Source organism: Trichosurus vulpecula, chromosome 8, assembly GCF_011100635.1.
Source record: "Trichosurus vulpecula isolate mTriVul1 chromosome 8, mTriVul1.pri, whole genome shotgun sequence".
Classification (NCBI taxonomy): Eukaryota; Metazoa; Chordata; class Mammalia; order Diprotodontia; family Phalangeridae; genus Trichosurus; species Trichosurus vulpecula.
The window spans coordinates 254,247,321-254,391,499 of record NC_050580.1 but is presented as its reverse complement, the minus strand read 5'-3'; the positions used below and the strand labels follow the sequence as shown (position 1 = coordinate 254,391,499).

Below are 144,179 nucleotides of genomic sequence, written 5' to 3'. Positions count from 1 at the left end.
CCCTCTCCATTGACTTGACATGTAATCTCTTCTCTGCTCCTTTAGTTGGTTTATGTCTAAATCCCGTATCATTTTGGAGCTTGTCTTGGTATACACTTTGAGATGTTGTTCTACACCTATTTTCTTCCAGTTTTCTGAATAATTTTTGTCAAATAGTAAATTTTTACTTCAGTAACTGGGATCTTTGGGTTTATAAAACACTGGACTACTGTGCTTGCTTGCTTTTGTATATTAAGTACTGAATGTTTTACCAAATTGTTTTGATGAATATGGTTTTTTAATATAGTTTGAGATGTGCTACTGCTAGGCCTTCTTTCCTACTTTTTCCTCTTTGACATTTTTCACTTTTTGTTCCTCCAGATGAATTTTGTCATTTTTTACTAGCTCTAAGTAATCCTCTGGTAGTTTGTTATGGCACTGAACAGGTAAATTAACTTAAGGAGTATTATAATTTTTTATCATACTGGCTCAGCCTACTCATGAAATATTAATATTTCACCAATTACATATACCTGTTTTTATTTGTGTAAAGAGGTTTATGTACTTGTATTTATATAGTTCCTGTGTGTGTCTTGGCAGGTAGATTACCAAGTATTTTATACTGTCTGTGGTTATTTGAGGTGAAATTTATCCTCCTCTCTTCCTGCTGGATCTCGTTAGTAACATGTAGAAACCAGGATGATTTGTGTGCGTTTAGTTTATATCCTAAAACTTTGCTGGAGTTGTTAATTGTTTCAATTAGTTTTTTAGTTGACTCTCTAGGATTCTCTAATTAAACCATCGTATCATCTGCAAAAAGTGATCATTTTGTTTCCTCTTCGTCTCTGCTCGTTCCTTCAGTTTCTCGTTTTATTCTGGTAGCTAGCGGTTGTAGTACTATCTCGAAGAGTGATGGTGATAATGGCCATCCTTGATATACCCCTGATTTTGTTGGAAATATCTCTAGTTGATCCCCAGTATAGATAATGCTGGCTTTTTATTTTAGATAGATAAATGCAGAAAAATAGATACACATAGGTGCAGAAGATGTTTTTCACAAGATAATACTAATTCCTGTTAAAAAACACTAGAAAGCATAGGAATAACCAAAGCTTTCCTCAAAATGATATGTAGTTAAGATGCCATATGATTTTTGTCATTTTTGTTATTAATATGGCCAATTGTGTTTATACTTTGCTTAATATTGAACCAGCCTTATAATTCCTGGTGTAAGTCTAGGTTATGTATAGTGTACAATTTTTGTGATATGTCACTCTACATGCTAATATTTTATTTATAATTTTTGCATTAATATTCATTAGGGATATTGGTCTAGTTTTCTTTCTCTGTTTCGATTATTTCTGGCTTAAATGTCAGGACCATATTTGTGCCATAGAAGTAATTTGGCTGGACCCTTTCTTTTTAATGGGTAAGTTCATTCCATTCATATTTACAGGTATGGTTGTTAATTGTGTATTTTCCTCCATCCTATTCTCTTTTATTTTCTCTCTTTTTTCTCTGAGCCTCTTTAAGAGTTTGTTTTGCTTCTAACTAATCTCTCCTTTAATCTCCCTTCCCTTTAAATCCTCCCACCCCCATTCCTCTTCACTCCTTCTCCTCCTGTTTCCATGATGGGTAAAATATATTTCTATACCCAACTGTGTGTGTATGTATGTATATGAATCATTTCCTCCTTTGACCAGTTCCAATGAGAATGAAGTTCAAGTGTCAAATGTATGTATGTATTCCCTAGTATCTAGCACAGGGCTTTGAACATACTAAGTAAATGTTTACTGAATAAAACAACAAATGGATGGATTCTCTCTAGCTGATAATAGTTAAATTTATTCATTGATGTAAATTTAGATTTGGCCCCAAGGGTGGACCCTTGGTTGAAGGTCTGCTCCTTTTCTTGGATGAAATGGCTTAAAATGTACCTAAAATTAAGTGTTAAATAGCCAGATACCTTTGTCTATATCCCAGAACCACGAAGTTTTTCAAAGGAGAAAGAGCCCAGAAACTTCATAATATACATACAAAATCTGAATGAGCCAGTGATAGATGTAATGTGACTGTCAGATCTCATGGATGAAGGCTTGTTATTTCTTAAGGGTTGAAAAACTGGTGTCCTAGAACCCGTCTGGGAGAAATACTACATTTATTTAAATACCAGGATAAGATCATCAGCTCCAGAGAATGGTGGTGAAGATTGTCAAGCCCAGAGGTCCTAAATTTTGGCTTCTATCAGAGCAAAGTCAAGACTGGAATGAATAATAGAAGTGTCTCTACTTACCCCTCATGGGTAGATATAGGACCAGTGAATGGAAGTTCTGGGGAGGCAGACTTGGGCTCAATATAAGGAAGAAATTCCTGACAATTGGCACCATCCCTCGAATAAATGGATTTCCTTGAAAGGTGATAAGCTCTCTCACACTGAAAGTTTTCAAGTGATGAATGTTTGACCACCTTTGTGGTGATGCAGTGGTGGGGGGATTCATCCTTTAGGTGGGGGTTAACTAGGAGACCTCTGATATCTAACTGTGAGATTCTATGATTCATACAGACAAGTAGAGCAGGCACCTGTTTGTACAGAGTTCGTAGACAGGCATTTATTAAGCACTTACTAAATGCCAGACACTATGCTAAGTGCTAGAGATACCAAGAAAGGCAAAAGATAGTCCTTGCCATGGAGGAGTTCCTCATCTGCTCACAAACTTTAGCACCATCAGAAAGGCTTCTTTTTGCCACAGGTTGGCTTATACTCCAAATTCTAATATTGGAAAGTCATTTCTTTAGCTTGAGCCTTTTTCCTCTATTAAAATGTAAGCATCCCTGGGATAGTTCACACATTTAATCTTTAGTCATTTAAATTTGAAGATATATCTGAGTCTTTTCCTAAAGGAGTTTTTGATTGATCTATTAGAGAGAACAGAATAGTTGCGTTCCTCATGCCCCAGGATTAGAATATCACTGGTAGAAAGATATGTGCAAAAAGGTGAGTGGGGGTGGGTACCAAAGTTAAGTTTTGCTTACTTCATGGTGTCACCAAGGAGAGGGAGAAATTCCAAATGTTGGAAGGAGTTTCTTTCTAATTACCTAAATCTTACCGGTCCCTGAAGGCTCCATGGGGATTCTTATTCTTCCAGCCTATTCATTTTACTGTAGCTTCAGTTTTATTTTTTTATTTTTTGGAGGTGAGAAGGCAGGGCAATTGGAGTTAAGTGACTTGCGCCCAAGGTCACACAGCTAGTATGTGTGTCAAGTGTCTGAGGCCAGATTTGAACTTGGATCCTCCTGACTCCAGGGCCAGTGCTCTACTCACCGCTCCACCTAGCTGCGCCTCCAGCTTCAGCTTTAATACCAGTAAAATGATGGTGTTGGACTAGATGACCTCAGAGGTCTTCTAGTTCCAAATTAATGATTCAGGACAGGAGTGGGGAACCTGCAGCCTCAAGGCCACATGTGGCCCTCTAGGTCCTCAAGTACGGCCCTTTGACTGAATCCAAACTTCACAGAACAAATCCCCTTAAGGGGGCTGCACTGGAGGACCCAGAGGGCCACATGTGGCCTTCGTTCTGTGAAGTTTAGATTCAGTCAAAGGGTCACACTTGAGGATCTAGAGGGCCACATGTGGCCCTATTAAGGGGATTTGTTCTGTGAAGTTTAGATTCAGTCAACAGGCCATGCTTGAGAGGGCCACATAAAGCTGCAGGTTCCCTAGCCCTGATCTAGGACCAAACACGGTTTGACTAAATGATCTGTAAAGTCTTGTTTAGTTCTAAGATTCTATGCTCTTAAATTCTGTCTAAAGGCTGCTATCAATTCTAAATTCCCTCCAGCTTTAAAATTATGCATTCAATGTTCTAATGTTCTTAGTTCTGACGTCTCTTCCTTTCAATAACAAACATGCATTAAGCACCTACTGCATGCAAGACTCTGTACTAGATACTGGCTACGCAAAGGCAAAAATTAAGTAGTCTCTTCATTTAAGGGGTTTCTAGTGTAGTGGGTTCGAGGGTACACAGGGAGCAGGATATTAAAATGAATACAGGTAAGTAAATATGATGGAATTTGCCAAAGGGGAGAACATTAATAATGGATGGGCATCAGGAAAGGCTTCACGTAAGCAGTGGGACCTGAACTCAGACTTGAGGGAAGCAGAGGATGAGGAGAGAATGAATTCTAGCCATAGGAGACAGTCTATGCAAGGGAGAGAGATGGAAGGTGGAATGTTGAGTTTAGGGATCCTCTGATAGGACAGGCCATCTTAACTAGAGTATAGAGACTGCCAAGAGAATAATATGTGTAGAAATGTCAATGGGGCCAAGCTGTGAATATGAAGTACATTAAATGCTAAGATAAAGACATTATTTTGTTCTAAAGGCAATAGGGAGCCACTGAAGCTTTGGGAGTGGGTGAATAACATAATCAGTCTTGTGCCTTTATATGTTCTTTAACCTAAATTTTTATGTTCCAAGAACTCTTGGAGCTTGAACATTCAATTGGTGCATGGTTTTACTACAATGCATAGTAATCTCTCAATATGAATGCCAGTGTGACCTTGGGCAAATCATTTTTGTTTCTATGGGCCTCAGTTTCCTTATCTGTAAATTGAGAGGATGGGCCAGACTAAGTGATCTCTAAAGTCCCTTCCAGCCCTAAATCTAGAATGCTATGAATGACATTTGATCACATACATCCCTACGTCATAACTTAACTTCTACATGTATTTGTCTTATTTTTTCACCAAACCATAGCCTTCTAGAGGACAAAGATTCCTTCCTATACAGCTTTTTTGGCTTCCTTAGCACTTAACATAATTCTGGGTGCCTAGTAACCACTTGATAAATACTTCTTGAATGAAGGAATGAATCTACAAAACCCCAAATCCAGAACAGGTTGCTATGATATAACTTATTTGGTTGAGAAGAGGTCAAGTTGGGGAATGAAATATGGTGGCAGTGTGTCTGTAACACAGGCTGGAATGAAGAAGGATGACAGACTTCTTCCTTCATGTTCTCGTTCATTTCCTTCTCAAGCACGTCACTAGTCTGGGTGTTCAGAATGGATATAAGAGGGTAAAACATGACTACTGCCCTCTACAAACTTCAGTTTTAGTTAAACAGAAAAGACAGATCCTCAAAAAATTAAATAATAATAGGCAGTGTCTGTTAAATGACAAAGAAAAGGTCTAAGAGTTCTGAGCAAGGAAACCCTCTAGGCTAGGGTTGTTGCTCAGTTGTATCAGTTGTGTCTGATTCTTCATGACCTATTTGGGGTTTTCTTGGCAAAGATACTGGAGTGGTTTGCCATTTTCTTCTCCAGCTCATTTTACAATTGAGGAAACTGAGGCAAGCAGGGTGATGTGACTTGCCCAGGGTAACACAGCCAGTAAATGTCTGAAGCCAGATTTACAGCCAGGTCTTCCTGACTCCAGGCCTTGCACACTGTAGGGTAAGGTAGTCAGGCAACAGAGGATTTAGAGCTGGAGTTTTCTGGGTGTTATTTGGATAGACACATGACTCAGCAAACTACCGTCTTAGTTGGAAGAACATCATGGGCCTTGGCTTGGAGGATGGAATGAGTGGGAGACAATGAAAAGACTAATTTGGCAGAGGTTTGGATAGAGAGGTAGCAGGGGATGATAATCAATCAGATTGTGAAGGAGTCTGAAAATCCGGGCAGAAGTAGTTGGGCTTTATCCTTTAGGCCACGGAGAGCTACTGGAGGGCTTTGAACTGTGGAATGATGTGATTAGAGAGATACATTAAGGAGATTAATCTGGCAGGATGGGAAGGATGAATTGGAGGGGGAAGAGAGTGAAGTATCCAGAGGAGGACAAACAGTTGGTGAACAGCCTTGAGTTTATGCTTTGTGAGGATTGATCGAAGGAGCTGGGGATGTTCCATTTCAATGACAGAATGAATAGGAATCATTGATTTATTACTGGAAGGGAACTTAAAGGTCATGTAGTGTAACCTCCTATTTTAGAGATCAGTAACAGAAACCCAAATTGGTGAAATGGCTTGCCCAAGTGTTTGTTCAGCCCACTATTCTTTATACATGAGACCAAGACTTCTTAAACTTTTTCCACTTACAGCCCCTTTTTGTGTTCTGGCAGCCTTCATTGGTGTTGCATAGCCTGAAGACATGCGCAGTACAAAGTGCACAAGCTTTGCGTTCAGAACGAAAGTTGCAGTGGAGTTGTCTGATCCAACACAGGCAAGTACCGCCAGAAATACCTCAAATTCATTACGCATTGGGTTTTTAATTAATTTTTGGTCATTCCGCATTCAGAATCCTTTACTCATGCCAAGTTTTCACAACCCCATACGGAGTCTTGATGCACAACTTAAGAAGCGCTGCTCTAGACTATGACACCATATCAATGGGTTGATCCCAGTCTCCCTGAACCAAGCAAGTAACCAGTTTCATGGCCTCTTAGAGAAAAAAAAAAAAACTAACACAGTATACATACAGAGTAGGGACCTTACTAAATGTTGCTCCTGCTACACCAGAATCCCACAGGTAGTATATATGCAAGCCTTTGTCCTCTGTCTCCAAATTCAGCACTTCCTCTTTTATACCTCATGACCCCATGGTAGCTATTAGAGAGTACCTTCTCTATGTCTCTTGGACTCCCTAGTTCCGTTTGAAACAGTACAAATGTTACCTCCCACATGAGAGACCTTCTTTATTCACATCCCTCCCACCAGAGTTGTTAACGCTTTCTCTTTTCAAAAATCACTTTGTATTTAATTTGCATGTATTTTCCTTTTACTTCTCCTTGTACATGTTATTTTCTTCTGGTAAAATGTAAATGCCTTGGAGGCAGGGACCGCATTGCTTTTTGACTCAGAATCCATAATAGGTGTAGTTCAGCACCTGGTATATAGCAGATCCTTAATAAATGCTTGTTGAATTGACTTGCAATAAAGTATTTGAAGAGCTAGCACATGGAAAGGGGATTCAGAGGTTCTGCTTGGCTCCAGAAGTTGAGTAATGGGCAGAAATTCCAAAGAGGCAAGTTTAAACTAAAAAATGAAAAGCTTTGTGACAGAGCTTTCCTGAAGTGGAATGGAGACGACGCGTTTGCACTCTTCAGAGGTCTTCAGGCAAAGACCAGATGACCATTCCCTCTTTCCACATCAACTGAGATGGTAGAAAAGGCGACAAAATTCATATTTCTCTATATAAACAAATATAACACAACAGCCCAGGGTTCGGTAAATCCAAGAACCTAAACTGCTGAGGGAAGGACTATTTGACAAGAGTTGCTGGGAAAATTGGAAAGTAGTTAGGTAGAAAATAGCTTTAGACTCTCATCCTAAAACATGTACAATAAGCTCTGAATGGAAAAATGAATTAAATTTGCAGAGATACATGATAATAAAAGTAGGTGAAACAGGCGGCACCTTTCAGTACTCTGGCTGGAAGGAGAAATTAGCCACTCTCAAATGATGGACACATTTTATTTCCAGTTCTCTGCTGCCACAAAAAGTGTTGCTACAAATATGCAACATCCCAAAAGTCTTAGTGCAGTTTTATTGGATGGGTTTTAGGCTTTTAGTAACTTAAAACTACTAAGACTTTTGGGATATCCTATATTTTGGTTCAGTGTTGTATCTTTCTTTTTTTGTCTTCAAACCATCAAATTGGCAAAAGTGATTTAAAATGGAAACAATAAATATTAAAGGGGCTATGAAAAGACAGCAGCACTAATATATTGTTGGTGAAGCCATGAATTAATGTAACTTTTGGTAAACAATTTGGAATTGTGTAAGAAAAATCACTAACTTTCTCATGCCATCTGCCCCAGCAATTCCACTAATGGCTATATATGTTAAAGAGGTTGAGGGCAAAAAGAAAGATAGAATATTTACCAGTATGTTTCTTTTTGTGGTAGTGAAGAACTGGAAACAGTGAACATCCATCAATTGGGAATAGCTGAACAAATGGTGTGTGAGGCTCTGTGATATAGTGAAGAGAGACCAAGGGTCTTGGAATCAAGACAACCATGATTCTTAATCTCAACTCACACACTAGCTAGCTGTGTGATCCTGGGCAAATCACATAACTTCTCTATCTCTCAGCTTCCCCATCTATAAAATGAAGGGACTGAACTCCTTGGCTTCTAACATGCCTCCCAGCTCTAAATCTATTATTTGTGATCCCATAAGTCTATAAAATAATATGATTGAGTGGTGAGAAAAAACAAATATGAAGAATTCAGAGAAATAAGACTCAGATGAAATGATGCAGAGTGGGGAAAAACATATACAATGGTACAATAAATAAAACCAAAACCAACACAAAAAGGCAGTTGATCTCAGATTAAATGCTATGGACCTGAGAATATATTATGAAACATCTTTCCCTCCTCCAAGTTAAGAAGTGGTGAAGGTGCTCTGTTGGTGGAGTTGTGAACTGATTCGACCATTCTACTGGAACTATGCATACCCTTTGACCTAGCAATACCACTACTATGTCTGTATCCCAAAAGAGATTAAAAACAAAAAGGAAAAGGACTTATATGCACAAAAATATTTATAGCAGCTCTTTTCTGGGGGCAAAGAATTAGAAATTGAGGGGTTACCCATCAATTGGGGAATGACTGAACAAGTTGTGGTGTATGATTATGATGGAATACTATTGTACTATAAGAAATGATGAGCAAAAAAACCTAGAAAGACTTTCATGGGCTGATGGAAAGTGAAATGTACTGCGTACCAAGTAACAGCAATATTGTCAGATGATCAGCCGTGAATGACTTGGCTATTCTCAGCAATACAACAATCCAAGACAACTCTGGAGGACTTAGGATGAAAAATGCTACCTATCCCCAGAGAAAGAACCGGTGGTATCTGAATACAAATTGTAGCATACCTTTTTTTAAACTTTCTTTATTTTTCTTGACTTTTTTGTCCATGTTTTTTTTTCATAACACGACTATTATGGATATGTTTTGCATGACAACACATGTATAACTTATATCAAAGTGTTTGCCTTCTCAATGGGGGGTGAGTGGGGAGGGAGGAAGGGAGAGATTTGGAATTCAAAGTTTTTAAAAATGAATGTTAAAATTGTTTTTGTAAGTAACTGGGGAAAAGAAAATACTAAATAAAAGGGGAAAAAAGAAGTGGAGAAGGACAGGTGTGGTTGTTACCATATGCTGTCAATTACTATATTGATCAGTTTTGCCTTTCTATTTTTCTTGACTACAAGAGAGGATTAAATGGGAGAAGGGCATTTCATGAAATAATTGAAGTCTAAACAATAAGCAGATACCCATTAAACTTTAAAAAATAAACTAAAACAATTCTTCTTCGTCCTAAGATCCCTCTGGCTCTAACATAATATGTTCAAAATTGTTTATTCCCAGTTCCTTTCCAATTTGATTTCATAATCCCAGGAGTGTATCACGTGAGATTTGCTCAGCCCCCACCTGCAAAGGCAGATTCCTAGACAAAGCAAATAATAGGAGAGACAGAAACAATAAGAATATTTCCCACAGGTTCACAGCCTGTATTCCCTTAAGCTAGTCCTCATTTTATAGATAACATGTATTCCCAGCTGCACAAAATGCTATTAAACTTTCCTGAAGCCTGTCAAATGTCAAGCTATTTCCTTACTGGCTCCTTTTCCCAAGACAGAGGGCACTGTCCTCTAGCTCCTGTTGGATTTCTACATCAGTGACAAGAGGCTGTCACCCAAAGAGTGGAGTTAGCTTTCCCAGGGGCTCAGGTCAATCTTCTCCACAGGATGCGGCCAATCGACTTAAACAGATGGTACAAGTGTGTCCCTCCAGAAGCAGCTAGAGGTCAAAGGGCATCTTGTCTTCAGAAGAATACTGCTTGACTTGACAAATAGCTCAGAAACAAAATGACATAGGGCAAGACACCAAAACAGCCAGATAAGAATAAGAATCCACAACCATAAGAAACATTCTGATTAGAATCAAATTCTGAAAATTAGAGATGAAAGAGCCCTTAAAATCATGGCTGCAGAGAAACTCCTTGCTAGAAAGGGCCTTAGGATATAGGCTGTTAGGAAATAGAATGTTATAACTGGAAAGGACGTTCTGCTCTCATCCCTTATTTTGTACCTGAGGAAACAGTGGTCCAGGGACTTGTCCAAGGGCATAGAGCAACTTCAAGTTTATAGCTGAGTCACAACCAGAACCCAAGGCTCCCGGGTCCTAATGGAGTGTTCATAGGATCATAGATAGAGAAATGGAAGGGTTCTCAGAGATCACCTAGTTCAATCTACTATTTTTAGCAATGAAGAAACACATGCCCAGAGAAGTTGTTAGTTGTCCAAAGTTACCCAGTCAGCAGGTAGCAGTGCCCGGATTAGAACCCAGGTCACAAACTCCAAATCCAGGGTTCTTTCAACTGTAACATGTTGCTTTTTAGGTACTGTTTTATATCTAGTTTTGTTACGTCTCTGTGTAGATCACTCACTATATACCTATCCATCTCTAGTCTTTCTCTTGAGCTCTGGTCCTTTGCCACCTTCACCAAGGCACCTGTTGGATATTTCCAGTGGGATATGCTATAGGCATCATATATTTGGATATATGCACAATAGACAATACATACACAGTATGTAATATATATATATAATATACACACAACATATAATATATATACAATACATTATATATATAATTCTATATGTATCACTTATAGTCCACATATAATTAATACACACACATATATAGAGAGAGTGAATGAACGACATGTGAAATGATGAAAGTGAAAGTTGCAGGAATATTATATATAAGTCCATAAAACATCTATGTATAGCTTATCTTATCTATCTGACTTTCTGAGACTTTTATGTATTGTCTCCCTTGATTAAACTCTTTGAGGGCAGAGGCTGCCCAGCTTTTTCAGTTCGTATCCCTGGGGCTCAGTACAGTGCCCAGGATGTAGTAAGTGCCTAATAAATCCTTTTTATATTCATTGATCTTGAACTCAGCATTTTCAAGATGGAATTTATTTTCTGCCATCAACCCATTTCTCTTCCAAACCTCTCTTTTTCTTTTTGAGGATGCCCAAAGCCTTCCAGCCCTAGTCATCTTTGATTTTTCTCCCTCTCATACCGAAATCTAACTGGTTGCCAAGTCTTATCAAGTTAGTAACAGCAAAATATCTTGGCTCTGTCCCTTTATTTGCCTGAACTCAGTATGTTACTGTCTACATCCATATCTTCGCAAAAGCTATCCCCCCCTTCTTGGAATGCACTTACTTCTTCCTTATCTTTGTCTCTTAGAATTCCTATGTGCCTTCATATTTAACTCATATGCCGCTCTATAGGAAGTCTTTCCTGAACTCACTATGGGGTCTATGTACCCTTTCTTCCCCCCTGAGACAGCTAGGTGGCAAAGTAGATAGGACATAGGACCTGGAGTCAGGAAGACCCAAGTTTAAGTGTGGCCTCTGACATTTACCAATTGTGTAATTCCACTGTCTGCCTCACTTGGCTCATTTGCAAAATAGGGAATATAATAGCCTCTAATTCCCAGGATTGTTGTGAGAGTAAAACCAAGATAATATTTATAAAGTAGTTTGCAAACCTTAACACACTATCTAAATATTAGCTATTATTACATTATAGCTATATTATTATAGAAATTACCTCATATTTCGATAACCGCATTTGAGTATAATTGGCTTTCTTTGTAATCCCGTGTATTTTACTTTGTGCATTTAAAAACATGATTCTAAGAAGGGGCCCGTAAATTTCACCAGACTAGCAAAAGGGCCCATGAAGCAAAGAGAGGTAACTCCTTCTCTAGTTGTTGGTGCTTCCCCCCTTCTCAAATTATCATAAAGGCACTTATCTGTTTGCACATTTTTAAAATCTATCTTTCCAATAAAATGATTCTCCTTGAAGGCAGGGACTGGTTTTTCTTCTGGTTTTGTTTCCCCAACACGCAGAGCGCTGCTTTGCACCAATACATGTCTAATAAATGCTTTTTGGATTCCATTAGACTGAGCTGGATTGGATCGATTATAGATTTGTCAGACCTTTGACCTTTGTTTCTTGACTATCATTACGTATGAAGCTTAGCTTTACACATTGCCTCTCCCATGTTTTTATTATCAGCCCTGAGTCTGATGTTTCCTCCCAGGCACCAGGGAGAGGTTTAGACAGTGAGCAAAACTGAGCGATTTTCATGGCTTGGTTGGAAGATTCTAACGGCACGAGAGGTTGAGGAGGTCACATGTGGAGGCAGGGGGAGCCTCACACTGTATCACGGTGATGCTTTCCATATGATCATCCACATTTCTCTAGATCTTGAAGGTTCATAAAGGGCTACTCTTGCCCTGAACCTGAAAAGCATGTACTTCAAGTAATCTTCACTCCCATTTCACAGAAGAAGAAAATGAAGTTTGAAGAGTTTAAGTGACATGTCCAGGGTCACCCAGCTAGGAAGTGATAGAACCATAACACAATCCCAGGTCTCCAAGCCAACAAATGTTTCTTCAGCCACTCCACTATGGTGTGAATTATGCTTCAGGCAAACGCCTAAGCCATCACACTGAAGATTCCCAGACAAGGCCTCTGGGTCTGGGTCCTTGTGCCTGCTTCTGCTTCTCTTCTCATTGCAGAGGCTCCCATCCAAGAAAAGACTTTGTGGGAGGGGTGATGCCCTGGGTTTTTCCCTGGGTCAGCTAAGGTTGTCAGATCGGGTTTGCTGCTGAATGGGCCCAGCACTGGCTGCCACACAATGCCCAAATGTTTAAATGGCTTCAAATGTCTAATCGAATTATCCTCAAACTGCCCACCAGGAAAGAAAGGCGTGTGCTGATGTAATGGGGCGTTCACTGAGGCTGGGTCAGTGGTCTAGATGCCCTCTTTTCTTTGATGCACCTCTGACACTGCCGTTGCCCAGGTGACATGCAATCTTCTTCCATGAAAGTATTTCAGGCTGGGGCCCAGGTGACATGGAGACTTTCAACCAGGAGACTTTCAGAGAGCTTCCTCCATTTCTGCAATGAAAACCTTAGGTTGGCATAAAGGTGATGACAAGAGCCTAAGTGGGTCAGCAGGGTCTTTTACCTTCCCATCTTTCCAGGGAAGCTCCTCTAAGGTTTACTCAGGGAGAGAAAACAGCCTCTGGAAATGAACAGATGGCTCTCCCAGCAGTCTCAGAGAACAAGAGCCAAGGCAGGTCAACCCGGGTGAATGACCTCCAAGGGCATCTAGTCCTTATTTGCCCAGCAATCTTCAAAGCAGCATCTGTGACAAGTGATAAGCCAGCTGCCAAAGAAGGTCATTCAGGCATCGGGGTCCTACTGACTCCTGATCCCTACCTGCTTTTTGGATGGCCGATGGTTAGGAAAATTTCCTCCAATTTGAGCCAAAATATGCCTCTCTACAACTTCCACTCAGTGTCCCCAGCTGTTCTCTCTTATACCAAGCAGGATAAATCTAATCCCTCTTCTAGAAGCCTGTTCTTCAGCTCTTTGAGGATAGCAGTCTTCTATCCCTAAATCTCCTATTCTCTAGATTAACGTAGCCACTTCTTTCTTTAAAAAAAGATAAATTTAATGACCATAAACCAAAATCATCAGATAAATATACAAAATGAAGGGTAACATTCTAGCCAGACTTCTACCTCTTTATAAGGTAGATGACTGGTTTTATTTTCCCTCATTTCTTTCTTTTTTATTAATTTAAAAACCCGTCCTTTTTAGAGCCAGCATTTCATCCCTATGGATACACTATTACCTTGCCAGCCTGTTCCTACAGGCTCTACCCACTTTGCTTGGGCCCTTTCTCTGGTTTGCCTGCCCTAGCCCAAATCCTTTGACTTCACTTAAATTGTGAATTTCTCTGTCTCTTCCCCTTCCTTTTGACCTTTCCTTTCCCTATCCAAATAAGCATGTGGTTCAAAATCATCTCTGTAGCCAGAAGCCTCAGTCTCTTGGCTTCAGTGATATTCTCTTGTGGCATCCTTTAAAAAACAAATAAAATCTTTCCCTTTACTTTTTCTTTCTTCCTGGAAAGAATTCCCTTTCTGGTCTACACTGAATTCTGTTCTTGCATTTGTTAGCTGTACCCTACTTTATTCTCTCTATATTCCATTATTGGGCAGCAGATAGAGTGCCAGGCCTGGCATCAGGAAGATGAGTCTTCTTGTCTTCAAATTTGGCCTCAGACACTTCCTAACTGTGTGACTCTGGGCAAGTCACTTCACCCTGTTTGCCTCAGTTTCCTCATCTGTAAAATGAGCTGGAGAGGGAAATGGCAACCCATTCCAGTGTCTTTGCCAAGAAAACCCCAAATGGGGTCACTTACCAGGTTGTGTGACCCTGGGCAAGTCTCTTTTTGCCTCAGTTTCTTCATCTGTAAAATGAGCCAGAGAAGGAAATGGCAAACTATTCCAGCATCTTTGCCAAAAAAAACCCACATGAAGAGTTGTACATGACTGGAAAATGACTGAACAATAAATTCCATTAATTCTCTAAATTCCATTATGAATGTAAATCTTCTAGGACACAAGATCTGAGCTCCTTAAGCTCCCTCACAAATGTGTTACTACATTTGTAGATCTTACCCCATCTTTCTTACCCTTGTATATTTGTTTCATCTTACTTTTTGGTGGGGCTCTTTTCTGATATGTCCCACCCTTAGAAATAGGAGTAAAGGAAAGAAGGCTTTCATGAAGAAATCCATGTTGCATGGTGGGAGTGAGTATCCTTAACTGTGAGACCCAGTTCTTTTTTTCTTAAATAGTATTTTTTCTAACTACAAGTGAAGACAAATTTTAAAATTCACGAAAAATTTTTAAGTTCCAAATTTTCTCTCTCCCTTACCTCCCCTCTCCTTAACTTATACACGTGCAATCATGTAAAACATATTTCCATATGAAAGAAACAGACCAAAAAAAACCAACACCAAAAATAATTAAAGTGAAGATAGTTTGCTTCCACCTGCATTCAGACTCCATCAGTTTTTTACCCCTGGACGCAAATAGCAATTTTTTTGTGAGTCCTGTGGAATTAGCTGGGATCATCATTTGGCTGGGAATAGTCAAGTCGTTCATAGTACAATGTTGCTTTTACTGTATACAATGTTCTCCTGGTTCTGCTCACGTCACTTTGCGTCAGTTCATGTAACAGACCCAGTGCTATCCACTTCCCTTACCGTGATCTCTCACTACTCCTAAGGCCAGAGTATGTAATCTTTAATTCCATATCCTCTTCCAAGCCTCCCTCTTTCCCTCTCCCCATGAGTCTGCTCTTATGGAATGGAATGCAATCTTTACAAGCACAACTCTCATGTAGAGAATGTGGTCCCCTGTTATATGATATCCCCATTTCTCTTATCACCTCTTCATGGGAACAAATGGAACCCCTTCATTTCTGCTTCTAAGGTGAGACTCACTGCTCAGTCTGCCCATCCCAATATGGTTCATGGTTTTTGATTTATCATATTCTTCTGGGAGACACATGATCCTTATATTACTCTGAATGTCCTATCTTCGAAGTAAGTATTCTATTCAAATTACACTTTCTTGCCAACATTTCTATAATTTTGAATTCTAAATCTGTTATTTTCATTCTTCACTTCCAAGGCCACCACCATAGTTCAGACTCATCAGCTCTTGCCTGTACTATGAAGGTATGCAAATCAATAAAAAAATGTATTAAGTGCTTACCATGTGCATAACCCTGTGCTAAGTGCTAAGGAAATAAATAGAAAGATAATCCCAGCGGAGGCAGTGGCCAAGTAGCGTCTCCATAAGGGTTACTTCCCTGGATGATGGCTGTCAGGGCCAGACCAGAAGCAGGACCACTGGTTGGGTGGGGAAGTGCTATTCCCAAGGCACTTAGGCTCAGGGTCCTGGACTGTTTTCACCTCTATCTAAGGAGGAATAGTGATCAAGATTGTGCTGGTGGTTTTGATGAGGGCACAGTCTCTGGGAACCCCTTGAACCCTTGAACTCTCCTTGAATCTTCCCACTTGACCTGGCCTTGGCCTGAGACTATAACCATTAAGCCCAAGTGCCTACCTTGCCCAGTCCTCTATTGTCAGCTGTTTCCCACCCTTAATCCTGTTTCCCATCCTTAATCCTGATCAAAATATCTATACCCTAGCTCTGTTACCCTAGCCCTTTATGGTCTGTCATTTCCATATAGCCTTCAGCTATTTCCCCCACCCTGGAGTCTGACCTCATCCTTAAGTCCCTCCCTAGACCCCTCTTCTGGTCACCCCAGACCACCCCTCAATCCCTCCCACAACCTTTGTGTATATAATCTCCATCTTGCCTCCATGAAGGTGGTCAGAACCAATCTAGCTCAGATGGGTCTGGCCCTTTTTCCTTACAGGCGTCGCAAGGGGTGGGATCTCTCGGGGAAGGCTTATTTGGCTAACTCTTAATAAACTTTATGTTTCCCTTGGCTGAGAAAACTTGAGTCGAATTCTTTCGGCAGGACCCGGTGTGTTGGTACTATGGGGTGTCGAGCACCTCTCACCCCAAACCCTCATCATTTATGGTTCCCTGAACCGGGAAGCACTGCTAATCTCAAGTTCTTCTCCAGCCAAGACTGAAGGTATGTGAGCCTCCCCCTCTCCCAATCCCCCTCCTGGCTCTCCAAACATTTTGGATGTGCTTCTCGGGCCTGACCTCAGCAGGTCCCAGTGGGTCGGACAGCTTGGTCCAGTGGTCTTGGTGGGTCGGACAGCTTGGTCCAGTGGTCTCAGTGGGTCGGACAGCTTGGTCCAGTGGTCTCAGTGGGTTGGACAGCCAGACTGTCCTGGTCAACCTGACGCTATCAGGTGGTTCTCGGTCCAGTGGTCATGTCGAAGGCCATGAACCTAAGTGGCTTCTGAGGCATGAAGGACATGGACGGATGCCCCATCCGGAAGCATGTGCCAGATCCTTTCAATTGTTTCGGCGCTGGGAATTTGGGAAAGTTTCAGGTACCCTCTGTATATTTTGTTTTCTTGTTTTATTTTGTTTGTCTCCCGACAATTACTCCTAACTTCTCCTTTACTAAGGAGGAAGGAATTTCCAGCCGAAGGGACCCCTACTCAGATTTTGGCCTCATGGCCTGCCTCTATTGCAGGCCCTGCAACATCTATCACCATGGGCCCTACCCCCAAGGCAATCCCTACTCAGGTTCCAGCCTCTGGCCCTGCCCCCACAGCAATATCTCCTCCCCTAGCCCCTCTCTCTGAGGTAGCACCCACTTGGGTCTCTGGGGTATCTTCCCCTCTGACCTCTACCCCTCCTCAGGTACTAGCTGATCTCCCTTGCCAGCCAGATGCCCTGGCCTTGCAGTCTAATCTACCTCAGCCCCAAGCTCCAGGTCCCACAGCACCTTCAAGGCTTTTTCCCCTGAGGGAAATGCCTGCCTCCCCTGCTGGAACAAGGAGATTGCATATTCCATTCTCCATTTCAGATCTCCTTCAAGATAAAGAAAAACTGGGGAGATACTCAGAAGATCCCACTAAGTTTACTGAGGGTTTTAGGGATCTGTCCCTACAATTTGAACTTTCTTGGTGTGATTTGCATATCCCTTTCTCTACCTGTTGTACCACTGAGGAGAAGAGGAGAATATGGGAACACGCTCAAAAATTTGGGGACAGTTTGGCTAGCAATAACCCCATAAAATACCCCCCCCAGGAACAGCTGCTGTTCCAACTAGTGACCCAGGATAGAATTATCAAAGGAGTGAGGATAGAGAAAAGAGAGACCATATGGTAATTTGCCTGTTAGAAGGCCTAAGAACTGCATTTCAAAAGCAAATAAATTTTCAAAAAATTAGGGAGATTACTCAGGGAGAAAAAGAAAACCTTGCCCTTTTCCAAGCCCGGCTAGTAGAAGCTATTAAGAAGTATACAAATTTGGATCCTGGTTCAATTGAAGGGGTGGCAATACTTAACATGTATTTCATTAATCAGTCTGCCCCAGATATTAGGAGGAAACTGCAGAAATTGGCCATGGGACCCCAAACACCTCAGGTCCAATTGCCGGAGATGGCCTTTGGAGTCTTCAACAACAGAGACCTGGTTGCAGCAGAGGAAAGGAAACGCAGGCAAAGAGCTAGAGACAGAGAACACACTCAATTCTTAGCTGGTGCCATGGCCAGGAAAAAGACCCAAGGAGCCCCCCTCCAGGGAGCCCCCTTGGAAGCCCATTGGCTTGGGCAGTGGGGAAACCTGCTTTCGATGCCACAAGGAGGGTCACTGGTCTAAGGAGTGCCCCTCTAGGGTGCCCCCCTGGAAGAAGCCTCCAGGATCCAGGCCCCCAGGACCGTGCCCAGAATGTAACCAGGAGGGACATTGGAGGTGTCCCCGAGGCTGGAAAAAGTGGTAGAGCCTCCTCCCAGTACCCTGTTCTCCAGTCTTCTTAAGACTCGGAAGGAGGCGAAAGCCTGGGGCTTGGCTGTGCTCCCACTTTCTCCACCTCTCTCGAGGAGCCCTGGGCAAAATCGAGGCAGAAGGTAAGGTTACCCACTTTATCACGGCTATGTTCTCTTGTTTTAACTAATTGCTCTGGCCCCACATGCCCCTCGACCCATCAGGTCGTGGGCATCAAGGATCTGTTGTCTGAACACTCCTTCTCTGGCCCTGCCCCCTTTTGGGGAAGGGACCTGATGGTGAAATTGGGAAGCCAATTTTCTATAGTTAAACCTCATAACTCCCTTTTCCCTCTGTTTCCCAGACCTCCCCATGTTCCCCCAGAGGCGTGGGAGAGGGTTGAGCCAATTGTTTGGGATCAGAGAATTCCTGGGCAAGCTACTTCTGCCACCCCAGCCATAGTTCCCCTCCATTGCCTTCAATATCCAATTAAGCCCAAGGCTTGGGAGGGACTGCAACCATTAATTGGCACTCAAGGCCCTGACTCACTCCCTCCAGAGTGGGGCCCCTACCCACCACAAGCTTTTGGGACTTTGAAAACTAAACTGACCACCACTCCAGCATTAGCTTTACCTAATCTAGAAAAACCTTTCACTCACTCTGCTGAAGGAAGGAGAGGACAAGCTTTGGGAATCCTAATTCAGTCCTTAGGATCTGACCCCTGTTTTCCAAAACAATTAGATTCTCTGGCTGCTACAGCCATTCCAATTGAGGAAGCTTCTAAGCCTCTAGCAGACCAGTCCCTAGAAGCTCTGCCTTGCCAGAGCACCCTGGAAGCAGAGGGCCACCAGTGCCTGGCTAACTACAGGCTCACCAAACATCAAACCTTGCTCTTAGATATCCCCGACCTAATTTGGATGTGCTACACACTTGTGAACCCCGAAGCAGTGTGGTACACAGAGCCGGTGGTTGGGGGAGCTGGGTATGAAATAGTCATCTTTAATTCCCACCAGGGATATTGTCCTTTCTCTGTACTCCTGTACTGTCTGTTTTGTTGTTTGCTTAACCTCCTTGCCAGGTTTGTCTCCTCCAGTCTCCAAGCCATCAACTTCCAGATGACTGTGCACCCCTTGAACTGGACTCATCAAGCCAGCTCTACACCCCTTGCCAGCAGGAAGCAGTTTCACAAGCTGAGACCTTTGTCCCTGACCCCAAAAGAATTTGGGTCCCATTTGTTTGAGGGGGGAATGATGAGGGCACAGTCTCTGGGAACCCCTTGAACCCTTGAACTCTCCTTGAATCTTCCCACTCGACCTGGCCTTGGCCTGAGGCTATAACCATTAAGCCCAAATGCCTACCTTGCCCAGTCCTCTATTGTCAGCTGTTTCCCACCCTTAATCCTGTTTCCCATCCTTAATCCTGATCAAAATATCTATACCCTAGCTCTGTTACCCTAGCCCTTTATGGTCTGTCATTTCCATATAGCCTTCAGCTATTTCCCCCACCCTGGAGTCTGACCTCATCCTTAAGTCCCTCTCTAGACCCCTCTTCTGGTCACCCCAGACCACCCCTCAATCCCTCCCACAACCTTTGTGTATATAATCTCCATCTTGCCTCCATGAAGGCGGTCAGAACCAATCTAGCTCAGATGGGTCTGGCCCTTTTTCCTTACAAGCGTCGCAAGGGGTGGGATCTCTAGGGGCAGGCTTATTTGGCTAACTCTTAATAAACTTTATGTTTCCCTTGGCTGAGAAAGCTTGAGTCGAATTCTTTCGGCAGGACCCGGTGTGTCGGTACTTTGGGGTGTCGAGTACCTCTCACCCCAAACCCTCATCAGTTTGACTCACCTGGCACATACCACCTCTCAAAGGGCACCTTGCTTCTTCAGCTAGGTCTGCTTGTTTGTCCCATTTGTTGTGACATTCGGTAAGCAGATGTTACTAGTGAGGATGGTTCATCCCTTGGATGATGCTACTGGGGCCAGACTAGAAGCAGAGTTGTTGGTCTGGGCTTACCTGTCTCAGAATGTCAGTTGATTGGCAATTGGTATTGGTGGTAGAGGATGGTGGGCCCCTCCACAAAAGTTGCTCCCCTCAATGAGGGCTGGAGGGGAGGGGTTGGAAGCAGAGTGATTTGAGGGGTGCTGCTACTCCCAAGGCTCTTAGGCTCAGGTCCTGGGCTATTTTTATCAGGTCCTGAGAAGAGGGGATGAGTGAGGGTTGTGGAGGTGGTTTGAATTGCCTGATATGTACAACTTACTGTCCTTCCCTCAGGGTGACTGACTAGGCTAGCTTGTAATAGCTGCCAAAATGGTTTTCCCACCTTATTTATTCCCTCTCCTACACTCTTCTCCTGAAGGGATCTTCTTAAGATATGGTCTAAGTTATGATCTAATCATCTTATTCTGTATTCAAAAAGCTCCAGTCACTCCCTGTTCCCTCTAAGATAAGCCTGACCTTGAAACACAAGCCAATTAGATTGGTCATGCTGCTTGCACTCAGCCTATAGCTAGAGTAGATATGCTGATTGAAAGATTTAATTTCTTTGATGTTATTTTCAAGAAGCTTTTACCTTGTTTAGTATCTCTGTCTTCTTATCTTATAGATTCAGCTTGAATTATTTTAGATTTAGTACATTTTTTGGAGGTTTTTAGGCTGGAAAGGTCACTCCATCATCTTACCAATCACATCGGCTCTCTGACAACCCTTGGATATATTTGAATCTAGTCAGGGAGCTATGTTGGATGTGGATAAACAGAGAGAGGGGACGGACTGTATTCTTAGTCCCCCATATATATCCTGCAATTTTCCATGTCAATGCCCTTGCTCACAAATACATTGCATTATTCCTAGTGTCCTCCTGCAACTCCCAATCTTCATCTGTTGAAGCCTAAGCTATTCTTTAAACCCCAACTTATCTACCGCCTCTTCTAGGAATCTTGTCATACTCCCCTAGTCACTAATGACCTTCAGCTCTCACTCAAGTTTGTACTTCTCTGATCATTTATCATTATAGTATTGGCTATCATTATTATATTTATTGATAGACTATGGGGCAACTAGGTGGTGGTGGATAGAGTGCCAGGCCTGGAGTCAGGAAGACATCTTCCCGAGTTCAAATCTGGTTTCAGCCACTTACTAGCTGTGTGACCCTGGGCAAGTCACTTAACCCCATTTGCACATACAAATTACTAATTAAATGTATTCATTCATATACTCACTTAATCATTGCTCATTGATTATTTAACTAGAGGTCAGAACTAGCAATCACCTGGATCAATCACTCCCTGTTCTTTCAGGCATAAGGACAATAAAGTCCAGAAAAACAAAAAAATGCAGCGATTTGTTTGCCCAAGGTCTTGCAGCTATTGTGGGCAGATTTAGAGCTTGAACTCAGTACTTCCCCCTCCCAGCCTGTAAGGGTAATGTAAATGGAAAGATCTTTCCCATCCATTAATAGACCTATGTGACCTGCTTAAGTCACAGGGAAGCCTAAGTTACAGGAGTTGAATTCACATGAAGCCTGTAGTGGGAGGAGCTTGCTGAACAGGTGGAGCACAACTGAGAAGAAGTGAGACAGAGCAGTCAGAGCTGGGAGAGAGAGGAGGCAGTCAGAGAGAGACCAGCAGTTAATGTGAATGAGAGCCAGGGGGGACTTTGCTTGAGGGTGTGCGTCTGTGGAGAGGCCCTAACAGAGGGAAGGCTCGGGGAGGTCGGCGCCCCCTACATTGATAATGTGTATAATTTCTTTGTTGCTATGATGGATCTGGCTTTCTGGTGTTTAATAAATGTTTTGGTTCTGCCTTCAACGAAGAGAGTCTGTTATATTTTGTGATTCAAAACTGTGCCAGCATATTCATAGCCACTGTAGGTGCTGTGAATATCATGTTGGTGCTACACCGCCACGACCCCAGCCCAGGGCTCATTGCGATGTACTGTGAATTGCCTCTCTTTCAAGGCTGCCTTTGATAATTTTTTTTAACCTGACTTCTTGAAAAAGACTCAACATGGAATACTGTGAAGTGGTGAATCTCTTTTTACAGGATAATTACAAGCACTTGCATCAGGTGAAGGGTTGAGATTAAGACCCCCTGATGCCCCTTCATCTCTGAAGTTCTATGATTTGGACCGTATCTCCATAAGGGTGTTGTGGAAAGGCCCATTATCTCTCTTCTGATCTCATAGCATTTAATTTTCTTCTGCACTGATGACAGCGTAGTTTCTTTTAATCTGTGTTTATTTTTTCTCTCTCCTTTCAGACCGTGCGCTCCCTGAAGGCAAGAACGGTGTCTTACATATCTGTGATTTTCCCTAGATGGGCTTGAAGAGAATTTTAGGGGGTGTATTTTTGCTTCCTTCTGGGGACACTAATTTCCATGTCACATTGAGGCCGGTTCATCTACATTAAAATAAATTAAAAACAATATATACATACACACACATACATATATTTTACTTTCTTTAAAATCTGTTCTTTACCCATGGAACTCTTACTTTCGTTCCCTTTACTGATGACCATGATAAACAGCTACCAAATCCATGTGACCCGGCATGTTTGAGGATGTGAATCCGCCATGTTATATGGTGCCCTACTTCCCATAGGTCTCAAATCACTTTCCCGTCCATGTTAGCTTTTGTCCATACAATTTCCCAGCAAAGAGTGCCAATTCTCAGTAAGCTCGTCCAAGTTCATTACCTCCTGCATGCCTTTTATGAATTTCCTATCTTCTATTTGGTAAGTTCCTTAAGAGCAGGTAAAGTGCCTTGTTTGTATTTCGTCTTGTACCTAGTGGGAGCTTAGTAACTATTGAATGAATGACTGAATTAATGAAAGAGCCAACTAGATTATCAACTTACGAGGGATGGACTCTTTCCTTATCTAAGCTTTATTTCAGGCTACTAGACAACTCTTCATACAGCAGATCCTTACCAAGTATTTGATACGGGAATTTGTGAACTAGACTCTAAGCTTCATAAAGACCTGACCTTGTCTTATTTAAGCTTCCTAATAACCCCAAGTCACACTACAGTCCTCTTCATATAGTAAGAATATAATGAGGTTGAGTTGAATGAATCTGTGTAAAATTATCATGGAATAATTCTTTTAATTACCTTTAGTGACAACACCCCAGTAGTCCTCTATCCTATCAATTTCATGTTTTGTTTCCATCTCTCTACCAGTTAATTTCACAAATGACAATACAACTTGTTCTTATAAGTACATTTTTATTGAAAATAAAAAAGTTAGTGATTCCCCCCTCCCCCCAAAGTGGTATATCGCACAATTTCCAAATGCTACAAGGCATATTTATTGTGCAATAACCTTAGAGACTAAATATACATTAATGGCTTATTGGAGGACATGACAACATTGATTTTTATGTTTCTCCATAGGTTACCATTGATACAGATTCTCTATAAAGAGTAGTCATTTTCCTCTGTACATGTGGCACACAGTTAAGAAGGCAGATTTCAGGATATTTACATTCATGCATTAAATCTAACACGCTACCTTTGCAATTGAAATAATATACCTTGTATATATGCAGGGAATATTGTAATTATATATAATGTTTATCTCTCTTTAAATATATAACTATGTATATAATATATATTTCTATGCTTTTAAACTTGTTTGAGGTCTTCCCTTCAAAGCTTGCTTCTGCAGCTCCTAAGAAAGGGCTGGAAAACTCTGACAATTCTGTTTGTCTATTAAATTCTAAATTAAGTCTCAGCTATGATACCTTTGGAAAATACCTATTTAATAAAATGTAAAAAAGAAAAGTCATATTTCATTCTGGACCTCAGAGCTCATAAAATATTCTGAGAATCTGTCTCTATTTCTGATTTGGGACTGCAGATACATTCTAAAAAAAATAAATTCTTAGCTAGAAAAGATCAAAGTCAGGTTGGATTTTATGTATGCTTAAAAAGTGATATGATGTCATTTAATCAGGTAAAAAGCAATATAAGTCCCTACCCCTCCTTCATCAGACCACAAGAAATCTCTTTCAGAATGACCAGTTCCTGCTTCAAAGGTCTTGTCTGAAGTGACTTAAAAAAACCAAACAGCTGAGATGTTTTCTTTGCATTTTATTAAATGTACCAAAGAATATCAGAGATGGAAGGGGATTTCAAGGGCATCTAGTCTCAATATATTCTTTATTTTGAAGATGAGGAAACAGTTTCTAGAGAAGTCCCATGGCTTAGTTATAAAAGCAATCTGTATAGTCTGTATCAATTCCTCTAACACTGTTTCCCAGATTCTAGTGTGGGGGGTGGGGGAATCCTGGCCTGGTTGATCCTGTGTGCTGGCTCAGTCTTTGATTTGACATGTAACCTTGGGCCCTCTTATTTCCTTCTCTGGACATTCATTTCCACATATATAAAACACAAGTAAACGACCTCTATTGTTCCTTTCAGATCTAATGTTCTATGTCCTAATGGTCTCCAGCCTTTCCTTGATACCTTGCTCTCAAAACGATCTTCACCACAGAGACCATTGGGTAGAGAAGTTGGACTAACAACCCACTCTTGAGATTAAACACTTTACCTTCTGCTTATAAAGAACTGCATTTGGGGAGAAGCATACTTTTAACAAGGCTTTGGTTAAAGACTATCTTGCTCAGATCACATGATCTACATTTAGGATTCAGAAAATAGAGTTACCAGATCTACCACAGTCTCAGACTTGGGAGCATCTTCAGGGGTCATCGAGTAAACCCACATTGGCAGAAGAACCCCCTCTAAAACGTACAGCCCCTCCCACTTAGAAGATTTCCAGGGATGAGAAATCCATCACTTTCTAAGGCAATCTAAGATGTTGACCAGGATCTTTGGACAGTTCTAATTTTTAAAGTGTATTGGGAAGGCAACTTCCTTAAATGGTATGAAAGCTCAGAAATCATCAATTTACTGAATGTTGGAATGGAAGGAAGAGATGATCCCATTGGCCTAAAGTCACATAGCTAGCAGAACCAGGCCTGGACCCCTGGGTCTCTTGAGTCTGGGGGTGATGCTTTTTTCATTTAGTCAAAGTACTAAGTACTAACTATATTCAGAGTGGAGCCACTGTGGGTTTACTGCAGAAACCCTCAATCTCTGATGAACTGCCACTATTCTGTATATTCTGCTGCATGGTAGAGTAGAAAGACCACTGGATCCAGAGTCAGAGGGCCTGGCTTTGAATCCCAGCTCTGCTACTTGCTGTGTTGTTGTTGTTCCTTCCTTTTTTAGTCATGTCCAGCTCTTTGTGATTCATTGGAAGTGGTTTGCCATTTCCTTCTCCAGCTTATTTTACAGATAAGGAAACAGAGGCAAACAGGGTTGAGTGACTCGCCCAGTATCACACATCTAGTAAGTGGCTGAGGTCAGATTTGAACTCAGGAAGAGGAGTCTTCCTGACTCCAGGGCTGACACTCTATCCACTATGCCATCCAATTGTACCACCTATGTAACTGGACAAATCACCTTTCCCATTTTTAACTGATAAAGAAGTTTCCTCCTTTGTGTAATGAGGAGGTGCTGGAATTTGATCTCTAATAGTCCTTTTCTATTTGAAAATTCGATTTGTGAGATTATGGCTCTAAAGATGGCATCCAATTGAACACTTCCATTTTACAAATGAGGAAAATGAAGTCCAGAGATGTTAAATGCCTTGCCCAAGATCACACAGGTAGTGAAGAGCAGAGCCTGGAGGCTTCCTGACCCCAAATTCAGGGTCCTCTCTTCTATAATCCCTTGCCTCTTCTTCTATCCTGACATTCCAGAAGCTAGATGGGCAGATGTGAGTAGAGAGTATCTCACTTCCAGACTGTTAATTTATTATTTGATCTTCAAAACAACAGATATATTTGGCGAACTAGAGGAGATTGTTGCATGTCTGTGCTCTTAGCCTATATCGTATTGGGGGGGGCAAGTTTCTAAAACACCATAACTGAATGGGGTAGAAGGTAATTCAAAGTTTAGATTCTGCTCAATGACACTTTCCTTATACCTGAAAGCATCTACTCATTTACGAGACTGCTAATACACGCTTCAGATTAGAGGCCACCATGCCCCCCTTTTTCTTAAAGGAAATCTTCAGAAGAAATAGAATTGTTTCATTCAGAGGAGCACACTACATTTTGGAAAGGCCAACACAAACTGCGACCATCCTACTTAGATTTGCAAATATCATCTTTTTCCACAAGCATGTGTCAGATCATATTAAATATGGGGTGTTGAAGAGTGAAAGATTATTCATAGAGATGGGTGCCCCTAAGTCACAAATAGTTGGAGTTACTTTTAACTTGGATGGACATGACTACATTCCAACCCTGTGACGATTACCTCGAATACACATCAAGGTGGTTGGTTCTGTATTAGTAGATACCTACTGTATGAAGGGTGTTGGGATGTGTGTTGAAGGAAATTCAAAGCTGAAAAAAAACCACAGGACTGGTGAATAAATGTTCAGTGGATGAATGATTATTTTGGACAATCAGCTCCATGTGGAAGTCTCTTGCTCTCAAGAACTTACAATCTGATGGACAGTAAATTTAAATAGCTACATTATATAATGCAAAATAGAGTGTATATGCCTTGGTTTACTGACACGTCAATTCCATTGGCGATTACTTTCAGTAATGGGGTTGCTATGGTTGGCTTGAGACACAGATACTGAATATTTCTGAAGCTGCATAGTGGCACTGGACATAGGCATTCGGGATCACTCCTTCTACCTCCCTCCATTGTAATTCAACTCTCAGAACTTTCTATTTGGAGCAAGGTGATAGAAAGAGAATTATCTAGTTGACAAAGAGACACGAATTGGCCTTCTGGAGGAGGAAGACATAACAAGGCTGTCTCACAATCAAAGATTCCCAGAGTTAGGACTTACAGGGGTCACCTACTTCAGCCCATAGCTAAATCATAAATTTCCCCTACCGCAGCCTCAAGTGGTCAGCCGGTTTCCATATGAAGACCTCTGGTACTGGGGAACAGATCTAGCTGTTTGTTTTATAGAGAGGGGATGACTCCATGCCTTAGTACCTTGGTACTTGAGGTACTAAGTGAAATAGGTTTGGTGGCAGCTTGGCTTTAGGGAAAGCATGATCTCTGCCACCCACAAGTATGACAGAAAGTTCCCATGCAGAATTTGGCACAATAGGCAGCCTCCATCACAGCCAGTCAGAGAACTGAGCTCACAATCATTTGCCTGTTCTTTCCACAAATGCCACTAACTACAGGCTAGGTCTATTAAGCTCTTGGTGAGTTGAGAAAATACACAAAGAAATTAAAAAAAAAAACAACTAGGTGGGGAAGGGGACCTTCCCCTACTCAACAGCTCATCCAAAGGATGGAAAGAGAACTTTGGTTTCTGGTCTGGCTCATCCTTTCCACATCTGAGACCATGAACACAACTGTTTATCCACACCAATGTAAACAAGTTTCTTGTTCTTTTTTTCTCCTTCATCAGGCATTTTCACAAAGAACTAGCTGTGCAATGGGTCCTTAGAGTATGAACTTAGAGAGCTGTGGAGGAACAAGAAACTCAGGTATCTGCTGGGGTGAAGAAGAAAGAAGGTAAGACAGAAACCCAAAGCAAAGGATGGAGGCTCTTGAGGAGGAATGTATTGAAAGCACCTTTTTAAAAAATGAAAATTCTCACAGTCATACCAACACTTGAAGGAGCCCTGTCCTGATTGGAGGAGCCTTGGGTCACTGGAAATTGCATAGTCACCAGACTGCTGATTGGTTTCCCGGCCTTGCTTGTGAGGGCATGCAGGTTGGGGGCAGGTAGTATACACTCATGGATGCCTTCCCTCTAAAGGGTTAAGAAGAAGTGGAGGGTGCTACTGCCTTGCCAGAGGGATGTAACCAGCAAGGCTATGTAGGATAGCTAGAATGCCCATTCGAAATCCCCAATCCCAGCAAGTCCTCTTCTGTCCGCAGCTCTTATGAACTGTGGATCAAACAAAGATGAGGACAGCAATCATGACAAGAAAGAAGCTCAAGGCATGCTGACATTTGTCCCCTTGACAGATGTTGCATGTGGTCATCATGCCTCATTCTGGGCATAGGAGGAAGAGCACTGTATCTGGAGTAAGAGAATCTGGGTTCAAATTTCAACACTGCGGCTCCTTCTTAGACGTGTGATCTTGGGTGAGTCACTTAACTCCCCTGCCTTCAATTTCCTCCTCAGTAAAATGAGGGGGTTGAACTAGAGGATCTCTAGGGTTCTTTCTAACTCTATATTCTCCTCTCTGAGCTGCCTCTGGCTGGCAGGCAAAATCCTTTTCATCAGATGCTCGGCAAAGTCTTGAAAAGCAGTCGGGTTTCTCTCTTTGAATGCTTGAGGTGTGCAAGAATAGGGAAATTAAGTCCTGGGCCCACCAAGCTGTCACCTGCTGTGTCTTTGCTCCCTCCCTTCTTCCTGTACCCCTGTGTGCTTCGATGAGACCTCACTCCAGCCAGGCTGTCTGGGAGTCAGCAGGGATTACACAACCGCATTATTTACATCCACTGTTTTGTTGTTCTGAGAGGAGGTCATTGCATATTCAGTTCCACTGGTTCCATTCTCTTCTTTTCTTAGTGGTTTCCTGGGAAGTGGGAGGTGGGAGAAGAGGGGAGAAAAAGAGGGACAGAGAAAAACACGGAAATTAGTTATCAGAGCAGACTTAGAACTCGGATACTGTGAGGGCACTCCTGGTTTTTTAACCCAACATTACATAATTTGCTGCCGTGAATTTCATAGTATCTATGTTCTCTCCTATGCTATTTATGAAGAGATATTACAAACCATTCAATATAACCCTTCTCACTTTAGAGAGAACAACACTGGCCCAGGGAAGTGGGAAGGCTTAAATCCTGTCCCTTTCTAGAACACTGCATGAATATACTTTGGATGGGAGGGAGTGTGCTTCCTGTTTCAGGGACTTAATTTAAGCATCGCTAGATTTCTCAATGCTATAGTGACCCTGCGCTACCAAACAGGCATACAGATTGGTCCCTTTGAATGGGAGACCGATTAGATAATAACAAACATAATAGATGGCACTCTATCACTTGCAAAGGGCTTTCTTTACATGCTTGATCTCATCCGACCCTCCCAAAACCCCTTGGAGGTAGGTCATGAAAGGATTATTAATATTCCCATTTTATACATGGGGAAACTGTGGCATAGTTACATGACCCGATGTACTCTTGGGCACACAGATGGTGAGGGCCAGAACCAGGGCTGGCTCCCAAATTCTCTACCTCTTAATCCCAAACTCCTTCCACAATGCCAGCTGCCTCTTATAACACTAAGGTACTGAGGAGCTGTGTAAGTCATTCTTACCTTGATTTGGTTAGAGAGACACAGAGGAAAAATGATAGTAGTACCAATGAAAATAGAATTAGTATGTACCAGCGGTTTTCAAGCACGTTCTTGTGGGATGTTCCCTAAGGGTTTACATTGGATTCTCACAGTTCTACTCTTTAGCATCAGAGTGAACTTTAAAGGCTGGGAAGGAGGAATGCAAAAGAACCGTAGCAGGAGTAATCCTCAGCCCCTTACTTCTCCAAATTCTACCCATGCTTTGAGACCTAGCTCCATCCTTGAAGAAGTTTTCCCAGACTTTTCTGACTGCACTGGGGGATCCCATTCCAAACTCTAATGGTTGTTTAGTCATTTCAGTCGTGTCTGACTCTTCGCAACTCTCTTTGGGGTTTTCTTGGCAACGATACTGGAGTGGTTAGCTATTTCTGTCTCCAGTTTATTTTACAGATGAGGAAACTGAGGCAAACAGGGTTGAGTGACTTGCCCAGAGTCGCACAGCTAGTAAGTGTCTGTGGCCCGATTTGAACTCAGGAAGATAAGTCTTCCTGAATCCAGGCCCGGCACTCTGTAAACTGCCCCCAAACTCTTAATGCCTCTTGCTATCTTGTACCATGCATTGTGGCACTTAAACCATATCCTCTACTTAGTGAGTTCTCTAAAATATAAATATTATATATACACATGTATGTACACATATACATATATATACACATACATATGTATATATACACACACACATATATATATATATATATATATATATATATATATATATATATGTGCATCTATATACGTGTGTGTGCACGCCTGTGCATGTTTTGCCTCTCCCATGAGATTGAAGGCAAAGACCACATCTGATAGAGTGATTAAAAAAGCCTGAGAGATTTGGTCCAACCCCCTCCCTTATGTTTTACAGATGAGAAAATAAGATCTAAAGAGGTTAGATGATTTGTTCAGGGTCACACAAATGGTATGAGAAGAAGAAGATGTGACTCAGGTTACAGGACCATAGAGCTTGATGGAGTCTCAGAGGATATCTAGTCCAACCTCCTCATTTTATTGAGGGATATGGATTATGGACTTGCCATACGGGTAGTGTAAATCATCAGGGATGGATCTGAACTCAGGTTCTCTGAGTCCACATATGGCAGTCTTGCCACACACCACACTTAGCCTTAGAGCGTCAGAGCAAGAAAGGCCTCTAGAGAGCATCTCACTTAACGCTTTCCTTTCCCTCCAATGGAGGCTGTGGTTATTTCTTCCACCGATGGAGATCCCAACTGATTTGTCCCTGACCATCCTGTGTGACTCTCAGCCATACTGTCCCATATATTTACTGTAGGGGGTCCACTCAATGTCGTAGGGCCCTCCCTCATTTTCACTTTGCATTGAGTGGCCCCTGATGGAGCATATGCATATATGGCCTTTATACTGGTTGGTCATTGCTCGCTACATGTTCAGTCCATCTCTCTTTCTCACTCATGCACTGGACATTCCCTTCCTTTTATAGATGAAGAAAATGAGGTTCTTAGCTTTGTCATTTATATTTATTGAATAGCAAGTCTGCATTTCAAACCCAAGCCTCCCAGCTATAAGTTCAGTATTCTTTCCAGTACCCATGATGCCTTTTATTAATGATATTTGTATCGACTACTTTCTCAACTACATTGACTACAGCCTAAAATTAGCCATTCTCAGTAAAACCCAGTTGCTCAGGAACCTGTGGCACCTGTCTTGACCTCCTTAAAGCTTCCCAAGGTCCATCTTTGGCATCCCCATTCCCATTTGAGAGACACTGGTTTGGGCCAATGGTTTAGCACTTAGACGGATGAAAGTACAGTAAGAAGAGTTATCGTTAAGTTGGGGATGTTGAATGATCAGCATAAAAGGTCCAGCAACATATTTGCCCACACGGAGAGAAGAGGAAAATGTGTTTTTTTCCTCTTCATTTTCAGTTGGAAATGACCAAGAAACTGAAGCCCATTCAAGGTTTCTTGGTAGCAGTTCTGGGTCACTAATCCTTCCTTTAATGCATGTCAGTTGGCTCATGCTCATCAAAGTAGCTTCTATAGTGCTTAGGACTTTGTTCAAATTACTTTTATGCCTATTATCTCCTTGGAGCTTCTCAGTAACTCTGTGAGGTCAGAAAAGACTATCGATCACAATATAGAAAACTGGGGCAGCTATTACTCTCCGTAGGTGATTGATACAGAAATTGAAGTCCAGACAATGTCTGAGCCAAGCTGAAGCCCTTGGTGACCGAACTGGGACAAAAATCCAAGCTCTTCTGTTCCTAGTCTATGCTCTATGGTGCCATATTGTCACTGGGATACATGGAAAAAGACTGATTAAAAAACAAACCAGGACTCCCACTCATTCTGTTGCGACTAAGTTGCCTAATTTGTAGGATGTGCTAAAAAGAACCCTGTCCTGCGGTCAGAGATTTTTATTTGTTTCACTTCTGTCTCCTACCATGATCTGGGTAGAGAATCTTACTTCTCTTGCCGATAACTTTTTCACCTGTAAAATGGAGGCGATGGTAGAATCACAGAGCAAAAGTGGTGGTGGGGGGAATTTAAGTCAAAGATTGCTAGAATATACGCTCCTTCAGGGAAGGGGCTATATCATTTCATGGCTTTGGAACCCTAAGCTATCATTTTTTCGATCGTTTTTCAGTCGTGTATGGCTCTGTGATCCCATTTGGGATTTTCTTGGCAAAGATACTGGAATGGTTTGACTTTTCCTCCTCTAGTTCATTTTACAGATGAGGAAACTGAGGCAAACAGGGTTAAGTAACTTGCCCAGTGTCACACAAGTCTGAGGTCTTCCTGACTCCAGGCCTGGCACTTTATGCACTGAGCCATCTAGCTGTCTAGCACAGTAAGTACCTAATACACAATTATCAGAATTAGAAGGAACCTTAGAACATAGAATGTATAATTTTAGTGCTGAATGGGACCTTAGAATATATAATACTAGTGTCAGAAGGGATTTTAGATCCCACAACAGAAGTGGAAGAGAGATCTAATTGGAGTACAAAATATTAGAATATAGGGTGTTAAGAGTTTGAAGGAACCCTAGCATTCATCTAGTCCAACCCACTTAACCAGTGAGGAAATCAAGGCCCACAAAGGATAAATGACTTGACTTGAGGAGGGTCACATAGTTAGTAAGTAGTAGGAGTGAGATTAAATACTTGAACTCCTAATGCTCTTTCTACTACATAATCTAATGTATTCTAAGTTATTCTTTTATACTATGATCAGTAAGTAGTCTCTTATGCCCTCATAGCAGTAGAAAGGACGGAAAAAAAACTGTGGAGAAGTTGTCTAGAGAGCTCCGTGGCTTCCTTGGAGACAAGATGCTTCAAAGTGAAGTATTCTGAAATGTTACTGATCTTAGTTTTCATGTAAGCAGGAAGCCTCAATTCAAATTCTTTGAAAACTTGATTTGGCCTTCTGAAGCCCCACTATTACCAGGGCTGGATGCTGGCTGTTTTCTGCTGTGGTGCCACTTGTCAGATGAGGAGCATAAATTTGAGAAGGTAATTGTGAATGGTGGAAAATTCCCTTCTGCCTCTAGAACGGGCAGTCTGGTCTGGCTCCTCAGCTTTGTGCAGCCGAAGGCAGACTGAGGAAATTGCCAAAAGGCCAGGGTTAGATTTACAACTAACTCACGAGTGCCTGAGCTTTCTGTCTCACTTGTTTTCACCTAATTCAAATCTGAAGTCATGTTTGACCATGAAACTAGAAGGGAGGGAATGAAGGACCATTCCTGTACCTCCTTTTAACAGAAAAGTTAGATAATATGCTAATGTGGAAAATAACACATTTTCCACATTAGTATGTTATATGATTCTAGAGGCAGAGGGAAGCCTTAGAAATCTTACAGTCCAACTCCCTTAATTTTGTAGAGGACATAACTAAGGCCTGGACAGGGGAAGAGATTTGACTTACCCGTGAATATGTACCGTAAGTTTGTAGCAGAGCCAAGAACAAAACCTAATCTTTTGGCAATGAATTTCCATTATGACATCTTTTCCTAGTATTCTTCCTCTACATGATATCATGTCCTTTTTAATTTTTTCTTTGTTTTCTTCAAAGTCACTCATTTGGCTCATTCCCATCCCCCACCCCACAGGATACCATGCTGCTTTTATACCATTGGCTCCTCTGTAATCTCAATACGAAGCTAAGAGGCATTTTAAAATGACTGAATAAATGTGATGGGCCACAGTTCAAATATTCCTTCTGTGGCTCATCTCTTAGGGGAGGTGAGATGGATAGTATGGGTTAGTAAAGGAGTAAGTGGAAATAAACTTCATGTCATACTCACTCAGAGGCTCAGGAAAACAACTCCTGATTCTCTAAACCAGGCTTGTGCCTGCTCTCTGCCTAATATCCCATTCAGGAGACGGATGTATACTTTATACAGGGATGCCTGTGTGAACAGCATGCTTTCAAACCTGGGGAGCACCTTGGTTATTTCAGCACATACATGAAGAGGCATTTCCACCTGGGAGGTGAGAGAAAGAATGCTCCACCAACTGCTCCCTAAATCACATGGTTCCTAAAACCAAGAGAAAGTAATATGAGCTTTGCAACTGCTACAATTGGAACGTTTCAGCTTTTTTGCAGACTTGCTCAGTATTTTTGGAGTAATTCAGTTCTGTTAAAGTCAATTCAAGTTCGTATTTGTCAAATGCTTATTAAGTGCAAGGCACTGTCCGTGGTTCTAAGCATATACTTATAGATATGACCCAAGTCTCTCTATCAAGGAGCCTATATATCTAAGGTGAGGATGGACAACTTTATAGTAATAACAACAAACAATTATACAAAACTATATAATAATAAAGATAACATACATCTTTATAACACTTTGAAGTTTGCAAAATATTTTACATAAATTATCTCACTGGGGTTTCACAACAATGCTGTGAGGGAGGTACTGTCATTATCTTTTAATCTTTACTTATAGCTTTTATTTTTACATCCCCTTCATGTCCAAATATATGCCTTTCTCCTCATGACACCCCCCCTCCCCCCGAGGTCAAGGAACAAAAAAGAAGAAAAAAATCCAGCAAAGTGAACCAATATGATGACTGAGCCTGATAGTATATATAATGTTCTGTACCCATAATCATCCACCTCTTCAAAGAGGGAGGAAGAGATGTATCTTCTTTCTTCTTTTTGGATAAGCTTGAGGATTATAATTCTACAGCATCTGGTTTCATTTTGTTCTTTCCGTTTACATCATCGTAGTCACCATGTACATAGCTGATCTTGTTCTGCTTATTTCATTTTGAATCAGTTCCTTTATCTTCTGGTGCTTCTATGTATTCTTGCTATTCATCATTTTTATGGCAGTAGTAATATTTCATTGCAGTAATGGAACCACAATTTATTTAGCCACTCCCCAAGCAATGAACCTACCTGTGGTTTCCAGATCTTTGTGGCTACGAAAAGTAGTTTTAGAAATATTTGAGTACGACAGGTATTGATATCATTATCATTTTACAGGTGAGGAAAGTGAGGCTTACAGAGGCTAAATGGTTTGCCCATGACTACAAACTCAGTAAATATCAGGGCAGGATTTGAACTATCCATCTATCTATGACAACTATAATGTAGTAAAGAGTAACATTAATGCAAAGGAGAGAACCTTGAAAAGTTCTCTGAGACATTTAAAGATGAAGTGTAAGAATTCCAGTATATTTAGTGGGATGTGGAGGTGAGAGTGAAGGCTGAAGTATGCCACGAAGGCATCATGCTCTGAGAGATTGTGTACTGCTTCTATGGTCTGGTGCCCTCCCACAGTGATACCAAATTGAGATTCTATATATCAGATGGCACTTTCTGAAACCCCTGTAATCTTTAAATGGGAAAAGGTAGCACACATAGAGGGCACATCCAGAGCAAGAGAACTCTTGTGAAGAGGGTGAGTGCGGCATGAGTAAATCTGTGATGGAGTAAGTTATAGAGCCAGGATTAGAACCTGGGCTTCCTAATAATATATAGACCTAAAGAAATTTCCATTAAACCAATGGTTCCTCATCTTGTGGGCTGAAGATTCCTGGGGGATCACAGAATTATTGTGAGGGGTACATATGCACAAGATGCCCTATCAGGTTGATTTTTAATTAGTGCCAACCAAATATACAGAATGACTCCATACAACAGGCAAATCTAGCTTCTGTAGCCTGAGTAATGTTGTGTGCAGTTGTGTATTACTCTTTTTCAAATGTAGTGATAAATAAAATGCATGTCAAGATAAATCAAATGTAAATTAATCTAAGGGCATTGCAGAACTTTTTACAGCTTTTTCTTAGCCTGTATTTCTCATTCAGTGAATAACAACAGTATAATTATTATCATGTGAGGATCTGTAAACTTTTTAATTGTAACAAATCGAGTCCTCATAATACTCCAAAATGTTGGAAACCATTGCCCTAAATCATTTTGCTTTGCATCATCAGCATGCATTCCATACTCAGTAATTGTCTATAGGTTTTTTCCAGGTTTCTGTGTTGGCTTACTCTGTATATAGCTTAGCAAGCACCCCTCACCAAATGGCTTCTTAACAAGTACTTTAGCAGATGTGTCATGGCAGAGGGGAAAGAGGGCTGGCTTCAAACTCAGAAGATCTGGATATAAGTCCTGTTTCTGAGTCATACTGGCTGCCATCATGGACAAGTCATTTCATGTTTCAGTGTCCCAAGCAACTTTCTAAGACTAAGAATAGAACATTTGCAGATGAGAATTTCCTTTCCCGATGAAATCACAGGTCTTTTTTTTAAGTACTTTTGGATGCTGACAATAAAACTAACACACACATTTAGACTCGCTCCCTTTGATTCATCATATACTCTGCTCCCAGATTTGTTTTATTGATGCATGACCCTTATTCTACTACTCTTGTTCAAGGTCTTCAAGGATTCCTCACTTCTTATTGAATAAGATTTAAATTATATCATGCAGTTAATACAACAGCACAACCTATAAAATAGTCATTAAAATCAGATGAAACTAGGACTTCTCAGTTTTGATCTCTGTTAATTATGGTTTTAAAAAATGTTGGCAAGGTTCTTGAAAGAATTTGCTAAAGGTAAGTTTGAGGATTATTCATACCACCCCTCTTTCCTTTACTTTGGATAATCAGGGGTTGGGTATGTCTATATTAAAGTTAATGACTTTTTTCTCTTGTTCTCAACTGGTTCCAAGTTACTCATCCCTACTACTGACTTGATAGGCTAGAAAGACTTACTCTAAGGCAGGGGTGAGGAACCTGGGGCCTCAAGGCCACATGTGGCCCTCTAGGTCCTCAAGTGCAGCCCTCTGACTGAATCCAAACTTCACAGAACAAATCCCCTTAATAAAAGGATTTGGTCTGTAAAACTTGGACTCAGTCAAAAGGCTGCACCTGAGGACCTAGCAGGCCCTCATGATATGTAGCCTCAAGGCCGCAGGTTCCTCACCCCTGCTCTAAGGCTTTTAAATGTACCCACTAAATACATTTTGTTCATTCATCAGTCTTCTATTATTCATGCATTCATTCTCGATTGATTCATTGTTTATTCATTCATTGATTGTTTAACACATGTTTTGTACAAGCTTGTATTGTTTTCTAGTCTCAGGAATGGGGAGCACTAGGATGGTAGATTGGTAAAATGATGAGGGGGGGTTGTGTGGTGTCAAATTACCACTGCCCCAAATTTGAAAATGCCATAAGACCAAAGAAAGATGAAACTTGGGTAAACTGTCAACAGATACAGAATTCAAAATCTCATGAATTTATTAAATCTATTGTTTAGGAAGGTTTGTAAATCCTAACATGCATATTCACCCACAGATACAAGCCTGCCATTCATTTGTTCATGCATTTATTAATTTTGATTCACATAGTTAATGGTTACTAGTGGTGAACTCACATGGAGATCAGGGGATAAGGATGGGAGTAGAGGTAGGTCCTAGGGAAATCAGAGAGAACTGAAAGATTTCCAGGGTGCTTAGCAGCTTCTGCTGGGTGTGGATTATGATTCACAAATAGATATTTAGTTAGAAGCTGAAAAAACTACTGAAGGAGGTGACTTATTCTGGGTGGTTCCGGGAAACAGAAGTCAGCTCCATGGTTCAAAGTTATGTAAGGCAGATTTCAACTTATCTACCACCACATTCTCCACTGAGTACAGCATCATGTTTTGTTCATTAATAGGTCATGTGACCTACTTATGTCAGAGGAAGCCTAAGTTACATGTAGTAGTAGGAGCTTCCTGACAGGAAAAAGAAGGTATGTGTCATAGGAAATGGAGAGGGAGAAAGATGTTATGGCTGCTAATGGCCACCCTCATGATTGTTAGAACTGAACAGGCTGACTTAGCTGTACTGTGAATTTGTTTTGGGGAAGACCCGAGCAGGGGGTCGGGGAGGTTTTGGGGATGGTGAGGCTCCATGTTGTGATATTCTGTATGGAATGTTTTGGGTTCCTTGCTGTTATGATGAAGTGGACTGACTGGCTGTGGGGGCTGAGCATTTGGTTATGGGATATGGTTCTCTGGTGTCTGAATAAATGGTTTACTTCTTCTAGCTTCTATGTGGAGATTCTCGTATACTTCATGATACAGAACTACATAGACATTTTGACAATCATCATCTACACTGTTATTATTGCCTTCCTGATACAGATGCTAAAAAAATATCAACTGAATTGAGTTGAATATAGTCCAGCCTCTTTTTTAAGATGAGACAACTCAGGTCCAAAGAGGTTGTTTCAATCGAATTTTATGAGGACTTACTATGTACCACGGTGCTCCGTGCACAGTATATAAAGTATATAAAGACAGAATCAAAAAAATTACCTGCTCTCGAGGTACATCCATTCTACTGAGTCGAGGAGTGGCGATGAAGAGAATGATGACAAAGTGCATGTCTGTGCGCATGTGCAATTCCCTCATTCACTACTTGTGTTCCATTTTGTATTACAATTAGCCATGTACATATCTTAATGGTTTAACTATGAATATATCCTAGTGCACTGTAACATCCTTGGAGAGGAGAGTCCCCATCTTGGCATCTATCCAAGCATATGACCCATACATAGCGGGTACTTAGCAAGCTTCTGTTGAACTGAAATAAACAATTATAACTCCACTGGGTTTTATAGTGGAAACCAAAGTATTTAACTTTTTCTGGAATCACGAAGAATAAATAGAGCCATTCATTTCTACACAGCATGCTCCTAGGCAATTGGACAATCTATCTGATTGAAAGTCTATTCTGAGTTTTCCTGGCTTCACAAATACCTGATGAGAGAAGAGATAAACACCCATGAGGCTAATGGTATTGATTTTAATGAACCTATTGTCATATTCTCATCAGGTCACTGATGAGACTTTCCGATGGTACCAGTTCTTTACCTTTGGGTAACTTCTGCTAAGCAAAGACTATAATTACAACACTTCTTATGAGTCATTTATGAGTCTTATGTCTCATGAGTTCACTGTCAATTAATGATCATCAGTCTGGAAAAGAGGTTAATTTCCACAAAAACCAACTAATTTAATCAGGTGTAGTTGCTAAGCATAAACAAGGAGAACACTTGTAGTGATTGCTGAGGAAATAAGAATTTGTCCCCAAGGTACACAAATAACTGGGTCACACAGCCAATATCCTAACGACAAAAAATTCTGCCTACAGATTTCTTACACTGATTCATAGTCAGACGACTCCTAGGTTTTACTGCTAAGTTTCTTTAGAACGAGAGTTTCTACTAGGCTAGTTAACAAGTATTTATAAGTGCCCATTCCTGTGCATCAAACTATATTGGGTCCTTACTCTCAAATTCTAATCAGGGAGAAAACATGAAAATAACCACGTATTTGCAATTAACACTGCAGCTGGCATGTAGTAGTATTAGTAATTGTTGAGTCATTTTTCAGTCATGTCTGACTTTCTAACCCCATCTGGGTTTTTCTTGGCAAAGATCCTGAAGTGGTTCACCATTTCCTTCTCCGGCTCATTTTACAGATGAGGAAACTGAGGCAAACAAGGTAAAGTGACTTGCCCAGGGTCACACAGCTAGTAAATGTCTGAGGCTGGATTTGAATTCAGTAAGAGGAGTCTTCCTGACTCCAGGCCTTGTGCTCTACTCACTGCACCACCTAGGTGCCCTTGGCACATAGTAAGTGCTTAGCAAGTGTTTGTTGACTATGTATATACAAGATAAATACGTATAAGTGAATGGTAACCTCAGAGGGAAGGTACAGGAGGGAATTGTGGGGTGAGAGAAGAAGGTGGGAAAGAATCTCAGAGGTGGGCTTTCGGCTGAATCTTGAAGGAAGCCAGGGAAGTTAATAAGCTCCGCCTTCACCTTCAGAGATGAAGAGGGAGAGATTCTAGGCATGCAGGATAGATAGCCATTGCAAATGTATGCGGTTAGGAGAGGAAATACCAAGCAGGAAGAACAGTCAAGTTGATACACATTTGTTAAGTGTTTACTGTGTGACAAGCACTGTGCTAAGTATAGACTTAGATATATAAAATAACTGAGGGGGCCACAGGATATTGGCACAAAGTTGTTTTTTTAAATGACATTAACATACACTATGTACTGCAAAGATGGGTAATTTTAGGTTCCAGTTCTTATTCTATTTGCCATCTCTATAGTTCTTGATACTTAGGTGTCCTTTCCCCTAATTTCTTATCTCTTGACTACCATGATTCTACTCTCTCCTACCTATTTGACCCTTTCTTCCTAATTTCCTTTGCTGGATCAACCTACTCCTGCCTACTAAGTGTGGATGTTCTCTAAGACTCTGTTTTCTACTCGTTCCCTCACATACTCTGTTCCTTTGTGATCTTACCTGCTTTCATGGGTTCAGTTATCACTGTAACTCCTCAGTGAAGACAACTCCCAAATTCATATATCCAGTCCTCATCTGTCTTTTGTATGTGATATCCATATTGTCATTTGGTTATTACTTAAGCTCTCTGGGCCTCACTGTCCTTATTTGTAAAATAAGGATTGGACTAAGTGACCTCTAAAGTTTTTTTTCAGGTTTGGAGTTATTATTTCCATCCAGATATCTCATAAAGATCTCAATCTCAATATATCCAAAATGGAAATCATTATATTCCCCTTCCTCCAGAATCCATCACTTCTCTAAACTCTCTTATTTTTGTTAAAAATACCACAATCTTCTAGGCATCCATATTTACAACAATGGAGTTACAGTTGACTCTTCCCTCTCCCTCAGCCCCATATCCATCCAGTTGCCAAATCCTGTTGATCCTATCTCTATACTATTACTCACAGCCATTTTACCCTCTCCACTCACATAGCCTCCATTCTGGTTTAGTATCTCATAACCTCTGCCCCTGCACTATTAAAGTAGTATACTAACTGGTCCTTCCACTTCTAGTACCTTCCCTCTCCGGTTTCTTGAACAAGAATCTCCTCTATAGCACACCAGAGAAGTGTTCACCAAGCCTCTACTTGAAGACCTCCAGTTAGGAATAAACCACTCTCATTCTCAACTTCAACCATCCTAGTTCTTAAAGCACTGACATCTTCAGGCCACCTCAATCTAAACTTCAGATGCTACCAAACAGAATTCTACAGAGTTAAACCTAGTTAGATTTATCCTTGGAGGGCAAATATCTGACATTTCAAAGACCTACATAGCATTAACTCCACCCTCTCCCAATTTCGGAAAACATGTTTTGTCAATATATTTGGTTTTTATATCACCCACATTTCCCATGTATCCCTACTCCCTTCCCAGAGGACAGTCCCTTGTAACAAGGAATAAAAAGGGAGGAAAAAGTGGTTCAGCAAATCTAACCAGCACATCAAAAATATCTGACACTATCTATACTGTTCTATGCCTCTAATCTCCCATTTCCCCTGCAAAGAAGGAGGAAGGTACCTTTTATATCTTCTTTGGGGTCAAGCTTGCTCATTATAATTTCATAGCCTTCTGTTTAAACTCTTTTGTTGTCATTCTTTTCATTTACATTGTGCAAGTCATCATGTATAATATAGTTCTGTTTACGTCATTTTGCATCAGTTCATAAGTCTTTCCATGCTTCTCCATATTCATCTTATTCATTGCTTCTTAGAGCAATTTTCCATTGCATTCATGTAATTATTTAGCCCTTCCTTCCTTCTTTCCTCTCTCTGTATATACATGTGTGTGTAAATATGTATGTATGCAGGCATGTGTGCATGTATAGGCATATGTGGATAAATGTGTATATATGCATGCATACAGGTACATATGTATGCATATATATGTATACATACATACATGTACATACATATGCATATATATATATGAGGAATACCTGGTGTACCTGTCTTTTATTTTTGTCATTGGCCTCTCTGAGAGATGTGCTTAACAGTGCAATCTCTGGATCAAAGGACTTAGAAATTTTAGTCACTTTCTTGCTATAATTCCAAACTGTTTTTTAGAATGACCGGACCAATTTGCAGCTCCACTAACAATTCATTAGTACGCCTATCCTTCCACGATCTCTCTAACACTGATTATCCCCATCTTTTGTCATCTTTGCCAATTTGATGAGTGTCAGGTGAAACCTCAGAGCTCTTCCCTCCCAATTTTTTTATCTGAATCTACTGGAGGATATTCTCCATGGGAACCTCCAATAAGATAGCTTACAACAGAAGTCTTGTCCCTCCTTCCAGTCTTCACTCCAGTGTTGCCTCCTCCACGAAGCTATCCTTCATCTCTCTTCCCAGTTGGAAGTGATCTTTCCCTTCTCAAATCCATTATAGCATTTTACTTGTTCCTTCCCTGGCACTGATTATATTTTTATTTTAATGATTCTATACATTCCTTATTTTCCTAGTGAGTTGCCTCAGGACAGGGACCACATAAGACACATCTTTGTATCCCCCAAATGCAGCATAGGATTTTTATTATACAGTAGGTGGTTAATGTGCTGAATTTTGCTGAATCGAAAGGCTTCATCTTACAGCAATGTGTTTTACCATCCACTTTATTAGAACAAATCTTTCCCATAATGAATAAGAGCATACTATATGCCAGACACACAAAACAATGGTTACCAAATGTCCTCCTGACTCTTCTGAATCTGTGGGTCTAGAAAAACCCCAAAGGAGTAGATTAAATATCTCTGTGACAGGCAAAACTGAAGCGGAGGGAAGCTGAAAGCCAATTGGATCTGTCTATTCTAGCGCTCTCTTTAATCTGCTGGGCTTTTAGTCAGTTACTTTACGGAATTAGAGGGCAAGTGTTGCCTCAAGCCAGTGGTAACCAAGCTGAGTATCTCTCTAAGGTTGGATTGCTGTATAGCCCCAGGAGGTGATTTAGTTACATTAATAAATACTAAACCTAAACTATGATCCAAAAGGCTTTCCAGTGTCAAAATGTTCCCTGTGATATGCTTCATATAGTTTCCTTGTGAGCTTACAGCTTTGATAGAGCTAGATGACAAAAAGAAATTGACTCGGGTCAAGAGGGGATGTGGATCTTTTCACACGGAAACCAAAAGCTTTGCAAAACACTTCACAAATGTTGTCTCATTTTATCCTAGCAGCCCTAGACTAGGAGATGCTATTGTAATGCCTGTTTTTTTTTACAGATGAGATTAAGTGACTTGCTCAGTGTCGCACAGCTAGTGTTTGAATTTAACTGACACTAGTACTCTGTCCACTGCACTTTGGGCATGGTAAGAGAGTGCCTATGTTTCTTTCCTCTGTGAGTTCAACTCGTCAGACCCAGATGAATTATTTCTCAGGATATTGAAAGATCGGGTAGTTGTGATCCTTAATCTGGAAATGGGAAGGGGCTGCTACTGTTCCCCAATTTCCCCTCCCCCTCAAAACAAAACAAAAAGAAGGACAGAGGGTGAGATCTGCGAAGCATAGACCAGAAATATGATGTTCTATTTCTGATAAAATCCTAGCACACATTCTGAAGGAAATGACCTGTGAGTACTGAGAAAGGGAACTGGTGCTTACTCAGAACCAGCATAGCTTCATTAAGAGCAGGTCAATCGCATTTCCTTTTTTGATAAGGTTCCTAGCCTGGCCCATCAGGAGACTTTCGATAAAGTATCTGACAAGTTCTCTCCAGATACTCTTGAGGACAAGATGGACACTTGTGGGCTAGCTGATGGAATTAGCTGACCTTTGGGAACTGGTTCGATGACTGTGACTATGACTACATGCAAAGAATAGTAATTAACTGGTCCATGCCAACCCGAAGGGAACCTCTAGTAGAGTGGTCTAGAGATCGGTCCTCAGCCCTGTACTGTTTAACAGTGGATGATATCAGAGAGGACATATGTGTCAGATTTGCAGATGCAACAAATCTGGGAGGAATGGTGAACACACAGTGATAGAATAAGGGGCCAAATTAGGTAAGTGGGCGGTGAAGCAGTTTAAATGTAAAGTTAGCCTCAAAAATCAATGTCATAAGTACAGAATAGTGGCAGAGGACTTCTATGAAATGATTTAGACATTTGGGGGAGCTACAAATGCAGTACAGGACAGCAGTGTAACACAGTCACCGAAAAAATTAACTGCTAAACCCAGGTTTCAATACAGGAGAGACAGGGTTCAATAAAATTCATTTGAACAATTCAACAGGCATTTATTAAGCATCTGTATAAGCATATGCAAGGCACTGTATTCCATACCAGGGATTCGAAAACAAAAGCAAGAGACCTTATTCTCAAGATAAGTGAATGCTCTTTAATTTCAAGATGGAGAAATGTAAGGCGTTGGTGCTGACCCCGGGGCTGTCAGGACCCTAGCACTTGGCCTGTTTCCTGGGTAAAACCAGACAGGCTTAGTAGGAGCTGGAACGGCAGGCGCCCGGAGGGAGGGCCTCCACCTTTAACGGCCCCCTGTAGTCGTCTTACACGGGCAGGCAGAGTCCGTCCACAAGGGACTCACAAGCCCAGAAGGAGGAACCCAGCTGGCCACTACCTAATGCTCTTGAACCAGTGCCTAACACAACAATGCTTTGCTACTTTACTTACTGGAACATCTTTGATACTTTACAAGGACATCCTGCCCCGTGCCTCACATAGCTCATACAGCTCTGATACCAGCTTGCTACATGCCCAAGCCTTCCCATGCCTCCGCAGATACGGTAGGACAGCATCCCCCTTTGTTCCCATACTCCTACAGAAACTATCTTGCAACAGCCCTAATTTTTCCCATACGCTTGCAGGAGCCATAGTTTGCAGCAATCCAGATTCTTCCCACCCGATATCGATACCCATATCTAATCTCAGTGCAACTATACATTCATACTGCACATTTCTGTTTCTTCCCATGCTGTCATCCCCTTACCGCTTGGACACCTGCTTCTGCTCATGTAGTGCAAAACCCTATAAAACTGGATAATGTCTCCCAATAAATCGGAGTTGTATCCTCTCTGACTCCTGCCTCATCATTGCATCCTGAGATTGGGGTCCTTGCTGGTCGGGGACCCCCAACAGAGAAAACACTAGTAACTGAAGTCAGAAAACGCCTTGTGTAGGGTATAGCAGCTATACACTCTGCTAAAGGAGGAGGTGAGAAGGAAATGTATTTCTTGTGGGCAGTAGCGAGGAAACAGAAGATGGAATGAATGGTGTGTGTGGTGCGGGAGGGTTCAGGGGCAGTAATAAACCATTTTGATTGGGATGGAATTTATGTAAAGAGGATTCATATGAAATAAGGTGGAGAAGGTAGTCATGCTGTAGAGGGCTTCAAATGCCAGACTGAAGAGTTTGTATTTTAGAGGCAATAGGGAGGGGCATTGAAGATTTTTAAGTAGGGGAGCAACATGGTAAGATCTATATTTTAGGGTGATGGTGCCACTGTACTTTGCTCTAGTCAGACTACACATGAAGTACTGTGTTTAGTGCCTGGAGCCATATTTTATGAAGAACATCAACAAGCTGGAGCACATCTGGAAAATGGTGACCAAAATGGTGAGAGCATATGATACAGAGTTCAGCTGAAGGAAATGGGGTTATTTAGTCTAGAGAAGAGCAGGACTCAGAACAGGAATGATTCTAGTCTCCAGTATTTAATAAAGGCCTGCCACACTGAAGAAGGATTTGATGGCAGAAGCAGGAGCAATGTGGATGAACATTGCTGAAAGGAGGCATATTTAGGCTTGATGTAAGGAAAAACTGCCTCTTACTAGAGTAGAATGGACTACTGCTGGGAGGTAGGAGGCTGCCTTTCATGGGAGTTTTCAAAGTGGAGGCTGGGGGGAACTCTCAGTCAAGTATGGGTGAGAACGGAGATTCTGAAAGTTTCAGCTCTGTTATTCCGTGAATAAAAAGGGGCAGTATGAGCCACTGGAAAGACTAAGGTTCAGAAGATGTGCCTGCTATCTACTGGTTCTACTGTGAATTAGCTGTGTGACTTTAGTTAAGTCGCTTCACCTCTCTTGAGCCTCATTTATCAAAGAGGAGACCTGGCCTTGATCTCCAGGGTCCCTCGATGGCTGGGGAATGCTACGATTTTAGCTCCTTTCTTCTTTCTCATCCTCTTTCCTCTAATTTTTCCCCCTCTTAAACACACTTTAGGGTCACAGATCTAGAGTTGAAGGAGCCAATTCATTTAAATTCCTGATTTCTTATAGAGGAATTTCTTACACAGGAAGGAAGATCTCACAGTTAATAAGCATCGGAGGCAGGATTCAAGCCCGTGTCCTCTGTTTCCAAAGCCAGAGCTTCTTTCCGTCGTACCATTAGGCGTCTTCTTGTTGAAGTTCGGTTGTTTCAGCCCTATTCAACTTTGTGACCCCATTTGGGATTTTCTTGGCAAAGACACTGGAGTGGTTTGCCATTTCCTTCTCCAGCTCATTTTACAGATAAGAAACTGAGGCAAACAGGGTTAAGTGACTTGCCCAGCATCACATAGCTAGTACATGTCTGAAGCCAGATTTGGATGCAGAAAGATAAGTCTTCCTGACTCCAGGCCCAGTACTCTGTGTACTACGGTGCCACCCAGCTGCCTTAGGTGTCTTAGTGTTATGTTTATTGTCTTAACTCCCTTTGGTGTTACATTATAGCATGCCAATGATTTGGCATTTAAAAAACTCCAATCTTAGGAGCAGCTTTTGAGTCTAGGCTTCTTAAGTTAGAAGAGTACAAAGGTTTCATGGATTTATGGATTCATAAAGCTGGAAGAGTCCTTAGAGATGAGGGACAGCGGAAAATATGTGGATTTGGAGTTTGGGGACCTGGGTGCAAATACTACTTCTGCCACTTAACTGCCTCTGTGACCTTAGACAAATCACTTAATCTCCAAGTGCCTCAACTCCATGAGGGGGTTGGATTTGACGTCTTCTGAAGCCTCTTTTAACTCTACATCTATGATCCAATGACCCTACTGCAATCACCAATGCCCCTTTGGTTTCTCCATTTCTCATCACCATTGTACCCTGGTGCAGGCCCTCATCATACCTCATGCCTAGACTACTGCCACAGCCTATCCTGGTTTGTCTCCCTGCCTCGAGTCCCTGCCCTCTGCCATTCCATACATACTCCACTCAAGCTGTCAGACTGATCTTCCCAAACTGTAAGTCTAACCTTCTCACCCCCCTATTCAACGAATGCCAGTGGCTCCCTGTTACCTCCAAGATCAAATATAAGATCCAGCTTGGCTTCTGAGGCTCTCCATGACCTGCCCCTTTCCTACCTTTCCAGTCTTACACATCTCTGGGACAATTTGACACTAGTCACCTTGCTGTTCCTCAAACATCTGCAGACTCTGGGCAGTTTTACTGGCTCTCCCCTACGCCTGGAATTCATTCCATCCTCATCTCCACTTCCTGGCTTCTTTCAGGCTCCAACTCAAATTACACTCATCCCCCTTAATACTAGTACCTTCCCTAGAGGCAGCTAGGTGCAGTACATAGATCACCAGGCTTGGAGTCAGGAAAACCCAAGTTCAAATATTGTTTCATATAGTTACTAGCTGTGTGACAGTGGGTAAGTCACTTTAACTTCTATTTGCCTCAGTTTCCTCAACTAAAAAAATAAGGATAGTAACAGCACCTTTTGTTGTTGTTGTGTCTGACTCTTTGTGACTCCATTTTGAGGTTTTCATGCCAAAGATACTGGGGTAGTTTACCATCTCCTTCTCCAGGTCATTTTACAGATGAGAAAACTGAGGTAAACAAGGTTAAGTGACTTGCCCAGGGTCACACAGCTAGTAAGCATCTGAGGCCAGATCTGAACTTGTGAAGATAAGTCTTCCTGATTCCAAGCCCAGTGCTCTATCCACTGTGTGACCCAGTTGACCTAGTAAGAGCACCTACCTCCCAGGATCACAAATGAAATAATATTTGTAAAGTACCTAGCACAGCGCTTGGCATAGAACAGGCAAATATTAACTGACTAATCTGTATACTTGAGGAGGAGTCAGCAAAGAAGAAAATCTCTCTTTTGATTGGTTTTGTGAAAACAGAAATAAGGAACCCACGGAATGGGATTGTTTCACCAAGTTACAGCAGTTCACTTAAGTCATTATCTGCTATTAATCTCATGGGCTTCCCTAATTTTTCTCATCTAATCACTGAATTCCAGCCTCCTTTGTAATCAGAATTTTCATCTGCGAAGTGAAGAAGATGGAAATAACCCCATTCTCTAAAGCAGCTACTCTTAATTGGCTAACAAAAATCTAAATGGCAACTACCTCCTCGCCATTAAGTCCCTGACTTGGAAAAGGTCTTTAAATATCTCTATGACAGGGTAAAGCGAAGGAAATTATAGAGGTGGGGTAAGGATAGAACCAGGAGGGGAATCTGTTGTAACAAACACCCAAGAAGGAATGTGAGTTGTCAGACCATGTTCTATCCCAAGGCTCTTCCAGTTTTGCTAATGACCTGTGTGAATATTGGCCTAATTACTTAACCTCTGGAAACCAGAGGATCTTAATCTATCGCACAGACATAATACCACTCGAGAGCCTTGTAGCCTCATTACAGTAACATTGATGGAGCTCTGTAAACCTTCCCGAGGAGAGTTTTCTTCGAGTGCAAAGGGGATTTGCTGTTAATTGTTTCCATCACCTTCCGTTTCCCCAGGTCTTGCTTTCATAGCTGAAAAGCTTTCAAATAAGGGAGTTAAATTAAGGACAGTATCTCCTTTAGCTGAATTACTTCACTGATTGATTTTTTCCTCTGAAAAGGCAACAGCATGAAAAATGACTTTTCATTCCTTCCCTGTCCCCTCCCTAGAGAACATCTGGTTCCCTGATCTCATCAGCTTGGTATTTGACCTAGGCAAGATACGGAACCTTGTGCTGACCTCTCATATGACACTTACTGGCATGGTCTCTGGCCAAGCTATTTCATGACAGAGGTAACATGGTGTAGTAGATAGAGCGCTGGGCTTTGTCAAGAGGAAAAATTTTCAAGAGACACTCTCGGTAAATGAAAATCAATTTTATCAAGCACTCATAATTAGTAGTTAACACAAAAGGCTCATTTGTCCTCTTGATGACCAAAGGGGCCTAACCTGTGAAACCTTCAATACTTATAAAGCCTTTGGAAAATAGGGTGCACCAGAGGGTAGAAATCAACTCTGACTGGTTAGCAAGTAATGAGAGAATGAACATTATAATAAGTAGTGGGCTTATTTCGAATGAGGGGATGACTGTGATCACTTGGTCAAAGTAATTTATTATCTATACCCATATCACCTGTCTAGGAGAATTCACTTTTTCCCAGACATGTCTGAATAAAAACACAATGGACCAGAATCAATTCACCTAAATTAAAATTTCTTTAACTTGTAAGCAGATCTGAGTTTTCCCTCTCAGGCCATGGCCTGCACTTCAAAGACTGCCTGAGTAACCTACAAGGGTTGATTTCTGAACGAATAAGTAGAAAAGGGGAAAAACCTTAGTCTTAATTCAGTAACTGGTTATTAATATAGGAGAGAAATAACCATTTCTCTCAACATGGAAGTCAATCAGACCTGGGCTCAAATCCTGACTCAGGCAAGCCAGTTAACCAATGTATTCTCACCTGTAAATGTAAAACTCTGTATTCTCACCTGTAAAATGAGAGGATTGGATATGAAGACCGCAAAGGTCCCATCCAGCTCTAAATCTATGATTCTATGATGAAATAAAAAGAGAAAATGGGAAGCCCTTTTCAAGTATTTATCTCTTATAAACAGGTAAGTTGTAATCAAAAGCCTCCTCTGTGGTCAGTACCTATCAGTCTCAAAAGGCAAGAGACAAAAATCAACTCTGACTATAAGCCACCTGTTTGACAAGCTACATTCCAACATCTTTGAATACAATCTCCTAACCGCAGTGGGCATTTTCAGTCCTCCTCTGATCACTCTTTGCCTTTCAGATTTTCCGATCTACATCTCTTTGTCACTCCCTGCTTCATAGCTTACGTATTGTGTACATGGCACCTGCCCCTCACTAGAACACACATCTGCACCTTTTTGATCTCTACTAGGAATTTAACAATTTTTTCCGTTGAATTGAATTCTTGATGCTTTAGCTAATGCTAACGGGTCCCTTTCTGATCTGGGTATTCAATTTCAACAATTGTTAAACATTTGTTTTTAGAGGGGATGTGTCATCTCTTTTGACTGTGTCTCCAAGGTGCTTGAGTATGGGCTCCACAGTGTCCTAGTGTCATGCAGGATGCACTTTGATTGAGAAGCTGGGCTTCCAGTATATGTAATAGAGATGGCTGGGTAGTCTAACAAGGTTAGCTGGCGCAGGAAGAGATGAGAGATAGAGGAGGAAAAGTGGAAGCTATACCTAGACCATGTTCAGGTTAACATGGCTGGCAGAAGTGAACATCATGCTAGGGGGGACTGACACTGAGTCAGCACAAACAAGATTATTCCTGCTGCAGGAGTCAACAAGTTTCTACAAGGCTTTTTAGTTGCTATGCCAAGGGGCCAGCTTTCCCGAGTTTGGCACTGTAGTGAATTTCTTTAGTACCTTTCTGTGTGTAAACTGATGTGTCTTTCTCAGAGACACAGAGGGATTTAATGGGAGTTGTCTAGTACTCCCAGGAGATGCACGGGGGGTGGCAGACATTTGGATACAGGCCATGAGTGTTTAATACCTGATTCAATTCCTAGCTATTTGCCTTTTTATTCTGTTTCATTAATTGCCTTTTCTTTGCCTTCTTTTGCCTTCTAGGTTGGTCTTGTATAAACAGGTATGTTGGTGGGGGCTTGAAGCCGTGAATTTGAAAAATGAGTCTTACGACAGTACCATAAAGTGAGTGTGGCTATGATGAGGCTGCACTGAGTGGGCTCTGGACTGATTTTTTTCTGGGGATGGGGCTGAGATTTGGAGTTCTAATGCTGGTTCTGCCACTCACTGTGTAACTATAGACGGACACACCTCTCTCACCTTCACTTTCTTCATGAAAACGGGAGTAATGTTACAAGTGCTACTCACTTCCAAGGGTTGTTCTGATGAAAGTGTTTTATACATTATGAAGAATTATACAGATGTATTATGAGTACTATTCCTGTGACTAGGAGTTAGAAGGGTCCTGAGAGGTTATATAATCTAGCTTGTCCCTGACAAAGAATTCTTTCTACCATATTAATTACCAAGTGGTCATCCAGCCTCTGCGTGAAGACCGTCATTTAGATGGAAGTCACGGCGTCCACCACCAGGCCCATTTCACTTTGGGACGGCTCTCTTAGGAGGTTTTTCCTTAAATCTGTCTAAATCTGCCCGTCTGCCGTTTGCAGACATTTGCTCCCGGTTCCTCATCCCGAGGTCGAGCAGGACCAGCCCAGCCCCTCTCACTTGACACATATGTTGTGTTTGTTTTCTGTGTCCACACGGCCAGCTCCCCCTTCCTCCTTTCCCTCCACCCCACCCCCACTGACAGAATCTCTGTGACCGCAGGAATGCTTTGTTTCTGTCTTTGTGATCCCCAAGGCAAAGCGATGCGCCTGGACCACAAGCAGGGCCTTGGTAAATGGTTATTGAATTTTATAATACCAATAACCACAGCTAACGTTTATATATATGTATGTATGTATGTATATACAGCGCTCACTGTGTGCCAGGCGTTGCGCCAAGCGCTTTACAATGATCTCATCAGGTCCTCACAATGACCCTGGCAGGCTGGCATTAATGTTGTCCCCGTTGTGCAGCTGAGGAAACTAAGTGAGGTGAAGCGAGGTGCCCACGTGCTGGTAAATGTTTAAGGCTGAATTTGAACCCAGGTCTTCCTGACTCCAGGCCCTGCACTTCCTAGCTGCCTGTGACAGCCCTTCAAATACTCAAAGACAGCTCATATACTCCAGGCCACAAACATGATGGTAATGTCTTCTCCTCTCCAGGACAAACATTCCCAGTCCTACTTCTATAGCATCGTCTTCAATCGTTTCACCGCCCTCATTACTCTCTGAGGGATGCTGTTTCACCTTGTCTATATCTTTCTTAAAATGGGATAATAATAACAATCAAATACAGTAATTTAGAGGCAAAAATACAGCTATACTATTACCTTCTTTATTTTGGACGGTGTGCCTCTGTCAATACTGCTTGGGAGAATATGGGCTGTTTTGGTCCCATCAAATTTTGGACTCATGACACTAAAACCTCTATCTTTTCCACAGAAATCCTTGTTTAGTCACATCTCCCTTATCTTTGTGAAGTTTATTTTTTGGAACCAGATGCAGAACTTTACATTTATTCCTATGAAATATCATTTCATTTGATTTGGCCCACCATTCTGGCCTGACAAGATCTTTTCAGATCTGGACTTTGCCATCTGACATGTCAGATACCTCTACAAACTTGGTATCATCTGCAAATTTTACAAGCATGCCATCTGTGCCCCTAATCCAAATCATTTAATAAAAAATTGGTGAACATCCTCAGATTAGGAGCCCCCAGACTCTGGGCCACTCCACTAGGGACCTCTCTCCAAGTTGACACAGATTCATTAATTAATGACTACTTTTTGTACCAGCCACTGGATTCTATAACAAATGCCTAGAAAGAAGAAAGAATTAAATGAAGAGCATGCGTTGAGATAGTAAGTATAGGATTCAACCATTTCCAAATCCCCTGAATTTTAACATCATCTAGTCCGTATCTCTCCATCTCACCCACACATATTAAGTGCTTTGCTGAAAACTAGGTCTACTATGTCCACTGACCTCTCTTGGTCTAGTTACAATGCCAAAAAGGGAATGAGGTTAATTTAGTATGATCTGGTTTTTTTGAGGCAATAGGGGTTAAGTGACTTGGCCAGGGTGGTGTGACCAGTTCTTGATGAAGTCATATGATCCCTGTTTCCCTTTCCAAGTGTTTTGAAACCATCCCCTCAATAATATGTAGTAGAATTTTGCCAGGAATAGAAATAAAGCTTACTGGCCAATAGTTTCCAGACTCACCTTCTTCCCTATTTTGAAAAACTAGGACATTTGGCTTTTTCCCATCCTGTGGTAACTTTCCCTTTTTTTTTTGAGGCTTTTCAAAGTCCATCGGTAGCAGTCAACCATTATACTTACCCGTTCTTTTTAGTAAGCTAGGGCACTTAATAAGTGTTGATTGATTGATATAGTTTGTCTGGTCACTTTAATTAATTGTAGGTGGACAGATATTGCCTGGCCATTCCCTTACTTATCTTGGGTTATAATCTCTACTATGAATTTGTTGTTGCATATACTTCTAAGTGCAAAGATCATTCTCCTTGAGAAAAGGAAAAAAAAAAGATGCAAACCAAGAGTTGAGTGGTTCGGCCTTCCATTGTTACCCACGAATATCATTCTATCCGTTGGATGTAGCAATCTCACGTCTCATTTGACCCTTCTCTTAAGAGACTTAAGCTTTAAGAAGTTCTGTACTCCCAAACTTTTGTCTCTAGCATTGATCACCCGTCTCAGCTCATCATGGACTTCACAATTCCCTATCTAATTCTTACAGAACCATTCTTCTTCTTTGCATCATTGGTTACTTGCACTGGCTTCCCTATTCTGAAAATGTCTTTCTAAATTCTGAGTATGTTGATAGGTTCCCTGAGCATCCATATCAGTCTCTCTAGGCAGCTGTGTTTTATTCTCCTCATTGGAATAATTTCTGCTCGAGTCTTCAGAATTTCATACTTGAGAGCTTCACATCCCTCTCGGGCTGACCTGCCCTTCAACGTACGAAGCCTTTGGATCTCATCTAGCCTTCCTTTGAGCACTTCGAAATCGGTTCTCTGAAAACCTGGGGTGCATGTCAGACTGTCGGACTTTCATTTTCTTCTCTACAGTGAACTCTTGCCCCCAAGGATCTTTTCATTTCGACTTCAAACGACCCTTCTTCCTTGGTGGTGAGAATCAGAATAGCACTTCCCTTTGTTTCTGCCTCCACTTTTTGAAGGTTGAAATTGTCATCGAGGCAAGTCACAAATTCATCATCTCCTCTGCTTCTGGCTGAGGGAGGGAGAGTTCCAAACCTCCAAATGGTTGAAGTCACCATCACTACAATAACCTATTTCCGTGCTTCAAGTTCCAAACTTCTCATTTAATTCTTCTATGTAGGTCAGAGTTTCTTAATCTTTTTTTATGTGTGTCATAGGCCCTTTGGCAGTCTGGTGAAGCCTAGGATGGTAGGTAAAATGCCCAATGCCTAGCACATAGAAGGCACTTAATAAATGCTTGGTGAATGGAATTCAGTAATACCATTTGTTTCTAACCTCAGGGGATAATGAATTAAGTGCTCTCCATCAGGCTTCTTCCTTTATGTTCTTGAATCTTTTCATACAACTATATAATTTTAGTATATGTTACTACCATAGCATACTTTTGAGAGGACATGGAAAACAGCTGTACAGGATGGGAAATATGGATAGGTTTCTCTCTACAACTTGAGGGAACTCCAAAATTGATGAGATCACAGATTCAGTTGAGTAATGCTCCCTTTCACCTATTCTGGTTTTTTTAACCACTTATCCCCATCTGGAGCAAAATTCCAGTTATGAGTACCACCCCACCAAGTCTCAGTGATCCTGAGGACATCAAATTTGCCTCATTGCCTCAGAACCTCCAGTTCATCCCATTTATTACTCATACTTGGTATTTCGGCTGACGTAGCAACATAATGTAATGGTTAGAGCCGACCTCAGCTGACCTGGGTTCAAGTACTGTTTCTGATACAGAATGGTTGTGTGATCCTGAGCAAATCACTTAACCTCTCAGTGCTCTAAGCAACTCTCTAGGACCATAAGTTTCTGAAAAGGTGCTGACCCCTATTTTTTGGAAGAAATTTCCTCACTTGGGATATCTATCTATCTTCCTTCCTTCCTTCTCTCTCTCTCTCCCTCCCCTTCTCCTCCTCTTCTCCCTCTTTCCCTCCCTCCCTCCAGTGAAGGTACATCCACTACCTTTGAAAAAGTACATTTCACTTTGGGACAGGCTTAAATTTGTCTCTTTGCAACTTCTACCCGTAATGCTTTGTACTCGGACTTCAAACTCCAACCAGCTCAATCCCTCTTCCACACGACATCCCTTTAGAAACTTGAAAACGGCCATCACTTCCCCTGAGTCAATTGGGTGGGGTCTGAATTTAAGAGCTTCCTGAGAGTCCTTAAAAATTCCCTGAATTCTAGGTTCTCTGTACCCACTTGGGAGGTCGGACTTTATTTAGCAGCCAGAATAGGCAAGAAACAAATGCACAAGACAAAATACAAGGGATGAAATCCCATTATCAAGTGAAATCTATCTAAGTCATTTCATCTCATCACATCACTGACCCCCAGATGCTTTTCTCTTCTTCCCCAGAATCTTATACTCTTTGCTGTTACTTATTCAAAGGCATTATTAATTTCCATATAATTTGTCCCTACATATTGCTAATGAATCTGTTTGTTCTTATCTTGAAAATCTCTTCCTCTGTCTCCCAGATGGTAAGTTCTCTGGATAACTAAATTACTATTTAAATTAGTCTGTTTAAACTTGGTCACCTCATTAGCTCCCATGGGTTTAATTGGCATCTTTATGCAGATGATTCCCAAATCTATTTTTTCCAGCCCTACTCTATCTTGAACTTTAGTATCGCACCACCAACTGCCCAATAGGCATTTGAAACTAGATATCCTAGAGGCATTTCAAACTCTAATTGTCCCCTTAAACCTTTCCTTCTTCTGAACTTAAGTGCCAATTGATTCTAGAGTCAGAAATGACCTCTGAGGCCATTTAGTTTAATTGCCTCATTTTACAAATGAAGAAATCGAGGCCTAGAGAGTTAAAAAAATTCAAATAGGTAGTAAGAGTTAAAGGCAGGATTTGAACTCGGATTCTAAAGCCGCTGCTCTTCTCACTGTATCATGTTGTCTCCTAAAAACCTCTGTGACTTTGCTAGGGATGCTGCCATCCTTGCAATTATCTGGACCTGATTCTTGACTCACTACTCTCCCTCACCCCCTTGACCAGTCACTTGTCAAGTCTTGTCCACTCCACAGAATGGCATTCTCACGCAGCCACAGCATTAGTCTGGGTCCTCATTACTGCTCCCCTATATTATCAAAATAGCCTCATCGATGGTTTCCCTGCCTCAAGTTTCTCTCTGCTCGAAGTCATTTTCCATAATCTGCCAAAGTTTTCTTCCTGAAGCACAGGTCTGACCATGTAATTCTTCTGCTCCTTTAATTCTATCAGCCCCTCATTACTTCTAGGAACAAATACTGACTCCTCCGTTGACATACACAGTCTTTCACAACCTGGCCTCAACCTCCCCTTCCAGGCTTATTACACAAAATGTCTCTAAGCTCACTCCATGATTCAGTCAAACTATCTTTCATACGGCCTCTTACGCATATCATTCCATCTACTTTCTATGCTTTTCCAGGGGTTGCCTCCCCTACCTGGACATGTGCTCCCTTTTAGACCTCCTAGATGCCCTCATTCCTTTCCAAAGTCCTCTCCTGTGCCATCTTCTCCATAAAGCCTTTCCTTAACCCCCTCCTGCCCGCCCCGCAGCCTTACTTTACACTTTTGGTACATACTTTGGTCTGTACACGTTATCTCCTCTGATAAAATATAAAGTCCTTGAAAGCTGGTGCTGTTTCATTTCTGGCTTTGTCGTCCTAGCACCTGGAGTAGTGCTTGGTATATATCAGGCACCTTCCAAATGCTTCCTGACTGGCTGATTAGTCCCCAGGTTATCTCAAAGGCTTAACACAGCTTCCAAAAGCATCAGCTTGCTGTGGAGTATTTCATTCAATATTCATTCTTTAAAAAGCACATTTTCATGAATATTTGAACTGCATAATGCACTTACCATGTTTTCCAATCCACTGTGCCTGTTTATTTTTCCCACCGTACCTGAAATTTGCTGGGCCGCATGATGCACTAGGCTGCACTATACCGAAAATGTGGTGATTTTTAAACAATTCTCTTTGGGGAAATGGCATAGACAGAACAGTGATGATAGCAGTACTATTAATAATAACTAATTTCTCCAAAGTTTGCCCAGAACATTTTTCTACAACAAGCTTGTGAGGCGGGAAGTAGAAATATTTTTGTTGCATTTGAGGGAAGAGGAAATAGATTCATATAAGGTCAATTATCCAACCAGGATAATGAATAACAGTAAGTAAAGGTTCAAGAATCAAACAAAAGACTATTGCTTCCGAGTTCGGAGACCCTGGCCTAAGAGAAAGGGCACTAGATCTGGAATTTTGATTTAATTATACTAATTTTATTTATTTAAAAACATTAATTTGAGAAGGGGTCCATAGGCTTCACCAGCCCACCAAAGGGGGCCAACACACAAAAAATGGTTAAGAACTATGTCCCCATATGGGGTCATGACCCACAGTTTAAGGGGTCACCAGTGTCTCTTGTAAATATAGTAATATGTAATGTATATATACACACATACATACACATGTTCAGTCGCTTTCAGACATGTCTGACTTTTAGTGACTCCATTTGGGATTTTCTTGGCCAAGATACTGGAGTGAGGGTTTACCATTTCCTTCTCCAGATCATTCTTCCATATGAGGAAGCTGAGGCAAAGTGAAGTGACTTGCCCAGGGTCACACAGCTAGTACGTGTCTGAGAACGATTTGAACTCAGGAAGAGGAGTCTTCCTCGATCCCAGGCCGATGCTCTATCCACCACACCACTTAGCTGCCCTATATATACACATAAAACACTCCAATACATTTCTGTAGTTCACCTGGGAAGTGTAGTCAGTAGAAAGTGCACTGGTTTTGGAGTTGGAACTTGGGTTCGAATGCTGTCTCTGCCACCTGTGTGACCTTGGTCAAGTCACTTAGTTTCTTTGGGTCTCAATTTCCTCATCTGGAAAAACGAGGGCTTGGCCTCGGTGACCTCCAAGTCCCTTCCAGTTCTGAAGCTATGATCCTCTTCTTGTGCATCATTCATGATGAAGAGGACTGGCCCAAATATTCCGTAGATCTTTACTGGCCTCATGGCAGAAGAGGCTGTAAGTTACAAGTAAATGGACGTAGAACAGTTGGGCAGAAAATCAATTTCAAGAGATAAAGAAGGGCCAGAACGAAGTCCCTAAACACAGACAACCTCTGACTCCTCGTGACTCTGGCTGGGTATGGGATGAAATATGCCTGTGACCTGAGGAAAGAAGTCATCTGTCAGAGAGAGAAAAAAGCTACATGTTCACCTTTTCTAGATGAACGAAAGCACACAATTGATGAGGCTCCTCATTTTGCACAGGACCTGCTTCCTCCCTCCAGAGAATGGGTCGATGTAATTATAAGGGGCAGCGAGGCATTACAAAGCTCATTTCAGCAGAGAAAATCAGAACCAGGACCACTTTTTTCTATATCTCTTGCTAGGGAGCAAAGACTGTGCACCAAGAGGGATGATGGGGGATAAAATTTGCCAGATGGTAAATATTTACCTTTCCCACCTGGAAGAGAGAGTATATTCGTTCTGCTCTTTTCCCAAAAGTCAGAATAAAGAGGAATGGAAGGAAGTTGAAAAGAATCAGATTGAGCCAGAATACATCTTAACACTTAGTTACCCCAAAGTAGAATGTATCTGTGGCTGTCTTCAAGCAATAGCTGCCTGACTACTTGTTTAGTTTCTTGTTCAAGCAAAGACTGGACTAGATACTCTCTTAGATCCCTTCCAATTCCGAGACTCTCTGACTATGTGAATTTTATTTTAAATGCTATGGAGCAGTATTAGAGTAGTTAGTTAACTATCACAAAGGGTATCATCAAAGCGGAATTCTGTTTTGTTTTTTTCTGAAGGCAAGGCAATTGGGGTTAAGCGACTTGCCTAAGATCACACAGCTAGTGAGTGTCACATGTCTGAGGCTGGATTTGAACTCTGGTCTTCCTGACTCCAAGGCTGGAGTCCATTCTGGTCTTCCTGACTCACTGTGCCACCTAGCTGCCCGTGGAATTCTGTTTATAAACATATGTCCAAAGCTGCGTCAAGGCATTTCACAGGATCATAACATTGACCCACTTGATGCAGAACATTGTACTAGGCATTACTGCCTGGAGCAATGGGAAATACAAAGAGAAAAACAAGATACTTTCTGCCTGTTCTCTCCCTCTTAGAAAACTTACAATCTAGTTAGGGAGAAAACACCATGGTGCAGTAGAGCAGAATCAGATTTGGAGTCAGAGGTCACATATAAAAATGTTCAGATTAACAGGATCAGAGGATTTAGAGCTTTGAGATAATCTAGTTTGACCCTCTCATTTTAAAGAATAGAAGAGCAATGGTCTGTGGGCTGATGTGACTTGTTTGGATATATAAGTTCTAAGGAGCCAGAACTGAGATTTGAACCCAGGGCCTTTGACACCAAGGCCAGGTCTCTGAATAACTTGCTGCCTCTGTCTTTTTCTTCCCAGGTTTTTTTTTTCTTTTTAGAGAACCTCCATGAGACCCATCTGGCTACAAAGGATGTCAATTCAAAATTCTTTATATCACCACTGCTCTCAGATACCACATGTTCCTTAGCAGGTGATGTCCAGCAGCTAGATTTTGAATAGATGTTGGTTTTAAAATGTCCTTAAAAGTCTCGGATCATCTAGCCTTGAACATGACTTAAATATGTTTGTCTGGATTCTGGTATCAACAAGAGATCTTGGGCTTAGCCAGACGGGTCTGGCTAACTTTAAATCTTAGAAGAACAAATTTACAGCATTCTCATCATTATATTAACACTATTAACCTTATATTAATATTATAATAACTGTGGACCAATAATTATTTTACAAGTAAAGCATGTGGGTGGCAATTCCCTAAACCTCGGCAATTAGAGCGAAACATCTCTTGATCACCTCTGGCCAAAGTGAGGCCCAGTAGGCTGACACTATTATCAACTGGAGTTTGGACTTAATTTTGTGAGATGTGAAACTGCATGTTCGGGTCAGAAACAGCAGAATTTATGGCCTCAGCTCGGCGGTGTTCATTTAACTTCCCAAGCTGTATCCAAGTTAGGGAAAAAAAAGAATCAAATATCCACTGTAAAAAACACAGCCAGACAGCATCAGTAGACTTTCTGCCCGAGGACGGAGCCAGAGAATTCTTTGTCAGCAGAGAAAGAAGAGTTATTCATTCTCTTCTGAAGTGCTGCTGTGCACTCCCCTTGGCCAAAGTGTCATCTCAGTCAAAAGGTCACCTGGGGGAAAAAAACCTCATACTATATAATAATAAGCTCTTTTCATGTCAGGTCAATTGATCTCCACAACAGCCCTGTGAGATAGGTGCTATCATTATCATCCCCATCTTACAGCTAAGGAAACTGAGACAGGCAGAGGTTATTAAGTGACTTGTGCTGGAGGCAGGATTTGAAATCACCTTCCTAACACTATCCACTGAGCCACCTAGCTTCCTATGAATCTACTACGCCTAGACCCTTAGGGCTGGAGACAGCCTTTCCTCACAACAACTCCATCAAAGAGGTAATTCAAGTACTACTGTCATCATTTCACATAGGGGAAAACGGAGGAAGGTTAAGTAAGGGACCTGGCCAGAGCCTGAATTTGAGCCAAAATCTCTGGACTTCAAGGCTTCACTGCACCATAATGTCATCTACCAGAAAGTGGTCACTTTTCAGCAATATTGTAAAGAGAATTCCTGATCATGTAGGGATTGGACTATGTGGCCTCTCAGGCAGTTAGGTGGCACAGTGGACAGAGCGCTGGACCTGGAGTCAGGAAGACCGGAATTCAAATCTAGCCTTGGACGTCTACTAGCTGTGTGAGTTTTGGCAAGTTACTTATCCTCGGCTTGCCTCAGTTCCCTCAACTGTAAAATATAGATAACAATGGAACATACCTCCCAGGATCGTTGTGAGGCTCAAATGAAACAGTATTTGCACAGTGCCTGGCACGTAGTGGACACTTAATTAATAAATCCTCGTCTCATTCCTTTCTCTGAGAATTCAGGTCCACTCTAACAAGTGAACAAAGAATCTCACCTTTCATGGGGCTCCTTGGGCAGAACATGTGAGATAAGACTAAAAATCCAGTCCCCACCCTCACAGGGGTAGGTCATATGTACAAGTAACTATGATACAAAATAACGAGTTTTAAAATGTGCAAACCAAGTGCTTGTAAAGGTCCGATGGAGAATGGCGGCAGGGAGATGGCTTGTTAATGATGGATAGCATTTGTTCATTTCCAATTTTCTAGGACCTTTGCCATTCTTGATGATTTCTCAAAAAATACTGACAACAATCCTTGGAATTAAAACAGCCACTTCCTTAATTATTCTGAGCTGGGCGATCTGAATTCATTTGGCTTTTTATTACCCTGCCTTCGCCCTTCTCCCTCTACCCAGTGAGCCTTGGGAAAAGATTAAAAAAAATTAGCTAATGCAAATGATGCTTTGACCACGTCTGAAAACAGGAAACATTACACGCTCCCAGTCTTCTCCCTTCTTCGATGAAAGGAAGGGCTTACATTTTCTCATCTCTTCTCCAGACCAGGCTTTATGATTACCCAATGTTCAGTTTCATTTTACTGTCCCCTCCATTTTATTGTCATTGTCATGGTGTAGTTAACATTTTCCTGCTTTTGATCTGTATCAGTGCATGTCAGCCTGCCCATGTTTTCCTGACTCCTTCGTATTCATGGTTTCTTGCCTCAGAATAATATTGCATTATATTAATGAACCACACCTGTAAGCCATTCCTCAGTTTCCAATGTTTTACACACCCAGTTCTTTGCCACCATGAAGAGTGCTACTATTAAAACTTTGCTACATAAGAAAACTTTCTATCTGACTTCCTTGGGTATATGCCCAATCCAAAGAGTGGGATTCCTGTTTAAATGAAATGTTTACAAAGTGGTTTACATACATGATCTATTTTATTTCACAAAAATGACTCCAATTTCTATAATGGTTCAACATTTAGTAGCAAAAGAATCCTAAGATTAATGAGTGCATACCTCTCCAATTTGCATATGATTCTTCCCATTTTATAGATGAGAAATCTGAGGTTCATACACGTTAATTAGCTTGCCCATACTCGTATGAGCTAGTAAGTATCAAAAGCCAGGGTTTGAACCTGATATCTGACTCCCCCATACTACTTTCTCATCTTTTGGAAAGAGGAGTAATCATGCTGACTTCACTTGCAAATAATGATATGCTATGGAATTAGATACTATATCCCCAATGATGGGGGCAATGAACACCATATCATAACTCCCGTTCAAAAAAGGTATTTCATGTTTTACAGAATTGCACACATAGAACCTATGTCAGATTGCTTACTGTCTTGGGTGGGGGGAGGATAGAATTTGGAACTCAAAACGAAAAAGAAAGAAGGAAGGAGGTGTTATTTCCCATTGTTCCACAAAGAAACCACTCACAAGGTTGGAGCTGGCGGGGTGGTGGTGGGTGAGAACATATATATATATATACACACACACACTCTCTTACCTCTTTATGGCTTTGTAACATATGATGACAATGACAACCAGAAACACGAGTGTGGCACAGCATACTGCGATGATGATGACCAAGCCTGACCACCAGGGTTCTTCAGCAGGACACGAGGTAGAGTTGGGAGCTGCGGGAAAGACAGATGCAGGGAGAGAGCATGGTTAATTAAGCTTCCTTTGACTAGGCAGCCCATGGTGAGCTTCGTTCACAAGCTATCATTCACGGTTCTGTCAAAGAGGAGGGGCAAAGAGATATTCAAGAGACCCCGTTTGGAAGCCATCAGCTCTCCTGTGCTTTGGGTTAGTCATGCTTTAATGTCTGTGCTCTGCGATAGATGACATCATTGGCCATTTTTCAATTAGTCCTGCTCCACACCAGAAGCCAGTTTGCTCAGATCAGAGGTTAAACATCCCATCACTAACAATTTATTCTCAGCATGAGGTCATGATGGCAGGTTCAAGTTTGATTTTCCATGAAAATATCACATCCACACATTTAAAATTCCCTTTGTTCAGGCATTAAATCCAGTTCATTCGGAGCTGAGGTGGGCAGCCGAGACATCAAGATGAAAACCGCATATTGGTATGTTGGGGGATGGGTGGGGAGTGTGCGAAGGGAGGGGAACAACACTGGGAAATTCAATTCAGTTCAACAGATTTGGTAATAATATATAACAAGTCACGTTTATACAGTGCCTGGTACAAACGAGACACCATGCTAACGACTTTACAATCATCATCTCATTTAATCCAACCTTGGGAAGTAGGTGCCATTCTCTCCATTTCATAGTTGAAGAAACTGAGGCTGAGAGAGGTTAAGTGTCTTGCCAAAGATCACACAGCTAATATGAGTGTGAAGCTGCATTTGAACTCTGGTCTTTCTGACTCCAGGCTCAGCACTCTACCCACTGAACATCTAGCTACCCCCAAAAAAGAACTGACCACATATCTGATATTGTGCTTGACCCTAGGGGAGGTCAGAGAGCTCATCTGTCTAACTGCTTCATTTTAATAACCAAGGTCGCAAGTCCAGGAAAGTTACATGATTTGCCCAAAGTCGCGCATGAAGCAACTCCCTAAGCCAACATTCACACCCAGGTCCTCTTACGCTAGTTCTCTCATTACCACCACTCCTCTAAAAAGAGGAAGAACCACACAGTCTCTGCTCTACAGGAACAAACAAAAATCACGGAATGAGAGAATCTCGAGTTGGAAGGGATGGCAGAGCCAACAGTCCTATCATGCGGTCAATCAGGAAGAAAGGGTCATGAACAAAGTCAGATAGTGCAGAGAGGACAAGAAGGATGCGGAGTGGAAAGCTAGTAGATATTAGGAGATTGCTGGTAACGTTGGACAAGACAGTTTCTGTTGAATGAACAGATAAGAAGCCAGAATAAAGAGATTACTTTCTTATTAGAAAAGAGTAAGGAGGACAACAAGGGGAAGATGGACTGCTTTCTCAAAGAGATGGGTCACGAAGAGAAGAGCTGTGTGGTAAGATTCAGTGGTGAGATTTCAATCTAGATCCTGCAGATTCCAAGCCTCCATTAGACACACTGCCTTTCTGTTCGCTCATCTCATTCTTTTTCCACTTTCATAAATTATAAACAGACTGAGGTCCATAGTCCAGATTTCTTCCTAAATGCGTACCTGTTTAAATCCTTCTTACAGGACCCCGAACTAAAAAGGACCTAAAAATCAGCTAATTGAACATATCTATTTGCCCCTGGGGAACCTGAGAACCAGAGCAGGTAAGTGACTTATCCAAGGTCACATAGAAAAAAACAAAATGAAATTCTTCTTTCAAGACACAACTCAGGTGCCTCATCCTCCGTGAGGGCTCCACTGATCCCCCTCAGCTAAAAGCAGCCTATTCCTCTTCAAATCATTCTCTCCATGAACCTAAAAACTCCTTGAGAAGAGGCCATGGCATTCACCAGCTCATGAATCCAGCACCCAGCTGTCTATAGGATAGAAAGCAAACTCATTTGTTGGGAACTGCAAGCCTTCCACAGTCTGGTTCCAGACTTATTACTCTTTAAGTACTCTGGGTTCTAGCCAATCTATCCTGCTTGGAATTCCTTAAGCTTGACATTTAATTAACCTCCATGACTACATATGAACTAATTCCTGCCCTGCCACACACACACCTGAAACATACTTTTCCCTCACTTATTTATGAAAATTCTTTGCTTCCTTCAAGACTCAGATCAGGTACTGACTGACACTCCTGTCACCTTCCTAGTTTCCAGTGTTTTTGCCTTCCTCAAATTATCTTGGTTGTACTGATCTGTTTATACGTTTTATCATTTAGGAAAGCATAAGCTCCTTGGGGATAAGGACTATTTCTAATCTTTGACTTTGTATCCCAGATGTTTTATTCAAGAGGGCATTTAATAAATGCATATTGAATTGAAATGAGCTTCTAGTCCTCTGCTTCAGTCTTCCCATCTTTAAAATGGGTCATTATTTATTATTTCACTCCCTAGCGCATCGAGGGGATAAATTAATTTGGGAAGTGCTTCTTTGGTATCAGGAAAACACTTCATTACTTCCAGGATCTGTGATTGCATTTGTGTGGGCAGTCCCTCTTTTTTGTGTGTTTACAAGAGTGCTGGGGCTCAGTTTAGTAGAAATTAAGCTTAGACCAGTATCTTATGCCTCATCCTACAATAAAAGCAAAATAGATACATGACCTAAATGTCACAAAACGATCAGAAAAGACGCAGTTCCCACAACTTTCATGGCTATGGGTAGGTGAGGGACTCTTAACCAAAAGACTGAGGTGATTATACAAGATGAACTGAAAATTTAAATTGCATGAACTTGAAATACTTTGGGCCAAACAAATTAATGCACAGGGTAAGAAGGGGAAAATCATTTTATCAAATTCCTTGTATGAGGGTATATAGACAAATAACAGAAATATTTATGACTAAAATATCATTCCCCAATAGCAAAGTCAAAGGGGAAGATGAGGAGGAAGGAAAGAAGCATTTATTAAGTGCCTACTACATGCAGACACTGTGCTAAGTACCTTATAGATATTACTTCATTTGGTCCTCACAGCTCCGGGAGGTGAGTGGTATTATAATCCCCATTTTATAAATGAGAAAACCAAGGCAGAGGTTAAGTGACTGGCCCAAGGCTACACAGCTAGTAGGTGTCTGAGGCAGGACTGAAACCAGGTCTTTTTGACTCCAGGCCCTGCATGGTATCCTCTCTAGCAGCCAAAAGGTGGAAGAATGCTCCAAATCACAAATAACCAGAGAAATATGGATTAAAAACCTGAGGTTTCATCTCACACCCAACAAATTGGCAAAGATAACAGAAGATGGGAACAGTCAATGTTGGAGATGCTGTGGAAAGATGGGAATACTAACGTATTGTTAGTGGAGCTGTGATTATTAGTAGAGACATTCTGGGAAGCAATCTGGAATTATGCAAATAATGTTACGAAAGTGTCTATAGGCTTTGATCCAGAGATTACATTGCTTTATATAATTATATATATATATACATATATATACACATATATATCAAAGCTACAAAAAACCCCAAATATTCATGTGTGCCGAAATATTTACAGCAGCACTTTTTGTCATAGCAAAGAACTAAAATAAAAGTAAAGCCAACAGAATGAGGAATGGCTAAACAAGCTGTGATACATGGACGTAATGGAATATTAGTATGCCAACGAATATAATGAATGCAGAGGAACATGGAACAGCCTACAGGACCTAATGCAACTTGAAGTAAGCAGAAGCAAGAAAACAATATACACAGTGACCACAATAGTATAAATGGAAAGACAAAACAATTCAAAATTGATGCTAAGAAATTACAAAGGATAAATCTGGCCCCAAAGAAGGTATGTGAGTAGATGTTTCACTCCACTTCCTTGCAGAGGTAGGGGCCCACAAATATACAACATTGTACATGTATATACTGTCAGAGTTTTTTCAATGTATGAAAATTTTTTTTGCTGGTTTTTTTCCTCTTTTTCCTTTTCTTTTTTGGAAAAAATTCTTTTATAAGGGATTACTCTCTGGGAGATGAGAGGGAGAAAAGATACAGGGGCAAATTTAGGTGATATAAAAACAAAAATATTAATAAAAATAAATTATCAATAAAATTTATTTTTTTTTAGAAAAATGGTTGTGGCCAGTCTTGTAGTAATCATTCTCTCTGAATTTAGCTAACCTGATCCTCAGATAAAGGACAAAAAAATTCAACACAGGATTCATACATGTCCAAAGAATTTCTGGGTTATTAAGCTCTACCAAGAGCTTGTGGTCCTGGGCCACAAGAATAGCCTTCAAGAACTCAGGGTCACCTCCACACTATGAGACAACAGCTTAGGACTTTTATGGAGATACAGGGAAACATTTCCCATAATTTGCTTAATGGACCTAGACCATATCATTTCATCATCAGCTAGACATTTTATCATCAGTAACTCAATGCTAAATGACCATGGCAGAAATCCAAACTTGGCAAAGAAAATGTCAAGAGTGTGTAGCTCCCTTCTTCCTTCCCCCACCCCTCTGGCCCCATTACCAGAGCGAGTACAATGAGATCTGTTGTTTTCTGCATATAAGGGACTGTAATGTCCATTGACTCTAATGGCAACAACATGCTGGGGAAACATGGGTACAAAAGGAGAGTGTGGTGCCTGTGGCCCTTCAGCTCCTATTTACATCTTCAATAATACTTGGAGTTCCCAGTCTGTGTCTGCAAGAGAATTCTCTCTTGTCTTAGCTTGTGGTTTCCAGCATGTGGTGAACTCTTTAAAGGGGGCAGGGGAGAGGAAATTAATATTAAGCAATTTAAATAGACTTTTGAAATAATCTATTTTAAGACTGGAATGATTTTTCAGGATGCTTCAGTGTCTTCTGAAATCATTATACCACTCCTTCAAGCTCATTGCTATGTTTCCTTTGGTCCTCAATTTTATACATTTTAGTAAAATAACAGAAATTTAAAAATCTATATAGCTCACAATGAGGGACGTGATAGTTTCAACTATACTTTGACCCAGTTTGATGAAAATTGAAGTACTGTATGTCCAGTTCTGGGAGTTATATTTTAAGAGGCACAATGAAAAACTAGACCACATCCAGGGAAGAGTGTTCAGGATGGCAAGAGGAGTCAAGAGAATACCTTAGGAGGATTGACAGAAAACTAGGGACAATTAGTATGGAGAAGAGAAGACTTGGGAAAGGCACACATTATCTTCACGTGGTAATGAAAGGTCTTTTTCCTTCTTTGAAGATCCCCAGAAATCTACTCACAGGTCTATGACACCACATTAGGACTCCCTGCCCTAGAGCTTGGGATGATAAGGTTAACTATGGTAATGGGTCAAGCAATAGGCTTAGGGATGACCTATAAATGAGGCTGGCAAATGCCACAATCTTTCTTACACAGATAATGATTCTACCTGTCCAGAAGTGCAATGGGCTGAATCCATAGTACTAAGTTCCCCCTCAATGGCAGTCTTCAATTAGAAACTAGATGAACACTTGTTGGGATGTTATAGAGAGGATTCATGCTTCAGAAAACATTAGGCTAGAGAATCTCTGAGATGTCTTCAAACTCTGAGGTTCAGGTCAAATTCCCCCACCCTCACCCCAACCCCTGCCAAATCAGGTATTTCCTAATCCCCCTCAGCTGCTACTACATCTCTACAGAAGTTGTTGTTGCTCAGTCATTTCAGTCATGTCTGACTCTTCGTGACTCCATTTAGAGTTTTCTTGGCAAAGATCCCGGAGTGGTTCGCCATTTCCTTCTCTAGCTCATTTTACAGATGAGGAAACTGAGGCAAACAGGGTTAAGTTACCTTGAATTTATTTTATATACATCTTATACGTAACTATCTCATACATGTTATCTCCATGATAAAATGTAAATTCTTCAATGTAAAGGGCTGTTTCATTTTTGTCTCTGTATCATCAGTGCCCAGCGCATAGTGGATTATATGACTGAAGATTGATTATTTCATCATGTATCCAAGTACAGGTTTTCCAATGAATCTAGTTTCTATCTGCTTTAGCAAGCAGCTGCACAGAAAAATAAATTACAGAAATTTAATGAACTCTGTCAAGTGAGCAAGCATTTATTAAGCACCTACTACGTGTCAGGTACTTGTGCTGAGTGTCAGTTATATGGAGCAAGGCAAAAGACAATCCCTTGTCTCAAGAAGCGCTCAATCTAATGGCAGAAACAGCTGTAACAACAATGTTGCTAGCAGCTGCTGTGGAGGTGAAAGACCAACAACAAGAGCACACAGAAGGGCTGCTAGCACAGGTTCTTCGATCTGCTTTTCTAAGGAAAGCAATTTTAAGGGGTTAACAATCTCACTTTAATTAAACATATATATATATGTATACACACACACACACACACACACACACACACACACACATATCATTCACTTAGTTCAAGGGAAAAAGTCAGCACGCTGAACTTCAGAGCAAATACAAACAGAAATTAGAAGCAGAAATTATAAACAGAGCAAAATAACACAAATCAACAGACAGGCTTCTATATGTCTGACCATAGATATTACATACATAGTTACCAGAGAGAGAAGCACCAACATCTGGGTTTTCAAAGCTGGGGAGCATTTGGAAAAACAAGAGGTCTAGAGTATCTAGGATATTAATGAAAAGACATGATAGAGATGGTGGCTTAGCCACACCAGATGTTAAACACAGCAGCAGTCATCAAAACTGCCTGGTACTGGTTAAGAAACAGGGGTGTGGATCAGTGGAATAGGATAGGTACACAAGTAGGTGAAATCAACAAGTTTAGCAATCTACTCTTTGATAAACCCAAAGAGGCCAGCTTCTGGGCTAATAACTCACTATTTCACAAAAACTGTTGGGAAAATTGGAAAATGGTAGGGCAAAAACTGGGCATAGACCAATATCTTACACCATATACCAAAATAAAGTCAAAATGGGTTCATGATTTAGGAGTAAAAGCTGATACTCTAAGTAATTTGGGAAAGCAAGGAATAGTTTACTTATCAGATTTGTGGAAAAGTAAAGAATTCATGACCCAACAAGAGATAGAGAGCATTACAAAATGCAAAATGGATAATTTTGATTATGTCAAATTGAAATGTTTTTGTACAAAAAAACCAATGCAACAAGAATTAGGAGGGAAGCAGAAAATTGGGAGAAAATCTTTGCAACTAGTATCTCTGATAAAGGCCTCATCTCTAAAATATACAGGGAGCTGAGCCAAATATATAGGAATACAAGCCATTCCCCAATTGAGAAATGGTCAAAGGATATGAACAGGCAGTTTTCAGAGGAAGAAATTAAAGCTATCTACAGGCATATGAAAAAATGCTCTGGATCACTACTGATTAGAGAAATGCAAATCAAAACAACTCTTAGATACCACATCTCTCCTGTCAGATTGGCTAAAATAACAAAACAGGAAAATGATAAATGCTGGAAAGGATGTGGGGAAATTGGAACATTGTTGCATTGCTGGTGGAGTTGTGAGCTGATCCAGCCATTTTGGAGAGCAGTTTGGAACTATGCCCAAAGGGCTATAGAAATGTTCATACCCTTTGACCCAGTAATACCACTTCTAGGGTTGTATCCCAAAGAAATCACACAAGCGGGAAAAGGACCCATATGTACAAAAATATTTATAGCGGCTCTCTTTGTGGTAGCCAAGAATTGGAAATCAAAGGGATGCCCATCAATTGGGGAATGGTTGAACAAGCTGTGGTATATGAAGGTGATGGAATACTATTGTGCCATAAGAAATGGGGATGATGCAGACTTCATAACAACCTGGAAAAACCTACACGACATAATGCTGAGTGAGCGGAGCAGAGCCAGGAGAACGTTGTGCACAGCCACAGATATATGGATTCCGTGAGGACCAACCCTGACATACTGCGCTCTTCTCAGCAACCTAAGGGGCAAGGACAACTCCAGGGGACTCACGATGGAGAATGCTATCTTCATCCAGAGAAAGAACTGTGAAGTTTGAATACAGATCGAGGCGCACTACATGATCGCCTTTTTTTTGCTTCTCTTTTGTTTTTTTGGGTTGGTTTTTTTTTTTTTTGGTTCTGTTTCTTCTTTCTCATGATTCATTCCATTGGTTAAAATTCTTCTCCACGACTTGACTAGTGCATAAATTAATTCAATGCGAAGTTATACATGACAGTTATATGAGATTCCATGCCGTCTTGGGGAGGGAGGGGGAGGGAGGGGAGAAAATCTGGAACTCAAAACTATGTAGAACCGTGTGTGGTAAACTAAAAATAAATAAAGAAATTAATAAATTAAAAAAAAAAGCTGGGGAGGCTCCAATGGCTACCCAGAGTCTCATCTGGATAAATCACCAACACTCTTCCAATGAGTGTGCCCCCAAAACCAAAATGCCAACCTCTGAGCACATATACCCTGTTCAGAGCCCTGAGGGCTCAGTGCCTACTTAGCAGCAAAAAGGTGTGGGAAAGATCTTTAATCACTAGCACCACATCATATACATTGTTTCCAATCAATGACTCTTGATTCAAACAAAGGCAAGACTCATCGAAGGTACTTGATTGCCTTAGCATTCCAAAAGAGAAAACAGTAAAAATGTCCCACTCTTCTTACCATTACAACAGCATGTAAACAAGAATGTACAGGAAATATAAGCATAGGATAAATTGAAGATAAGCTCAGAGGGAAGGCATTAAGATTAAGGAGGACTGGGAGAGACTTTTAGCAGAAGGTGGCACTTTGGTAGAAATCTGAAGGAAGCCAAGGAGGGTAGGAGTTAAAGAGGAGAGAGGGAAGTTTCAGGCATGGGCACAGCCAGTAAAAAGCCTGGAGTCCAAAATGATGGATTTTTCTGGCCATGGAAACTTTTATATAAGACCATTTATAAAAGATGAAGACAAACCTTCCTTCCTTGGCAGAGATGGCATCTATACTGGTGAAAGCCCTGGCATAGCACCCAACACATGATCAGCACTTAATGAAATTCCTTGTATATAGCAAAAATGGAAATACTTGTTAAACAGAACAATCTCAAAGCTAGCTGTTTCTTATAGTGAACTTATATAGGAAACATATAGGACCTTATATAGGAAACTCTTATAGGAAAGATCACTGGTTTGGTGCTACTTGTAATCCATGTGACCAGGGACAAGTAAATTGCCCTCTATGAGGTCCAGTTTCTTCACCTGTACAGTAAGATAATACTCACACTCCCTACTTCACAGAAGCACTCTGTGTATGCTAAAGCACCTCAGAAATGAGAATTATTATTAACACTAAATTCTGCATCTGCAAAGGATTTGCTTGCACATTTGCAGTCCTGATAAAACCTTTGTTACTTGTCCTAATATTCATGATGTGGGACTCTGTTGTACAATTCAGTACTTGTCGTGTTTAATTCTAGCCTTCAAAAGATCTTTGATTTCATCCAGCAGGTGCTCCTTTCTGCTGACACACATCATGACCCCTGCTAAACCTTAACAGACAGCCATCACTGGCTGACTGGCAAAGAGAGCAAAACAAACCTCCCCAAAGCACATCATCACAAGATGTCCGGCCTTCTAATGCCCGGCTTGTCTGTACTTGGCTAAGCTTTCTTTAGACACCTGGTGCACTGTCTTCAGGAACCCAGGTTCACCTCATAGGCGCTGTAAGCTTTTAATGGAAGGTCCATGTTTTATTTCTTCATTGTTTTGTTGAAGTTATAATTTTTTCCATCTAGGCTATAATTACCTTAGGCACAGGAACTGTGATTTAGTCTCTGGTGAGCTCTCAAACAGGTCAGCGAGGTGACACGGCAGAGCACTAGGTTTGGAATCAGGAAGACTCACCTTGAGTAGTTCAAATCCAGCCTCAAACACTTATTAGCTGTATGACCCTGGGCAAGTCATTTAACCCTGTCTGCCTCAAACTGGAGGAAGAAACAGCAAACCACTCCAGTATCTTTGCCAAGAAAGCCCCAAATGGGGTCACAAAGAGTTGGACTGAAATGACTGAACAACAACATGCCCTGAAATAACCTAGTACTTCTGCATCTTAGGACTCAACAATCACATGCTTCCCAGACCACCACGGGACTTCATCAGTTCTTGAGACTGAACAAAAGCTTTTACTGGTGACGAACTTCTCTCTTAGCTAGTTTTCAGAAAACAGGCACACATCAGTCCACCACTAGACAACGAGGAGGCACTCAACCGCTGCTAGCTGGCTCAAGGCCATAAGATGTAGTGGGGAATAGAATGCTGTCCTTTGGCTTGGGAAGATCTGGGTTTAAATACCACCCCTAATAACTGTGTGACCCTAGGCAAGGGCCTTTGACCTTTATGAGCCTCTCAGTTTCTTAATGTGTGAAAGCGATAAAACCTACGGTACCTACCACAGAATGGGCATGAACAACAACCTGAACCACAACAAGAACAGCTAATATTCATATAGCACTTACTACATTCTAGACACTCTACCAAGACTTGCTTTACAGTTTGGTCCCCACAACAACCCTGGGAGGCAGGTGCTATTATCATCCCCACTTTTTACAGAGGAGGAAATAATGTACATAAAGCACTTTGCAAGATTCAAAGCACTGTATAAATACCAGTTATTATTATTTAGTATCTATGTATTTACTATTAGTACCATAATTAGTATTTATTAATATTTATTAATAATAATTTTTATTATTAAAGATTGAGCACTGGACTGGAAATAGAAGGACGAGGGTCAAACTGCAGCTCGTTACTTATTTGTCACATGATTCAGTGCAAATCCCTTCCCCCTCTGGGTATCGGTTTCTTCATTTTTAAAATGAGATGGGTGAACACCATGATCTCTATGACTTCCTCCAACCCTAAATACTCTGATCCTTTGAGAGTCTGTCACGCCTTCCCTTATCCTTCAAGCCAGCTTCCTTGTATGGATAATGCCTTTTCTCTCCTATCTACAAGATGGGTTTGCAAATTTATCGAAGTGGGTATTCCCTCCATCAGTACAGATTATAACACATCCATCCCTTCTCTTCCCACATAATTTTTGTTCAAAATTTTCCAGACATTCTCCCACAAAGCATCTCTTCAATGTATTAGAAATCTTTACAAAATATTGTAGGATCTTAAAGCCGGAAGGGACATCAGAGACCATCATTTTGCAGAAGAGGAAATTAAGGACTAGAAAGGTCACTTGCCTAAGGTCAGACAGTTAGGGTAAAGATTTGAACCCAGATCCTGTGACTCCAAGTTCAGTACACTTTCCCGCTGTGCAACACTGCTGGAATAGATCTGATAGGCCAGCTAGTCTGGACTATTCATCTTATAAATTAGCAATTGATGCCCAAGGAGGTCAAGAGATTTGCCTAAGGTCCCACAGGTAGGATCTGAGCTTTTCTCTAGATTTTTTACATTTCATTCAGCTCCTCGTGATTTCTATTGTTTATCCTTCTATCTTGCTACATGATAAGTCTACTTCCTTTTTCCAATCACATTTCCGTATATAGGTTATTACTGGAAAGAATACAGTAACATGCTTATGGCTGCCATGTGCCTCTCCAATGCCCTTGATGTCACCCCAAATTTTGACTGTTTGTAGATTGATATACTCCAAGATTCACAACCCAGAAGCATCATCAGTAGAATATTTCCATTAAAAAGGTAAGGTTTTTTATTTTTGTACTGGTAAGACAAATTTTAATGGTCCCTAGTGGGACCGTTAAAAACACTGCAAGTTTCCCAAGGGAAAACCTACATGTTCTCATCCTTGTGTTCAATGATGGGTGCAGCTCACTGTCCATATGCAGAACCTGTCCCGGATATGCACTAACTCTCTAATAGACTAACTTTCCAAATACATGTCACAGTCTGAACGATCTGCACCTTATGTCCATTTAGTTGTTCATTCCATGAACTGTTAGGCTGATCTCTTTTAGGTAATCAAGGATCTCATGAAGGAGGCCTGGTAATATTCTGAGGCTTGATGCTATCAGCACAATTTTATGAGCAAGCATGAACATTTGGAAGGTCTCACTGTTTACAGGGAATATTTTCCCATTTGAATCCTATGAAGGATATTTTCCATGGAAAATATCTTGGGCAAACATATTTCTCACATGACATTAATAATCAGAGGGACATTTACAAAGTTATGTTTTAGATTGTGTTCATCAAGGAATTTTATATCATTTTAACATATGCATAAGAAATTACTTGTCAGAGGAGAGCCTTTGATGTTTCATTTCATTCCATTGGCAATTTTTATTTGATTGTTGTTTTTTTAACATCAACAAGCAATAAGACAGTTATATTCTCTGAACTTGTAATCAGTTGTGTAACCGAAATGATGTCCTATGTTGTAGAAAAACATAAGGTCCTAGATTTAGATTTAAAAGAGAAAATAGAAGTTACCTAGTTCAACCATGGGTTTCCTTCTCATATTGTCATTATGTATAGCCATTGAGAGGCACGTAATAATTCTCATAAAGATTTTATAAAGATGAAAAAGAAGATGTGGGTTTGTAGTTGCTGATACCCTCCCAATCATCTAATTGGAGTATCGATGTCTGTGATGTTTTCCATTCTTCGATACCTTCTACTCTCGACCATCACCACTGCAGGCCAAGCTATCTAACAAAACAATCTCCTAATAATGCAAAACTATGTTGCCTCCATCTTGGATTTCCTCAGAGTGCACTTGGACTAATTCAGTTTCTAGCTTCATTTTCTTAAGTACCAGACCAGTTCAACTTCTTTGTTCATTAGCAGTTTAAAAAGTATTACCTATATGGCTGTGGATAAATAAATCACTTGTCATTCCTAGGGCTCAGATTCCACATCTCTAATTTTTTCTGCCTCTAAATCTATGATCCTAGGACCCTATAACGTGTTAAGAGTTCCAATAAGGCAGTTTTATTGTTAATGATGATAACAGAATGTTATAGAAATATTGACAAATCTGTTCATGTTTACATCTATTTGGTATTCTCCTACCAGTTTCATCTATAAATGCTCCTGGGGCTACAGGGTCCACTTGTGTCTCATGCCAAGTTTTCTGTAGGCAATTTTTACCTACATTACTTTTTTGTTATTTTATGATGTGATACAGATCATAATTTCCCACTAATCCTCTTCCCTAGTGTTTTACAAATAACCCATCCACCGTTGGCACAGCAATGATATGAAGTGTTAGCTAATGCAGTTTCTGGGATCTTTTGGCCTAGTTGTTCTGACTGCGTTATCAGTTCAAACTTTATAAGAAATGCTGATTATCAAGGTCAATATTTTTGCCTTTTCCATTTCTTTTCAGCCCCTCTGGTGTGTTTGAATAATTATTCAAGCTATTTCACTTTTGTGCAGTGCTTCTCATGTTTGTCCTTTCTTCTAATTTGATGTAGGTCTGACTACACACAGACAGCTGATTCTGAATTACTCTCATATCAGAAAATAATCTGTTAAGATGTAGTCACTTTCATGTTGGTAGTAGTATGTGTGGTTTACGTTTCCAATGCCTTCTGGGAAAAAAAGGTTGAGACTTCTGAGTACTCCATAATTCTGTCCTCCTTTGCTTATTAAAACTGCACCACATTTTCCAACCTACTTTTCATTATTCTCTCCTGTATACACTGTCACGTTGAAGTTTCTGAGTTCCAAAATTGTATATTATCCTGGTCTGGAGGACTCTTCATAGAATTCTCCTAAATCTTCTTCTTTTACAACAGAGGTTGGATTATGCTCATCACAAACACTGCACGTGCTTAATTACCAAGTATCCCATGAAAGACTGTTTCATATTGCCTCCAGACACCGACTCAGCCAAGATCTTTGTTTGCCTTTCCAAGCAGAAACTATGAGCCATCCTTCCATTTAGCTTCAATTTCTGGTTTTGTTTATTTTGATAGTTAAAATTAACTTCAGTTCTTCCAGTAGAATTTCATTTTTTGCCCACAGGATAAAAGATATCACACTGACATATCAAATGTTGTTAATGCTTATAGCTTACCAAAAACCTGTGATTTTTTAACACCCTCTATCACCTTTTCCACCACTCCACCACCATCACTGCTGTAGATGCAAGAAGGAAGGCCCAAAGGACTGAGGGCCATTTAAAATTTTTCTTTGTTTCATGGGTTGCCATAGCCAAAGAATTCATCACCTAATGGTCAACTCACTGTTGATCAGCCTCATTTTTGGCTAGGTTGGTCTCCTTGACAACAAATTCAATCTGTCACTGGGAGCTTACTAGTAGTCTTTCTAAATGGTATAACACGAGATCAAAATTATTGGCTGTGATTGGGGAGAGGGAGAATGAACTTTTATACAAGACCAAAGAAACAGATTGTGTGCCACAGAGAGTTGCATGGCTGACCATATCCTGACCAGCAAGACAACTGACTATGGAAGCATCATCATTTCTACTTCTTTACTCAGCCCAGAATTATGACTTGAATGACAGCCATTTTCATTCTGGCAATTTGTAGTATCTCAGTCTCATGCTTATATCTGATCGAAGTAGCACAGCACAGTGGAAAGAATAGTGAATTTGGAGTTAGAGGACCTGGGTTCAAAACCTACTTTTGCCACTTACAACCTGTGTGATATTGGAAAAATCACTTAAGCCCCTCTGAGCTTCATCTCTTATCTGTAAAATGGGAGGGCTGGACTAGGTGTCCCAAAGTCCCTTACAGCTCTAAATCTATGATACCATGACCAGAAGGTCTCTAATCTCTAGGTCTATGATCCTACCATACCTTGGCACTTGTTCTAGTATTCCCAATAACAGGTACACCAGATATTTTATCAACAGGACCCAAAAGAAATCAGAGTGCCCAGTGGACAGGCTTTAGAAATGCCTGGGTCATGATTCTGATAGGACAGATAACTAATGATGTGTCATATTAAGTATGTATGAATAGGAAGTAGAGAATGAGGAAGAAAAATGAAAGAAAAAAAATACGGAGTGAGCTCTCTACTTACTTATACATATTTGGCTAATCATGTACCAGGCAGAAAAAAAACGGAGATTTGACAGCATGATTTAGCTTTCATGTGGAAGAGATACTAAGGACTTCTTGTCAGGATGTGAGTGTGAAAAGTCATAAGGAAGCCAGTTTTCCCAAGTAACTCCCAGAAAATATCTTTAAAGGACCCCACAAAGATGAGTGATAAAGAAAACAAACCAGAAGCAAGTTCCACTATGCAGTCCAGAACTGCATAGAAAGATGGCCAGGGGCTGGAAGAGGTGGGCAGAAGTCATCCAGGGAAGCCAGGATGAACTACGGTAAACGTGGACACCTCCTCTAGGGAAAGCAGGCATGCCAGGATGGCCAGTAGGAGCTCAGATAAATAGTCTGTAGTGGTATCAGGTAAGCCAGTATACATTCTTGCAAACAAACCTGAAACCATCCAACACTCTGAACAAGATAGTGGGATTTGGAGGGTTGAGGAAATCACAAGCCAACACAAGATCCCATAATCAGGAACATGAAGCCAGATATGGCTCCTGACTCATCAGAACATTAGTGAGGGACAGAACTAGAATCTAACGTTCATAGGGAAACAGGGCATGGCCATACAATCCTTGGAACAATGGGAACCATAACAGAAGACAGGGTAACTTAATTCAAGAAGGGCTGTGCATGAGACCACTGCAATCTCCAATAATATAGCTGTGCCTGTGAGAACCACAGCAGGTGATGTAACCAATTCTTGACTAGGTGCTGTGGAAGAAGAATGAGTCTAGCAGATGCCAGCACCCACAGGGGACTACCAGGAAACTAAGGGAAAAGCCAAGGATCAAGGCAGAGGGCGAGACCTAATGCCAGTTACTCTATCTGAATTGGCAGGGAAATGAGCATTTATACAGTCCTCATTATGTGCCAGGCACTGTGTCAAGCACTTTTACAAACTTTATCTCATTTTATTCTCACAATAATCCTCTGAGATAGGTGATGTTATTATCTGCATTTTACAATTGAGGAAACTGAGGCAAACAGAGGGTAAGTGACTTGTCTGGAGTCACATAGCTACTATATATTTGAAATTGAATTTGACCTTACATCTTCCTGATTCCACACCTAGCACTCTATCCATCATGCCACGTAGCTGGGTTTGGACTACAGATGGAACAAGACCAAACTGGCACCACCCAACTCACCCAGGAGAGCTAGAGGAAAGAGAGCTGAGCACAAAATTCCAAACCAAGAACCAGAGCTGAAAATACTTGAGTAAACATGAGAAAATGCTACAATGAAGAAATATTATGTATAGAAAATATTATGTATAATAACTCAGAATAAGAGAATAATCCCAAAACCATAAGAAACAGATCTTCAGAGAGAAAAAAAATGACTTGGCTCAAAAGACTATAAGACTGGCTGGAAGAAATGAAACGAGATAGAAGAGAAATCATAAATTAGATGAGAGTTCAGGAGGAAGGAAAGGAGACCAAATAGACCAGAATAGGGAGTGGAAAATGTTACCCAAGTAATACATTCCTTGAAAAATATACTGAAGCCACCAGAACCCAAGGACTCTATGAGACAAGAAATATTAGAGCAAAGTCTGGGCTAAACATAAGATGTCTACTCTCAGAAGCAATTAACCTGTACAACAGGTCAAGGGAAAATAATTTAAGACTCAGTCTCCCCGAAAACCACAGCCAAGCAAGAAACCTGGAAACAATTCCAATATCAAACACACCTTTTACTAACTAATGACTTTACTGAATAGCCTCCTAACTGGTCTTCCTACATCTCACTGCTCTCCTCTCCAATCCAGCCTCCATTTAACTGCCAAACTGCTCTACCTGAAGCATGCTTCCCTGCTCAAGAAGCATGACTGGCTCCCAATTGCTTCTCTAGCATTTACAGCCCTGCACCATCTGGAGCCAACCTATTTTCCCAGTCACACTTCTCATTCCTTCCCCTCACATTGCTGTTCCTCACATGCAACGTTCCAAACGATGGGTAATTTCAATAAAAATAACAAAAATGAGGTAACCCAGAAAAACTTTGGGGATATAGACGAGGCAGTTTTTAGGATAAAATTTCAGTCTCAATACTTTTATTAACAAAAGAAAGAACTAGTCAATGAATTGGGCATGTAACTAAAACAAATTAGGAACCTATAAATTAAAACCCCCAAGCCAAATAGAGAAAGAAAAATTCTGAAAATCTAAGATATGAGCAAAATTGAAAACAAATTAAAAATTGAACTCGTAATAAGGATCTGGAAATTGATCGGCATTCCGGCATTCTTAATTAAGAGGTTTAAGTATTTCCTCTCAGCCCTGGGAGCCAGGGCAGATGAGTAATGCCTAGGAGTTTTGAAAACAATACATACAGTCTGTATGAAAGTGGAATGGATGGAGCGAATGGGGAATGCAAGAGCTGAGCGGTAGTAGGGGAGAAGGCAGTTTCTTCATCCCCATTAGGGGACTAAATGAATAGAACTAGAAAGAACCAAGAGTACAGAGGCAGTAAGAAAGGAAAGAGAAGAAACAAGAACTGAGCTGGAGCAGAGAAGAAAGAGATGAAGGTGGGCTGTTTGGTCCCTTCAGACACCTTCAAATAAAGAACCTAGACTGAAACTACCAATCATAATAGCTCCTTCAAAGGAAGTTTCAAAACTGAAAGAAGTTCCAAAAGGCCTATCCTTTCTCTCACTCCCCTTTCCAATGGTTCTCCAGGCACTGTTATATTCTCTTCTTGTTTCTTTTATCTAATTATTTCCTGTATTCTGATTTTGCTTCATATATAAAGACGCCTAGGTTCATGCACAAAGGATTGTGTTTATTGCATATCTGTGCTGAAAAAAGAGGAATAGGGAAAGCCAGAGGTTAGTTGGAAATTTCCCAAATTTAATTTAAGGACAGAGAGACAAACCTCTGTCCACATAAGGTGTCTCTGAGCTATTTTGATTTCATTAATAACTTTTCATTTAATACAAATTCTACAAAATAGCACACAGTGGGACCACAGAGATACGGTAGTCATTATATGCCCAAAGACCAAAGCAAGATAATTTTTTTTGTAACAGAGTGCTGTGATTGATTAAATCTCTAGCCTCTTGTAAGAAACATGTGAGACAGGGAGGAGAGGGCATTGGCTTTCACACCCTAAACCACCCCCAGCCAGGAAATAAGTGAAGTCTGGGAGGATCTTAGTCCCTTCCTTTCCAGAAGAAAGTTATCAGGGATAAAAAAGAGTGCCTATAGTTTAACTTTATTCTTCACTTGTAACAGTATTACAAGTGAGAATGTCATCCTGGGATTTTTTTTCTTGTTCTCTGCTTGTGAGTTGAAAATCTTGAGTTAATTTTTTCTCTCCATGCTTCCTTCTAAGCAGAATTTCCTGCATTATTGCTACCTGAATTTTCAGTTGTTTATACTTTAATTCATTTTTCTGTATAGCTTGAGTTTAAAATTGAATTTAACTCAATATTAGCTAGTTTTGAGAATGATTACTAGATACTGAATTGCTGTCTATAGCAATAAGAAAAAGAAATTGAAGGATTATGCATGGATATAATCACAGGAAACAAAATGACCAATTTTGCAAATGGCACAATGGTTTACTTAAATGACCTTAGTATTAAATAAATAAAAATACTTAAAACAATTAGAAATTTCAGCAAAGTAGCAAAATCCTCAGCCTTTCTCTATGCTGCCAACAAAACCTTACAGAAAAAAATATAAGAAATTCCACTCAAAATAACTATATAATGAATAAAATATTTGAGAGTTCAGTTAGATATACAGAGAAATTATATGAATACAAAACATGCAGATCTAAGTAATTGGAGAGATTCGTTGATCATGCATGGGGTTTGCCAATAATAAAATGACAATACTACCTAAAGTCTTTTACAGATTCAGTCTCATACCAAAGAAACTTCCAAAAGATCACTATAAAACAAGAAAAAATAAAATTCATCTGTAGGAACAAAAGACTCCAAGAATCTCAATAGGAATACGGGAAAAAAATAGAGAGGAAGGTAGTCTAGGTGTACCTCATCTTAAAATGAACTACAAATCAGTAATGATTAAAACTATTTGGTACTGATAAAAAAACCAGAAGAGCTGATTGATGGAAATGAAGACCTAGAAAAAGTGGAATGTTGAGACACAATGAGCTCCAAACGGAAGACTTACCTATGTAATTAAGTTTATGTCACAAGGGATAGAGAAGATCACAAGTGATAACACAGGTCATTTTGATTACATAAAATTAAAAAGTTTTTGCACAAGAAAATAAATGAAATTTGATTTAAAAATAAAACCATTAACCACAAAAGAATCTTTGCAGCAATTTTCTCTGATAATGGTCTGAGGTCCAACCTTGATACAAATTTATAAGAACAAAAACCATTTCCCAATATATAAATGGCCAAAGAATCTTAAGAGAGAGTTTTTTCTTAAAAAGCAAGCTTTCAACAAATCATATAAAAAAATGTTCCAAATGACTAATGAGAATAGAAATACAAATTTAAAAAAATCTGAGGTTCTTCCTTATACCCATCAGAATGACAAAGATAAGACAAAAGGAAAATGATGATTTTGTTAAGGGATGTGAGAGAGCAGACATAATAATGCATTGTTGGTAGCATCGTAACACGGTTCATTCATTTTGGCAAGCAATTTAGAATTAGATCAAAGACTACTTAACTATGCATACTCTTTGACTCAGGGATCCTATTGCTAGGCATATGACCCAAAAAGAGAAAAAAAAAGAGGGCAAGGACTCCAATTTACAAAAATGTTTATTGTAGCATATTTTATTGTAATAAAGATCTGAAAACTAAGTGGGCACCCATTATTTGGGGAATGGCTAAGCAAATTGTGTGTGTGTATGTGTGTGTGTTGGAACATAAGGTTTCCATAAGAAATTAGGAAAATGACATATTCAGTGGATTTTATGAACTGGTGCAGAATGAAGTGAGCAGAACCAAAAGAATAACTACATTACAAGGTAAAACAACCCTGAAAGACTCAAGAACTATGATCAATGTAATGACCAATTGTGACTCCAGGAGACTAAAGATGAATCATGCTCTACTCACCCCACCCCTGCCCCACCATAGAGGGGCAATGTATAGAAAAGCAGAATGAGAGATTCATTTTTAGACACAGCTAATGGGTGGATGTGTTTTGCATGACTATACTTATTTGTTACGAGAGGGCTTTTGGAGAGGGTGGTTTTGGGGACAACAATTATGATTTTTTTTAAAAAGAAAAAAAAGATCATTAATGAATTGTCCAAAAATAAATAGAAAAAAAAAACAAAAGAAAGTTCAGATGCTGACAAAGACAGCAGGGCAGAGATGGAACTACTAGGTTAAATTTGAAATATACAGAATAAAAAGTGAGATTAGGATCATAGGGTAAAAGACTAAATGGGTGTTAATAGAACATCTAATCCAACCCCTTCATTTAAAAGATAGGAAACTGAGACCTAGAAAGGTTAAACAATTTGCCCAAAGTCACAAATCCAGTTCCTCTCATGATTCATCTCCACTTCCTCGCATTCTTCAAGTTCCAGTTAAAATACCACCTTCTACAGGAAGACTTTCCCAGTTGCCCCTAATTCTAATGACATCCCTTTGCTGACCACTTCCAGTTATTCCTGTTTATATCTTGTTTGTAAATAATTGTTTGCATGTTATCTCCATTATTAGAATGGATGCTGGGAGGGGGAGAGGGAGAGGGACTGTCTTTTTTTCTTTATATCCCCAGTGCTTAGCACAGTGCCTGATACACAGTAGGCACTTAATAAATGTTTACTGAGCCCTTGCTTTTTTCTCTGGCTGCTCCTTTTCTCGTCTCATTCCATTTGACCTAGCATACATTTGGTTTCTGATCTACAATGCTCCCTTGAAGGCGGATTTCCTGGATCCCCCCTTCACATACATAATAATTATAATGGTTCTATGTCTACAGACTTGAAAGTTGACCACGTTGACCCCAAACACTGCAAGTTAGGCACTACAAATACTACCTTCTCTCTATAGATACAAAAACAAACCTGGAGCCATAAGCACCTTTCAGAGAAATAATTTTGGCTTCCCCTTACACTTATTTATGTACACAACGCTGAACTGGTAAGGAGGTATACTCCTCGTACTTTGAGAGTACAGAACTAGGACCAATGAGCAAAAGTTGCACAGATGCAAATTTTGACCTAATGTAACAATCCCAGTTGGTCAAAACGGAATCAGTTGCCCTCAAATGTTATGAATTTCTCAACCATGGAGCTCTCCAAGCAGCAGCTGAATCATCAACAAACCATTTATTAATCACTTACTATCTAAAAGACAAGTCACTTAACCTCACTGGCCTCAGCTTTCTCATCTTTAAAATGGTCCTAAAATAGCACCTACCTCCTACGGAGTTGTTGTGAGGATAAAGTGAGATACCATTTGTAAAGTGTTTTGCAAACCTTTAAGTGTTAAATAAATGCTAGTAATTATACCAGATACTGAAGATATAAAAATAAGAATGAAAAAAATTGTTCTCAATTTTACATTTTACTTGGGGATAGATACGAGATGAAAAACAGACAAATAAATACCAGATCATTTGAGGGTAGAGAAAATAATAAATAGGAGTTACTAGGCTTCTCACAGGAGGTGACAGCTGAGTTGAATCTTGAAGAAAGCTAAGGATTCTAAAAGAGAGGGTAAGGAGGTAAGACACAGAAGTAGAAAATGGACTGTCTGGTAGGCCAAGAAGGCTGGTCTGACTGCAACACGGAGTATATATATAGTGGGATAATATGAGGCATGCATGGAAAGGAAGGCTGTAAACAGATGATGTAAGGATTTAAATGTCAGGCTAAGGGATTTTCATTTTATTTGAGAAGCAAACTGGGGAGGCACTGGATATTTCTGAGCTAGGGAGTAACATGGTAAAAGCTATGCTTCAGGTAGATTATTTTGGCAGCTGTGTGTTAGATGAGTCGTAGGGTGGGAGGGGAGACTAGAAGCAGGGAGGCCAATAAGGAAACTATACCAACAGTATATACGAGAGGTAATAAAGCCCTGAATCCATTGGAATGTTAGCTTCTTGAGGACAAAGGCTATTTCGTTCTTAGACTCTGTTTCCCTATCGTCAAGCACAATGCCAGTTTAATAACTGAATCAATAAATGCCAATTTATTGATTAAATGAATTAAGGTGGTGGCCATGTGAGTGCAGAGGTTCTGAATGTAAATTAGCAATGTAGCAACTGCTACATTTGGGGGTTGTGGGAGAGGAACGAGTCAAGGATGATGTTGGGGTTGTGAACCTGGGTAACTAGAAGGATGATGGTGTCCCCAGTAGAAACTGGAAAATTAGAAGAAGGGAGTATCTTGATGAAATCACTAAGACAGGGTACAGAAGGAGAAGACCAGAACCAAGAAAAGGCAGAGTCCACCGGCCCTGTGCTAGGCACAAAAGAGAGGTCAATATAAGTAAGGTGTGTCTAGGGTTTACTATCTAGCAAGGTTGTAGAGATACAAGCTCTACCTGGGGATCCCCTTTCACTTTCCCCAGAAGACTGAGGAGTCAGAGCTTCCTTCCTGAGGCTTCCTGGGATAATCTTTAGGTTCTCATGTGAGACCTCTCCATCTGTGTCAGTAAAGCCCTGACCACATTCACTTCCCTCAATTTGGGGGGAGGGGTGAGGCTTTCCAGAGCTGCTCTGATTTATTTATCTGAGTCCAGCTTTCTGGGCACAGAGCCCAGGTTGGTTTCATTGTGTTGTTTATCATCACGGACAGTGTTCCCAGACACTGTTTTTGAGGCGGGCCTTTCATAAATTATTAAAAATCGCTTACAGCTAATTCCCCATGTGAATTACAGAAAGAAAATGGTGATCTTGTTTCATGGGATTTTAGTGGATGGCCTCATGACTTTTTCTACAGTAAGGGTAGGAATGTGGGTAGGAGAGGGACTTTATACAATTGCAGGAGAATGGGATGGGAGTCCATCAGTGAACACTGGGTCAATGAATGTTAAAAATTAATTGTGTTGGGTTGCAAACATAAAATCCACTCATCCTGGCTTCTCATCTCTAACATTATTCTTCATTAAGTCCTTTGATGCAATGGCCCATAACTCAATGGAATTTATTTGTTTTTTCTGTTTTCTTCCCTTTCTCTTTATCCTTTGCCATCCCCATTATCCTGTTATACACTGGATTGTAGGATCATAAATGAAAAGACAGAAAGAACTCAGATGTCACTCAGTACACTCCCCCTTTCATTTTCAGGTGGGGGAAACTAAGGCCTGGGGAGATCAAGTAATTTGACCAAAGTTCCACAGGGAGTAAATTTCAGGAGCGGGTTCCGAACCCAGATCTTCTGACTACAATTTTTCAAACTCCAGAGTCAGAAGGAATTTTCTAACTTTACCTACTGTATCCTACTGCCTCCTTACAATAAGCTGTTGCTCTTTGTTCTAATGAAAACTGGACTCTTCACATTACATCATGCCTTATTTTAAATCCTCACCATCATTATTCAAGAATACAGCAGCCTCTCAATTTTAGGTGACCACACACATATTCTTAAAGAGTGACAAAATAGCACCTCTTCCATGAAGCCTTCCCTAACCATTCCAGTTTACATGACTCAAGCCAACCTTCTTTAAACTTTCGTAACACTTATTTGATTGGTAATACAGTGCTGTGAAGCAGAAAATACATTGTGGAGTCAGAAGACCCAGGTTCAAGGCCTTGCACCAATATTAATTTCCTCTATGATCCTGAATAAGTATTTTTAACCTCTCTGAGACTCGGTTTACTTATCTGTAAAATAGAGATAATTTGTACTAGCTCCTTGATGGGTTGTTGTAAGGAAAGTACTCTGTAAACTTGTATGTTATTATTTTCAGGTATCTCTGTCGTTTCTCCAACAAGACTGCAACCTCCCTGAGGACAAGGACTATGTGAGTTGTTTTCTTTTAATATTTTTTTTTACCAGACTTGTGATTTCAGTGGCACACTGAACTCCCAAGTGAAGAAACTCCATTTATCAAAGCAAAGTAACACCTGCTCTGCAACTTACAGTCTTATATGGTTGCTCATATAGTGATACTTAAAGATGAAGTAACTAGCCTAGGGTTAGAGGGCCAGCATATATCAGAGGCAGTACTTGAACCCTGCTCTTCCTGGTTCTGATGCCAGCTTTCTTCCCACCATGCCAAGCTGCCTATCAGTATTCTACTGATGGTGCTGTGTGCATTGTATTGGGAAGTTGTGGCACAAAGACATGGGTTCAAATCTCAGGAAGGAGGGGGCTGGAAAGCGAACATTTTAATTTTCCTTCTGATATACAACTATGCCTTCCACACAGCCAAGCTACGTGACAGTATTCTACTGATGGTGCTGTGTGCATGGAATTGGGAAGTTGTGGCATGAAGATTTGGGTTGAAATGCCAAGAAGGAGGTGACTGGAAAACAGATATTTTAATTTTCCTTCCGATATACAATTATCCCTTCCACATCACAACTCTCCTCATCATGGTTTCTGATATACTGCAGGTCAGCATAAGAAGTGGGAATTGGGGGGAATTTTGCGGAAGTCACTGATAACATATGAAGGCCAGCAGATGACACAGAAAAAATTTAAAGACTCAGAAATGCATGAAATATATGTATAGCATGGTATAATATCAACATATTTTATATTTTAATACTACAATAATTCAGACTTCTTCTCTGGTATGAAGCGAGGGTCAAAAGATTTTACATGGATTTTCCAGATCATGGCAGTGCCATGCCCCTAACCTCTGCAACATGGGAAGGCCAACTGTTTATGTATATGTAACATATATTGTACATATGATACATATGTATATATGTGTGTACACATGCAGACACATATACATATATACATATACATACATGTATAAAGATACAGAAGAGCACACAAATATGATAGATAAAATCTAGGAATTGTGGAGAAGGGGGAAGGAAATGAATTGACCAAATAGAAGAATTAGGTTCATTATTTATGGGAATCTTTAAAATGACAACCTTTAAATAAACGGAAAGATGCAAATTTGCCAATAGTCTTGCATGGTTCTATTGAGATGATCCAGATTGTTCTGACCCCCTTTCCAATTTAGGCATTTTAGTTCCTATTTGTTAATAGTCAAGGCTATTCTCCTCTCCCTATAATCTTACATCATGGAGGGCAGGACACTGAGGCTCAGAGTGATTAAGCAACTAAACCAAAGTCTGTCAGGTAAATAAATGGACAAGCCTGACTCTAAAGCCACCTCTTCTGATGCCAAATCCCATGGCACTGCATTGTCTCTGACACAGACTGACTTTGTAATAAAGGAATCATAATGTCCATTTCGAGGGAGGCAGTAGTTCCACTGTGCTCAGTCTGTGCTCTAGAATATTGTGTTTAGTTCTGGATGCTGCATTTTAAGGGGGACACTGAAAAAACCAGCACACCCACCGAAGAGGTTGATGAGATTCAAAACAATATCAAAAGAATAGTTGATGGCACTGGTTATATTTAACTGAAGAAAAGAGAAGCTTGACTGGAGGGGTTAGGGAGGGCATGAGAGCTTCCAGTACTAGAAGGACTGCTATCTTCAAGAGGAAGTAGATTTGTTGTTCTAGAAATCAGAAGTAGTAACAAGAATTAGTACTATTAGTACAAGTATCAGTAGAAGATAAGGAGAAATTTTTTAAAAAGATCGGAGCTACCCAGCCGTGGAATCAGTTGCCCTGGAAGATGGTAAGCTCTTTGCCACTGGATGTATTAAAGACTAAGTATTGGAGAAATAGTAAAGAAGAGTATTATGTTGAGGAGAACGCTGGACTGGATGAGTTCGACGGTCTCTTCTAGCTTTGTGGTTCTAAGAAATCCCCTTAGAAGTTTTACAAAATACCTTTGACCCAGCAATACCACTACTAAGGCTATATCCCAAAGAAATCAAGGAAAAAGGAAAAGAACCCACATGTACAAAAATATTTATAGCAGCTCTTTTTGTGGTGACAAAGAATTAGAAACTAAGGGGCTGCCCATCAATTGGGGAATGGCTGAACAAGTTGTGGTATATGCATGTAATTGAATAGTATATGCATGTAATGGAATGCTATTTTTTATACGAAATGTTAATAAGCAAGTGGATTTCAGAAAACCTGGAAAAATTTACATGAACTGATGGAACATGAAATGAGAAGAACCAGGAGAAAACTGTACACAGTAACAGCAATATTGTGTGATGATCGACTGTGAAGGACTTCGCTCTTCTCAACAGGACAATGATCCGAGACAATTCCAAAGGACTCCTGATGAAAAATGCTATCCATCTCCAGTGAAAGAACTGATGGAACCTGAATGCAGACTGAAGCTTACTTTTCATATTTTATTTTTCTTGTTTTTTTAATGGGGAGGGTATGCTTTCTTTTGTAACATAGTTAATATGGAAATGTTTTGCATGACACGAACATGAACTGAACATCTATGTCAAATTGCTTATTTTCTCAAGAAGGAGGGGAAGAAAGGAGAGAATCTGGAACTCAAATTCTTTTTAAAAGAATGTTTAAAAATTTTAACATATAATTGAGAAAAAAATAAAATTTCAAAAGAAATTCTGCAAAAAGATTTCCCTAACTGAATTTCCCCCTTCCTCCTTTTCCCAAAGCAGAAGACAAAGTGTGCAGGTAGAAATAGCAAACCCTTTGCCAGAAGGGCAAAGGGTATCTTAAGCAAGATGTGTCTGGTCTTTGACAGGGTTAAATTAATGGTATCTACTTGCTGATGGCTGGGATGTAGGAAATCCCACTTTGGATGTAAAATAGATCTTGCTAACTTTAATACAATAAATGACGTTTAAAATGACTAATTCCTCAATTAGAACGTAAGCTTATTGAAAGTGGGGATCCCTTCATTCTCTGTACCTGAATCTCTAATGCCTAGCACATAGCAGGTACTTAAAAATACTTGTTAATTGATCTCAGAAACCCTGATATACCTGCTGAATCATCAAAGAAAAAAAATGAAATTTTATCAAGGATAGTCGTATTCCATTCTTGATCAATATGAGTTGTCAGAAACACCTTTTCTTTCCTTGCTGGAACTACTATTTACTATTCTTTGGACACAGCCTAGGACTTATCACTCGCTACCAGTTAAGAACTAGGAGAGGATCGTAGGATTTAAAGCCAGATATCCCCTCTGTCCAACTCTCTAATTTTACAGGTGAGAAAACTGAAGCCCAGAGTAACTAAGTGGATTGCCCCATATGATATCATACTAATTTTTTAACTTAAAACCCAGGATTCAAACCCAGGTTGTTTTCCGCCACATCTAGCGCTCTTTCCAGTATTCTATGATAACAAGTTACAATTGATTATACTGGAGGATTTCAAGGTTTACAAAGTTTTTTTTTTCCTAACAACCCACCCAGACAGATCCCCAGTGCCTAGAACAGTGCCTAGCACACAGTAGGTGCTAAATAAATGCTTGTTGACTGAACCGGGAATGGTGGTGAACTTTATTATTGTTTCAGTTTTGTAGATGACAGAACTAAGGCTCAAAGAGATAAAATGACTCGCTCAAGGTCACACAAGGAAAGCAGAAGGAAATAAGCGTTTAGAAAGTACCTACTATGTGCATTGTGTTAAGTACTTTAGAAATATTATTTTATTTGTTCCTTACAACAATCTAGGGAGGAAGGTGCGTATTATTACCTTCATTTTAAGGCTCAGGAAACAGGCAAATAGAAGTGACTTGCCCAGAGTCACAAAGATAGTAAGTATCTGAGGTGGCATTTGAACTCGGGTCTTCCTGACTTCAGGCCTATCCACTGCGACATCTAGCGGTCCATCAAAGCTGAGATGTTCCGTACACCACTGTCTCACAGGGTTGTTGTGATCTCTACCTAAATGTGAGCTGTTATTTTAACAATTTTTGAGCCTGGCACATAGTAGGGTCTCAAGAAAATCCTTCTTGACTGACTGGTTTGAATAATTTTATCGCTGCACACCTACCGGCATCCATGTTAAAGCATTAGCAAAAGTGATCTAGACACTGGCCATGAGAAGGCAAAGGCAAAACCTACAACGAATAACCTGGGTAATAAATACTGAAGCCAGGTAGTCCTCTCCTGTAGAAACAAAAGCCAATTTTGCTTTTGTGAGACGACACACAGTGGTTCTATTTTTAATTCTGAAGATTTCCACATGAGTTCAGAGGAGCTAGGAAAAAAAAACCCAAAGGTTGTCACCTTGCTATAGATCTTTAGCTCCTAGGGTCACTGATTTAGAACCAGAAGGTACCTCATCCAAAGGCCACCTCATCCAATGCCCTCATTGACACATGAGAAAACTGAGGTTCAACGAAGTGATTCGCCTGAGGTCATCTAAGTAATTAGCGGAGAGCTGGTATTTGAACCCGTGTTCAAATCCCTGGACTTGATCCCTATCCTTGAGGCTCTCATCATTCTGCCAGATCATCACACCTCCTCAGTCCTTCCTGCCTCTGGGGCCCCTCCTTCCCTCCTCTGATTGGACTGGTAGAGAGTAGGCAGGGTAGCCAATTTTATCCTTTCCCACCCCGATTCCCTCCTCTAGACTTCATCACACCCTCACGCCAGGTCCCCTCCCACTCCCTTTTCAGCTCCTTTTTATGTATTGTCTTCCGTCATTAGACTGTGGGCTCCTTGAGAGCACTGGATTTGAATTCAGATCTTTCTGACATTCTTGCTTTAAATGAAGCCAAAGGAAGCAGTACACAAATGGAAGGATAATTCCCAAGGTTCTCCTCGGGGAGGCAAAGATGCTGGCTGAGTTGGTTTTGCTTTTCTTTGTATCCTGAGTGCTTAGCATGATGCCTGGCACACAGTAAGTGCTTAATAAATGTTTAGTAACTGATTGACCATGACTTTTAATATTAAATATAGAACTCTTTCCCACTGTATCAATGATGCCAATCTAGCACCTTTCTGCCCAACACCACATCATCATCCTTCGCTGGAAATTTACTCCTTCATACAAGACATTCTAAGGGACAAAAGTAAAAAATTGTTCTGTTTCCTGATCACAGGTTGACACATCTGTAGACTAAAAATGGAGTAAGATGCAGTCCCTTGAGGTGTACAGGAGATAAGATGAGTACTCAAATAACCATCCATCCACCAATCAGTCAAGAAGTATTTATTTAGCACCCATTATGTGCTAGGCACTACTCTAGGCACTGGGGATACAAGTACAAAGATGTTAACAATCCCTACTTGCATTGAGCTTGCATTCTATAAGGGGAGACAAGTACCAATAAAAATATATACAGCATAAATATGAAGTTAATAAATACAAATATATATACAAAGTAGTAAAATACAAGGTAATTTAGGAGAAGGGTGCTAGCAATGGTGGCACCAGGAAAGGATTCATGCAGAATGTTGCCCAAGCTGCATCTTGAAGGAAGAGAGAGATTCTAAGGAATGCGTGAGAAGGAAATACATCTTAGGTACATGAAATGATCATTCAAAAGACACAGAGTTGGGAGACAGAGTGTCATGTTTGAAGCATAGAGGACAAGTTTGGCTGGACTGAAGAGAGCGGGGGACAGAATAATGTCCTATGGGGCTGGAAAGATAAGTTGAGGCCAGGTGGTGCGAGGCTTTAAAAGTCAAACAGAGGGATTTATATTTTGTTCCAGAGGCATTAAGAAGAGGGCACTAGCATGGGCTGAGTAGGGGAATCACATAATTAGATATGCGCTTGAGGAAAACTACCGATGTACGTGCCATAAGAGGTATAAATTGCTGGGAGAGTTAACATAGGGGACAGAGAACCCATTTAGGGTAGAGAGATCAGAGAAGGCTTTATTTTTAATAGTATGCAACCAACCTTCAACTCCAACAAAGCCTTACTCTCCTAGGCTACCTAAGGAGAACTCAAGCAAGCTGGAGAGGCTTGCTGGACCACACTGGTTGTCTGATGATCAAAATTGCTTAGTTCCACTCACCACCACATTATTAATGAGTGGGTAGCCAGAAGTGGGGCAGGTTCTAGCAAATAAAAAAAGGCTTCAAGTGGTCTTTGCCCAGACTGTCAGCTGTTCGTGGACAAGATTAATCATTAGAGGACAAATTCTTTGACTAAAGCATTCCCTGAAATAAAGAGAAATACAAAATGACCCTCAAATCTTGTATGTTTTTTACTGCTGAGATAGCGGTAGGATCATATAAAATAGGCACAGGGTACAAGGAATCAATTATAGACCATTTATCAAGAGTAATTTAACTGCAGATACCCTGACTGCAAGCCCCAATCATCTGTGGGTTGATAAATTATTGGAGGAACTGAACCATATCAGTATCTACATTCTTGCTTTAAATGAAACCAAAGGAAACAGTACACAAAGGGAAGGATAGTTCAGAAGGTTCTCCTTGGGGAGGCAAAGATGCTTCTGAGTTGGCTTCATAGCATTCCCAAAGGCCATAAAAATGTAATTCGATGAGGCACTTGACAACCATGAAAAGGGCTCATGAAAAGGAAAGGCAAAAAATGACCACCACCATGAAGATTAAAAATCTGTACTAACACCTGTTGAAGAAGATCAAGAGGTGGAAAAATTAGATGAAGACCCTAATTAAGATTCCCCCAAACTGTGTCAATGAAAATTTTGTTACTTAGTAATTTCAATACAGACATAGTCATGAATGGGAAAAATGTATTGGAAAATATGGTTCAGTATTAAGAAATAAAGGGGTCTGGGGCAGCTAGGTGGTGCAGTGAGTAAAGCACCAACCCTGGAGTTGGGAGGACCTGAGTTCAAATCCAGCCTCAGAGGCTTGACACACGTACTAGCTGTGTGACCTTGGGCAAGTCCCTTGGCCCCAATTGTCCTCCAAAGACAAAAAACAAACAAACAAAAAGAAATAAAGGGGTACAAAGGCTTGTAGATTAATTAATGAGAAGCCTCAGGTCTATATTTCAAGAAAACTTTCAAGTTGTTGGGTATGGTAAACACCAACATTACAAAGAAATAAAACTGACTACAACTTGAAAGATAAGAAACAACAGGTTACTGATCTGAGGGCTGTTTCTGAATCCTTCATCTGTTTTGTTAATTACACTGATTAATTAGAACAAAAATCAGAATCAGCACCACAATGAAAAAGACAGGACAACATTACAGGCAATTATAAAGATAGCTGGCAATAATAGCGAGCGTTTACATTGCACTCTAAGGCTTGCAAAGCACTTGATAACTTTGACCCTCACAACCACCACGGGAGGTAGGCGCTACTACGACTCCCATTTCACATAGGAGGAAACAGAAACAGAGAAGCTAAGTGATTTGGCCAGGGTCACCAAGCTAGTAAATGTCTCAGATTGGATCTGAATTCAGATCTTTCCAACCCTGGGCCCAGCTCTCTACCAGCGTTATTCAAACAAGTTATCATTGACACTTAAAGAGGGGACGCGGGTAAGAGACACTAACCCTAACCCTATGTTTTTAAACTTATGAACCCTTAATTAAAAAAAGGCAAAACTCAGCCTTTAAATATGAACTGATTATCATGATTTCCTACAGGCTGCTTACATAAAACAACCCCCCAAACAAGGAGACTAAAATAACGTGCATGCTACCCCAGCCAGAAAACCCTCGACCGCTTGGCAAAGTGGATGGACAAGCTGGCAGAAGGCCAAACCAGTTCAGAAAAATAAACTGATATGAAAAGGCTTGAAGGATGGGGGAAAATTATGATCCATATTAGTGCTGCTTCATAAAAATAACAAAACACTGGAACAGAAAATGAGAGTCTGCCGAAAGCTTGGCGTGAGAACCAACCAAGTCGGATAATCCCAACGGTATTTGTAGATGAAATGGAAGGATAAAAAATAGATGAAAAATTGACAAGATCTACCAACATTTCCATTGTAGTCTAGTTGTCAGTAATGGTCGAACTATTACAATTGGGATTTTATATACCTTAGTTCCTAATATGCCATACAAAGAAGTAGAAAGGTCCTTTAAAAATGAAGTTGGAAAGAACAGCTAGTTTGGGTTACGTAGCCATAGAAGAAATCTTCAGGATGTGAAAGTAGTAAAGGTTCTATTTGTAAGATGCTCGAAAGAGAGAAAGATACCCCTTAGATAAAAAAGATGGTATTATTGCAAAATGTAAGTCAACAAACATTTATTAATCACCTGCTATGTGCCAGGCCCTGTATTAAGTCCTGTGCTGTTCCCTGCCCTCTCCTTCCCCATACACACTCCTCGTATCCCCAGCACCTAGTACAACATCTGACAGTATGACAAATACTCAATAAAAATACAAAAATAAAGGGAGATGCCATTAACTACTGAGCCACGTGCCTACTTTCTCATTTCTGTAAAATCCTTATGAGAATATTCTATACATAGAAGGTATCTTTACTGAAAATACTGGAAGTAAATAATTATCTATAGCAGACAACATCTTCACCATCGCTTAATCCACTGAATGACATTACTGGATGGTGCTGTTTAGTCGCTTCAGTCACGTCTGACTCTTTGTGACCCCATGTGGGAAAGGTAGGTGAGTAGTTTGCCATGCCCTTCTCCAGCTCAGTTTACAGATGAGGAACTGAGGCAAACAGGGTTAAATGATTTGCCCAGGGTCACCTAGCTAGGAAATGTCTGAGGCCAGATTTGAACTCAGGAAGATGGGTCTTCCTGACTCCATCCACTGCACCCTCTAGCTGCCCCAATGTCAATGGATACAAAAGCACAAATATCGATATCGTAAAAAAATATGTCATGTACGTTGTTTTCTTATTATTTAAAAAACAATTAAAACATTTGGCCAACAGGACAAATTATATAATCTTAAAGGTCGTCCTCAAAAAATGTCTTTCATTCATAAGTTAAGGATCATACAAGATTCTTCAATAGACAAAACCAGACAGAACTTTGTTCAACGAATCTGCTTATTAAGTGAAGCATCAAAAAGACGTAGGCTTTTCAAAGATGTTGAAGTATCTTACTGAGTACGTCTCACACAAAGTCCAAGTGAAAGAGGGATCCCCTATAGCTGGGGAGGCTGCTCAGATGCTCTTGTTTATCGATAGAATTATGCTGACTGCATCAAGCTCCAAAGCATTATCAGGCCTCCTAAAAGGAGTCCATGATTGGAGAGAGGCAGAGTGGGCAGAAGGAGGTGGCAGCATATTACCAACAAAAATAGGCCCAGAAGAACTAGAGTAATAGACATTCAGGAAATGTATGATCACAAAAAGAGACAGGATGGTCATGTATTGTAGGGCTGAGGTAAAACAAGAAGGCAGACTCTATTTTACACTGGTAACTGCTGAATATTTAATAAAATAGAAGAGATCCTCCCTAATGTTTGCAGGATTCCATCTGGAGAGTTTATTAGGAGGACACGCGGCAAGAACTGATCAGTGTGAGGAGGGTAGGTTATAATCTTTGGCATGGGAGAAAATATCCACATGTGTGAAATGATGGATCTCTAAAAACCATTAATACTTCAGGTTTGCAAAACAAATTCTTGCTGACTTTGAGACATCCACAGCATGAAAGTTATTATTCACATTTTTATACATGAGACATCTGAGATTCAGAAAATTAAAATGACTTTCCTAAACCCACACAGCACATAAAGTATTGGAGCTGAGCAGGCATCAGCCCCAAGTCTTCTGGACTCCTAGTCCAGGGCTCTTTCCCCCAACTATCTGATGACAAGACATCAGTAAAAGAAAAGGTTTTTCTCCCTATAGATCTTGAATTTGCAAAAGGCATGAGTAAGTTTTCAAACCAAGAGTTCATCCATAATCCTATACATTCTCTAATGGCTTAGATTTCTCCCCATTTCTAAATCCGCATATTCTGTATTCTAGTCCCTTAGGATATGGTGTTTAGTTTTTCTTTCAGCTCCATGCATAATTCACTCAGTAAATCAATAAGAAATCACTGAGTTTCTCTCTTCTTTTGATACTCTGTCCAAAGTGGTCAGCTGAAAAAAATGAGCCTTGCCTACCCTACTGGTTTATAACAACAGTATAGCTGGCAGCTACTGTGGCTGTGTGAGACCAATAGCACTAGCACGCAGAAGGGCTGCTAATAAAGGTTCTTTGATCTGCTTTTCTAAGAAAAGCAACTTTAAGGGATTAACAATCACAGTTTAATTAAACATACATGTATCATTCACTTAGTTCAGGGAGAAAGCATCAGCCCCCTGAACTTCAGGGCAAACACAAACAGAAATTACAAGCATACACTATAAATAGAGCAAGTAACACAAACCAGTCTATCTACAGCAATACATAGTTACCAGAGAAGCACCAATATCTGTCTGGATTATCAAAGCTGGGGGGGGGTGCTATTTCAATGGCTTGCCCAGAGTCTCATCACTCTTTCAATGAGCGTACCCCCAAAAGTCAAACACTAACCTTCCAGCTCTGAGGGCTGAGGCCAACTTAGCATTTAGGGTGGGGGAAAGTTAGTACTTCAAACACTAACACCAGGGGATGGGGAAGTTGGTTAATCACTAGTACCAGGTTTTATAGATGTTTCCAATCAATGACTCTCGTTTATCTCAGCGCTGAGAAACACTCCAAGACAAAAAAGATCCCACTTTACCTGCCCCATTCAAACAAAGGCCAGATTCATTAAAGGCAAAAAATCCTGCCTTGATTACCATTACACTGTTAAAGGAAACAAATAAATAAAAGAGAAATAAACAAATAAAAGAGACAGCAGGTTAAAGGATATAAGGAAACAATCCCCAAAAGAAGAATTTCAAACTACTTAAAAAACACATGAAAGACTGCTGCAAATCACTAACAAGAGAAACACAAATCAAACAATTCTGAGATTTCCTCTCACACCTAGCAAATCAGTAAAGATGAGAAAAAAAGGACATGGTCAAAATGTGAAGGGGTTGGTGGAAAGAGAAGCTCAGATACGCTGCTGGACCTGTGAGCTGACCCAACCCTTCTGGAAAAGAACTTGGGATTGTACTAAGACAGCGATGAAAATCTCCGTAACCCTTCGATCTGAAGATCCCACAAGTAGGCATATGCCCCAAGGAAATAAGAAACAGAAAGAAAGGTTTCACAGGTACCAGAGTATCTTGGGACTTTTTATAGTAGCAAAAAACTGGAAACAATGTAGATGTCCTTCAACTGGAGAATAGCTAAACAAATTATGGCATATAAATATAATGGACCATTGCTGTCTTGTAAGAAATGTTGCCTATGAGGAATATAGGGAATTATGAGAAGGCTCGGATAAAGACTGATACAAGATGGAGTAAGTGATGGAGTAAATAGAGCCAGGAACACAACGTGTATGATAACAATAAAAAAGAGAGAATTTTTAAAATTGATGTTGAACTCTGTGTAATTAGTATGACCAAAAAGCTGGTTTCTTGTTCAAGAAAAAAAAGATGAGAAAATTTTCTTCTATCCTTATTTTGCAGAGAAGAGAGTAATGAGTATGTTCCTTTTCTCTCTTTTTTGTTTGTTGGAAGCGGTGATTTGGGGAGATGGTGGGAGGGAAGAGGAATATCTCTGGAAATGGAGTTGATGTGAAAACAAAAGGTATCTAGAAAACAAATTAAAAGGAATAGCAGAGGGCAGCCCATAGAATAAAGTGTTGAATAATGGAGGACCACCTCTTTAGGAGCAAAGGTAGGGCACAGAATAGGTCAAGAGACCATAGAGAACTCACAGGTACTATTCCATCAGTGGGAAGAAGGCTGGGGCTGTCTGAAGTTGTTTTTTTTAATCTGTATTGCTGTTTATTGGAAATATAACAATAAAAGTAATGAATGATTCACGCATCTGAATGGTTAGGTTTTCACCTTTTCTCTCAAATTCTCTTACACCCATAAAGACGAGTTAAGACTTCTTTTAAACCTGTAGTCTTGTCCAAAGTTTTACAAGAGTAAGATTCTCATAAAGATATAAATTATACTGAAACACCAGCAAGGATAAATTTATTTTATTTCTCTCCAGGGGCATGAATCTAACCTTCACACTTCAGCAAAGCACATCCAGGCTGATTTGTTGTCTCCGATGTTCTTCTTTCCTGGGATCTATACAATGGATCTACGTTGGTTTTAATTCACCTCCTGAGACTATACAGATAAAGAAGAAAATTTCTTCTTTAAAAATTACACATGCACACAAATACACTTACACGGAGAAAAATAATTTACACAAACACAGTTATAATGCAGAGATATGGCTTCTCAGTTTCCCCATCTGTAAAAGGCATGTAATACTTTCACTATACACCTCACAGTATTATCATGAGGAAAGTGGCTGCAAACCCTAATGTACCATGGTAATGCAAACAGCTGTTACTACATGAATAATGCCCTCTTCAGAGCAGCCATCATGGGAGGCTATATAGCTAATCCAACAAGCAGCAAGCATATCTTTTAATTATTATGATTATTGTCATTGTCAATACTAATAATAAAGCTAGCATTCACATAGTCCTTGAAGGTTTAAAAACCTTTACAAATATGATCCTATTTTGTCCTCATAACAATTCTGGAGATAGGGGACTATCATTACTATTCCAATTTTGCAGATGAGGGAGTGGCTGAGTGACTTGCCCAAGGTCACACAGCTAGTTATTGTCTAAGGCCAGGTCTTTCTGACTCTAGGCCTAACTCTCTGCTGCACCACCTAACTGCCTCTACTGAACACCTCCTATGTAGCAGGTATAGGGCAGCTAGGTGGCAAAGTGAATTAAGCTCTGGGCCTAGAATCAGGAAGACCTGAGTTTAAATCCGGCCTCAGACGCCTACCAGATACGTGACCTTGGGCAAGTCACTTAACCCTGTTTGCCTCAGTTTCTTCAGCTGTAAAATAGGCTGGAGAAGGAAATGGCAAATCACTCCAGTATCTCTGCCAAGAAAACCCCAAATAGGGTCACGAAGAGTCGGACACAACTGAACAACATGTGCCAGGTACTATGATAGGTAATACCAAAAGTGAAGTAGTCTCTGAACTCAAGGAACTCCTAGTCTATTATGTGAAGGGGAAAAAGAGGCTGATGCAGAGATATGTTGAGATGTGTAGTGATAAGACTTAATTGGATAGGGGGGAGAATGAGTATGATTCCTACTTTGCAAATGTAAATGACTGGAAGGATGGTGGCAAACTTGGGAGGAACCAGGAAATTAGGAGGAATGGTAGGAGTATAGGAGGAGAATCGATGAGTTCTATTTTGGAAATGTTGAATTTGAGATGCCTATGTAATACGTGGGTACAGATGACCAGAAGGTGGGCAGCTAGGTGGCACAGTATACAGAGTGCCAGACCTGGAGTCAGGAAGACACATCTTCCTGAGTTCAAATCTGACTTCAGACACTTACTGTGTGACCCTGGGCAAGTCACTTAACCCCATTTGCCTCAGTTTCCTTATCTGTAAAAGGAGATGGAGAAGGAAATGGCAGACCACTCCAGTATCTTTGCCAAGAAAATCCCAAATGAGGTCATGAAGAGTCAGACATGACTGAACTACAATAACCAGTCCAGAAGGCAGATGACAGGGCACTGGATCTCAGGAGAGAATAAAAGGCTAGATATATAGATTTTAGAGTCATCTGTACAGAGGTAAGAGTTGAATCTGGCTGCAAGGAAGCAGAAATTGAAAACTAAGGAGGGAGAGAGGCTGATAAAAATGGCAAGCTGTTAGAAATAAGAAGGGATTAATCAATCAACAAGTATTTTTTAATACCTACTGTGTACTGGGCACTCTGCTAGGAAGTAGAGACGAAAATATTAAAAGCTCCCTGTCCGCAGGGAGCTTAAATTCTACTAGGGGGACACAACATATTCCCAGTAAGAAAATAAAGGCTATATTTACAAAATAAAAACATAGTGCCCTGTTTTTTGGATGGGGACTAAACACTGGGGGAATCTGGAAATACCTCTTAAAGGATGTGTCACTTGAGTTGATCCCTAAAGGGAGCTAGAGGTGCCAAGAAGCAGAAGTGAGAACGGAGATGCTTCCAGGCATGGGGAACAGCCTTGCAAAGATACGGAGAAACACCTTGCAGTCAGGTATGCTGGTCTGGCTAAGAGTATAGAATGTAAGAGAGAGAGTAATTTGTAACCAGATGGGGAAGACTGGCTTGAGCCAGTGGGTGAAAGGTTTTAAATAACAGAGTGCAATGGGAGAGAATCAAGGGCACCAGAAAATGAGCCTGCAATTGGTGAAGAGAAGGGTCACCTCCTCCTCCAAGAGCAAACAAAAGAGAATGGGAGAAATTCAGGGATGACTCAGAATTGGAGAGGAGACGCAGTTGAGATGGATGCTCAAATTTTTTTAAGACACCCTATGGAGGGAAGAAGAGGAGAGCAGAGGAGAAGAGAAGACAGGAGAGGAGAAGACAGGAGAAGAGAAGAAAGCAGAGGAGAGGACAGGAGAGGAGAGAAGACAGGAGAGGAGAGGAGAGGTGGGATGAGGTGATGTGAGGAGAGGAGAGGAGGAGATGGGGGTGAGGATAGATGAGGTGAGGATAGATGAGGTGAGGATAGATGAGGTGAGGAGAGGTGGTGGTGTCTATGATTTGAGGAGGGAAGAGATTTTGGAGTAGCTACTGGGAGGGAGGGGGAAGTGCGACAGAAAGTCAGTCAATCCAGAAAGAAAACAATTAGTAGGCTGGAACAAAGCTCTTTGGTCATCTCATCCGACCCTGGGAAGTCAGTATTGCTATCTCCAGTTTAGAAGCTGGGAAACTGAGTGTGAGAGAGATTAAGTGCCTTGACCAGGGACATGCAGCCAGTCAGTGTCTGGGGCGGGATTAGAGCTAAGGTCTTCCCACCTCCCGCCCCACTGGGAAAAAAGGAAATACAAATTGTTTGTAACAAATATGAATAGTTAAGCAAAATTCCTTAAATAGTTGTATACAAACACACACATATGTTTCTCTGTGTGTGTGTGGGTGTGTATTTTCTAACCTATATCCATCTCGTCTGTCGTGGATGACAGGTTTCCTCATTGGCCCTCTGGCATCATGAATGGTCACTGTCTTGATCACAGTTCTTAGCAGTTTCCGAAGCTGTTTATTTTATATTGCTGTCATTATTTAAAGTGTCCCCTGTTGTTCTCATCTCATTTTTCATTCATTTATAAAATTCCTCAAAATTGTTCATTTTTATGATATGGATGTTTCAGTATAAATTGTGGTATTCACGTTGTAGTAAAAAAAAAAAAAAAAGAAAAATATATATATCCCCCCCACGAGAAAAAAAGACCTAAGGTCTTCGGGACTCCAGGTCATCATTCCAGGCCGTGAGTCAAGCAGCAGCCTGGTTACTCTGCTTTCTGATCACACCCTTTGTATAAACATCTAACATGGCGTGAGTTGTTTTAGTTCACAGGTTATCACTTATTGAAGACTAAAAACTGCTTGCCTGATTAAAAGGTGAAAGGTAAAAATAGAGTGTGGTTCAACTTTATGAGGCTTTAAGGATTGAAGCTGAAGAGGATAGCAGTTCTTAGTTCTAAGCCTAAATCCTCTCTATCAACAGTCCTCTATCATAAGTTTAGCTGGAGTGGGCTATAAAAGACAGAAAGACGGCCTTTCATAGGTTTCCACATACTAAGCAACGTAGTATCCTAATCCTGTGAACCAAAGCCACTTACCAGGGAGTGGGCGTAGAAGAGATCTGGGCCCTTCTAGGCAGCCTCTTTTTGGTTTATAAAGTCACTATGAATAACCCCTCTAATAAATAACAACCCCATAATGTGACAATTATCATTTGTCACATATGCTGCCTGGCACATAGCAATCACTTAATAAATACTTGCTTACTGTTGCTGACATACTAGGTCCTTTTATTATTGTCTGTTTTTCAGTAGTTTCAGTTTTGTCCAACGCTTTGTGACCCTGATTGGGGCTTTTCTCGACAAAGATATTAGTGTAGTTTGCCATTTCCTTCTCCAGCTCATTTTACAGATGAGGAAACTGAGGCAAACAGGGTTAAGTGACTTTCTCAGGGTCACACAGCTAGTAAGTGTCTGAGGCCAGATTTGAACCCATGAAGAAGAGCCTTCCTGATTCCAAACCCAGTGTGCTAGCTAGCTGCCCCACACCAGGCCCTACAGTAACCTAATAATAATACTTAACCATAATACTAGCTTGCATTTATATAGAGCTTTCAGGTTTCACATACATTAGCTCATTTGATCCATACAACACTGTGAAGTAGATGACCCTATTGTACTCATTTTAAGGGAGAGGAAACAGTCCGAGAGAGCTTAAATTATTTGTCCGGGGCCATCATGCTAGCAAATGCCTGAAAGATAATTTGAAATCCCTTTACCACATCCTTCTGTGAGTCTGTGTGGTATCAGAAGGCACTAATGAGTTAGTTTGGCTGGATCTCAACACTAAGTCACTCCTAGGATCTGAAGACATGTTAACAAAGACCAAAGACACACAGGACACATCCGAGGGGTCACTGATGATCCATCCTGCTGGTTTCCCTTGCCAGACATGATGAGTCTTAGTAAAGCATAAGAACCTACAAAGGTAACACATCTGGAGGCCTTATCATCCCAGCCAAACTTTTTACTACCACAAAGGTTTTGACTCATCCAACTGAAATACAGCTTTGTGTTTGCAGTATCTATCAAAAAGGGATTGATCTGACGATCAAAAACCAGCCACAGCTGCACTGTCTCTCCTACTTAAATAGTTGGCTACACAGTCGTGATATTAGCAGAAATAAGAGGTTCCTCAACATTTATGGTAGAGTAGAAATTCCAGTGGATTTGGGGGCAGCTAGTTGGCAGAGTAGATAGAATGCCAGGCCTTGAGTTAGGAAGGTTCATCTTCCTGAGTAGAAATCTGGCCTCAGATACTAACTAGCTGTGTGACCCTGGGAAAGTCACTTCACCCTCTTTGCCTCAGTTTCTTCATCTGTAAAATAAGCTGGAGAAGGATCTTTGCCAAGAAAACCCCAAATGGGGTCACAAAGAGTCAGAGATGACTGAACAACAACACAAACAGTGGATTTGCAGTTAGGTGACCTGAATTAGACTTCCACCTCTGCCACTTAATTAGGAGTGTGCCTCTGGGCAAACTGCTTCTTCTCTCTGAGCTCCAAATGTCCCTACATGTAAAATGGAATCAATGAGGCTTGTGTTACCAGTCTCGAAGGACTGTCAAGAGGATCCAAAGAGGTAATGTCAGTAGAGCACGTAAGTGTCATATGTAAATTATTATCGATAATAGGCAGCGGTACCTGCTCTTTTCCCACCGCTATAACGTCTTCCCTAGTATGTGAGCACTATGTCAAATGGTTTCTGGGAATCTTAGGGAAGCAGACTTGAGGTGTGAACATGGGATGTAAACACGGGATGTAAAAAGGGGATGTAACCATAGGGCACAACCACGGGATGTGGGGAAAAGAAGGCAGGAAGCAAGGAAGGCAGGCAGGCTGGAAGGAAGTGAACATAAAGTGAGGGAAAGTTTATGTTTGTTTTTTAAGCTCCAAGGTTAACACTGTTCTGTTTGCTAACAAAAGTTGGACAGGTCTCCATGTTAGCTGATTCCACCATGACTGGGTAGAAAACATTTTGTTTTATGGAAAAACACATGGAAAACATCCATGACTGGGTGACAAAACATTTTAAATTACATCCTCCAAAGTCTGGCTTCAGGGAAGACTGTTGAATGGATTGATAGGTGGGAACCTCTAAAATCATGAGGTTTACTCAGAAATGCATCAATGCAGAGGTCCAAGCACAAAAGACTAATAATAACACATATTTTGTGGTTGTGGTTCAGTTGTTTTTCAATCATGTCCCAGTTGGGGTTTTCTTGGCAAGGATACAGGAGCGGTTTGCCATTTCCTCCTCCAGCTCATTTTGCAGATGAGGAAACTGAGGCAAAAAGAGTTAAGTGACTTGCCCAGGGTCACACAGCTAGTAAACGTCTGAGGCCAGATCCGAACTCAGGAAGATGAGTTTTCCACTTCAGACCTGGCACTCTATCCACTGTGCCACCTAGCTACTTCCCAAAAACATAAATATATTATGCCTAGAAAGAATTTAAGCACAGCAACCACAAATATTTCAACTTCCTAAAAGCAATTTTAAATTTTGTAAGGACAAAGATTAAAGATCATAAGGTAACAGAGCAAACAAAATGTCATTTTTAAAAGTTCGTATTTTCCCTTTTATCAAAATGTAAGGAGTTTGTGGTTTATGATTTTATTGATCATTTTTCCCCATCACTTCTTAGCCACACAGAAGCCAAGAAACCTGCGCTCCAGCCTCCTCCTCCTCTGCTGGATGTCATACTGTGTCCTGGAACCCTGGACTTTCACTGGTGATCTTTCATGCCATCTAGTCAGCCCTGAGACTAAGGACACTTCCTGGCCATCTCTATGCTATGCAACCACATGTCTCCCCCATCCCCTTGGCAGATCCAACTCTGAGCAGAACAGAACAGAAATCAAATTGACACCACCATTTGGATATTCCTTTTTAGTGCACATTTCTTTGGTGATTTGGTGTCAACACACTTTGGTGTGTTGAATATCCTAGTGCTTAGCTCAATGTCTGGCACATAGTACGCACTTAATAAGCACTTTTTCGTTCATTAATTCCTTTTCTTCTTTTATTTGTTTGGTTATTCTCATTAAGTTTATTACTTTTATTTTAAAAATTTAAAGATTAACTGTAAATAAAAGTTCAATTCTCAACAAAAGAATTGCAAAATATTAACAACCATATGAAAGAATGCTCCATTTTGTGAATAACAAGACAAATGCAAATTAAAACAATCCTGATATTTCACCTCACTCCCAGCAAATTGGTGGAGCTGTAAATTAGTACAACTGTTCGGAAAGCAATTTGGAAATATGCAAATAAAGTGCTAAATATCTCTATTCTTTGACCCAGAGATTTCACTGCTAGACAAACTCCAAGAAGGTCACTGACAAAAAGAAAGGCTCCATACACATCAAAATATTCACGGCAGAATTGTTTGGAGAAGCAAAGAACTGGAAACAAAGTACATGCCTGTTGAATGGATTGTTGTTCAGTCATTTTCAGTCATGTCCAACTCTTCATGACCCCATTTAGGGTTTTCTTGGCAAAGATACTGGGGTGGTATGTCATTAAGGCAGAATTCATGACTTCAAAGATAACCATGAATATGCCTGAATGGTCCAGAATCACAGGATATAAGGAATTCTCTAAGTAGAAGGCAGAGGAGTTAAAGCATTTATTGAAACTCAAAAGTAGCAGACCCACAGACCAGTGTTCCCAATTCGACATCCTGGCAAGAACCTTCCAAAACCAGTATGCCCATCTCACAATAGTGACCAGGAGGCCACAAAAAAACATTATGGCAGCAAGCCAAGACATACTGGTGCTTCCCCCGCCAATGCCAGGGCCCTCCAGCAAGAAGACCACCCACTGGCCTCAAGCCCCTGCTCAGCACTCTCCAGTCTCCACAAGGGTCAGTCCTGCTTTTTGGTAGCACCTGCCGCCATCACCGCCGCTTCAATCGCAATCTCCAAGCTGTGTTCCAGCTAGCTGACTGCTTTCTCTTTCCTTCAGCTCTTAACTGCTCTCACCAACTGCCTCTTAGCTCTGCTCCAAGCGTTCAGCAAGCTCCTCCCACCACAGGCTTTCATTGGCTCCAGTCCTAGCCACTCCTCCCAGGACCCTGAGAGCCCCACCCCCGAAGCCCACTCAAATGGGTGGGGAAGATCTTCCCATTCACTGATTGCCTTTACAGGTGGTTTGCCATTTCCTTCTCCAGCCCATTTTACAGATGGGGAAACTGAGGTACTTACTGAGCTAGTAAGTGTCTGAGGCCAGATTTGAACTCAGGTCTTCCTAATTCCAGGCCCAGAGACGAATCCACTTCTCTACCTACCTGCCCTAATACATTAAATGGACAACAGCTAACAAATCATCCTATGTGAATGTAATAGAATATTGCTGTGTTATAAGAAATAGCAAATATGATCAACACAGAGAAGTATGAAATGATATCTACGAACTGATGCAAAAGGAATTACACAGAGCCAGGAAAGTAATATGAAATGATTACAATGACATGAATGGATGGAACACCTTCCACAAAATAATTTTAAAAAATCAATGTTGAAGAATATAAAGAACAAGCTTGGCCCCAAAGAAGAAATATGAGAAGATACCTCCCTCATGCTTTCAAAGTACTGGGGAGCTGGGAAAGAAGGAAGGGAGGAAGGGAAACAAACATTTATTAAGTACCAACTATGTTCCAGGCACTGTGTTAAGCATTTTACAAATATTATCTCATTTGATCCTTATACCAATCCTATTATTATCCCCATTTTACAGTTGCAGAAACTGAGGCAGACAGAGGTTAAGTGACTTCCTTAGGGTTATATAGCTAGTAAGTGTCTGAGGCAGGATTTGAACTTATATCTTCCTGACTCCAAGTTCAGTGCCCTATCTCCTGCACCCATGGAGCTGCAGGCTCCACGGATATGGAACATTATATATAATGTCCAATTTTTTTTTCTATGTGTTGGTTGGTTTTGCTGATTTTTTTCCTCTTTTTCTTAAAAAAAATTCATTCTTATATGGGATGACTCCCTGAGAAGGAAAACAGGATAGGAAAGAAAAGTAAAATTCAGTTGTGTAAAAATAAAAGGTATTGATTAAAATTAATTATAAAAAATAAACATTCAATTTTATAAAAAAATTGTATGGAATAAGAATGAACCATAGGGAATGTCAATTAATTTTTTAAATTGTGCATTCCCTAGTAATAATAAACTTGGAGTTTTCAGGGCTATAGAAGGTCTCTACAGGTCCCTTGGTTCAACTCCAAGCATCTGGATAATTGTGAGCCTAAGTCATGAAGGAGGAGGGGCAGCTGCACTGCCATTCAAGGTCAATAGTGTTGGGTCAACATTATTCACTTATAAGCCAACAGGTTCTTCCATAGTACTTAACCTAAATATACTGTTCTCAAACAATCAGGTTGGAGTGATGAAAACTGCTTGATATGAATGAATTTATGACCATGAACACCATTTATCTGCCTTTGTCTGACAACTCTGTAGAGGAGTAATTTTCCCTTGATTTTGAATGTCACATGGGTAATAACTGGATGGTAAAAGGCTTCAGTTCATCTAGAAAGTCATCAAATGATCTATTTTCTATCGCTTTCTGTAATTTGCCTACCTACCTTTACTTTCACCTAAGGACCTACCACATTCCTAGGCAACTAGGAGCGTATGCAGAGGTATGCTAGGGCCAGCTTGAACCAGCTATCATGAGAGCCAATTGCTAAATTCTCAGTGTGAGCATTTATATTTTGGAAACCAGCAAACACTAAAAATCAGGGTTTGTTTTATTGTTTTGTCAATTGTTTAGATTTAACAAAGTGATGGAAAAAATGTTAATAATGCAGACTAAGCTTAAAAATGTGTTCTGTGTACATTTTTTTCAGTCAGTTGTTAGACATTTGCCAGCACACTGCTGAATATATGCCAATCAACCTATTTAATTAGTGCAAAAATATAGTGCAGGGAAACACCATGGGTAAAATATGAGAGAAGCGAAGGCATTGGGCGGCGGCGGGGGGCGGGCAATGGTGCATCCACCCAAAAAAGGGCAGCAAATTTCTCTCCCTGGCCACAAGAATGCCATGTTTTATTCTAGCAATGCCTCTGTTGAAAGACATGTTCTCTGCTTTGTTTCCAATGTCAATTTCAAAGACACAAGATTGGCAAGGGTAGGCTGCAAAGAGCATTGGACTGATGGTATGAGATAGAGTCTCAGCTGTTCCACTTCCTAGCCTTTATAGCCTTAGAGAGTCTCTATTTCTTTGGCTATCAATTTCATTTCTACAATTTATGAGTTGAATTAAATGACCTCAAAGATCATTTCCAATTATAATATTTTATATTCTGTGATTCTATGGTTCTTTCCGGCTCTATTTTCTATAATTCTAGGTTTACCAATCAATGTTCTGTGATTTTAATGTGGTGGAAAAATTTTTAGACTTTGGATTTTGAGGACCTAGGTCTTCTCCAAAGGAGCATGATATAAAACCAACTCTTATCCAGGTGAAGTGGGAGAGGCATAGCCCTGTGCTTCATGCAGTACACTTGGAGGGAGATGTGACTCCTAATTGGCTAAGAGAATGTTAAATGCAGGGGTGGGTAACCTGCGGCCTCGAGGCTACCTGTGGCCCTCTAGGTCCTCAGGTATGGCCCTTTGACTGAATCCAAACTTCACAAAACAAATCCCACCTGAAGTTTGGATTCCATCAAAGGGACACACTTAAAGACCTAGAGGGCCACAAGTGGCCTCGAGGCCACAGGTTCCCCACCCCTGGTTTAGTGTAACCCTTTATTTTACTACATATAGCAAGGGACTTACTCTAGGTGGTTACAGAGATGGGTAACCTGAGTTTGGAAGGCAGGGGCTAAGCTAGTGTGTGTAGTCTAGGAGCTACCTTCTGTCTCAAGAGTGATTATAAAAATAGATTTTCCTCTGAACCCAATTAATTTCCCTAAGACTAGGATATTTAAGGGGCCACTACAGATATAATTCTAGCCTGACATATATCTTAGAGATCGGAGAGACTTTCCAGAGTCAAGGGTCCTGAACCTTGTCTACCCCCCTTCCCTCCACTAGGTTCCTGGCAGTGCCAACATGGCCCTTCTATTACTCCTCACAAAGGAAAAGAGGCACATTGGAGATGGGTGGACCAGAAAAGATCTCAGATCATATTTATTCATCCCACCCACAGGCCACATGTTTATATTTAGAAAGCCCATACACATACATATCTCACAATGGGATTTCAGCTGGAAGAGACCTCAAAGATCATTTCCATCTAACCCCCTCAACTTGCAGAAGAGAAAAATGAAGCAAGGTCACAGACATGTTATAGTGGCGGAACTACAGTTCAAACCTATGCCCTCTGACTCCAAATCTGACATTCTTTCCACAAAAACATACTACTCTCCATTTACTAGTCATGTAACTATTTATTTGTGGTACAAATGTGGAAAAAAACACATCATCTCTTTGAATCTCAGCCTCCTTATCTGTGGAATGAGGATTGTACAAGATGTGCACCTCTTTCCTTAATAAGGCACATGGGAGAAAAGGATTTTGTAAACTGAAGAGCTAAAAGTTCTCCAAAGGTCTCATGATGGAGAGAGCTATCTACACCCAGAGAAAGAACTATGGAGTCTGAATACAGATTGAGGCAAACCGTTTGCTCTCCTTTTTTTTCTCTTTTTTTTGTTTCTTCTTTCTCATGATTCATTCCATTGGTCATAATTCTTCTTTACAACTTGCCTATTGTGTAAATAAGTTCAATGCAAAGTTATGTGTAGAAGATATATCAGATTTCATGCTGTCTTGGGTGGGGGGAAGAAAGTCTGAAACTCAAAATCATGAGGAACTGAGTGTTGTAAACTAAAAATAAAAAATCTTAATTTTAAAAAAAGAAGTTAGTTTTTCTTCTTATTACATCCTTGGGGTTTTGACAGACAGGCTGGTGTAAGAGTTAAATTACTCAGTGGGGTGTGTGTGTGTGTGTGTGTGTGTGTGTGTGTGTGTGTATACATATACACATGCATACCTAGTTGGAGAGGAGAGGAAGAGGTAGAGATCTGGGAACAGTATTACAAAAAAGACTCTTGGCAGCCTTGGTTTTTCAGGACAAACACATCCATTTTTAGAAAATCTTAATCCCAGTGATTCTCCTGGTGAAGTCAGATAGAAGGAAGAGGACAGCTGCTTTGCATCTGGCAGCCCACCCAGTGTGTAGAAGCAATAAATATACAATAGAATTTTAGAATTGAGCTAGATGTTGACTGAAAAGGGATAGTGTTCATGTTGGAAAGTTGAGAAACCTCTCTCAGGTTTTTTTCTTTCGGGATGGGGAACAATGTTTGGGGACTCCCTGTCATTGCTTTGCCCGTTTCCAAAGACCCCAGTAGTATAATCAGGTAAAGATGAGTGCATGGAGAAACTCACTAGTAGTTTCAGCTAGAAATATTTGGGCTCTATCCTGTGTTTCTTCTCTCAAAAGCCAAATGATGGCAAACAGACTATAATTGGCTTTAATAAGCCAAACACAACACGAGCAGGAAGTTCAACCAAATGCAATTCATCATAACCATATCCTGAAAAAGAAACAGGCTTAAGGGGCAGCATAAATCATATTCTTCTATAAAATGCTGTGAAAAGGAACAAAAACAAGGCCAAGACATTTCTAAGAACTGACAGCAAGTAAGAAAAAGAAGGGAGAAAGAAGGTGGAAAGTATACATATACATACACACACACACACACACACACAAATATATATACACATGTGAGAGAGTGAGTGTTCTTACAATGATTATAGGTTTATGGCTAGAAGGAATTTGCTTTGCAGGTGGGAGCGATATTGGGATACAGAGCTGAAGCTGTGGTTTTAGCCACATTAGGTGGCCTAGATTAGGCATATCTGCCATTTTATTTGGGGATAGAAGTTATAGTCCTTGGCAGAGTTCTTTCATTCAATGTTTACTGAGTGACTACTGTATGTAAGACAACATGTGGGGGGAGGAGAGGGGCGGAGAGATAAAGATATGTAACAATGAACTCAGGCAACTTATTTCTCTCTGGCCTCAGTTTCATTATATTCAAAGTGAAAGGGTTGGTCTTTCTCAGGGGTTCTTGACCTGACATCCTTGTAAGGAGTCCAGGGACAGATTTCAAGCAGGGGAGGGTGTGTGATATCTGTGAATTTGGATCAGAAAAAAATTATATCTTTCCTTTCACTAAATTTCAACTAAGATTTAGTATTTCCTTCAATTATTTAAAAACATCTTTCTTAGCATGGATTCATAGGCTTCACCAGTCCACTCCATGGGTCCATGACATACACAGAAGAATTAAGAACCTCTAGTCTTTACTCTAGGTTACTTTTTCTCATATCCTTTTTATATCTAAACCCTATTTTGGCCCCCTCCTTCTCTTTCTCTTTTCATTCCCCTGTTGGCCTCGTTCCTGACCTTCTGAACTTCAAAATCATTCCTTACCTGATGACTCACCCTGGACCTTCCCTCATACCCAAGGCCTCCTCATTCTGAATCATCCTACCATCCCTACAGCGTGCTCCCCATAGATGGAATATCCTTCTAGAAGGCCTATTCCATCCTTCACCCGCTGGTGAGTTCCTTCTGGAGTCTCCATTTTGCAAAGGAGTCCATGACCACCTGCCTTCATTCCCCTCCTGATCCTGTGTCTGACCTTCTAGACTTCAAAATCATGGCTTCCCACCCATTTAGAAGCCTTCATTTCTTCCTTCCCACCTCTTCCTTCCCATCTCCCTTTTGTATGTTATGTTGTCCTTCCCTATTAGAATATAAGTCCTTTGAGGGCAGGGGCTGTCTTTTTGTTTATATCCCCAGCTTTGCTTGTATCCCCAGCACTTTGTGCAATACCATGAGAAAACACTTGATAAATTCTCATTTTTTTCCTTCCCCTCCTGTAATTACTTTTTCTTTTGGTTTCCCCTACTCCCCCTTTGACTTAGCTTTTTTAAAAACCCAAACTTCCTATCTCCATCCATAGCACTTAAACTATCTCACAACTGAATTCAATAAACATATTCTAAGGACCTATGTGCACATTTTTTAGGATGATTTAATGGGCAGACAAAAAGTTAGCAGTATTTTCTAGATTATGGGGGCGTTCCTATGATTCAAGTTCAAATGTCAAAAGGGTCGGAATTCATGATATTAATTTCACTGCTATGTAAGGACTAAAGTTAGAAAGAGGCAGCTTTCATCATAATGATCATTGCCTTTAATGATGGTAATGAAGCACTCAGCTCAAAGACCCCATAAGCAGCCCACACAATACATTTTCATCCGTAATTCAATAGAACTTTTAATGCATAAATCAGTTCTCCTTTCTTCAATTAAACCGATACTGTGCCATTTAGGAAACTGCTCTGTCAAACCCTACTGAAACTGGATACTGCTCTTTAATGACTCTGGCTCATGGCTTATATCAGGTAGGCTTTCGTGTGACTTGGCCGCCACTCATCACACTTCATACTGCTACATCCACTTCACCGCCAAATCCTGTCATTTCTTTCTTGTTAAAATCTCTTAGGTCTCTCCATTCTTTCCCACATTCACCAAGACACTCTCTGCCAGACTCTACATTAACGGATTTAAAGCTGGGAAAGTCCTTAGAAGAAGCCATCCATTCCCACCTTCTCTTGCCATAGATGAGGCTCTGTGTTCTAGCAGGATGATAATATAGTGGCGAAGTATACTTCTAAAATCTTGATGCCTGCCTTGTGTAAAGGATTTAAGCTCTCTTTTAGTAATGGTATTGAGATATCGAGGCATATCTATAGGAAAGTGACCAGGTTACTGAGAGGTCTAGAGACCCCTACTCACCTTCTAAGATCCTCTTCAACACTATAGGGAAGGTACGTGGCACAGTGGCTGAAGTGTCAGCCCTGGAGTCTGGAAGACTCATCTTCCTGAACTCAAATCTGGCCTCAGACACTCACTAGCTGTGTGACCCTGGGCAAGTCACTTACCCCTGTTTGCCCCAGTTCCTCATCTGTAAAATGAGCTGGAGAAGGAAATGGCAAACCAATCCAGTATCTCTGCCAAGGAAAAACCTAAACAGGATCACAGAGAGTCAGATACAACTGAAAAATGACTGAAATGATTGACTTCAACACCATCTCCTTCATGAAGTAATAACTCCTAATCTCTTACTCCCAAGCTGGAAACAATGCTTCCACGCTCTAAAGTAGTCTCTTTGTACCTCCCTCAAGCACTTAGTATTTTCTTTCTTGTATTATAGGTATATTATCTCCTCTGCTAGACTGTAAGTTCCCTGAGCACCAAGATAATCAGCTGAAGGAACTGCAGGTGTTTATCTTGAAGAGAAGACTTAGGGAGAAATACATACAATCAATGTCCTCAAATATCTGCCATATTATGAAACAGTGGCAAGACAGCCACATTTAGATGTAGAGGACCTGGGTTCAAATGCTAACCTTACCACTTACTACCTGGGGCAAATCACTTACCCTCTCTGGGTCTCAGATTCCTCATCTGTAAACTGAGGAAACTGAATGAGATGACCTCTACCAGTCCCTTCTCATTCAGCTATACTGTGGTTGTCTATGAGGACCTAGAGAGAAGAAATGATCTGCCAATGGCCATGCAGGGAGTACGTGTTGGAGTCATGATTTGAACCCATATCCTATGATTTCAACTCTGGTGCTCTTTCTATGACCTCTCATGTTACGAAATGTTATTTGGTAAGTGAATGCTTTTAACTTGCTCCTCATCATCTGCTCATATGCAATTTCTCCCAGCGAAAGACAGGATGATTGAATGGGAAGAGCATTGGATTGGGAGTCAGAGGTTCCAGATTCTATCCCAGCTTTGCTGCATTTACCTGTATGACCTTGGGCAAGTCAATTCTCTGGGTCATATTCCCCATCTATAAAATGCATAATAATAATAATCATGGCCTGCATCTATATAGCGCTTATTATGTGCCAACCACTGTGCTAAGTGCTTTAGAAATATTATCTCATTTGATTTCATTTGCTCCTCACAACAACCCTATGAAGTGGGGGCTACTATTATCCCCATTTTACAACTGAGCAAACAGAGACTAAGTGACTTGCCTAGGGTCACACAGCTAGTAAGTTTCTGAGCCTGGATTTGAACTCATGTCTTCTTGACTCCAGGCCCAATGCTCTATCCCCTGTGCTATTAGAGAATGAACTCTCCATTCCAGGATGAGAATAACGTGACAATTTAGTCTTCCTTTTGCCTCAGGCTGAGAGTTGTATCAGGATTATCCTTCTGCAGACTCAATCCCCTCACAGATGAAGTATAGATCTCTTTCTAGGGATTCACTAATAAAACTCATGCTCTGTCACTAAGCAGTCCTGCCTATCAAGCACGTCTCCTTTTCATGTCAGGGAGATTGTTCATGAATCCCTGTATATGGTATCCTCTTTCTTGTATATGTCCCTCTCTGGTCATGGTGCTCCTCACTTCTGGGATGGCCTTCCTCCTGCTTTTGGCTTTTCCAAATCCTACCATTTTAAGGGGCCAAAATAAGTCTCCCTCCACCGTGAAGTTTTGCCAGACTACCCGGACCCAACTTCCTCCTTATTTTCCCCTAAGGTCTTTTAATTCTTATGAACTGAACCATATGTACTTCAACAAACATTTCAACGAATTCAATATATGTCTGTTAAACAAAGCACCACGTGTAAGATACAAGCTACCAGCACCATACCAGAAAACTGAAGTACTTCCATTTGAATTGTCTTAGGAAGATTCTGAAGATCTCCAGGTAAGATTAGGTACTGGGCACTGAGGTCCTTACTCAAGCTGAACTGCCAAGCATTCACTCTCCTGTACAGTACACAACTACAATGCACTGGCCACATTGTTCAAAATGCAAATGTACGTTTACCTAAAGACCATATCTTATGGAGAACTCACACAAGGTGATCACTCACAAAGATGTCAGAAGAAGCAGTGCAAAGACACTCTCAAGGTCTCTCTGAAAAACTTTAGTCTCCATTGTGAGATGTGGGAGATGCAAGCACAGGACCACCCACCACCCTGCATGGCATGCCCAAATCAAAGATGTCGTGCTCTATGGGCAAAGCAGAATTGCAGTAGCACAAAGGAAACATGAGATGTACAAATCTGGAGACATCTCTATCCCAAGCGTTCAAATGGACTCTTTGTGCCCAACCTGTGGTAGAGCCTTCTGAGCTCATATGGGACTGATCAGCTACAGTCAAATACACTGTACCTTAACCCCATCACGACGTTATTGGTCTTTTTCAAGTATCAAGGACAAACAACGACATGTGCAAGGTGCTGTACTGGGGACACAAAGATGGATATGACACAGGCCCTGCCCTCAAGAAGCTTATAATCTAATGGAGAGAAAGCAATTGTAAGCATAGCTATGATACAATGGAGAGTGAGATAAATACAAAGAAGAGATCCACAAAAAGTCCTATGAGAAATTGGAGACAGCAGAGATGACTTTTTCTTGGGGAAGCAGCATCAGGAAAGGCTTTATAGAAGAGGTAGTATTTGAGTTGGACCTTGGAGGAAGGCAAGGAGTTTGGGAGAAGTCTAATTTAGACATGGGAGACAGTAAGATCAAAGGCACAGAGATAGGAGGAGGAAGAATGAGAATATTCAATGGTTTAACGATTTATTAAGCATCTACTATGTGCCAGGAACTCTAAGAGGCATATTGACAACACAAAGACAAAAAACAAAACAAGCAAAAACCAGTTCCTGCTATACCGGAGAGAAACAATGCGTACACAGATAAGTAAATACAAATTAAATACAACGTAATTTCAGGAGGTCAGAGCACTAGCAAATGAGAAGTTAAGGAAAGTCTTCATCTAAGAGGTAGCATGAGCTCCCCAGAAGGGAGCTTGGAGTTCTAAGAAGAGAAGGAAAGCATTGTGGACATGGGAGACACCCCATGCAAAGACACAGGGGCAGGAGATGGAACAGCACACATGAAGAACAGAAAGTAAAGCTAATTTGGTTGCAATGTGAAATCTGATCTAGAAAGACAGGTTGGAGCCAGACTATGAAGGGCTTTCAATGCCACACAGAGGAATTTATATTTTATCCTCGAGACAAGATACCACTGAAGCTTCTCAAGCAGAGAAATGACACATTCACACGAATGCCTTAAGAATATCAATCTGGAGGTTGTCTGGAGGATGGAGAAGAGGCATCTTAATGATGGGCAAACCAATCACGAGGCTATTGCAATAGGTTAGGCAAGAAATAAAGAGTGTCTGAATGAAGGTGATTGTGGTGGAAGTGGAAAGGGGATAGATGTGAGAGGCACCGTAGAGGTCAAATGGATGAGAATTAGCAAATAATTAGATGAAGTAAGCGAGGGAAAATGAAGGTTGAGGATTAATCCCAAGTTGCAAATCTGAGTAACTGGCAAAAAGGTGGTACCCTTGACAGAAATAGGGAAACATTTAGGAAGATGGGAGAGTTTCAAGAAAATGATAATAAATGGGGTGTGAGATACTTACAGAACATACAGTATAGCAGGCATCTGAAAGATGGGAGCTGGATATGGAAATCTGGGAATCTGCTGCATAGAAATGATCATTAAAACCATGGGAGCTGATGAGATCACCAAAGAAGAGTGTTGGGGAGAGAAGACCTGAAGCAGAGCCTAGCTGTATAGCTATATACAGGAGGAAGAATATGAATGATAATTCACCAAAAAAAGGCTATAAAGGAATGATTAGATGGATAGGAGGGAAAAAAGAGACAGTAATGCCAAGAAAACCTGTAGAGGATAAAGGATCCAAGAGGAGCCATCAAATGTGTCTAGAGATAAAAGTGACCAGGTATAGGGACCAGACCTATAATTGCACTGGCTAGAGAACTCCCAGCTAAGGAAATTCCCTCTACCAATGCAAGTTAGTGCTTTCTCTAAGATTTATAGGGGAACAAATACAAAGAAGAAGACTGCTGAACTGTGCAATAAGAGGGTCATCAGTGATCCTAGAAAGTCAATCAAGTTAGTAGAGTAATAGTCTTGGACAGTTCTCTTGATGTTTCCTGTGGGCTTCCTGTGTTCTTATTTTCCCAACTAGAATGGGAATGGGGGATCTTACCTTCAAAGTCTATTATATTTGCCATGCACACTAAATCCATTTGGAATATAAAATGATTCATTTCCCCTCTGTCTCCCTCCCATCCCCAATCATAGTAGTGGAATAACCACTGGACTTAGAACGAGAAGAAATGGTTTGAATCTTGGCTCTGCCACTTACCAGCTGTCTGATCACGGGCAATTAATCTTGCCTCTCAGAGCCTCATTTCCCTCAGCTATAAAAGGGGAACAATCCTTTATGCACTGTCTATCTTACAGCCTTGTCATGGGGACAAAATGAGAAAAGGTGCATAAAGTACTTCACAAACTTTTGTGTTACATAAATAAATGTAAGCTATTATTGTTATCTGCATTCTATCCTTTCCCACAGGCATCTTCAAGTATTCCCTTTCTACTAGGAAAAATAAATTAATTTCCTTCAAATGGATTCCTTCTAAAGCTACTGAGACATCTCTCCTAGCCATGTTATTGTCACCTCCCATGTAATAGGTCCCAAACTCACAGGTTTACTTATCCCCTTAAACTTCCTTCTTTCTTCTCCTGACCTAGCTCTCTGTTAATGTCACCTTCATTCATGGTTATCCAGGCTTAGAACTATGGCATTACGTTTATATTATATTTAAACCTTCCCTCTAAGGCCACATCCATCCAAACTACCAGAAATGCTTTCCCATGTACTTCTGTAATATCTCTCATACCCACCTCCTCCTAAACATTTCCTCTCCTGCCACTCTAGGCCTCTTGCCTAAACTAATGCAATATCCTAAGTAGGCTTCCTACCATCAGACTCTAATCCTATCTACCTGCTGTTATTAAATGAATCTTCCAAAAGCACAGTTCTGACCACATTACTACACTGTTTAAAAGCATTCAATGGTTCTCCTATGCCTACCGAATAAAGTCCAAATTCTTCATCTCGGCATCGAAAGCCCTTCCCAATATGATTCTAGTTTACTTTTCTAGTTTCATATCATAAGACTTCCTTTGATATAGTCTATGTGGCAGCCAAATTAGACTATGTGTCATTCTCAAACATGTCCCCCACTTTCTTTTTAAATGTTTTTTATTATGAATTTAACAGTCATCAGCAAATACAAACATTTCAATATACAAAGAATAATTTTGTGCATCTCAATGAGGCACAGGGGATAGATTGCCAGGTCTGGATCTGGAAGATTCATCATCCTGATGAGCAGAATCAGGAGTACATTATACACAGTGACAGCAACACTGTGCAATGACGAACTTTGACAGACTTAGCTCTTCTCAGCAATGCAACGATCTAAGACAATTCTAAAAGACTCATGGTGGAAAATGCTACCCACATCCAGAGAAAGAACCATGGAGTCTGAATGCAGATTGAAGTATACTATTTTCTCTTTTTTTGGTTTTTGTTCTTTCTTTCTCATGGTTTTTCCCTTTTGTTCTGATTCTTCTTTTACAACACATGACTAATGTGTAATTATGTTTAATATGATTGTACGTGTATAGCCTATATCAGATTGCATGCATCTTGGGGAAGGGAGAGGGAAGGTAGGAGGAAAAATTTATAACTTAAAAATCTTATAAAAGTGGGTGCTGAAAACTAAAAATAAATAAATGGATAAATAAGTAAATAAAAATAAACCAGTGAGTGCCTTAAAAAAAGGTTCATCTTCCTGAGTTCAAATCTGGCCTCAGACATTTACTAGCTATGTGACCCTGAGCAAGTCACTTGATCCTGTTGGCCTCAGTTTCCTCATCTGTAAAATGAGCTAGAGGAGGAAATGGAAAATCACTCCAGTACCTTTGTGAAGAAAACCCCAAATAGGGTCATGAAGAGGCAGATGTGACCGAAACGACTGAATAGCGACAACATGCAATATACAATTTAAATATACAAAGAATGTATACACACACAATATAAAAAGAATAAGAAAGAGGATTATAAAAGACATTGATCTTGTGACATAGTTTGGTTGGTTTTTTAAAAAATAGAACAGATTCAACAACATAGTAACAACACGGCTGTTTGTTTTTATCCCCTTCTGCCCTTCTTTTTCTTTTCTCTTCATTTAAAAATGTTTGGGTGATATTTTTGGGGAAGCATTTCCATTACTACACATTAATTCACGCCTTCACAAAAGATGCCCTCTTATAAAAATATTTACAATCCAACAAAACATATCAATAGATTGGCCACATGTGAAACCTCCAAGCTCCTCCTTTCCTACTTCCATAACTTTGCTCATATTCCCTGATTATGGAATGTCACCTTTTCAATTCATATCTATCTGCTTAGCACTGAAGTAAAGCTGGTAGCAGTATGGCTATGTTGAATATAACTCATTCAGACAAAGGACAGAAGTAGTAAAAACCTTCGAAAGAAAGAGTTAAGCCACGTAACTGTAAAGATTTTACCATGTGTGTCTAAGCATACATGGTCAGTTCTACAAAGGAAGGAGTAGCTGCTCACTGATTGAATCAATTAAGGTCCAAAGATCTCAAAGTCTTCTTTGGGTGATTCCTCACCAGTGACAGAATGTGTTTGTTTTAAGAGTCTGTAGCAAACTTAAAAATGGTCATTAGCAGAAGGTTTGTCTATTATTGGTGAATTTTTTTGGTCACAATAACTCAAAAAAACTGATGATGTGTGGAAAGGCTGTGAAATGTGTTGGTTTAAGGAGTGGCTATCACAAATACTTGAAGTATTTTACTTATTACTTTTTTGTAGGTCTTGTCCCCCTGTAGAATTGTAAATTCCTTGAGAATGAGGGCCATGTTTGGGATACACTAAATTTCATGGCTAACTCTATTTCGTTGTCAGATAGCTCAGTGGCATGCAAATGCATATATAGCAGAGGTATCAAATTGGTCTGGTGCCATCTGAATCAGATTAAAATATAATTGGGAAATATTTAACAAAATGAATAAGAATACAATATAGGTAATGTCAACATGTGGTTTTCTAAGTCAATATGTAGCCCCTAGATGTGTTTGTCCTTTACTTTTTTTTGAGTGTGACACCACTGTGTAGATGATGCAGGGTCATGGAAATGTCACAAAGTATTTTAGAACTGCATTCAACTTTGGCATTCACTTAACCACTAAGTGAAGCACAGATCAATCATTTCTATTATACCCCTAACAAATGGTTGCCTAAATTCTCGTTGATAGTCAGTGGAAGGGAACCCACTACTTTCTGAGGAAGTCTTTTCTCTTATTGGATAGCTCTAATCTTTAAAAGGTTCATTTTTTATTGACCCAGAAATCTTTTTCACTGTGACTCACATCCTCACAGATTAAACTTAGAGCCTTTATTCAATGGATACATGTGAAAAAGAAAATACTAGGAATAGTCTCTTTTTACATAATGAGAAAGGGAATTCAGAGCTAATAAAAATCAAGGCAAATTTTATTTAAAGTGACTTGGTTACAAGAATTGTGATTTGTGACTACAGCTCTAACATAATGAACCATAAAGCACATCTGTTAAATAAAATGTACATTCAACATCTAACTACTGAGTCAGTGTCCAAGAAGGAATTCTAACAATTTAGAAAACGCTAAGAAACACTCTACGATAACTCAGTTGCTAAAGTGTTTTTATAAAGTGAACACTTTATATGGTTAGTAATCATAACCAATATCTATATATCCCTATATAAGACAGGCAATAATAAAAGGTATTATGAGTCTAAAATAATGGAGATATAATTGGCCCAATAATTTCAGAGCTTTCAAAATGAGTTCCAAACCCCTACGACAATTACATATTCACCTGGAATTTACTCTGAGTAACTATCACATGGTCCTAATATGACTTTTAAGAATTATACCTAGTTGTATTAACAAGGCAATAATCACAATATAGATGATAATTGTCAACATGCCTATGTGGTTCTGTGCTGCAAAATATAAGAGACTCTCCACAGAGAAGGTAGAAGAAGTAAACCACTTATTCAGACACCAGAGAACCAGATCTCAAAACCAAAAAGCCCAATCCATCATAGCAGCAAAGAATTCAATACACAATATCACAGCAGAGAACCACTCCATCTCAAAGCTATCTGCCCCCCTGCTGGGGCCTTTTCACAGCAAACATACTCACAGCACAGCACAGCACACATCTGCTCTTTCCCTGAGCTCTGTTCTCTCAGCATTTCCTGTGACACACCTTCCTTTTCCTCTCAGCAAGCACCTTCCACCACATGTGACTTAGGCTTTCTGTGACACAAGCAGGTCACATGGCCTATTAATAGGTGGGAAAGATCTTCAAATTTAAATTACCATTACAACATCACAGCCCAAGATTGCTGCATTAGAAAGAGGAAATAGCACTGAAAAGAAAGATGAGAAATGCAACTAGACTATACCACAACTACGCAGATAACCATGAGGGAGGCAACATTATTTTGAGAGCACAAAGGGATCAATTCCAAGGTTTCTAAAAAATACCAAAAACATGGGAGAAAAATACCATGCCTCATTTCTACCAAGAACAAAAGGTGACAGGAAGAAGATCAATAGTTAGTGGCCAACATGCCTAATTTTCCATCTAAACAAAAATTTCATGAGAATAATCTATGCTTACATCTTGGATATCCTCGATGAAGTTGTAGGAAGGAAGAGGCAGCCCTCTACAGACAACATCTTTATAGTAATAGACCTGCTCAAAAGTTAGAGAGAATATAAGATCTCACCATGCTTATTGTTTGATGACTACAAAAATTGATTTAGTAGAATAAAATGGTACCAAAAAAGTTATTTCCATAACCATGTTAAAATAATGCAAGATCTCTTGAAAGATATAACAGGTAACTTTGTTCAACAACCTTCTGACTATTAATTATCAAGAAAAGATAAAAAGGGAGCTAGAGATATATACACACATACATACATACATGTACACATACACATGTATATATACACATATATACATACATATATACACAACACACACATACATACACACTGGCCAAAGGTCACTTTCACTGTCGTGGATGATGTATAGCAAAGAACCTAAATGGAATAGGGATTTTCTACAGGTAGTGAGATCCTCCAGATATTACTGTTTGTAAATGACAATGAATTGACTATCAAGCTTTGGATGAGCAAAGCCTCTCAAAAGAGATCCATGATCACTCAAAAAAAAACAACTGACCTAACTATTCACTAACAGGAAAAGTGAATTGATGAAAAGAGACTATTGTCCTGTCCATGGTAGGCAGCTATATAGACAATTCATACAGCTGATTCACCTATACATGTATCTTGGGAAGACAGTAGTCTAAGCTAGTCCAGAATTGGGCAGGAAGAAGAGAGCATACTGGATTATATTTGGGAAGTTGTATAGTATTTCCAACAACCTTAAGATTCTACCTGAAATAAGGACCACATTTTGTCACATACTAAAATCTCTAAAGAACTGAAGTTAAGAACCATCCAAAGGGCTCTTGTCTGAAGTGGCACAGGTGCTAAGTAACAGATCTGGGATTTGAAGCAGGATCTTCTCATTCAAGGGGCAGCTAGGTGGCACCTCAGTGCACAGAGTCAGGAAGACTAATCTGCTTGAGTTCAAATCCGACCTCAGACACTTACCAGCTGTGTAACCTTAAGCAAGTCACTTAACTCTGATTCTCTCAGTTTCCTCATCTGCAAAATGAGCTGGAGAAGGAAATGGCAAACCATTCCAGTATCTTTGGCAAGAGAACCCAAGAAAACCCTAAATGGAGTCACAACTGAAAATGGCTCCACAACTTCTCATTCAAAATCAGTGCAATTTTAATCCAATTTAGCAAACATTAACTAGACACTTAGAACACACAAGACACACTGATATACAGGGTAAAGACCTCGCTCTCCTATGGTTAACACACACGCACACATACACACACACCCCTCTGTTGGCAGAATGGGGAAAAAAGGCACAGGAGTACAGTTACCCCTCCCACATCATGATTTTCCCCATCGTGATTTCAACATATTGTGAGTCAGCATAAGAAATTAAATGGGAATTTGGGTGGAGTTATGTGGAAGTTGTAGATGACACGTGAAGGCCAGCAGACAACATAGGAAAAGTTTAGACACTCAGAAATCAAGGATTGTTATAAAAAAGGCATTCAGGTAGACTGGCATCATACGAAAAAAGGCTAAGTCCTTATATGATTTCCTAAAGGAAAATAAAGGTGAAGGGTCTACCCCCATGGACTTTATGTGGATTTCCTAGCTTTCATGGGTGCCATGCCTCTAAGCCCTGTGATGTGGAAGGGATAACTGTATACACATTCAAGAAACCGTGAGGACAGAGTTGAGTGCACCCCTCTGTTCTTCTGTATCTCTGCCCTGGTTACTGAATAATGACTCTACATTTCCCTGCCCATGAGTCCCTTTCCATGAAACTCCTGCCTGCCTCTTGGGTTAATTCTAGACAAGCCCCGCTGGGGGTGACAACTTTCAAAAGGCCTTGTGCAGTTAATAACAAATGACTATATAAATAAGGTTGGCTCTGCCCTTTACACAATCCTCCTTCTGAAAGTACAGAGATGCCATTCAGGGCTGGGTGCAGCTCGAAGTCATTTCATGGTACCAGCTCTACATGACAGTCACACAACAGCACAATGAAGGGGAGTCAGGAATTCTATTCCTGGCACTGGCACCGCCTCACAGGGTGCCCTTAGAGCAGTCACTTAACCTTGGCATGTCTGAGCATTTTCTGTGTATAAAAGCGTACGTAGCATGGGAGAAATAAAACAGTCTATAAAAAGGCCTTGAACTTCCTGGAGGAGGGCATTATGAAAATGCAGGCATCCCTCCCACCCCCACCCTTTACTCTACAGGCATGACAGAGAAGTTGGTTATTTCTGTCTGGAGCAAAATATGAGGCAAGTTTCAAAAAAAGGGATGTGTACGCTGGCTTTCCCTAGGGGCTTTCATGCACTGACTTCCGTTACACCGGCTTTCTAAATATACACTATTTGTACCCTTTTGGAAGAAGCTGAAAATAATCAATGGCATTTTAAAAAGCAAACGAAGCCCTGAATCCAGGAGTCTACGTTTACATTCCCTGCCCTCAGACAACACTTGGGAAAGGTCCTCTGTCCCTGCCCTATATTACAAAGTGCTTACCATATGTGCCAGGCACTGTGTGCTAAGTGCTGGGGAGTTTGCCAACGTCACCACCATCATCGCCATTGTCACTGCTAACATTCATGCAGTCCTTACCGTCTGCCAGGCGCTGTGCTAACACCACTCACTGCTAAGCCATCATTATCCCATGGGATCCTCACAATAACCCTGAGAAGTAGGGGCTATTATTTTCCCATTTTCCAGATAAGGAAACTGAGACAAACAGGGATTAAGTGATTTGCCCTGGCTCACACAACTAATAAGTGAGGCTGGATTTGAACTCAGGTCTTCCTGATTCCAGGCCCAGCACTCTAGTCATTGCTATCACCCACAATTTTCTCATTTGAGCCTCATGACAACCCTGCAAGGTAGGTGTTTTTATTATCCCACTTTACAGACGAGGAGACTGAGGTAAACAGAGGTTAAGTGACTTGCCCAGGGTCACACAGCTAGTCTGTGTCTGAGGCTGGATTTAAACTCGGGTCTTCCTGACTCCAGACCTAGAGTGCTGTATCCACTGTACTGCCCAGCTGCTCCAGAACAATAACCACATTTACACCTTCAACATGAACGCAGGAGCACGTCCCACAATTTCTGTGCACTCACCAGCACTGCAGGCACAGCTTTCGGATAAGGTTATGTTATTATCAGACCCTCTCTAATACCTGCAGTAATAGTGGAAGGGACATGGGACTGGAATTCAAGACCTAGTTTTGGGCCTTTCTTTGGTATTCACTCACTGTGTCACCTTGGGCAAGTCACTCCCCTCTCTGCTCTGAGTTTCCCCATCCGTAAAATGAGAGGGTTGAACTAGCTATCCTGTAAGGTCTAAAGCCCTATTATCTGTGCCTTTCAACAGCACTGAACACACCGGATATTGGTTTCAATCCTTTAGGGGTCTATTTAATCCTCAAGCACACAGCAGCTTCTAATATCTCATTCAGCATCATTGCTGAACAACGAATAGGACAAGAAATAATACCCCCCATAGAAGGCTAGTTGGCTCACGCATAGGTCTTTTACCTCCTGAGATAAGGTTCAGATTCTAATTCTAACCTGCCTTAAACCTAGTCATTCTTCCTCATAAAAATGTACTGACTCAGAAACACAATCCCATTAATTAATTAATTTTAAATTAATTAACCCCATTAATTAATTCTATTAACTATTCACTAAACACTCTTCTGTACTTGGTCACAAGTAGGTAGGCTTTATTTTACCCATTCCAAATATTTGGAACTCCATAGAAGATCTCCAGGATCAGGAGAAAACCCTAAATAATTATTTCATCCAGCTTTGGGTGTGTGTGTGGGGCAGGGGGGTGTCAGCATCTCGCCAGCACAGTTGTTGGTCTTTTCCAAGAATTCTCAACTCTTTATCAGTAGCTCTCTCTGATCATATGACTTCCCTATTCCACACCCTTCACGAGCTCCCCACTGGCTCCTGACAAAGAATTCCTTAGGCTCTGAGGTCTCCTTAGCCTCGTATCTGAAGTCCTACATGGTCAGACTCCAACCTCCCTTTCTAACTCCATTTCATAATACTCTTCCACATGCACTCCATTCTTGGGGGAGTGTGTGCCCTTTGACCCAGCTATACCACTGCTAGGGCTATATCCAAAGGAGATCAAAGACAGAGGAGAAGGTCCTTTATGTACGAAAATATTTCTATCAGTTCTTTTATTGTGGTGGTGAAAAAATGGAAACTAAAGGGATGCCTGTCAAATGAAGAATAAGCTCATTGCGCTTTTAAATGAGACATGTGTCATTTTAACAGGTTTTCTTCTTTTAGATGCGTCTTATTGATGCATTTGGTTTCAAAATCATAAATATTTACAGATTACTCCCTATTTTGTGAGAGGTCTTGTAACAAGGTAAAACAATAAAACAAAATTAACAATATAGTAATCTCATCTGAAGGTGCACGCAACATTTCATAGCTGAAGCAGTACCTCCCCCATTAAAAAATTAAATCTGTTTTCTCTTCCTTCCATACCTCCACTCCACTGGGGGAAAAATTCTTTGCAGCAAATATATATAATCAAGCAAAACAAATTATTGGCTGGGTACAAATATATTTATATCTACGCACATAAAATACATATATATGCATACATGTATACATATGAGAACAAGCATATATGTATTCACAAACACACACATACATACATATACACACATACATACATATTCTATACCCTAAATCAGTCTCTGTCAGGAGATGGGTAGCATGCTTTGTCAATCAGGCTGCAGGTTCCCCACCTTTGTTAGATCCTTTGGGATCATGGATAGTCGTTATATTGATCACAGGTCTTATAGCTTTCAAAGTTGCTTGCATATACAGCTGTTATTACATAAATTGTTCTCCTGGTTTTGTTCATTTCTTTCTTCATTAGTTTATAAAAATAATCAAAATGGTTTTTTATATTATCAATGATATATTAACATTACTAATAATTATTTATAATAATAATTGATTTTACAGTATGACTTGGTCTTTAGGTTCTGCTTTCCTCAGTTCTGCAGAATCTTTCCATGGATCTTGGAAATCATCTATTTCCTCATGTCTTAGACAATGATTGTTCACTGCATCAAATGCATATACTACAGCTTATTCGGCAATTTTGCAATCGATAGGCATTCCTTTAGTTTCCTTTTTTTTGCCACTACAAAAAAAGAGCCAATATAAATAGTTTTGTACATGAAGGACCTTCTCCTCTTTCTCCGACCTTTGGGTACAGGCTTATCAGTGGGTCAGCTGAGTCAAAAAGACTGCACTGTTCAGTAATTATGTTTATGTGGAATGCCAATCTGCTTTCTAGAATGGCCATAACCATTCACAGGCTCACCAACAGTGCATCAATGTGCCTGTTTCCCCTCGACCATTTACCATTTTCCTTTTTTGTCATCTTCGCCAACATAACAGGTATCAGGTGGGACCTCAGAATTGCTTTGTTTTGCATTTTTTAATTAGTAGTGATTTCTATAGATTTTCAAGGACTGACAGATATTATGACTTGCCTCTGGGCCATGACATAGATATTCCTATCAAGCATCGCTCAGGTTTCTCATCTTCCAAGTAAAAATGTTTCATTCAGAGGAAGTGTGCCTTAATGTTTCTCATTTAAAAAAATATTTACTTCTACCCCAGACACATCTGTCAATTGTTTTAATTTTTAAAAACATCATTTTGCTAATATGAGGATTCCAAACATTTTTTTGGGGGGGTGGAATATCCCTTTCCACTGCTTCTTTGGGAAATCACCAACTTTCCCAGGGTGGACAATGTTGGGAGAAATTAAAAACAAAAAGAAAAACGACCTATCACTGATTCTTTTAGCACGAGTTCATAGTCAGCAGTCGGTCCTTCTGACCAACCATTAACACTTGCCATGAAAGACAAAGACAAACTATTATTTCAGATTTCTGCAGGGCTACCTGGAGACCAACTTGTCTGCAGTTTTCACAGGATCACAGACATAGAGCGGGACAGGACTCCAGAGGTCATCTAGTCCAAACCCCTCACTTAACAGGTGAGGAAACTGAGACCCAGAGAGATTAAATGACTTCTCAAGGTCATATGTTCTGCAGGACAGCCTTTAAAAGACCGTGAGCATGTTGAGTTGATTAAGAGGGATGAGAGGAGTGCACACAAAGTTCTCCAGCTGGCCTCACTCAATGATGATTCCTCACATTTGTACAGACTTTAAAGTTTTAAAAGCATTTTGGTCACATCAATGTTGTGGAAAGGTTGTGCAAGATTTCACATCTGAGGAACCTGATGCTTACAGAGAGGAAGTGACTTATTTCAAATACAATCCTTTAGGGCAGCTAGGTGGTGCAGCGGACTCAAGAGAACCTAAGTTCAAATCCAGCCTCAGACGCCTACTAGCCATGTGATCCTGGGCAAGTCACTTCACCCTGTTTGTCTCAGTTTCTTCATCTGCAAAATGAACTGGAAAAGGAAATGGCAAACCACTATCTTCACCAAGAAGATCCTAAATGGAGTCATGGAGAATTGGACACCACTGAAACGACTCAACAACAGTCTTCTTTCCCTACCACCATGTTTCCCCTTAAACCAAGAGGACTTAAGAAAACGACAAAAACTATTGCTTTGGGGGCATCTCTGGGTACCTTGTAGCTACTGTTCAAATAAGGTGCAAGATTTAGAGTACAGAATGAAACATAAATATGTGTATATGTGTGTGTATATATGTATTGTGTTTGTCCTTCGTTTTCAAAGAGGACCATGGCATCAGGGAAATGATGACATGACTTGCAGTTGACTTCGATTTGAGTGAGGGAGGGCAGTGTATGGTCACCAGCCTCACTTTCTCCTCCAGAGCCATCTGGGTCCAGTGACCAGATATTCATTAGGATGACTGAAGATGACGCAGGATGCAATGGGAGACTCTGGCCCTTTTAGGCCAACACATATATAAAATATACATGTGTATGTGTACAAACAGAACCATATATGTTTTATACGACCAATGAAGGGATTTGTTTAGCTTCTTATGAGGAATTTGTTTTTCTTTTTTCTCCGTTTTTTTCAGAGAAGTGGGGGTAAGAGGGAGAGAAAATAGATTTCAGTTCAGTTTTTTTTAAGTTAAAAATACTGGTGGAGGGTTCTACTAGGGGGTGGGGAGAGAAGGGAATACACATTTATATAGCACCAACTATACGCCAGACACAATATTTGCAAATACTATTTCATTTAATCTGGATGACAACCCTGCGAGGTAGGTGCTGTACGATCCCTAATTTACTTTTGAGCTCTTCCTGACTCCAGGCCCAGCACTCTATCTACTGTGCCATTTATCTTCCTCAAGATGTGGAATGTTGCTTGTACTTTCAGACATGGCCACTCACTGTTCTATCAGTTTTAACTGTTTTGCTTTGTTATAAGAGACCACTCTCAGAGTAGGAGTGGGTGTAATCTGTAAATGTTTGTAAGGTCATTGCAAAACACATAGATAAAACTTAGAAGGAAAAAAACCAACTAATAAACTGGATTTAATAAAGAATAAACCATTGGGCTACTACAATTTCATGAGAACCTAGCTAAGATTTTTTTAATGGATGGCTGAAATTGCTGGCACTCCTGTTTCCATCATTTCTCATCATTTTCTTATTTCTGTTAATGGTATCACCATTCAACCAGTCATCCAGGCTTGAAACTATAATGTAATATTTTATTGCTCCCTCTCCATCACCATATACTATTGGCAGCCAAACTATGTTTTTCTCACTTCCTTCTCTTCACAATATCACCACCCAAGTTTAGGTACCTAGTAGTTCTCACTTCAGCTTAATTCAACAAATATTAGGCAAATTATGTAAGTGGTACATGTATACACACCATATGTATATACACATACATATACACCATACGTAGATACATATATATGCACACATACATTCATGTAGCTATATTAAGCAGTGGAGATACAATTAAAAATTAAATAGTCCCCCCCTTCAGGAATAAGGAAGTGATAATCCCAGTACCCTGATTAGACCACACTTGGATTATTGTATTCATTTCTAAGGACCACATTTTTAAAGGACATTAACATTTTTAAAAATTAATGCCAAAATTGTTTTAACATGTAGTTGGGAAAAATAAAATATTATTTCCCCCCCCCAAAGGACATTAATAAGCTGGAAGACATCAAAGGAGGAAAACTAAGATGGTGAAAAATCTTATGTCCATGATATATGAAGATCATGTAGGAACTGGGGATGATTTACTTCAAGAAGGCAAGGCTCAGGGGAACAGGATAGCAGTCTTCAAATATTTGCAAAAATATATGGAAGAGGAACTGGACTTTTTCATTTGGCTCTTCCTGTGAGAACTAAGAGCAAGGGTGAATATTGCAAAGAGGTAATTTTAGGCTTGATAGGAGAAAAAAACTACCTTCTAATTAGAATTATCCCAAAGTAAAATGGAACACCTCAGGAGAAAGTGAGTTACCCATCACTAAAGGTCTTTCACCAAAGTTTGCACTCATTGGGTATGTTGTCAACAAGATTCTTTTTTTTGAGAATGGGTCGTACTAGGCAACCACTGAGGTCCCTTAAAATTCTGAAACTCTATGATCATGTAACAACCTTGAGGAAAAGCACCCTGTCATTCATCCATACTCACAGCCAAAAAGTACTTGGTATACAGTGGGCACTACTAAGTAAACGCTGAATCACTACCAACAACAAACACTGACAATCCTATGAGTCTATACTGAATTCAGGGTGCATTGCTAATGCCTGGAAGTACAAAGTGGTAGAAGACATAATCTCTGCCCTCAATCTATTTGGGGAGGTGGGAAATACCATTACAAGATAGAACAGGCTATGTGTCAAATGAGTAGGCAGGATGAACCATGTCTATATGTGTTTATTGGGAATGGTGTCTGAGGGCTGTGGTAGTCAGAGAAGGCTAATCCCTGAAGTAAAGGTAGAGGATAGCTAAATGGAAAGGAAGGTGGGGAGCAAGATGTCAGGCAATGGGTAACAGCTGGAGAAAAAGTAGACAGGTGGGAATGCTGGGAAATTCCTGTCCCATATGCATCATATTCAAGAAATATTTATTAAGCACTTATTACATGTCAGGCACCACACTAAAGCACTAGGAATAAAAAAAAGGCAAAAAATAGAAACTACCCTCAAGGAGGTGATGCAAACAACCATGTACCTAGTTTCTGAGGTCCCTTCCAATTCTCAAATTCTGTGATTCTGTAAATGTATAGGGCATATTTGGAAACAATGAGTAAACCGAGGCTTTCCTACAGAGGTGGTGTTAGGGAGGAGAAAAGGACATGAACCTGGGCCATTTGGCAAAGCCCAGGCTGTGGTGTTAAGTGCTATATTCAGATATAACGCGAAGATTCTCCAGACTATTCCTTACTTACATTTTTACTAAATGAAATACAAAGCACTTCGCCAAAGAACCTTTCTTCCAAGGTTATTTAAGTATGCACAAAATAATTCAATTGAGATGTGTTTAATGAGGTGGAACCAAATATTAAGAAGGGCATTTTATAGGAGGAAATTCAGGCGAAACTAAGCTGGAGTGTGAAACTTCACTTTGGAAATTTTATTAACATGACATATTCAATCTAGCTTTCACAGTCCTACTAATTTAACTCAACTCAGGACTCCATATTCAAAGCAAAGGCAATTTTGGTCTAAGAAACCACTTTCCATTTGAATTAACTCCAGCAATCACATTTGGATAGATGTGGTTAATTGTATAGTTGAAGTAAAAGAAGGTTTCTAGCTAAATTATCTGAAAGTTGCCTTAAGTGACAGTAGATTCAGGTTAAACTGGAATGAAATTGGTGGGGGGGGCGGGTTAGGAATTAAACTTAATCTGCCTCTTTTAAGAGTTTGTCCTTTGGAATAATCTATTTCAAAAGAGTATTTCATCACCTAGGGTTTGACATTTATCTAATTAGCTGATGAGAAAACACAGATCCGTATTTCCTGGGAAAATGATATATTTCATGTATATATATATATATATATATATATATATATGTTTCAAACATATGTGATTAATGCGTGTATGCATGCACACACACACACACACACACACACATAAAACACAAACCTTTAAAAAGTAAAGCTTTCCAGAAACTAAAATGTAAAGTTAAGTGTTTAGCTTTTCTCTTACTTTAATCCAGTTTTGAAAAAATAAGAATGAAATGAATTTGCCTTCTGTCCTCTACTCAGTTCTTTCTCTTTGTAAAAGTAGAAAAAAGAATCTGAAAACTTAAGTTTTTACTTACGTGTGAGGGAGAGCAGTCTGGGAGGTGGAGGAGGAGGTGGAGGAGGTGGTAGTGGAGGAGGCCGTCTACACTGACAGATCTCCTGGCAGCTATCGGTACCTTTTTCTGCAACGGTCTTAGAACATGACTTCTGGAGTTCACCGTGAGTGATCTGGAAACACAACCCCACCCCAAGAGACCAGTATGAGATTCTGCTCAGCTCAATGCAGGGCTTCAGTTGGGGAAGTAAAGAGAATGATCTCTCACCTCACCTCCCCCTCAATGATCACATTGGACTGGGGAAGAAGAAAGGATCTATGGGAAGATTTGGGGAGGTGAAGAGGAGGTGGGTGAGATTCAAAGGAGCCATTTATTTCTACATGCAAATGAGAAGGAATTAAATCTATCAAGAGAAAAATGGGAAAACTAGTTCTTCTGGGGCTCCTCATTCTAGCTCTGGTTAAAGAGATAGCCACAATGAATGTATTTGATTGTTAGACAAATGCATGGGCTGTAAGATATCTCAGAAGTAATTTAATCAAATCCTCTCAGTTTATAGCTAAAGGGATGAAAGATCAAGTAAATTGCCAAAGCTCACACAGCTATTAAGTAACAGCAAAGACTTGAACCCAGACCTCCTGACTCTCAATATAGCACCCTTCTTGCATGGATAGGTAATTTAATTAGAGACCCAGGTCATGTAATTTCTGCTGCCTGCCAACTATGCCCTCCTCCCTTGGTGAGACTGAAACAGTCTCCCCCCAGGAACTTTTCCTGAAAGGAAGGGATGGGACAAGGAGACGATTGAAAAATGGAGAGTTTTGCAACTCATTCTCCAATTTCAGATATGAAAATAAAAAAGCTTTGTGTTCATGAACATCACAATGGTACGGAGTAGGCTGGATTGATTTACAACCCTAACTTAATGTGAGCAGAGGCCAAAAGCCTCCTACGTGTTCCCCCTTTGCTTTTTAAAAGAAGTACTGACTGCCTTTCAAATCCTGGAAGCCAGTCTTGACTAGTGCTGATAATAGCACATTCCGTATCCAGTAGAAATGTTCTCAATTATTTTGCAAACAAGATTAACTCTCTGCATGCCTAAATGCAGCTTGGCCAGGACTCCCCCTTACTGCTGTTGAACCACTTTCCAACTATTTCATAAGCTCCCTTCTTTCTGAGAGTTCGCACTCATAAAGCTTAAGGCTGCAAATGAGGTTGTTTGAAAGCCACATCCTCTCAGAGGCTTTGACCTCTGACTCCCCTGGGCACCATCGAGTATGTTGGCAAATCTCAAGGAATATCACTTCTCCCATATAATTAATCTCTGTATCACTCAAAGGGTACTTTGTGAGACAGCTGCAAGATTAGCAATTTTTTAAAAATGTCTATGGCAGGGGAACCATTTGGTTAAATAATAACTAATTAATATAATGAAACTAGGGATAGGGATTGAGTTCAGGTAATGATATTCTGAAATAGAAAAAGGCTGTACTTCAGGTCTGAAACATAATACAGGAAGAAAAGTCTACAGCTCCTGCTTTGACATACAAGCTAACACTTATATAAGCACCTATTATGTGCCAGGCACTTGCTAAGTGCTTTACAAAAACTATCTCATTTGATCCTCACAACAACCCTGTTGCTAAATTGTAAAGAATAATTTAAATAATTATTAATTAGAACAGCCATAATAAATTAATTAAATAAAATCAGGTATTTAAATAATAAATAATTTTATTTTAAAAATAGGTGCTAAACCTATTTTGCAGCCCAGGGTCACACAGCTACTAAGCATCTGAGGCCAGATTTTAACTCAGTTCTTCCTGACCCCAGACCTAGCGCTCTATCTGTCCAGCTGCCACAAACCTCTTATCAAGTCCCATCACAAAGCAAAGGGAAAAACCCATGACCTTTTGGTAAGCAATGGGTAATTGGAGTAATTTTGGTTTGGTTGCCATTCACCCTGTTTGACAACATGGCATATTCCGAACTTCAAGCTGTTGTTATCACCATCTTTAAGTCGTGTCCGACTCTTCACGACCCCATCCAGGGTTTCCTTGGCAGAGATACTGGAGTGATTTGCCATTTCCTTCTCCAGCCCATTTTACAGATGAGGAAACGGAGGCAAACAGGGTGAAGTGACTTGTCCAGGGTCACACAGCTCGTATGTATCTGAGACCAGATTTGAACTCAGGAAGATGAGGTTTTCTGGTTCCAAGACCAGTGCTCTACCCACTCTGTCACCTAGCTGCCCTGTACTTCTGGCACACATGTACTACTTAGCACTGAAGCTCCCTTTCTCCTTCAAGAGCTGGGCTCAGTATCGGGAGGCCCAGCTCGTTCACCTACAGGTGGTGTTACTTTCACTGAGTTGGGGAGTCCTCTCTAACTTGACTTTGGCGTAGGGTCACATTATACCTGTCCTATTACCATCTCTGATTCTTTTTTTAAGTCTGAACACTAGAAGCCTAGCTCATTCCTATCACTGCAGAAAAAAGATTTACATTTGCTCTGCTAGTCCCCAGGCAGAAAAGGGGTGCCAAAGGCAGGGAAGCAGATTCCAACTTGATAAAGACAAAAAGTTTTAACAACTGGTACTGTTAAAAAAAAAAAGGTAAAATGAATGGCTTTGGAAGGCAGTGAGGTCCCTATCACAGAAGTCTTTTTTTTATAATTAATTTATTTATTTTTAGTTTTCAACATTCACTTCCATAAGTTTTATATTTTCTCCCCCTCCTTCCCCTCCACCCTCCCCAAGATGGCATGATCTGAGGCAGGCTCTACGTATACATTCCTATTAAGCATATTTGCACATTAGCACAGAAGTCTTTAAGCAGCAGATGGCCAACCACTTGGAGATGTCGTAAAAGGGATTCCTGTTCTGGGTCTTGTAAGACTAGATGACCTCTTCCAACTCTGAGATTCTGTGCTTCTAAAAACCAAGGTCTCCTAACTCTCAGCTTGGTGTTCATACCATCACAGCTGACTATGCTACCTGGTTTCTGGATTCAGGTACAGCCTTCGACTTTATGTGGTCTGTGCAAACCTTGGGCTGTATGCTAGATAAAGGCACAAGGACTTGGGTTTTTGGAAGCCCTGTGTGACCAAGACCTAGCATAATACCTTGGACATAAAAAGCACTTAATAAATGTGAATTAAACAGAGCTATAGTCATTCCTCTCATAGGCTCCTTATTCCTTGGCAAGAGTGTCTCAAGCACACAGTCATCAGAGTACAAAGGCCAAAGGCAACTGATTGAAACAAATCACATCGACAAGAACTTTAAGGAAGGAAATCACAAAGATGATGGATTTTGGCATCTTAAACAGGAGCAGGGCAGAAACACTGTAACTTGATGAGACATGTGCCTGTCACAGCCAATAATTTACTGTGATGTCCGCTCTCAGTTTGCAAAGGAAGAAGTGAATTTATCATTTTTGAGAGATCTAGAAAGACTCCTAAACCATCAAAGCAGAACATATCGATGCTAGAAGAGATGATAGCAAAGGATATGAATAAATAACTCTCCAAAGAATTGCAAGCTGTTAACAACCATATAAAAGACTGACCCAAATCACTAATAATAAGACAAGTGCAAAATAAAATAACTCAGGTTTCAATTCACACCCAGAACACTGGAAAAGATGACCAAAGATGGGAAGTATCAATGTTGGGAGGAGTTATGGAAAACTGGGCATGCAAATGCACTGTTGGGGGAGCTGTAAACTGGTCCAACCATTCTGAGAAAATATTTGGTATTATGCAAATAAATCATCTAAATGTCTCAGAGATTACATTTAGAAAAGAAGGCCCCGCATACACCAAAATATTTATTGCAGCACTTTTTAAAGTAGTGAAAAAACTGGAAACAAAATAGATTTCCATTGATCGCTGAATGGCTAAACAAATTATGATATATGACTATAATGCAATATTATAGGGCTGTGAGAAGCAATAAATATGATGAAGAAGCATGGGAAAATGAATAGGAAGTGATATAAAGTGAACCAGAGCCAGAAAACAACATGTAGAGTGACTGCTGTCGTTCGGTCATTTCAGTTACGTCAGACTCTTCGTGACCCCGTTTGGGGTTTTCTTGCCAAAGATATTGGAGTGGTTTGCCATTTTCTTCTCATTATCATTTCATAGATGGGGAAACGAGGCAGACTTGCCCAGGGTCACACAGCTAGTAAAAGTGTCTGAGGCTGCATCTGAACTCAGGAACATGAGTCTTCCTGACTCCAGGTTCAGGGCTCTATCCACCATGCCACCTAGCTGCCCCACAGGATGACTACAAAGATGAAAATGGGAAGAACAGCATGCAAACAACTGAAGCAATGCTCTAAGATCATCATGACCCAGGCTGGACCCAAAAAGGGAAATGAGAGGGTGCCTGCTTCTGTCTTTGCAAAGCTGGAGGTCTCTGGGTGTGGAACTCTGAATATACCATTCGACCTTTTTGCTGTGTTGGTCAGTGTTAACTTCACCCTGCCCCCCACCCTTTTCTCTTCTTTGTTTAAAGGCTTTCTGGGAGGTGAAAGCGAGAGATTGGGAAATTTAGATCTTGTCTAAAAACCCCAAAATATATGAATAAACTATTTTCAACAATGTGAAGAGCTCTGGGGTTCAGAGGCCTGGTTTGAAGCCCATCTCTACTCTTTGCCCATAGACGTGTTTAACCTCTCTGGGTATTGTTTTTCTATCAGTAAGATAAAGTAGGTAGATTGGACTAGGTGATCCTTAGGGCAGCTGGGTGGCCCAGTGGATGGAGCGTTGGGCCTCCAGCCAAAAAGCCTTGAACTGAAATCCTACCTCCCACAGTTAGGAGCCGTGTGACCCTGTCGCTTACCCCTGTCTGCCTCAGTTTCCTCAACTGTAAAATGGGCACATTAACAGCATCTGCCTCACAGGGTTATTGTGAGGACCAGGTAATATTTTTAAAGCAAAAGGCACTTAATAAATGTTTGTTCTCTTCTCTTCTACTTTTTGACTATGTTGGATAACAACTAAAGTGAGCGAATGAGACGGAATGGCCAAGAAACACCTTCAAAATTCAAATATCAGCCAATTTTATATTTTAAAAATATCCTTGAAGCTGAGTGATTGCTATTCAGGATTTCTTCCATGCTGACTTTGAAGCAAGAACTGGGTATAATAGCAGGCTGGGGGATCTCTGCTCTCCTCTCGAAAGTCTATGAATTCGTTCTTTGTGGCCTGCCCCACCCTTTCACATGCTCACCACTCAGGAAGAATTCTTCCTCCAGCAAACTGCTCCTTGAGAAGCAGAAGGACCTGGCCAGTTCTCCTTTTCTACTAGCGAAGCTCCAGAGCTGATGGATTTTTTTTAATCACCACAAAAACACCTGGCTCTGTACCATCCTATTTGTCCCAAGTTGACTCGCCTTCACTTTCTTTACTTAAGGCTGAATCGATTCATTCCAAGACCTTTTCTTACTTGGCCCGACCAACCCTTGTGCTCGTCATTTGTAGATTAGTATTTTCCAGAAACTTTAGCCAAGTTTACACCAAATCGGCCTGTCTGGAAGATGGTGCCTCTCCATAATCCAATTTAATTAAAATTGATTTTTATTTTGTTATAGTATCTGAAACTCTTGCAGAGATGTACTTGTATAACTTACTACCGGCCTAAAGAATATCTACTAACATATTCAATTGCTTTCAAGCAATTACCTTTTTTTTTGTTTAAAAACAAATGAAAAAGCATGTACTCTGTCAGTCCTGCCAGTATTGCAACCAAAATTCTAGACCTATGGGAGTTGACAGTCTCATTATTTTTGCTTTGCCTGTTATGGAAGGGTGGGGGGTAGGGAGAGAAGGGAGCCTTCCAGGGAGTAGGAGACAAACTGTAAACAAAGGAGAATTAACCTTTTCGTTCCAGCCAAAGCTTACAGAAGAAAGACATTAGGCATCTAAAGTGTATAAAGTGACAAAAGCCCATAGTCTGAACAGTAATGGCTCAGTGAGAACATTAGATCTTGAAAAAAGAACCTTAGGAACCACAGAATGTTAGAGTATAGACATATTAGTGTGTTAGACATAGAAGGTTAGAGCTGGCTGGCCATACCCAGAGCGCATTTAGAACTGCAAGGGATCTTAGAGTTAGGTCTAACCTCTTCATAGATTTGGAAACTGAGGCTAATTAGCAGCAGGGATCACTAGGCTAGGACCTCTATCTCACACTTCAGCACTCCTTCCACTACACCAGATGTTTTCCTAACCATTAACTTATTTCACAGGTGTGTCAACTCTAAAATGAAAAACAGCTGGGTTTTTCCTCCCAACCTTTTCCATGGCGTTGGGATAGGGGAAAAGGAGAATCAAGACTGGGGAGTTGTCCTCTTATCAACGCCTCTCTCATTTCCCAGCAGACACATTCTGGCCGCAAAACAATCCCTGGTTACACCAAATTACCACCAAGGTCACATCACACCATGCTACCATCAGAGCTGGAGAAGACAACGCTGATTCAGCGTTTACATTTAGCTAGTTCTCCGATTGGAATCACATGATACTGAAAGTGTACTCTGACAAAATCCAATTAGGAGAGTTTCCCCAAAGCCTGTTCCTTTAAATGCTCATATACTGTCAACATTTTAGCCGTTCCCTGAACCTTTGCTCAGAGAGCATAAATCTCCACAGATGCCAGATTTAATAGTACGAGGACGAATGGGGGTTGGGGGGGGTGCCTTAAGAGTCCAAGAGGCAAATTCTTAGTTAGGAAGAGACACATTTTTAAGTATAAAATTTTGTGCTATGATTTCTGAACACCAAACAATTTTTTAAAAGTGATTTGCCTAAATTGCAGGGACAAGTAAGTCCATACTGAAGAATACAGGAATCTGAAGACCTAAAGGTGCAAACAATGGATGTAAACATAGTTTATATACATATCAATCTATAACTTCTATAGTTTGCCACAGTATATGTGGAAAGGGCCCCTAATTTTTTTTTTCGTTGATGCTAAATAAAATCTAAAACGTGGTAATTTTGTTTCACTAGAACACATTTTTAAAAAAAAAAGTTTTTTGAAACCCAGGAACACTCAACTTTTAGTCTTAATGAAGCAAACATCATTACCAGAATATTTACTAAGGTTTTCTGTTTTGTAGCCCTGTTCTTTAGCTGCCTAGGCCAGGAAAGGACTGGGTACACAGATAGTGTGTGTAACAGAGAAGCCCAAGTCCAGAACTCCAAGCATTTTCAGAAAAAAAAAAAAACCTGGCTTTTCTTTACAACAATATGCTTTAAAGCACTTAGTGAAGCAAGGATGTCGGTGGCCGTTATTCTTACCTTCATGGCTTCTCTTTCCTTTTAGGGTTAAGGGAACTTTAGGATGTCTAGCACTGTTTCTGACTGTAAAGTCGATCCTAGTTCTCTCTCCCCACCCCGTTCAACTAGGAGAGCCTGAAACAGCCTCTCTCCAAAAGCTGAGAGAGAAGGGATGGCCCGGGGGGATCGTGGGACCTTGCAGGATCCCCAGATCAGCCTTCTCAGAAGCCCCTGCTCCACCGAAGCGCCCTCAGAGCCCAGGCCACTTCACAGCTGTAGAAAGAAGACTGCGATCTTCCCCTCTCCTTCCCTCGCTCCCTCCATCCATCCCTCCGCGGTGGCTCGGGCACCCTCCCCGGGAGCTCACCTGAATGAAACCCCAGAGAGGGTGCAGCGCACAGTGCAGCAGCAGCGAGGGCCAGCAGCAGCGAGGGCGAAGCATCCAGTCCCAGATCATCATCCCTGCTCGGGCCGCCCAGAGCCCCACTGCCAGGAGGAAAGAGGGCCGGGCGGAGGGGTCAGGAGGGAGCTTGAGAACACACGCTCGCGAGGCGCTCTCTAGCGCTCACGCACGCACACACACTTACACGCGCACCCAGCTCCCGACACGCTCAAACCACCCACCTTGTATGCACATTCACATTACGCATACACACTCACTGCAAAACACCCAGGGGACAAGGCACACGAGACACACCTACTCTCGGCACACGCGCGCGCGCACAGAGCTACACACACAGGCACACACACACACACACAGTCCCCTTTCACCCCGCGGAATAGGTACCCCAACGGTCACCATCTCCATCCCCCGCCCCACAAACTCCTCCAGCCCAGCGGCTCCAGCAGGAGCTCCGAGGCGGGGAAGGAAGGGGTGTCCCCACCTCTCCATTCCTCCTCCTTCCCAAGCAGTGGGACAGAGCTCCGTGCAGAAGTCGGCCCCCCTCTTGGCGCCTACCCCTTGCTCTCCCGCCCGTTCCCCCACACCCTGCTCACCCTGGGGGTGGCCGCGGCGATGTTGGCGACAGCTGGGGCCGCAGGAAGGGCTTTACATGCTGGGGAGGCGCGCGGGGCGCAGGTGCAAAAGTTTGCGGCTGCAACGAGCGCCGCGCTCTGCTTCGGCCTCCCTTGGGTGCTGAGCCGGAGCCCCGGGGCACGGCCCCCTCTCATTGGGGGGCTCCAGGAGCCGGCTGCGGCCCAGGGGGAGCGGGCTGTCCCTCCTTCAGTGCTGATGATGTGCGATGTCTCTAGCCCGAGCCTGCCTTCTGTACGTGTCGGGAGTAGGAGAAAAAAGACACACACGCAAAAAAAAAAAAAAATGATAAAAAAATGTCCTGAGAAATGCCACCGGCTTGGTGCAAACGGCAAAGACTCAGACAGTGTTCCGCTTTTTCATCTCCAGGAAAAGCCGGGGTGAGGTACGGGGAGTGCAAAGGGAAGGCAGGGAGGAGGAAAAAAAATAAGAAGAAGTCACCCCAAAGAAGCCCCAGAGGGGCAGTGCCTTCTCCCCAAACCCTGCCCCGCTGGGCTCAGGCTGACTCCGGATCGGGCTCCTCTGCCCCCGCGCGCCTGGTCCCAACCGCCCTCCCTTTAAAGTCTCGGCCCAATACCTCTCCCGGCACTCGGGTCGCCAGAGGTGTCAGCGCCCGCAGCTGTCCGTCACACAAACCCCCCAGGGACACTGCGAGCACAGGCGAGAGAAATCGCCACGGGGCGGGTGCTGGGAGGACAAGGCTGGGGAAGAGGCACAGGCAAAGACGGGAGTGGGAGGAGGAGGAAAGAAAGGCGGAGGAGGGTGAAGAGGAGGAGAAATAATGAAAAAGAAAATAGAAGTGAACGGAGCCCGAAATTCTCCTCCCTACAATGCCTATGATCTGCGCTTTGGCTGCTGCAATGATATTTCATCTGTTTCTACTGAGTCCATTGTGGATTGGACTCTGGCTCAGCGTCTAATTTTGCTTCTTACTATCGCGGTTGTCTAGGCTTACACCGTGATGAAACAATCCCCGGGGCTTTCTTGTTCTCCCTTTAGAAAGCATTGTCAGGAGGGTGGAACCTGATTTGTGGCATCTCCTGTTTTCCCCCAGCAGCGCTCCCAATGGCTCTTCCCTCTCTGGTGGAATAATGGAAAGGTCACTAGATTGTCTTCCACTTAGTAAACGCGCAGCCCCAAAGCTAGTCACTCTACCTCTCTGGCATCTCTGTTTCCTCCTTTGTAAAACGGTGCCCTGAGGTCACTTCCAACTCTAAAAACCCTAGGATCCTGATCGACCTCCCAGCCCACCCCCCACCCCCACCTCTCGTCAGGTTGGCTAGCTGTGGATGGGCAGCATTTAGGTTCCTGTGCCTTTCCGGGCGTCCTGGACAGCCAGTGGCCCGGTTGGCCTTCAGGTGGCTGAAGGATTGATTCTCATAGAAGCTCAGTGAAGTCAGGGACCACAGAAGTCACACCCAACAAGTGGTCATCTAGCTACGGCTTGGAGACTTCCAGAGAAAGAAACTCACCATCTCGGGAAGCCATTCCTTTTTCTGAAGAGAGATGGAGCCAGAGATTGGAGAGGAGAGGGAGTGGTCTAGAAGATGGCATTAGAAATGCGAGAAGGATCAATTCAACACCTTATCTACTCTAATTTGTTTTTTAGCATTAGGTTTGCACTTTAAACATCTTTACCATCGTATCTCTTCATGGGGATCCAAAATGATATCCTCACCAGGTTCAACTCAACAAACATTTATTAAGGTCTTAACCTGTGAAAAGTGCTTTGTACCATGACAAAAGCTATAGTTTACTATTTAATAGAGGAAGTAAGACCCATTCCCCAGCCTTTTTGCCAGACATTGGATCTGGTTGATGTAGGGAGCTCTGTATGAGGGAATTCACTCCCCTACCAATACAGGTAAGCACCTGTGCAACTTAGTTTAGAAAATTGCTAGAGGCATCGAGTGGTTTAGTGACTTGCCCAGTGTGGCTGTAGATTCGGGACTTGAACACAGGTCTTCCCGACTTCCAGGCCAGCTCCCTGTCCACAACACCTAACAGCTTCTCCCTGCCTAACGTTAAGCCATATTAAAGGAGAGCAGGGCTCCTGTATTGTATTCATCTATATCTGATGGGCGCAAACTCCAAAAATGTCATAATTACAAAGTTGGAAGGAACCTGAAGGTTATCTAATTCCTCTTTCCATGAAAGGAATAAAGCTACACTACAACATTGCCAACACATAATTCAGCCTCTTCCTGAACACCTCCATTGAGGTTGGGACTTCACCGTCTATGGAGGCAGTCTCTGTCATTGCTGGACAGTCGAAGTGTTAGGAAGTTTTTCCTTATATTGAGCCAAAAATTGCATCCCTGAGGTCCAGAACTGGCCCTAGTTTTGCCTTCTGGTACCAAGCGGAACAAATCTAATACTTTTCCCACATGATAACTTTGAGATATTTGAAGCCAGCTTTCACTTCCTGTGTAAGTCTTCTCACCAGGCCTAAACATGCCCACTTTCTTCAACCAACTATATGACATGGTTGGCAGTAGGGGAGTAACTAGGGCAGGGTAATCAAGGCTGCTGCCTCAGGCATCCATATGGTGGAACACTTTTTCCTCACAGCAGTCTAGAGACCTCTGTCCTCATGCTTAACAATCATCCACCACTCTGTGTCTTTATATGTCCTTTCTCTTGGCACATTTGTAGCCACAGTCTGACTGTCTCTCTGGGGGCCTGGCTATGCCCTACCTCCCCCTCCAATATATTTGTCCCAGATGCCAGGATTCCTAGTTACTGCTCTGATTTCCAATCCTTTCCCCCATGTTATTTTCCCTCTTCGTATTTGCTTGAGTTTGTCAACGCCTTTCCTAAAATACAGTGCCTAGAACAGGACACAGTACTCCAAATGTGATTTGACCAGAGACAAAGGACAATGTGTATATCAGCTTATGTATCCACAAGTCTCTTCTTCAAGAATTACAAAAATTAACCTAGTAATTTAAAAATCTAAGCCTTATATATAAAAACGTTCTCCTTCCTTAGTTGTAGCGAAATCAGTAAGATGGGCAAAATCATATACAAATTACTTATGTCTTTATATCTAAAAATCTCATTAAAGGGTCAATGAGAGTAAATTGTTTTATTCCAATAAAATACAAAATATATAGTGAGTACCTATGGCATCTTCTTCCTGTGGCAAAGGCTCATCTTTTAACACCAATATTTATCCAATGATGCCACTTAATACCATTATAAACTACCATCATAAACTACCATTAAAGTTTCTCAAAAGGCAGTGGAGAGATACATGGTGAGTGTAACCAGACTCTGTCATATTAAAGTGAAGCTAGCAGGGCATGAGATATTAAAGAGCTGTATAACCACTAAAGGAGGTGGCCAGCCAGTCAGTCTTGTAGTAAAATAATAGGACAATAAATGAACAACCAGTGGGCTCCATTGGTATACATACAACAAAATAATCAATCGACATGCATTTACTAAGCACTCACTGGGTGCCAGATACTGTGCTAGGTACTGGAGATACAATTACAAAAAATGAAACAACTCCTCCTCCCAAAAGAAGAGGCAGCTAGGTGATGTAGTGGTTAGAGCGCTGCACCTGAAATCATGAAGAACTGAGTTCGAATCCAGCCTCAAACACTTATTAGACGTATTACCCTAGATGAATCATTTAACCTCTGTTTCAGTTTCGTCATCTGTAAAACAGTGATAATTACGTCTATTTCCCAGGATTGTTGTGTCGATAAGATGAGTTAATATTTATAAAGCCCTTTGCAAACCACAGAGAGCTATATAAATATTAGCTATTAT

The 144,179-nt window shown here is 40.8% G+C and overlaps 1 protein-coding gene across 1 annotated transcript; it reads right to left on the bottom strand.

Moving 5' to 3' along the window:
* Positions 1-28,505: 28,505 nt before the first annotated feature.
* PRIMA1 (proline rich membrane anchor 1) lies at positions 28,506-139,826 on the bottom strand. The gene is made up of 4 exons (XM_036737228.1): positions 139,734-139,826; positions 132,098-132,248; positions 62,502-62,631; positions 28,506-28,885 (listed from the first exon to the last, which is right to left on the bottom strand). Exons 1-4 carry the CDS (start codon positions 139,824-139,826, stop codon positions 28,783-28,785), a joined length of 477 nt encoding a protein of 158 aa, XP_036593123.1. The 3' UTR covers positions 28,506-28,782.
* Positions 139,827-144,179: the final 4,353 nt, after the last annotated feature.

Coding starts and splice junctions, on each gene's coding strand:
- PRIMA1 (XM_036737228.1), bottom strand. CDS start 139,826: ATGATGATCTGGGACTGGATGCTTCGCCCTCGCTGCTGCTGGCCCTCG. Junction 132,249..139,733: donor CTCTCTGGGGTTTCATTCAG/GTGAGCTCCCGG, acceptor TTGTGTTTCCAG/ATCACTCACGGTGAACTCCA. Junction 62,632..132,097: donor CAGACTGCTCTCCCTCACAC/GTAAGTAAAAAC, acceptor TCTTTCCCGCAG/CTCCCAACTCTACCTCGTGT.